Source organism: Cryptomeria japonica, chromosome 6 (assembly GCF_030272615.1).
Source record: "Cryptomeria japonica chromosome 6, Sugi_1.0, whole genome shotgun sequence".
In the NCBI taxonomy this organism is placed as follows: domain Eukaryota; kingdom Viridiplantae; phylum Streptophyta; class Pinopsida; order Cupressales; family Cupressaceae; genus Cryptomeria; species Cryptomeria japonica.
The window spans coordinates 358,281,515-358,425,693 of record NC_081410.1 but is presented as its reverse complement, the minus strand read 5'-3'; positions in this window follow the sequence as shown (position 1 = coordinate 358,425,693).

Genomic DNA, 144,179 nt, shown 5'->3' with positions numbered 1-144,179 from the left:
TCTGCCTCTTCATCATAATCAACAACTCAACATCTTGCTCATCCTAATTGTACATTGGTCATAAGCTTGTCGGTTGGAAACTACTCACTTGGTTGATTTATCTTTTCCATGTCAATACATCACTTACCAGTTGACATATTCTCCTTATCGGTGATAGACTGCATCGATAACCTGCCCATCTCTTCGACACAAGTTGAACACTGACTTGTATATCGGTGACTCCAAAGGTCATTCTATTGAATGACATTCTCTTCCTTACCTTACCGGTGCACTGCAACACAAGGAGATATCCATGATAGTGCAGCACATACATCTCTTATACCGGTAGCCCTTATATACCGGTTGACATCAATGTCAACTCAATGCCAACAATCTCCCCCTTTGGCATTGATGTCAACACATGTAGTATCTAACATACTACATAATCTCTCTCCTCCTTTGTGTGATCCAACTCTTCCCCTTTTTATAATCCATGAATTCTCAGACATGTAGTATGTGGTATACTACATAATATTTCTCCCCCTTTGACAATAATGGCAAAGGGCACTATTAGGATATCATTCCTCCTTGTATCTACCAGGCACTGACAAAAATATTTGTCCCCCTTTATCCTTATCAGATGTATCTACTCTTTTGATACCACTTGTTACATCTTCTCAAAGTACAACACTTGAGTTGGGGGGGCTTGACCATCAACTGACACCAATTGCTCAGCACCCAAGTGTATATGCAAACTAGAACCCTAATGCATATACAAGACTGAAACCAATTTAAGGCCCTTATGTCAGTGTGTACAACATACCTACCGGTCAGATTGCGTCATCACCCTTTTGATATGCAAAAGCCATTTGGACCCTAAAATGTTGATATCAAGTGTTGAGGCTAACACTGATACCAATTGTATCTTTTCTGATACTAAATGCATGTTCTCTTGTGTAGGTAACTCTCCCTCTTAGAAAGCAACACTCCCAATGATCCAGTTGTGATTTCAATTGAATAGGCATTGAAATATCTCACAATCCTGGATACCACCAAAGATGCCATCACACTGGTACAACCATAGATACTTGCACACCCTATGTGTCCAACAAATCTGATACAAGTTAGAAATCATGGCTATCAACTCCATTATATGCACCACAACCTATGACATGATATTGGATGTACACAATGCCATACAATATCACTATCAACCCATGAATCAAACCGGTTAGCCCAAAAATATGCATGCCTACATGATCAACAACTAGGCCAACATATGTCATTCAGGTCTTCATCAACACCACCTAAGACATAAACTCCTTGTTCCATGTTACCGGGGATAATGCAATGATCTTGAACCTTATTGTCTTACATAACCTACAAGTACCTATTAGCATCATACCGGTAACATCCTGCACATACCAGTTTCTTGTACCGGTCCATTATCACTACCAGAGCACCTCCCTACAGCTCTTGACATTATGTGTCACATTGCATTTGATTCCAATTGTTAATCTCCATCTGTAGACACATGTAGTAGTGATCTAACTCTGATCTATAGGTGTGTATCCAAGGAAACCTCTACACACACTTATCTTCCCATTTCCATCTTTCATACCGACAACATCTTGTTCTTTAGTCTATCCTCTTCCACTAAGCGGGTGAATGATAAGTTCAGTATACTACTCCTAAGGTCCTGTATCTCCTTTAAGCCTTAGGAGATACCACCTATGCATTTAATGCACAGTGTCAGTCCATGGTTGCATCCTCTTGCTTCTTCCTCCATACTTGCTTGGTCTCATTCTTCTTCCCATTTTTAGTTATGAGAGAAGGTCTTTCCTTCTTTTGCTAATGGGTCTTTTCCTTTCTGGACTCTACATCACAACTGGAAGTAGTGCTATAGTAGCACACAACATCCATCCTAACTTCATGATTGGGGAATCTCTTAACATACTAGTTTGACCATATTTTTCTAGTCATGTTGGTGAGACAAGCACCCAAAACCGGTGGACCTCTTGATCCTGCAGGGACATTTCGTCTTTGGTTCCATGCAGGTCTCTGACTTACATATTCTTTATATTCATTTCTATGTTGAGCAAAGTTTCTATACCAGCTTTCATGTGATTGCAGGTCCTTCTTTCTGCATTCATAACTTCTATGACCAAATCTATTGCTGTTATAACAAATATCATTTGCATAACTGGGAGAGGGGACATGCATGTATCTACTCCTTGATACATTTTTCTCATATGCATGATATCTATGCGATCCTAGATTGTTATTTCTAGATCTCTTTCTACATTATTCTTTCCTATGGCCATGACCATTGCATGCAAAGAAATAACTGGAGAAGGAAGGTTTATAACTTACAAACTTATTCTGCCATGCATGGGGAGATCTTACCAGCCTGTCATCTCCATTTCTCCTTCTTTGAGGATGGATCCTAGGTTGTTCATTCTTTGTATTTCTTCCATTTGATCTCTTCTTCTCCCACACTTTCTTTGTCATGTGGGAGGTAGCATTTCTTTTCCTTCTACCAGTAGGAGGTCCTCTTTGTTGTCTTCTCATGTTCTTGCTTCTAGTGAAGCTGCCTTCTCCCATATTCCCTTTTCCTTTGGGATCTGTATTGTTCCTCCTTGTAGCATCAGTCTTCATTCTTGTCTGCAATTCTTCACCGGTTGTGGTTAGATCAAACTTCTTACAGGGAGTATTTCGGACAGTGTAGGTCTATCCCTTGTTCTCTCCATTTGAGGAGACAAATAGAATGTCATTATACGGGACATTCTTGCTATTGGATTATTCACCGTCACCACAACCTAATCCTTTAGTGTCCTTGATATGCTTTTGCTTTTTCAACATTTTGTCCAAGGTATCACTACTTCTATCAAACTAGATTCTTACCTTGAGCTCATCCCGACACTTCTCAAGGTCATTTCAAGGAACCTCCATTTCTCCAAGTAGTTGTTGATATTCTTTATCTTTTACCTTGAGCTCAGATGCTATATCTTTACACCGACACTCCTTGGTGTCTTCTTCTTGAGTCTTCAACTCTGAGACACACTTCTCAAATTACTTAAGGCATATGATCAACCAGTTCTGCTCCACAATAGAAACATTCCTGAATATCTTGTATTCATTTCTTACTCTTCTGAGTTCTTCAAGTGCATTTACAAGCTCTCCTTCTAGATCAACTTTTTCTTCCTCTTCTTCTTCTTCACCATCACTATCACTTCCAAACACATCTTGCTGATAGGAGTGATCTGCATGATTATTCTCAAATGTGTGCCTCTCATCTTCTGATTCTTGAGTCATAAAGAGGTGGGTTCCTTCTTCATCAATGCCACGACTACTAGAAGATCTGCCTTCATCATCTGCAGATACATGAGATGCATTTCTCACCCTATCATCACAAGCCAGTTATGTAGTAGTTGGCTCATTTCCATGAGCTTCTTCAATCTCTCCCTTAAGCTTTTTGTTGATTTGCATCTATCTACCTATGAGGAGATATCACTGGATAACCCACTGAGTATAGCCTTCATTGTTGCTTCATTGCACTAGTTTCTTCTTTCTGCATCTGAATCGGTGGGAGGATAGATTTTACTAGGACAACCATTTATAACAGACATCTAGACATCATACCCTAGAGAGGATAAGTGAACTTGCATTATATAACTCCAAATGGAATAGTTACCCATTAAACACCAGAGCTGGGATTGACACTAAACAGACCATTGTGTCCTTAAGCCAGAATCTACCCAAGTTGGAGAAAGCTCATATGACTAGGAACCTAGGATTTGATACCAATTATTAGACATAATGTACCACTGAAAGGGGGGTGAATGAGTGGTTCTCAATATTTTCCCTTTAACTATCCTATGTATGTACACTAGCTATCAGATCTAACTCAATACAAACTTACCAGTTAGAGGGGAGACTAATCACAAATGCATTCACACATAAAGGGACATTACATAGCACTAGTATATATGAGGAAAACCCAAGATAGGAAAAACCTCGGTGAGAAATGTTGTTGGAGACTACTGCTCCAATCCAACCTCATAATGAATCTTTGATTACAATGTTTAGGGTACCAACCCAAGGAGCACCAACCCCTAATTTAGGGCACCAACCTAAGGAGCTACAACCCCTGATTTTAGGGCACCAACCCAAGGAGCTACAACCCCTGCACCGAGCTACAAATCAATGAATTCAAAACCTAATCATTTACAAATTAATAACCTTGTTACAAATGGATTGTGTAATACTTTTGCTAATCTCTTTGTTGGATCTCTTGTCTAGTTCACTGTCGGTTCTCTACCTTACCCTCTCACTACTGCAACCTTATCTCCTGCTACAACCTTATCGGTTCAACATCTTCTACTTCTCTACTAGTTCTCTCTGCTAGTTCTCTCTTCTCTCAAATACTCTTCTACCCTCCACTGGTACTATCTTTTTTTGGTTCTTTGCTTGACTGCTCTGCACTTTTATGTAAATCTTCACTACCGGTTTCATCACCATCGGTTACCTCACTGTTGTTGGTTGAAAACTTGAACCCTAGTCTCTCTCACACTTGATCTCTCTTCTGATACTCATTGAGTACTTGAATAGTTTCTTCTCACATACAACAACACTCTCTCATTCAGCAACACAAACAATATCTTTGGCTCACATGCTCATAGCCAAATTTTACCACCAAGATATGAGTTTGAACTTGGCGCCTTTAGGGTTTCTTCCACTAATAACGAGGCACATCAAATCTAATCAGATCTCATTCTAGAGATTGATCACCTACAACAAATAAATCAAGCTTCGCCAATCTTGTGGCTTCCAATACACGTTTTCTAAGTTCAACAAAAATGACCTTGTATGTTGACCTGCATCTGTCAAATACCATAAATATCTCAGTTGTTTCCTTTGACAAGCTAGCACAAAGATCGGATCGACCTTCCTTGATCAACTCACTAAACCACTCCTTCAATTTGCTTCGATCCGCAAGATCATTCCTTTCTGGATTTCTATTGTTTCCTTCATCTCAACCCGCAACCCTCTACTTTTCTTCCTTGATCCTTGCAATCAACATTTAATGTCGACCAACTACTAGCTACCTCCCTAACATGGCACTTTACCAACCTCTGTGAGCTTTCCACTTCAACTCCATGTGGCACCCTTGTCGGCATCCACCTTTGCTAAGTCTTCTATGTCGATCTAGATAAGATCACCGACTAACCACACAACTGGGTTCATCCACCAATTCATAGACCCTGCTGGTTATATCCTAACCAGTCTTCCTTCAACCTTGCACTCTACTTCTCTTCCAATGAAGCACCAAAACTGGTTAGCACATATGCCAACCTACCTCATGATCATTTTCATCAAATGGGATCCTTCTGCATATGCACTTTGTCAACATTATTGGTGGGAATACTTACCGATAAACACCTTGATGACACCATGTCATCAACCTTCAACTAAATCCATCTTCAATCTGACCATTGTCATCTATTTGGAGTTGTTCATCCTTGCCTTCTTCTTCATCAGCCCATACCATATCTCAACTAGTTTGTCAAAGTGACAAATCCATCACACTTCATGTGTTTTCATATATGGTAACACCTTTGTTCACCATTAAACCAATTATTCTATGAACATGTTTGTCAAAGTGACAAACATATCCTTCAATCTCTGTACTGGCAACTCATCATTCTTGACCTGGCTGATTTGGTGCATATCCCTGATCTCATGCACCTAGGGCATCCTTTTATTTCATGGGTAGATCTGGTGTGATCCTTCAATCACCTACCTTTGCCTCTTCTTCCTTATCTCATAGAACTATGATATACACTATACATAATAGGAGATAAGCACCAATTACCAGTGGCAGTGGATCCTTGTCACCTGCATCCTGGAATGCATTCATGTGGCTTCCCTATTTGTACAACATATCTTCAAACAAGCACATGTGATCCAGTTGGGGCACACTCACTGCCAGTCATCTCTTCATTTTATCACAAGGATTTAGCCCCCAATCGAGGAATAAATCCAAGGATAATGAACACAAAACACAAGGTAGTGTTGCTTTCATCGGGGTCAGTATGTTGTATGATAACTCTTGTATATCATGTATGCATGTGCATATAATAATTGTCATTCCCCAAAGAAGGACAATACCTTAGAAGAAATAGAAGAGATGATATCTTTTGAGTCAACATGAAAGAGACTAAGAAAAGATCTCAATTCTTTGCATCATCCCCAAGTAGACATTAAGGGAACAATAGAAGAATAGGGACACACATAGAAGAATGGTCAAAGAAAGAGAGAAGATCTACAGTGCTAATATTGCTAATCTAGCACTGTTAGGTCCCGGAGACAACTGAGAGGGGGGGGTGAATCAGTTGTCAAATAAATTTAAACCAAAAATAACCTAACCAATTTTAATGCTTAATACCGGTAAACCAAACTTTATGTTGGTAGATAGTTTATTAGTTAATTGCAGTACTGGTAAATATTAATGCATGAAATAGAAAGACAATAACATCCACAACACATAACACCAATATTTGTACGTGGAAACCCTGTAAGGGGAAAAACTGCGGTGAGAAACCTTACCCACAATCAGATGATACCACTACAAATAGTATGTGTATACAAATGGGTTCTGTACATGCAGAAAGGCCAAGCGCCTAGAGCTCACTACTCAAACACAAATAGGAGTCACACTGGCTATAATTGGATGGTTAAATCCAATAATGATGTACTTCTCAAAATAGCATCTTCATATGCTGGATTCAGTGCCGGTTCAGTTTTGATATGCCTTCACAAAAACCTTGCTTCACCTTCAAATGATGTCTGCATGTATAGTTCTGCTTATTCTCGCATATATCTTCTTACAATTCCTTTTCCCAATTGCATATTGATCTTACAAATAAGATCTTACATATATACCATAACCTAAGACCAATTCTAGTAGGCCGGCTCTAAAAGATATTACAATAAAAATAATTTACTGCTGATTCATGATTTTCTTTAGGATTACTCTAAAATCTTGAAACAATAAATACTACATTCATAATATCAGGTCTTGTTTGCGTCAAATACAGTAGGCCTCCTATCATAGATTTGTACCTAGTCGGATTAATAGGTGTAGATTCATGCCTTAGTGATAATTTGTCATTTGTAGTCATAGGTGTGCTTACCGGTTTACAGTTTTCCATCCCAAATTTCTATAGTAACTCCTTCAAGTACTTAGATTGACTTAAGAATATACCTTTATCAGTCCATGAAATCTGCAATCCTAAAAAGAATTTTATCTCTCCAATCATAGACATTTCAAATTCTTGTTGCATTTCAATAGAAAAGTTTTTACATAATCCATCTTCTCCTCCAAAGATTATATCATCAACAAAAACTTCTTTAACCAAGATGTCATCATTAGTCACTTTATAGAATAAGTTGTTGTCAGCATTACCTTTAGAAAAACCAATCTTCCAAATATATTTATCCAATCTAGCATACCAAGCTCTTGGAGCTTGCTCCAACCCATACAAAGCTTTCCTTAACCTGCAAACCATATCTTTGTTATCAGTCAAAGAAAATCCATCAGGTTGCTCAATGTAAACTTCTTCTTCAAGATCTCCATTCAAAAATGCACATTTAATATCCATTTGATATACTTTGTAGTTCTTGTGTGCTGTAAAAGCTAAGAATAATCTGACTACCTCAATTCTAACTACCTGTGCAAAGGTTTCATTGTAATCAATTCTTTCTTTCTGAGAATATCCCTTACACACTAGTCTTGATTTATTTCTGATTACCTTACCATCTTCATTAAGTTTGTTTCTGAATACCCATTTTGTTCCAATTACATTTTTGTCTTTAGGCTGAGGAACTAATGTCCACTTGTTATTCTTTTCAATTTGTTCTAATTCTTCTTCCATAGCTTTAATCCAATGTTTATCTTCACATGCCTCATTAATTGATGATGGTTCAATTTCAGAAATAAGACATACCTCTTCATTTGACAGTCTTCCTCTTGTCATAACTCCTTGATGCTTGTTCCCAATTATCAGATTTTCAGAGTGGTTCAATCTTACATACTAGGGTGTCTTCATTTGTTGTTGTTCTTCAATTATAGTGGAATTTTCAGATGATACTGGTGTAACTAGATTTTCATTCTGTACTGGTGGGTTCAATTTAGCTTCATTTGTCAGTATCTCTGTTATCGGTTCAGAGTCTATATACCTTGAAGTTCCTCTAAACTATTCATCAATTTTCACATTTGCACTCTCAACAATTTTCCGCAATCTCTTGTTAAAACATCTATATGCTTTGCTCTTAGATGAATAACCAAGAAATATTCCTTCATCACTTCTAGGATCAAATTTGCCAGTATACTCATCTCTCCTTATATAGCATTTACTTCCAAATATTCTGAAATATTTAAGAGTAGGAGTAATGCCAAACCATAGTTCATGAGGGGTCTTACCGGTTTCATCTTTGATGTGAACATTGTTGAATGTATAGACTGTTGTGCTTACTGCCTCTCTCCAATATACATGTGGTAGATTTTCTTCTGATAACATACTTCTAGCTACATCCAAGATAGTTCTATTTTTCCTTTCTACAACTCCATTCTGTTGTGGTGTCCGGGGTGTTGATAACTGCCTTCTGATTCCATTTACTTCACAGAATGTATTAAATTCTTTAGATGTAAATTCACCTCCTTGATCTAGTCTCAAACATTTGATTTTCTTGCCAGTTTCATTTTCTACCATCACCTTGAATAGTTTGAACTTCCCAAGTGCTTCTGATTTTTCTCTGAGAAAAGTGACCCAACACATTCTAGAATAGTCATCAATGATTAGCATGAAACATCTATCACCTTATAAGCTTTTAGTTCTAGCTGGACCACATAAATTAGTATATATTTAGTCAAGAGCATTATTGGATTTTTCTGGAATACTTTTAAAAGATGCTCTAACTTGTTTTCCAAATTGACATTCCTTGCATACCGGATTGTGAGGTTTAACAATCTTAGGTAAATCTCTAACTGTTTTAGTATTGCTGATTTTCACAATGCAATCAAAATTTACATGACAGAGTCTCTTATGCCATAGCCAACTTTCATCAATATGTGCAATCAAGCATGTCTTTTCATTCTTATTCAAATGAAAGATGTTACCTCTAGTTTGATTACTGGTTGCAATTTCCAAACCAGTTCTATTCATAATTTTGCCTTCTCCATTCTTGAATTGTAACTAAAATCCTTTTTCAACTAATTGACCAACACTCAAAAGATTATGCTTTAATCCTTCAACATAGTAAACATTTTCAATATTATGCTTACCATCAAGAGATATAGTACCTTTTCCTTTGATTAAACAAGCTTTATCATCTCCAAATCTTAATAGACCTCCATTATATTCTTGAAAGTTCAAGAATTTACTTTTGTCACCAGTCATATGATGTGAGCATCCTGAATCAATGATCCATTCATCCTTAACTTCAACTTTAGCTGTCAGGGCCTGCTCTACGAGTTGAACAGTAGGTGCCGGTTGATCTTCTATTATAGTAACAAAGACCCATCCATTGTCTGTCGGATCCTCATCAAAATCATCAGTGACTCCTTCATCAGCAAGATAACAAGACTTGTCTTTATTCTTCTTAAATCTATATCTCTGATATTCAGGGTTAGGCTTGTATGTTCTTCTAGCTTCTTCTCTTAATCTAGCATGTCTATCAGAGCATCTTGAAGCCATATGACCAATCTTATTACAGTTAAAATATTTAAAGGGTGCTTTACCTTCATACATACTTCCAACTGGACCTTTAGGCATTTTTCTTGCAAATAGTGCTTCAAGTTCTCTTGCATAAAAGGCTTTCCAATCAGATTTGTCAAATGATGGTGCAAATGATGTTGATGCCTTAAAATCTAAATTTGTCTTTATAGTAGCTGATCTGATAATGTGCTCAAAAGTTCTTCCCTTGCTTTGCAATCATTTTCCTCATCTTTTCCTAAGGTAGGTGGATTAGGTTGAATTTGAGTAGGAGCAGTATAGCCATTATTTGTGACATCCCAAATGTCCTTTCCAATACAATTTAGATGTGTCTCCATCCTAATCTTCCATATGCCATAGTTGGTTCCATCAAGTTTAGGACTATCCTTCCTAAAATAGTTAGTAGACATTGGATCTCCTCAAGCTGTTAAACTTCTGCAAAAAGAGGAGTAAGCTCTGATACCAATTGTTAGGTCTCGAAGACAACTGAGAGGGGGGGGGGGGGGGTTGAATTAGTTGTCAAATAAATTTAAACGAAAAAAAACTTAACCAATTTTAATGCTTAATACCGGTAAACCAAACTTTATGTTGATAGACAGTTTATCAATTAATTGCAGTACCGGTAAAGATTAATGCATGAAACAAAAAGACAATAACATCCACAACACATAACACCAATATTTGTACGTGGAAACCCTGTAAGGGGAAAAACCACGATGGGAAACCTTACCCATAATTAGATGATACTACTACAGATAGTATGTGTATACAAATGGGGTCTGCACATGTAGAAAGGCCAAGCGCCTAGAGCTCATTGCTCAAACACAAATAGGAGTCACACTGATTACAATTGGATGGCTAAATCCAATAATGATGTAATGCTCAAAATAGCATCTTCATATGCTGGATTCAGTACCGGTTCAGTTCTGATATGCCTTCACAAAAACCTTGCTTCACCTTCAAATGATGTCTGCATATATAGTTCTGCTTATTCTCGCATATACCTTCTTACAATTCCTTTTCCCAATTGCATATCGATCTTACAAATAAGATCTTACATATATACCATAACCTAAGACCAATTTTAGTAGGTCGGCTCTAAAAGATATTACAATAAAAATAATTTATAACTAAATCAATAACCGATGCAATATATGATTCAACATGTCGGCTTTATACATTTACAACATTGATAAATCATCTCCAAAGCATGTTGTGCTGATCTGGAATAGATAAGCCTGTCGGTGCTTATTTTGGACCTATTTGCGGGTAACAACAAATATGCAAACACAAATATACCAATGAACAAATCTCCAAGACAAAGTGTCCAAATGATGTCTTCGACATAACCAAGTGTCGGTGAACAATATATCATGTCGGTGTACTAGATACTGGTGACTATGCATAAAGTCACTTGCTTGCTGGTGAACATTGCCAATTATCCAAAATACCAACAATCTCCCCCTTTGGCATTGATGGCAACACAAGATGGAAAAACCATTAAAGTGCCAAAAAAGAAATGCCAAATACCAAAAACCAACAATCTCCCAAAAAGAGATCATAACCAAAAATCAAAATTCAAATACAGAGAGTAATCAATCTCTCCCAAAGTAACAATCACTCTCCCTAGGAGTAACATGTGTTTTCCTTGTGTTTTTCCATATCAATCTCTCCCCCTTTGACATCAAATGCCAAAGCTAATACAAAAACCAGATTCAAATACAAAATACCAACCAATTCAGTATACCAACTACTCCCCCTGAGAAGTATCTCACCTCATCAAAGCCGGAGTAAAAGATTTCTCTGTTAATTCTGTCGGTTGATGACAAACATCAATTGTCCAAGTCTCTACTGGTGGGGGTATGACCCCAAGATGATCTCTAAGATATTCAAAAGTCTCCTTAGGCAAAGGCTTAGTGAAAATATCTGCAATCTTCTCTTTAGCATGTTAGGGGTCCCACAGATACTGAGAGGGGGAGGTGAATCAGTATCTAACCAGTATTTAAAATTTATTAACTTAAAACATGCAGGACATAATATAACAATGTATAGGTATGCAAGAAATAATGCAATAAACAGAATCAAGAACATCCGCATGAAAAGTACACCATAACACAAGATGTTAATGAGGAAACCTGGTGTGGGAAAAACCTCAGTGGGATTTGTGACCCACAATATTCAATCACTGGCCAATAAGAGAATATTACTTACAATAGGGGCCTGCACATGCAGGAAGGCCAATTGCCTAGAGCTCACTGCTCAATGGGAAGTCTCATTGACTTACAATAAGGATTATACAAATCCAATATCTTGTACTACTTTACAATAGCATCTTCAATGCCTGATTCAGTACCGGTTCTTGCTCTATTCTTTACATATACCTCTTGACCTATATTTCGCTTATTAGGTCTACCTAATATTTTTCTTCATTCTTCTTCATTCCTTACTAAATGTCTACAATGATCTCTTTTATATATAAGAGTCATTTTACAATTTGCCAAGTTGGCTTACAATAATAAACAAAATATTATATAACAAAAATCTTGTCGGCCTCTCTGTCGGTATACTTCCTTTCTTCTGTGTCGGTTTCGGTGTCTTGAGTGCCGGTGTAGAGTGTGATCTATTGATGTCGGTATAATGCCTTTATCGGTGCCATAGGATTGCAAGGTTTCCATCAATAACAAAACCTTCAATCACATACAATGTCTCATTGGAGTGTGCATATGCCAACAATCTCCCCATTTGGCATTGATGGCAACACTCATGAGAAATTTCAAAAAGTATCCAAAAATGTGTGTGCTCCCCCTGAGCATATGATTCCTGTGATTTGAATTTTCTCATCCCACTACTCCCCCTTTGGCATCAATGACAAAGGTTGTCAAGATGTCAGTATTCACATAAACCAGTTTTACTTCTTTTGCTTCAACATTTTCTTTCAGAAAATTCAACTTGATAGAAACATGTTTAGTTTTAGAATGTAGTATCAGATTATTAGATATATCAATTTCTGCAATGTTATCACAATAGATAGTTATAGGTTCCTTGAATTTTGCCTTTATGTCCTTCAACATTTTCTTAAGCCATAATACCTGTGTACAGTTAGTTGCTACTGCACCATATTTTGATTCAGTTGTTGATAAAGATGTGCAACTTTGTTTCTTACTCAACCAAGAAATTAATCTACTTCCAAGAAAAAATGCTCTGCCGGTGGTGCTTTTTCTGTCATCCACATCTCTAAAAGATATTACAATAAAAACAATTTATAGTAAATCAATAACCAATGCAATGTCTGATTCAACATGTTGGCTTAATGCATTTACAACATTGATAAATCATCTCCAAAGTGTGTCATGCTGATCTGGAATAGATAAGCCTATCAGTGCTTATTCTGGACCTATTTGCCGGTAATAACAAATATGCAAACACGAATATACCAATGAACAAATCTCCAAGACAAAGTGTCCAAATGATGTCTTCGACATAACCAAGTGTTTTCCATGCCATTCCAAGTGCTGGTGAACAATATGTCTTGTCGGTGTACAAGACACTGGTGATTGTGCATAAAGTCACTTGCTTGCCAGTGAACATTGCCAATTCTCCAAAGTGCCAGAGTTGATAAGTGTTAATAGGTGTTGACATCAATGACAAAACCATATCAACATATCCAAAATACCCACAAGCACAACATCCACCTCCTGATCTTGTTGATCACTATTTTGGGAAGGCGAGCAAGACGCTAGATGAGCGACATCAAGCACAATAGATGGAGCTATCACAAGATCCAAATAAGGACTATGCTCATGTTGTAAGTCACTTTGTTCTATTCTAGGAGCTAGGATTAGGGTTTGTGAAAATTAAGTTGATAAATGCTTGTCCACAACAACATACTCATACTCACTATTAGAAGCATTAGGAGTTGTATTTCAGTTATGAATAACATTTTCACCCATTTCTTCATCAAAGTTTAGAGAAAGAGGAGCAAGAACATGAATAGGAGTAAAACCATCACATGTTTTGTGCAACTTATGATTTGGAGATGTTGGTTGAATATATTGCTTAGGAGAAAAGAGAATCATTTTAACTGTTGAAGTTTGAGGAGATTGAGTATTTTGAGGGATAGCTTCATGATCTTGAACACAACATCTCCATCAGTGTTCTCTCGCACAATGATTCCATTGAGTATTAGTGGAAGAATAAGAAGGAGGATTAACACTTGAAAAAGTAGGAATGTTTCTCTCCTTGATAGTTGAAGGTTTAGGTTGAGGTCTTTTAGGTTAAATAAGAGGAGAAGAAGGCCTCTTCTCTCGATAAGAGGAAGGAGGTGGAACTGTTCCATAGAAAGGAGGAATATTAGGTGTAGGAAGGAGACCAGGTTCATCATGAGGAGGAATATTATTGTTCTCCTTAAGAGAAGGTAAAGTGACATCCATAGGAATAGGTTGACGATCTTCCTTAGGAGGGAGTGTAGTTCTATCCATGAGGGGAAGAACCTCATCTTAAAGAATAAGAGGAATGTCAAGTGTTGGGGATCAAGGTTGACTTAAGGATAATATCGTATCATTATTCCATTTTTGATAAGATTGAAAAAGACCGTCGCTCCTTGATGGAAGAGATTGAAATTGTTTAGGCCAAAAGAGATCAATAGGAACACCAGGGCTTCTTTCAGATGGATTAAATAAGCTATGGTTCACGTTTATGATTTAGCTATTGTGAGGAAATTTCAAATACTTGTGGATTGGAGAATCAATAGCCTTCATGGAAGATAGCCAAGGATAGCCCAACTTCACACGGAATTGCTCAGAAGAAGGTATGATAACAAAGTCAACATCCATGGATTTAGTATGAGCCTCAATAGGAAGGGTGATAGAACCAATGGTAGGACAAGAGAAGCCATCAAATAAATTCACAACCACATTAGAAGCATCATATATTGGTTTATGCAATCATAAAGTGATAAGATACTCTTCAGTTATGATATTAATCATGCAAGAGGGATCAATAATGGTCTTGATAAGGTCAAATGTAATACAAAGATCCTTAGGCGTATCTTGTGTTTCTACCATATTAAGCAAGTTTGAAGCCATAGAGGTGAATTCTTTAGAAGAGAGAGAATGAGGCACAATCTCAATAACATTAGAGGTATTTGATGGTAAGGGATTAGTGAAAATCTTAAGATTTTGATTAGGAGGAGCTATTGATTTATTCCCTTTATCATTCACACCAGCCACAAATATAGTATTATTATCAATCAAGTCTTGAATCTTATTCTTAAATGCAAACATTTCTTAGTATCATGACCAGGTTGACAATGAAATTGACAAAAGGAATTGTTATCAAAATAAGGGGATGCAAGTTTAGATGGATCAATTTTTTTTATAGGAGGAATTTTGATAACATTTTTGTGCAACAACTGAGACATAATACTATGTAAAGATTCATTCAAAGGAGTAAATTGTCTTTCTCTTTGGAAAAATTTAGAAATAGAAGGCATACCTATGGTAGCATTCACATTGTTGTTGATTGGATCATTGAACTTGATGAAGTTTTTTGTTGGTTTGAACTTCACAAATAGTTGTTGAACACTCTCCCCCTTATCACTCGGAGCCATAGGAGTATATTGCTCCATTTGACTCACAACTAGTTGATAATTGTGGAGTGTTGCGCACAACTGCAGAAAGGAAATAAACTTAGACAAAAGAAGCTTTTCCCTGATATCTTTTTGTAAATTAGAAATAAAAATTATTTGAATATCATTATCAGGTAAATGAAAAGGAATTTGAGCACACAAATGCTTATATCTACCAATTAAATCAGTCACTTTTTCTTTAACACCTTGTTTACAATGCATTAAATCAGTTAAAGTGATTTTAAGACCAATGTTGTTTTGAAATTTTAGGGTGAAAGCATTTGCTAGTTGTTGGAAGGAAGTGATAGAATAAGAAGGAAAAGAGCAATACCATTGTAAAGCCTTATCTCTTAGTGTTCTTGTAAACAGTTTTGCAAGCAATCTTTGATCATAAGCAAAATTGGTACACAAGGTTTGAAATGTTTTGACATGCGTAAGAGGATCACCTTTTCCATTATAGAGTTCCAATTGATGGATCTCAAGATGTTTGGGTGGCACAACTTTAACAATATCAAGAAAGTGGGCTCGCAACATCAAAGGTGGGTACACTAAACTTGGATTGACTCATAGAAGTAATTTGTTGTTGTAAGGAAGGACACAGTTTGAGCAAGATTGTTAATTGTCGCTTCAGTAGAAGAATTTATGTTAGACATAGTTGATTGAGAAGGTGGTGTGATGTTATCAAAAGAAGGCATGGACTAAGAATAAGGTGGTGGGACATTATGATAAGTAGGAATAGGTGATGATTGGGTAGGAAAAGGGACACTTATAGGAGGAATAAAGTTGTGGAAGGAATTTCCCCCTTGTGTCACATTGATTGGTTGAGAAAAAATAGGAACACTCATGGAAGACATAGGTAAAGATGGAGGATTAAATGAAGAAGAGGGATTGCCCCCATGACCAATGGTTGTAGGAATGACATTTTAGGTTGAAGTAGCCATGATATTGGAGGTGAAATTAGGAATACTAGGCATAGGAGTAGTCAAAGGAATTGAAGGATTGACTTGTGTTGGAGGTTGTGAGTAACCTAGGGTTTCAACACAACTCTTGATAGGCATGACATTAGAATCAACAATATGTGCAATGCCATGCAATATATCAATTCTATTCTTATCACTTTGAATCATGCATTTAAGGCCTATAATTAATTGAATTGCTTCACTTTTAGGGTATTCTTGGGTCATCCATTGTTGAAAGTTATCAAATTGACTGTCCAATATGGAAAGTTGATCTAGAGAAACCCTAGTTAAAGCTTCTTCTTCATCATGGGATTCATTAATGGGGTGAATAGGTACATGATTAAGATGGGAAAAATTAGCATGATCCTCATTAAAGAACTCATCCAAATTAGGCTCCATCTGTTTGGTAATTAAACCTTGGAAAACATTAATTTTAATGCTTCATCTAATGGGGATAGGATAGGTAGGACTAATAGTGATAAAACTCATGCACTAGAGGAAAAATTTGAATTTTGAATTTTGAATTTCGAAACAAAGCTTACAAAATTGAGTAATGCAAAATTCAAGAAAATAATGATTACACAATTTAAATTTTGTTGGGGGAAGAGGATGACACAATTTCCAAAAATGAAAGGAAATTAAAATTTTAAAATTAGGGCCAAGGGAATACCACTTAATTTTAAAATTAGAATTTTAAAAATCAGGGCAAACTATAATTAACCTCTTAATTTTTTAAAATTTTCTTGAAATTTGAAAAGTTGAATTTGGGAGGTATTTATGATTCTAGAGGGATAAAAAATTGACAAAATCAGCTAATCTTTTGGATTTAGGCTATAAATGCAATCATAACAATCTTCCAAAATTTCAGGAAAAAAGATGAGGACTGTGGCGGGAACACACATGGTCCAACCAACTTTTGTCAAAATTTTCAGGGATGAATATTATGGTAGTTTCAAAGATAACCCCCAAAAATTGGCAAATTTTACGATATCTAGATGGGTGAAATGAAGGTGCAAATGTAAAGATACGACCCTATTAGGGTTTTGAAGAAAAAGAGGAATTGAATTGCCATTTTAAAAAAGGTCAAACCTAATGGATAGGGACACCTTGGAAAATGTTTAGAACTTTCAATTGAAATGATATTGATTTGAATTTAAACAAAATCCAATTAATTTTGAAAATTAGGGTTTTATGACCTAACCACTAAATTTTAAATTTTGAATTTTGCGAAAAAGGGGGAAATTGAAAATTTGAATTGTAGAAATGAAGACAAATCTGAGAACAATCATAAATCTCAAAATTAAACGGAAATCCAATTTTTGTGCAAGTTTAAGATGATTTTTGAAAATTAGGGTTTGAACAAGTAACCTCTTAATTTTGTAAATTTTAATTGTAAATTGAACAAGACAAGGAGGAAATTGAATTTGACAAACAAAGAAATTGGTTTTGAATAATTTAACCACTAAGTTTGTAGAAAGTTGAAACTTGTAAATGAAAAATAAGCAATTTTGTTCAAAGGAAAGCATGAAATATGTCGGGTTCACCAAAATGTAATGGTGGAAAAATGGTGAATGATATATCAAGAGGAAAACTACCCTTTCCCTCAAAGAGAGATGATAGTTTCACTATTGATTACCCTTCTAACACTTTTCACCAAGTTACATTTGGAAGAGGAGAGGAAAATTCACTAGATTCAACCTTCGAAGATGAAGATTGAATTTTGAATGAAAATGGGAATGATAAGTTGATCCCCTCTTCCTTATTTGAAATGGAAAGGAATTGATTGAATTATGTAGTACAAAAGTGACAAAGAATTGATCATAAATTGAGATCGGAATATGGGATGAAGTTGTGCACCTGGATCTGGTAGTAATATGTCGAGACAAAGTTGCCCTACGAATTTGAGTTAAAGTTATCCAGACTGTGGCAGGAATGTACATAGTCCTCCAAAAAATCTGTGAAATGAAAAGGGTTGTTTTGCCTTTGCAAATGAAGCCTGAATCCAAAAGTATAGTTGCGCACCTACAACCTACATACAAAAAGAGAGGAAAATGGGTTTGGATTGGGGGTTTGCCTTTAGGTCAAACCCTAGCTTTGGAATGAACCAAGTAATGAAAGAAAGTACTTGTAAGTAGATGTAAATGAAAGACTAAATTGTAAATCACCTCAAGGGAGGTTGTGGTAGCAATGTTGATAGAAATGCTTGTGTGGAATTGAATGTTGAAATCAATCTCCTCTTCAATGGTTGAATCCTTGACTTGAATGTAACACCTATCCTTGAAGGGAGACTTGAGAATGATCAATGCTGGAAAAGAATACTTGAATGCTTGATTGATTGTGTAACTTGAATTTGTCCAACTTTGACCTATCCAACTTATGCAAATGAGAGGATGAATTTCCCTTAAATACATGTTAGTGGATTTTATTTTTGTCACAAGTCGACATCAAGGGAGTTTCCCACCCAATGTACAACCAACAATGCAAACCTAGATTTGGGGGGAGGGACAGGGCATGGTGCCCCTATCCCAGGAGGACAAGGGTATCATGCCCCTATCCAAGGGGGGATAATGGTGCTACACCCCTTTCCTACCCCTTTCTCCAAGGCAAAGTGCAGACGGGGTGATGTAGAGGCCAAGAAAGAAGTTGTTTCTAAGGGCTAAGCAATCTCTGGTCTCCAATCAGGCTAGAGGATTCAAACTCACATGTGTGAGGACCCTAATGTAGTTGAAAATTGGTAGGGTTGCCATTTTATGACACTACAATTACATTAGTTGATAACCATCAAGTGGGCTCCTGAAGAAGCTATAACTAATTTCAACACCAGACTTCACAAGACCTGGCAAATGATTCCAACAATTTCTCATCCTCAAAATGATATGGCATTTTGCTTTTACTTAAAATCCTTTAACTCTAGTATATCTATCATGATTGAGTCTCTTGGCGGGAATACTCTGCCAGGTGCCTATAGTCTTGCAGTTTGAGCTGAAAATAATCTAATTGATTTCAAGAAGTTTTTTCCTAGACCACCTATGCCTATTTTCCTTGAATTATTAGCCCTAGTATAGGATCAAGCTTCCCCTAGTTTGTCTATGCCTCCTCCATATATGCATGTGTACACTAGTGCATAACCAAGTAACATAGCTACTTAAAATACTTTGGTAGTTGATGTAAGTGATATGAAAAACTTATTGTGGAACTTCTCCAATGAGATAATTAATATCAAAAGAAAACAAGAAACACCTATGAGACCCCCTTTCTAGAATTGTCAAGGCGGAAGGCCTCCCTATGAAAAGAATTAGTTTCAAGGCAGTGCAAAGACAAATCCAACACAACTAAGAAATTAGATCGTGTCGGTGCCAACTCCATTACAAACCATTTATTCAAATCAAAATAGGGAGTTGGTAGCATGACAAAATAACCTTGCTAATGATACAAATTCTTGGTGTTTCCCTTGTAATGAAGAACATATTCCCTAGAATTTCCCACAAGGCAACCTGCAACAAAATTTGACCAAACAATAGAGTCAAGGGATTATACCCAATGTTGGAGTACATGTCTGTTCCTCTCTAGGAATGGACAATGTCATGCTCACCATCCAAATGCAGGGTATGTATTTAGAGAAAGAAGTAGAAATTGCTCCTAATCACATGCTCTTTTCTTAGATGGAAGGAGAAGAGGCCATATTTTCTAATGATGCTTCAACCTCAACAGTTTCTCAAATGCAATCCAATTACAACACTCACTCAAAACATAGACTTACAGGGGAACCTGTAACCTAGTAGCTTAACGTTGGTCCAAATAAGGCTCAAAATCAATCCGTAATAGTACCACCTTTCCAAAATCCTAATGAATTAATGCCTTAAAAGCCTAAAGAATCAAAGTTTGTATCCCTCATGTGTCTCAATGTGGTAGGAAAACTTAGAAAAGGCACTACAAAGGTATCCTTGTGGGATATCCTTGCTATCCTTGAACAAAAGTCCCTATTATGAGAAGCTTTGGGAGAACCTGAGAAGTTGATGATGACTGGACCAACTATAAATTTTGGCTAAGAAAAAGATAAGGGACCCAAGGCTGATAATTAGTTGCATCAAGCCATAGTACTCACTAATGAAGGGGATGTTTCTACAAAAGAAAAGGTAGATAAATCGAAACCTACCCCTTTCTTTTTAACCTTGATTGTAGGGGATAAGTTACTTCATAATTCCATGATTGATTCTTGTGCTAGTACTATGGTCATTCTTAAACAAATAGCCAAAGATCTAAAACCTGAATATGAACCCTTACCTAGGGGGTTATTTAGCTAGATTGAAATAAAGTTGAAGTCGTAGGTGCGACAAAAAATCTTTTGCTAAGCCTATATGCTTGTTCTATTATTATCATGCCCTAGGAAGTGGTAGTAATTGATATTCCTCCTATCTTTGGCCTTTTCTTATCAAGATATTTTACTACAAAAATAGGCGGGTACCTTTCCCTAGATTGGTCACACCTCATTTTGAGGTCCAAACATGGGGCTAAGTTGAAGATATTGTTTAAACCCTTACATTCAGAAAACATAGCCAATGAAACCATGATGAATTTTGAAGCTTCCCACACCTCTATCACCAAAAATGAAATGTACTTTGTTGAATTATTAAAAGATGAAGAGGTAACTGGTGGCCAAACTCCTAAAGGAGAGGTTTTCCTCAATAAATTCATAGATATGAATCCATATGGGAATTATCATGCTACTGAAATTGGAACTTGTATGATTTATGATGAATATCAAGTGACCCCTAAACTTTCTAAGAGTTAGCAAGATTAGAAGGATGATGAAGAAGACCACATGTCAAAACTTTGGACTCTAGGATTTGATGGAGCAAGACATAAATTAGGATGTAGAGCAGGCATGTGTCTGACATCCCCATCCAGAGTACAAACTCTAAGGGCCTTTCATTTCCAATTTGCTTGTTCAAATAATGAGGCAGAGTAAGAAGGCTTGGTTTGAGGATTAAGCCTTGCAGAACATATGGGTATCAAACAATTAAAGGTTCTAGAAGATTCCAAACTATTAGTCAAACAATTTTGAGGTATGTCTATAGAAAAAAATGTTTGCATGTGCTCCTACAGACATAGAGTTTGGGACTTGATTGAAAGTTTTGAAGCTTTCAATATTTAAGGGATCCCCAAAAAACAAAATACAATGGAAGACCAATTGGCAACAAGAAGATCTTAGTTTGACCCTCTTTTTGAGTTACTAGAAAATAAACACTCTATCTAGGTGATGGTAAGACTAGCCATCCCTAATAATGATCAAAATTGTCAAGTTTTTGAAAGTGATGCTTAGACTGCGATGTTCATTCAACAATCATGTGATTTTGTCAAACAACTACAACCAAAAGTTGCAGAGGAATATGAAGACCAAGTCATCCAACTAAAAACTAGTAAGCTTCTAAAGGGTTTGATCATGCTAGAAAACCTATTTGACTATGATGATGCAAGGAATGATAAAAGGAAATTCACAGCGAACAAAGGAGACTATACTAATATTCATGTAGGGGATGGCAAGAAACTGAAAGTTGATAAGAATGTTCCCAAGCGTGATAAGGATAGGTTAATTTATTTTTGTAAAAAGTACAAAGGTGTCATTGCATGGTCTTATGATGATTTTAAGGGACATGACCCCACAATCATTCAACATACGATTGAGAGTTTAGAAGGAGAAAATCTTGTCCAACAGAAGAAGAGGCCAATCAACCCCAAAATTGAGTCTCTAATGGCTCAAGAGTTGAGATAGCTAGTTGAGTCACAAATAGTGTATCCAATTAAACACAGTTTCTAGGTCTCTAATTTGGTTCTAGTTCATAGGAAAAATGGAGATATCTACCTCTATGTGGATTTCAAATATTTTAATAGAGCTTCTCTGAAAGATCATTATCCACTACCTTCCATGGAGTAGATTTTGCAAACTGTAGTTGGATCAGAAATGTTTTCTATGTTAGATGTTTTTTTCTTATATAATCAAGTTTTTGTTAAAGATGAGGATTGACACAAAACAATTTTCATCACCAAGTGGGAAATATTTGCATATGCTAAGATGCATTTTAGCCTCTCTAATGTAGGAGCCACTTTCTAGTGAGCGATGGACATTGCTTTTAAGGAGCTGATCAGTAAAATTATATTCATCTACCTGGATGACCTCACCATGTTCTCCAAGTTGAAGGATGATCATTTTGACCTTCTAGAATTAGTGTTTTAGAAGTGTTTAGAGTTCATAGTATCTATGAATTTGAAGAAATGCATTTTTGGGGTACCACAAGGATAGTTGCTAGGTTACGTGGTGTCTAAAGATGGGGTCTCAATTGACCTTGACCAGGTGATAGCTATTAAAGAGTGACCTCTACTAGTAAACAAGACGGGAGTCCAATTATTTATGGGAAAAATTATTTTGTAAGAAAATTTATATCAAATTTTGCAAGTATGATTAGTCCAATCACACTCATGTTAAGAAAGGATCAACCTTTCAAGTGGACTAGTCAAGCAAGAGAAGCCTTCGAGAGAGTCAAAGAAGTTATTTCCTCTACCCCAGTTCTGGTTATTCTATATTTTTCAAAGGATTTTATCATGTACATCTTTAGGAGAGTAAAATATAGCTATGGTCCTAACCCAGAAGGATGATGAAGAGAAAGGTGAGAATCCTATGGCATTTCATTCTAGGACACTCAAGAATTTTGAGGTTAACTATAACTTTGATGAGAGGTGGGATTTTTCTATTGTTAAGGGACTCAATAAGTTCTAACATTTTCTTTCTTGCAATAAAATAGTGGTTTATGTAGCACATTCTAGTGTGTGGGAATATATCATGGAAGGAGTAATCACGAAAAAGTTGGCAAATTGGATCACAAAATTTTTGGAATATGATATTGAGGTTTGACCAACTAAAGTAGTCCATGGGAAAGGATTATGTGAATACCTAACACAAGAGCCTAAAAAAATAATTGATTAAGATTAGTTGGAACAAGTTCTAGTTAATCAACCAGAATGATGGATGGTAGACAAAATCAATTTCATGCAAATAGGTAAGTACCCGACGAACCTTTCATCTCATAGTAAAAGATTCTACAGATTGTAAAATGTTAGTTATGTGTTTATTGAGAGAGTTCTATTTAAGAAAAAATTTAATGGCATCTTCCTACGGTGTGTGGATAAGTAACAAGCAAAGAAGGTTCTAAAGGAATGTCATAATGATCATGTGGGTGGACATTTTTTGGCAAAGACCACTGCAATCAAAATTATGCACACAAGTTACTTCTGGCCTGATATGTTCAATGGCTCATACTCATTAGTTAAGTCTTGTAAAGAATGCCAATTATTTGTAGGGAAAAGGAAGAGTGTAGCTATGCCGTTGAGACCTATTGTGGTATGAGGGAAAGATTACGAGAATACTCTTGTAGGGTTAGGGTTAATTTTATCCAACTTTTTATGTTTCCCTAAAATTGGATGTAATAAGCGACTGGAATGTAAAAGGCATTGTAATGGTGTTAAATTGTTTTACTAGATAATAAGAAAAAATTGGACGACTATGTTTTGTGGATGTAGCCCATCTTGGGTGAACCACGTTAAATCTTTGTGTTATTTGTGTTGTGTATTTTTCTTCATCTTTGTTAATTTGTATCTGCATATGACTGTTAATTTGTGTTTGCTCCATATCTGCCTAAACCCTAACAATTGGTACTAGAGATGTGTATTTTTGTAAATTGTCAAGGACTTTTAGATTTGAGTGGGAGAAATGGAAGAAACCAAATTCAAGGTCAAGAAGTTTAACGACCAAAATTAGCAATTATGGAAAATGCAGATGGAGGATTACCTGTATCAAAAGGATTTGTGGCAACCATCGGAAGGAAAGACAAAGAAACCTTCCATGATGTTAGATGAAGACTGGGAGATTCTGGACAAAAAGGCACTAGGGACCATTTGGTTGTGCCTTACATCATCTGTAGCATTCGATATATAAATAAAAGCAATGACTGAAGCCCTGATGCAAGCACTGGCTAAATTGTATCAGAAACCCTAAGCTTTAAATAAGTCATTTCTTATGAATCATTTATTTAATATGAAAATGAATGGAGGATCTATAGTAGATCATTTAAATGAATTTAATTTAGTTACTAGCCAATTGAATTCTGTAAAAGTTAACTTTGATGAAGAGGTTAAGGCTCTCTTAATTTTATGTTCTTTGCTAGAAAGATGGAATACCTTGGTTATGGCTATAAGTAACTTTGTCTCTAGTACAAACACTTTAAAATTTGATGATGTTGTTGGTGTTATCCTAAGAAAGGAAATGTGATAGAAAACCATAGATGAGACTTTAACATCATTGGGTACTATTTTGAATGTAGCTCAAACAAGGGAAGATCAAAGGAAAGAGGAAAAATCCCTCGGTGTGAGAAGTCACAAGGGAAGTGAAATAAGTGATGCTCTCAATCTAGAGGAGGAAATTATTGCTGGTACTGTAGAAAGCTAGGACATTTAAAGAAATATTATTGGTCTCGAAAAAATAAACAAGGAGACAAAAATAAAGATGGCAGTAAGGAAGCTAATGTTGCAAGTAATAATTTACAAGATGCCTTGATTTTGTGTTTAGATAATGTTAATGATTCTTGCATAATATATTCAGGAGCTTCATTTCATGCCATACCCCATAGAAAATATTTTCCAGATTATGGTGAAGCTGATTTTGGACAGGTATATTTGGGTGATGATGAGCCCTATCAGATTGTTGGAAAAGGAAAGATAAAAATAAAGTTGTAGAATGGAAATAATTGGTTGTTGTAGGAGGTAAGGCATGTCCCTAATTCAAAAACAAATTTAACTTCTGAACAAAGCAGTGAAGGTTGCATAGTTACATTTATAGACAATATCTGGAAAGTCACTAAAGGTACATTAGTAGTAGCTAAAGGTGCATAGGTAGGCACATTGTATTTGTGTATGGGTAATACTTATTCTACCTTAGTTTCTACATAGAAAGTTGTTGCAGGGATAGATACAATAGATGATCCAAGGATAGATACAAAACCGTGGTACCATAGACTTGGACACATGAGTGAGAAAGGGATGAAAATCCTTCACTCTAAAAATTTGTTACCAAGACTAAAGTAGATTGATTTAGAGTTCTGTGAAAACTGTTTTTATGGTAAACAAAAAAGAGTTAGTTTTCTCAAGGTTGGGAAAGATAAGAAGAATGAGAAGTTAGAGATTGTGCATTTATATGTATGGGGACCGACTCAGGTATCATCTCTTGGTGTTTCTTGTTATTATGTTATTTTTATAGATGATGCAACCAGGAAAACATGGGTGGATCTGTTTAAATAGAAATAAGATGTGTTTTAAAATTTGAAGAAATGTAAAGCTTTGGTTGAGAATGAGATAGGAAAAAGGTTGAAGTGTCTTAGATCTGATAATGGAGGTGATTATTGTAGCAAATCATTTGAAGATTGCTATTATTTCAATAAAATCTAAAGGAATAAGATAGTTCCAAGAACCCCACAAGAAAATGGTTTTTTAAGATAATGAATAGGACCATCATGGAGCATGAGATTGCATTTTGGACATGTTAGACAATTGAAATAATCGAAAGACAACTAAGAGGGGGGTGGGGGGTGAATCAGTTGTCACAGATTACTAGAACCATTAGCAATTTAAACATTAATATCAAAACCCAAAACATTACTACCAGAATAGAAAATAAACCAATTAAGTATAAACAATTATCATATAATAAATACCATCCACATGACACCAAGATTTGTATGTGGAAAACATGGTAAAGGGAAAAACCACGGTGAGAAGCCTACCTATAGTTAGATAACACTTCTGTAGTAAGTATGCAAATTACAATTGAGGGTCCTGCACTTGCAGGAAGGCCAATAGCCTAGAGCGCAATGCTCATCACAAAAGGAGCCTCATTGACTACATAGAATTCCAGACTACAATCCGGAGAAGTTTTGAACTGCAAAAGATAGCATCTCCTATGCCTGAGTACAGTTCTAGTTAAGCTCAATACCGAAGGACTAAATCCTCTTACATTAACCCAATTCAATCTCCAATGATCAACCAAATCCTTTTCTTGAATGATATCAAATAATTTACACATTACATTCCTTGACCATGACCTTTAACAATAACCATGATGATCTATAATGAGATCTTACATCTATATATACAAACCCTCGACCATAAACAATTAGGTCGACCACCAGATAATAAACCAATTACATAATTACAAACCATGTTGGCCTTAGACCAAATAAATAATATCAACACATAAGACATCCCAAAAATACGTCTTATCCACATGCTACATTAAAGTCAGTCCATAACCTAGATCAACCGGGACCAAGTTGTAATGCTCCGCTAGGAAACCCTAAAGGGATAATGCTAAATCTCAAGAATAGAGTGCAATTTTTTTTTTTTTGAGTATTAAACACTACATGATGATACAATGAGTTATCATATAGTTAGATAACATAGTGGAAGACATAACTAACACCTAAAGGGTTTCCCAACATGATTACTTGATTCGTCACTTAACTCAACCCACACTAATTAACCCAATTAAGTTGATTTACTTAATTACCAATTATTACTTTAAACAAGGATATAATTTGTTTGGTTAATTAAAATTATAGATAACAGGACGAGTGCATCCATTATGGTTGAAAATATAGATAACATGATGATTTCATCCATTAAGTTTAAAATATAGATAACTTGATGAGTTCATCCATTAAGTTAAAATATAGATAACATAATGAAGTTCATCTATTCAAGTTAAAATATAGATAGCATAATGAAGTTAATCCATTAGAGTTAAAATTTAGATAACATGATGAGTTCATCCATTAAGGTTAGAAATATAGATAGCTTGATGAAGTACATCCATTAAAGTTAAAATATAGCTAACATGATGAAGTTCCTCCATTAAAGTTAAAATATAGTTAACATAATGAATTTTGTCCATTAGAGTTAAAATTTAGATAACATGATGAGTTCATCCATTAAGGTTAATGATATAGATACCATGGTGAGTTCTTCCATTACAATTTAACCATACATTTTGCCCAAACTTTTATTAAAACATAAGTCATGTATCTAATACATTACATACTTTAATTTTATAATAAACTAACGAATGCTTTCCAAGCATACTTTAATTGCATTATCAACAAATGAATACATTCCAATTATTCAAATTTACATTCTTCGTGATCCAAATTATCGCATTAATAAGATGACTACATACATGCATTTATGATTAACTTCATCTAATTCATATTACACAGTTTACCACAATGCCATCCATAAATGTTAAATTAGAGAAGAAATAAAATAACATAAACACCACATAACACCGAAATGATATCGGAGTTCACCCCTAGTGGGCTACATCTTCGGGTCTGCTCAACTGCAAGACCCCTTTGATAAAATAATAGGGTGAAGAATACATAAGGTTTGAATCATTTACATCCTGCCATCAAGACGTACTTAAACCAATAATACATATGACCACATCAGCCAATAAATACAAGAATGATTCCTGAATAGGAAAAGGATTCAACTAAACATAATAAGAAACAAATGCAAAAATCGACTGGTGGATCCGCGAAACTAAGTCTTCGCAATCCCATCATAAGAAACCCATGGTCTAACATAGATATCAGGTTCTCACAAGGGAAAAAACAACAGGACATGACCGGATACAACACAAACACATGAAAACAGTAAATACTCAAGATCAAGGGCATAAACAGGTACCCAAATCAACATGCGATAATATTCAACATTCACCATCAAGGACTCGCCATTCCTTAAGAAATTGCAAGTATATAAAATTAAACATGCATAGGCATAGATTGGAAAAGACATTCTTCTTTCCTATTGTTTACACATAACAATCGACCCAGTTTTCTAAAGGATCTAAGTTTGATTGCAGTTAGTCTACCTTATCTAGGTACAGTCATTCATGGTTTACTAACTCACTAAAGTTCAATTGCATCATACAATAATTTAAATACTTCATTATGAGTTTCCAAACCAAATTCCCAAGAATATAATTAAATAAACATTAATCAACTAAAAATACGATATGCATTTTCAAAATAAAACATCATTTCCATATTTCATCAAAAACAATAATATAATTCTTTTATCTTGTACAACACAGATATACACTTTCCAAAAATGGAAACATACATTTTAAGGGAAATCAAAATCGATGTTCATTTTCTAATTAAATTGATATTTCCTTGCATATAGAAAAATACAAATTAAATATTAATTAGTATATATATATTAATCTGCAATTAATAAAATATATACTAATTAATAATTAATAAAACATTACAAATTAACTATTAATTAATATATATATTAATACGAAATTAATAAAATATATACTAAATAATAATTAATAATTAAAAAAAAAACTATTTTAAAACTTTTAATAAAATATATTAAAAGCTTTTTATATAACCCACAATGTAAAAGGTGTTATTATATATCTTTTTGTTTTATATAAAAAAAATTAGGGCAATCCGCAGGGCCCACCTCCCTCCATTGGGGTGGAGGTTGTGCCCTAGCCGCGGAGGCTGCGAACACCAATGTGGACGCAGACCCGCAGCCTCCACACTGTGGATGCGGGACTCTGCAGCCACCATGGGGTCGTAGGTCTCTATGACCGCCATGTGGTCATAGGTCCCCGCGGCCACAGTGGGGTCACGGGCTTCTATGGCCACACTGTGGTTGCAGAGCTCTATGACCACCAGTCTGGTCGCAAACCTCACAGACTATGAACCTCCAGAGAGTAGGGGGGCACGGGTTAAGCCTCGACTCCTTGGCCCTCCAAACCCTAATTCTGCCATTAAAATTTCATTTTAAAATTTGTTTTATCCCCTTTTATATATATATATATATACAAACTTAAAATAAAAGGAAAAAACCCCAGTTTCCATTAAATTCACAGTCTCATACAGAGACTAAAATATTTTCCAGAATGACCATGGTTTTCTAAATATAAAAATTTGTTGATTAATCAGGTTACAATATGCAATTTTTTTTTTAATAACTTTCAAATAGGTAAATTTTCTCAACTAGAAAACCATATTTGGAAAACTAAGATGGATTTACACCCATTTATCTACTCCATTTAACCGATCTTGAACCAAAAACAACTGATATACCCAAAACTAAAACTTAAATTTAAGAACATTCATGGAGATTTTAAGCAAGATTTCATCATGAACAACCATTCCCCAATATTTGGTTTTAGAAAAACAAACTCAATACAATCAGAAATCAAAGAGATGTATCCGAATCCTACCTCACTTCACATTCCTGGCAAGATCTGATGAACAGCCCAACCTGCAGCTCAAGAAATCCTTCCTTCCCAAAATGCCCAAATCTCCTCCAAAAATCCTTCTCCAAAAATGTTTTCCAAAATCCTCTCCAAAAAATAATCCCCCAAAAATATTTTCAAACCTAGGTTAAAAATGGAAGAATATTTGACCTAATCTCTTATCTTTGAATTTAAAACACTTTCTTTTAAATAAAATGAAAAATCATTCTTTTCAAACTATACAAATATTCTAAACTTGCTTTTCTAATTAAAAATCAAAATGCTTCTCTCCCTCATTTAATTTTAATTTTCTCAATATTAACAAAGCTAACATTTATATTTCAAAATATTAATGAGGGTTAAATATTTTTAATTAAAATAAAATCCCAAAATCAATCTTTCAAACTATATAAAATATATATATTAAACTTGCTTTTCTAATTAAAATTGATTTTCTTAAATAATTGAAATTAACCTTTCTATTCCAAAATGCCAAAGAGATTAAATTATTTCTATTTCAAATAAATTAAAATCTTTCCTTTCAAAATGCATAAACTGAATAAATTCATTATTTAAAATTAACCATTAAATTGAACTTGCTACAAACATGAATAGAGTAATTTTTAATTAATGATTAATCACATAAAAGAAACCTATTTAATTTAGTTCCTTAATTACTAATGTGTAAAGGAACACATTAAATCAAATTAAATACTTAGGATTAAATAAGGGTTTTACGACCACCTATTCCAAACTCTAAGGACCAAAGAGGTACACTCAAACCTGTGAATCCAGGTGAAGATGAACCTCACACCTAGGTGGTACTGTACCTGCAATCTCTTACAACCATGAGTCACACAAGCATATATATGTATATATTTAATAAAAGTGTTAGCTCGAGATTAATAACATCAATCATGAGAACAAACAAACTTACATAAAATTCGATGCGAATGCACATTAACAGGTATGCACAATAATCATAATATCTTACTACAACATTACATAATGGTAAATCAACCATCTAGGAATGTCACATAAAAAAGTCAACCAAGGTCAAACCGGTTTTACAAAGTTGAATAGGGTAGGGGCACTATACAAGTATAGGTCCACATGCCACAACACCGATCTCCATCTACCAAATCTTGAACATGATAAGCAAGAAGGATATCAATAGATCTCCAGACCAAAGCCAACTAGCCAAATATGAGCATGAGTATCATGAACAAGTCAATTCCATCAGTAGACTATACCAGAGCCTACTAGATCATGCCAGATCCAAGTTAACCAGAAAACACTCAACCTACTAGGACCAAAAGGGTGTCGATAAAGCATCCAAACAGCTAGTGTTGGCATCAATGACAAAACATCAATGCAACACATAATCAATTCCACCAAATGGCCAACAATCTCTCCCTTTGGTATTGATGGAAACACTAGATGTAAAAAACATCTAAGTACCAAGAAATGTGAAACAAGTCTCCCCTAGTGGAAGACAACCAACAATCTCCCATAGATAGCTCTGAAAATCAATATCTCTCCCCCTTTATTTTTTTTCACTTTCTTTTTCTTTTTCACATCAATATCACTCCCCCTTTCACATCAATGCCAGAAATCTGACAGAAATATCAAAGCAAAAACATAAATCACTGAATCACAAAGCTGACTACTCCCCCTGAGCAGTAGCATCCCACATTAGTGCCAAAATTTATAGTATCTCTAATAATGCATGTCAGACTGATGCCAAACCGCATCAATCAAGCCTCTACCGGAGCAGCAAAAACCCCCAATCTGTCTCTCAGGTACTCAAATGATTCCTTTCACAAAGATTTAGTGAAAATATTTGCAATTTGCTCTTTAGTGTTCACATAAACAAGTCTAATTTCATTTGCTTCCACCTTCTCCTTCAAAAAGTTATACTTGATAGATATGTGCTTTGTTTTAGAATGAAATACTAGATTCTTTGATATATCAATAGAAGTAGAGTTATCATAGTGAATAACTACCGGTGCATCACAATCCACCTTTATATCCTTCAACATTTTATTCATCCATAAAACTTGTGTACAGTTAGTAGCAACAACAACATACTCAACTTTAGTAGTAGCTAAAGAAGTAAAAGACTATTTCTTTCTGATCCATGAAACCAACTTCTTTCCAAGAAAGAAAGCTCCACCGAAAGTATTTTTCCAGTCATCAACATCTGTATATGCACATAAACTAAAGTTATCATCCTTAGGGTACCACAAGCCATATTTTGATGTACCTTGTAAGTATCTAAAAATCCTTTTCACCGCCATCTCATGATTTTCTCTAGGATCACTCTAAAATCTTGAAACAATACAAACAACATTCATAATGTCAGGCCTAGTTTGAGTCAAATATAGTAGACCTCCAATCATAGATTTGTATCTCTTAGGATTTACTGGTGCAGAAACATCTTTTCTTGTTAATTTCTCACTTGTAACCATAAGAGTACTTACCGGTTTAGAATTTCCCATACCAAATTTCTTCAACAATTCCTTAGCATATTTAGTTTGACAGATGAAAATACCTTTGTCAGTTTGAGTAATCTGCAAACCTAAGAAAAATTTCATCTCACCAATCATAGACATCTTAAATTATTTCTCCATATTTTTAGAAAATTCAATGCATAACTTATCTTCACCTCCAAAAATAATGTCATCAACAAATACTTCAATATCAGTATATCATCATTAGTGATCTTATAATATAAATTACTATCAGCACAACCCTTAGTAGAACCAAGCTTTAAAAGATATTTATCCAACCTTGCATACCAAGCCCTAGGTGCTTGTTTCAATCCATATAAAGCTTTCATTAATGTGCAAACCATCAGGATGCTCAATATAAACTTCCTCATCAAGATCCCCATTCAAAAATACATATTTAACATCCATCTAATAAACCTTGTAGTTTTTGTAAGCAACATAGGAAATAAATAATCTTATAGCTTCAATCCTAGCTATAGGTGCAAAAGTCTCTCCATAATCAATTCCTTCCTTCTGAGAATATCCTTTACAAACTAATCTAGCCTTATTCCTTATAAGTTGACCATCCTCATTCAATTTATTCCTAAAAAACCATTTAGTTCCAATAACATTTTTATTTTTAGGCTGGGGAACCAAGGTCCATGTGTTATTTTTCTCAATCTGATCTAATTCTTCTTCCATAGCTTTCAACCAATATTCATCTTACATGCCTCAATTACTGATACCGGTCCAACTTGTGAAATTAAACATACCTTATTAGTTGCCAGTCTTCTTCTTGTCATCACTCCATTGCTCTTATCCCCAATGATTTGATCTTCTGAATGATTCAATCTCACATACCTAGGATTCTTCTAACTCTCTATTCCTCTTCCTTGTTCTTCGGTTACTATAGAATTCTCTGATGTTGCTGGAGTAACTGGTTTAACTCTCTATTCTGGTAAAGGTGCTATTGGTTCAATATAACCATTTCCACTATTGGTTCCTTCTCATAAACTTTGGTTTAACTTCTGTTTAGCTCATCTACTTTGACATTAGCACTCTTCACAATTATCTCCAATCTCTTGTTATAACATATATATGCTTTTCTTTCATTCGAATAACCAAGAAATATTCCTTCATCACATATAGGATCAAATTTCTTAGTAATATCATCTCTCCTAATATAAAATTTACTATAAAAAATTATGAAATACTTAACTGTAGGTTTATTGCCAAACTATAATTCATAAGGCGTCTTACTGGTTTCTCCTTTGATATGTACTCTATTGAATGCATAAACCGCTGTCATCACTACTTCTCTCTAGTAGATATGAGGTATACTAGCTTCCATCATCATTGTTCTAGCAACATCCAAGATAGTTATGTTCTTCCTTTCCACAACTCCATTCTGCTGAGGTGTCCGGGGAGCAGAAAATTATCTTCTTATACCATGCTTGTCACAAAAGTTATTAAACTCACCGGATGTGAATTCACCACCATGATCTGATCTCAAATTTTTAATCTTTAATCGTATCTCAGTTTCCACTTTAGCCTTAAATATTTTAAACTTTTCAAATGCTTGACATTTTTCTCTTAGAAAAGTAACCAACATCATTCTAGAATAATCATCAGTGATTAGCATGAAATATCTATCACCTTGAAAACTTTTAACTCTAGGAGGGCCACACAAATTAGTATGAATAAGATCTAGAACATCATTTGATTTATCTTGTATACTCCTAAAAGAGGTTTTGACCTATTTACCCATTTGACATTCTTTACATACCGGATTGTAGGGCTTCATAATCTTAGGTATATCCCTAACTGCCTTAGTTGAACTGATCTTCACAGTGCAATCAAAATTCACATGACACAACCTTTTATGCCATAGCCAACTCTCATCAATCTGTGTAATCAAACATGTCTTCTCACTGGAATTCAAATGAAATATATTACCTTTTGTCTGGGTACCGGTTGCAATATCCAAGCCAGATCTGTTAATGATTCTGCATTTCCCATCCTTGAACTATAATTGAAATCCCTTATCTACCAATTGTCCTAAACTCAAAATATCATGCCTCAAACCTTGAACATATTAAACATTGTCAGTATTGTTCTTACCATCTAGTGATATAGTTCCTCTTCCTTTGATCATACATGCCTTGTCATCTCAAAATCTAACTAGACCACCATCAAATTCTTGCAAAGATATAAATTTCCCTTTATCTCCAGTCATATGATGTGAACAACCGCTGTCAATTACCCATTCATCCTTGTCTTCAATTTTAGCATCAAGTGCCTTCTCTTCAGGTACATTCTCTTATAGTGCCAGATCATCTTCCTTGATAGCAAGGAACACCCATTCCTTCCCATTGCCAGATCCACTAGTAGAGTCTTGTGTCGGTTCATCATCAGAATTAGTAATGCCTTCTTCATCTGCTATGTAGCATGACTTGTCTCTATTTTTCTTGTATTTGTACTTATTCTAATATCCACGGTTAGGATTAAATGATCTTCAAACTCTTTCTTGAAATCTTGAATTCCTTTCAAGACATCTAGATACAAAATGACCAATCTTAATACATGAAAAACATTTAAAAGGTTCTTTTCCTTCATACTTACTTCCTACTGGTCCTTTAGGTACTCTTCTGGAAAATAGTGCTTCAAATTTCTCAAGCTCATCATCTTCTCTTCGTATCTTCCAATTCCTTTGCATACAAAGCTTTCTAGTCTTGCTTACTGATTGTAGATGTAGATGCATGAAAAGAAAGTTCAGACTTCACAGCTCCAGAAGGTCCAAATTCTTCAAGCTCAAAAGAAGATAGTTTCCCAACCAAAGTTTCGTTGTTGATAGATGTATTAGCCATTATTCTCAACTCATTAATAGTAGTATCCTTCATTTTGTAAGCCGGTGCTAGGGCTCTCAATAATTTAGAAACAATTTAATCTTCGCTCAGAGTTCCACCACAACATTGAATTCCCATAACAATCTCATTTACCCTTTCCATGAATGCAGTAATCCTTTCATCTTCTTCCATCTTCAAGTTTTCATATCTCACCTGGTAACCATCAAGTTTAGCAATTTTCACTGTAGGGTCACCTTCATTAAGAGTCTCCAACTTATCCTATATAGCCTTTTGAGATGATTTTTTGGTTAATCCCATTATTTGTTGATTAGAAAGTTCACACAAGAGAGGCTTCTCTTGCTCTACAATCATTCTCAAGATCCTTCTCCAGGTTTGCCGGTGGAGGATTGCCAGATCCTGGGTTATAGGGTGTGACACCATCCTGTGTGATCTCCCAAATCTCCTTGCCAAGACATCTTAGATTTGTCTCCATATGAATCTTCCATACTATGCAATTTGTTCCATCAAGCCTTAGAATATCCCTTCGAAAGATAGCTCCAGAAGAACTGGATGAACTTGAACTGTTAGTCACCATAGGATCTTCCTCAAGTGGTCAATCTTTCTACAGAGAGGACCAAAGCTCTTATACCAATTGTTAAATAGTTCAAATAATTGAAGACAACTAAGAGGGGGGGGGTGAATCAGTTGTCATTCATTACAATAACCATTAGCAATTTAAAATTTAATACCGGAACCCAAAACATTAATACCGGAATAGAAGATAAACCAATTAAGCATAAACAATAATTATAGAATAAATACCATCCACATGACATCAAGATTTGTATGTGGAAAACTTGATAAAGGGAAAAACCATGGTGGGAAGCCTACCCATATTCAAAGAATACTTCTACAGTAAGTATGTGAATTACAATTGAGGGGCCTGCACTTGCAAGAAGGCCAATAGCCTAGAGTGCACTGCTCATCACTAAAGGAGCCTCATTGACTACATAGAAATCCAGACTACAATCCAGAGAAGTGTTGAACTGCAAAAGATAACATCTCCTATGCCTGAGTACAATTCTGGTTAAGCTCAATACCGGAGGACTAAATCCTCTTACATAAACCCAATTCTATCTCCAATGATCAACCAACTCCTCTGCCTGAATGATATTACATTATTCACACATTACATTCCTTGACCATGACCTCTAACTGGTGCAGGAGCACCTATTCAATAAGAAAATCATGGCTCTGAGGATGAAGACTAGGATCATAGTGTTTGTCTTAGTGGCTTGTGTTTATGCAAGTTTCATGTATTCAATAAAGACCCCACCATGTAAACCCATGTCACTAATTAGGCAATTTGATAAGCCAATTGGGACAATGTGGTCAATAGGGGTAGTAGGATGTTTTTGTGTTTGATGAGTTTTTAGGATGTCTTAGTGCTGTTTGGTTGATCCAAGTATGTGGATCCCAAACTTAGAGAGTTTGACAACTTTTTATGCAAAAATGCAACTTTTGAAAGTGCAACTTTTGAGTGCAAAAGTGCAACTTTTTGAAATGCTGTTGATGTAAGCCTGTCAATGGCTCCAACCTCTTCCAAATTTAGTTGGAAACCATTGGAGAGGTCTATAATCCTTGTGGACATGATTCCCAAGGTGGATGATGTTGTGATTTGAAGTTGGAAGCAATAAGACACAAACAAGATTGAGTTTTCCCAAAAAAATTGAGTTTGTAGAAGTTGTACGATCTTGTACAGAGTGAATTGAGTCACACCATTCATGGAGTAAATGGATAAATGAACTAGCTTTGATTTGGTGATGGTCTAAGGCTTTGATTGTTTTTGTGTAGTGAGAACCCTCCATTTTTTGACTGTAACCCAGAAAGTAAGGGTTTGGCTAGGGTTTTAGCCAAAAAAGGCCACATCTTGCATTCTAGTCAACTATAAGTTTCTTCCTTTGGTGGAGTGTGGGATTGGCCTATGTATTTTAGGATTTTAATGGGGTTTTTCAAGGGATACTTGGTTGTGAGGAGAAAAAAAAAACTAGGTAGGCATCTATATGTGACTACCTTAAGCAAATTTAGGATAGTCATCATAAAATCTGATAGCGGTGGATTCCAGGCATACAACCCTGGAATTAAAGGTTATTAACCATTCCCCACATGCTCATAAAGTTGTTTTTGTAGTTGAGATACTGGTAATGGGGGTTTCTTTGTAAATGAGGCATAATCACCCTAATTAGGTCTCTAGGCTTCTAAGGGGTTCAAACCCTTAGGTTGCAGATCTTGCCAACCCATTTTGGGGATGAGTTTAACTCCAAAAAGGGTATATGGAATGGTGATTATTTTGTTAGAGTGTGTGGAATATTTTGGGGTTAAGGTCAATTCTCTCACTAAATAGGGCTACTAACCTAGGGGGTAGGTTTCCAAAGGAGGTATAAGGATTTGATGACAAAATCATAAACCAATTCTTGGAATAGTCCTTAGTAGTCATGAATGGACCAATTCCAAAGCCCCTAAGAGCAGGAGTCATCGGTAAGGCATGTTAAAGGATTTGAAGCCATTTACTCATCTTGAGTAGGTGTTAGGCTTGAGTAGTGGAGAGTAGTTCAAAACCTTAAGATGTGGAGTCCTTCCTTGTAGGGTTAGACTCTAACCTTTTGGACTCATCCTTAGGTGTAAGAAGGCCTCTGCATCACTAACAATAACCATGATGATCTATAATGAGATCTTACATCTATATATACAAACCCTCAACCATAAACAATCAGGTCCACCACTAGATAATAAACCAATTGCATAATTACAAACCATGTCGACCTTAGACCAAATAAATAATATCAACACATAAGACATCTTGAAAATAGGTCCTATCCACATGTTACATTAAAGTCAGTCCATAACCTAGATCAACCGGGACCAAGTATAGGTCCACACGCCACAACAATGATTTCCATCCGCCAAGTCTTGAACATGATCACCAACAAGATCTTGAAACTCCACCAAAAGCTGCACCAACACCACTTATGCAATTCATCAAAGATCTCCACCAAAAGCTCTGTCAGTGAAACCCTCATCAAAACCAGAAACCAATCTTCTAAGTAAGCAGGATATCAACCAGTCTCTAGACCAAAGCGAATTGGCCAAATATCAGCATGAGTATCATGAACAAGTAAATTCCATCACCAAACTATATCGAAGCCTACTGGATCATGTCAAATCCAATTTAACCAGAAAACACTCAACCTACTGGGACTAGAAGGGTGTCTATAAAGCATCCAAATAGCTAGTGTTGGCATCAATGACAAAACATCAATGCAACACATAATCAATTCCACTAAATGACCAATAGGACTTCCCGTATGTTTCTAGGCAGATGTTGTACATACTATTATTTATTTGATAAATAGAGGACCTTCAAATCCTTTAGATGGTAGCATTCCAAAGGAGGCATGGACTGGTAAAAAGGTAAATTATTATTTTTTTAAATCTTTGGTTGTGAAGCGTTTGTCCATGTTGATAAAGAAAATAGAACCAAGCTTGATGCTAAATTTAAAAAAATGTACCTTCATTGGGTATGGAATGGATGACTATGGTTATTGGTTATGGGAATTTGAAAATCAAAAAATAATTAGAAGAAGAGATGTTATATTCAATGAGAAGGTCATGTATAAAGAATAAATGCAAGAAATGAAGCATGAACAGGTCAAAAAGGAATATGTGGTGTTGAATGAGATTCCTAACAATAAAATGCCATTGGTACTTGATTATCAACAACAACAAAATATCCCACAAAATCCAACAAGCATTAGACATTCTACGAGGTTGAGTACACCTCCTGATAGATTTTTTTCATCTTTATATTCTATTTTATTAATTGATTCTAGTGAACCAGAAGGTTATGAAGAAGCAATGCAGGTGGATGCCAGACAATAGTTGGAGCTAGGAATGAAAGTAGAAATGGATTCCTTGATGAAGAATAAGACTTAGAACTTAGTCCTATTAATTGTAGCAAAAAGAGCCTTGCCAAATAAATGGGTTTATAGGTTGAAGGACGAGGATGGAGGACATAAAAGATATAAGGCTAGAATCGTGGTAAAAGGTTTTGCACAGAAAAAGGGTAAAGATTTTGATGAAATATTTTCTCCAGTTGTCAAAATGACTTCAATTAGAACTATTTTAAGTATTGTGCCTACATAAGACTTGCATATTGAAAAACTAGATGTTAAAACTACTTTTCTCCATGAGGATTTGGAGGAGGAAATCTACATGCAACAACCACAGGGATATGAGGTCAAAGGTAAGGAGGAGTTAGTGTGCATGTTGAAGAAGAGTTTGTATGGCCTAAAGCAAGCACCCAGACAATTGTATTTGAAATTTGATAGTTTCATGGTTGAACAAGGTTACCACATATGTCATTCTGATTACTGTGTTTATTTTAAGAGATTGGATAATGACAGTTATATTATCCTGTTACTTTATGTTGATGGCATGCTTGTTGCTGGATCTAATATGCAACATATAAATGAAATTAAATAAAAATTAGCAAAGTCATTTTCTATGAAGGATTTGAGTGCAGCTAAGTAAATCCTTCGTATGAGGATTTCATGGAACAATAAAATTGAAACATTAACTTTGTCCCAAAGTGAGTATATAAAGAAGGTTTTGAAAAGATTTAACATGCAAAATGCAAAAGAAGTTAGTACACCTATGGCTAGTCATTTTAAATTGACTAAGGAGGTGTGTCTAAAAACATAGGAAGAGGTATATAAAATATCTAACATTTCATATTCATCAGTTGTTGGTATTTTAATGTATGCGATGTTATGCACATGGCCAGATTTTGCACATCCAGTGGGAGTTGTGAGCAAGTATATGAGAAATCTAGGAATGGAACATTGGAATGATGTCAAATGGATTCTTAGGTATTTGAGAGGTACTAATACCAAGGCATTATGTTTCAAAGGATTAAACTCTACTTTATGAGTATATGTTGACTTTGATCTAGTAGGTGATATTGATACGAGGAGGAGTACTATAGGGTAAGTCTTAACTATAGGGGGCACTGCAATTAGTTGGATTTCCAGACTACAAAAGGTTGTTGCACTTTCAACCATTGAAGCTGAGTATGTGGTTGCTACTAAAGCTAGTAAGGAGATGATTTGGTTACAACATTTTCTAGAGGAATTGGGCAAGATATAGGAGGATAGCCCATTGTAAATTGATAGCCAGAGTGTCATTCATCTTGCAAAGAATTTTGCTCTTAATTTGAGGAAAAAACACATTTAGCTTAGGTGCCACTTCATACAGTCCATTTTGGAGGATGGCCAATTACAACTTGAAAATATTCACACAAGTGACAATCCTATAGATATGTTCACAAAGGCACTCACACGAGAGAAGTTGATTTCCTCATTAGTTTCTATTGGCCTTCTGTTCGAGCTCAAAACTGTAGTTTGCCAAACTATATGATCAAGTTAGGCAATCAACTTTGGGCAACTAATGGAATGAACCTTTGAGGTTACAATTCCCTTCTCTTTAGGTTCTGCTATACCTTGGTGGGTGTATCATTCATATAAGAAGATTATTGATTTTATTTTATCTCCTTTGTTCTATCCCTCACTAACATAAGGTGAGAGATATATAACTGAATTAAATCCTATCTTCTATACTAACTCCTACAACTTGGAACTGAAAAATGAAAGTAATTTGATCAGTATTGAAATGAGATTCGATTAGTGCCTTTCATCCATTGGGCAATAGAGTCAATCTCCAATTTCCTTTATTGGTTAGAAAATTTTTAAACAAGAACCTTATGCAAGTCTATCAGTTATTTTTTTCTTAACTTTCAATAATCTTTTCCATTTAAATGATCTAATGGATGTAACTTCCCTTGAAAGAATCACCACAAGAAACACACAAAAGAATTGTAATATTTTGACTAGTACATTTCACCCTTGATGAACAACTAATGTAAATAGCATCTGAGAAATAAAATAAGCTATTCAAATTAACCCTAGCTCCTTAAGCCAATATAACAGATGAAACCAAATTGGAGAACATTAAATTATACTCTTTGTGCAACATTTAAAATGTTTTTACATTTAAGCCACTTTTTTGAAAATAATTTATTACTATTTTTACCTCTTTATGGATAGTCTTTTTTTTTTATCTTATGTTATTCTATCTTCCTTGATTTTTTCACCACTTATATATGTGTTTTAATGGGAACCATACCCCTTTTGGGGTGAAAAGTCACCATTTGACATTAAAATTAACCAAAACCTTTGAAAAAAATAATAGACTAGTTTAGTCGATAACTCCATTTTAAGCTATCTTTCAGTCTTTTGCTTGGTCAATAGCCAAAAAAACCACCTTAGGATTTGAGATTTTGGATGGAAGTAGGAAAATTTATTTTTTGAAATGGGTCTTCATCAGGGTTGATATTTTCACTCATTTTCATACTCTGTTGACATCTTCTTTCTTGCAAGTCGAAATAATAGGTTTCAGCCTGCTTATGGTCTTCTCTATGGTCGATAGCCAAACACACCTCGTACATAACTAAGATTTTTACTAGAGCTTGGAAAATTAGTTTTATGAAATGGGTGTTTCTTATATTTTCATTTTTCACTCATTTTCATTCTTTCTTGACATTATCTTTTATGAAGTTCTAAAACACCAATCTGCAACAATCGACAAACAAAATCAGCAGGTCGAGAGTGCATATTAGCTAGTCGACAGGTTGGGATAGAATATTAGTAGGTCTACTATGTATTAGGTATATTTAGGAACATGTACGAATGACATATTAGGGTATGACTTGTTATAATTTGAGAAGGTAAGTTACTATGAGATGTTATCATCCTTATAAGAAATATGGCTCATGATAGCACTCTTTGGAATAAATATATATGACATGACTAGAGTTATAATGATAGGGTGATGAAGGATTATATGGACTTCTCAACTCATGTATGAAGTGGGATAGAGAGTTTAGTATGATTAGGATATTTAGACTCTTTATGACCTGAAGGGGATGGATGTATATGTGAAATACAAGGTAGCTTAACAACTTTTCATGGAGGTCCATTGGTATTGATTGTTCATATCCTTGTCTTATCCTCCTTTTCTCTAGGTACTCAAATGATTCATCATTTATCATGTGCTATTTCCATAAAGTGACCATCTATTTTAATATTAGGGTGCTTGAAATTATTTGGAAATTTCAAGCCCCAACACCTTCTTGACTGAAAATCATGGAATTAAGGAACAACCAGGTCTAGGTGTTTTAGCTAGTGGGAGCTACAAGTGCAACAGTGTCATCCAACATTAGTATCCAAGTGGGAGATTTTTTTGGTGTGGAGCTCGATCAATCTCCTAGTGGGATATTGTTGGTATGTGGTAATTGATCAGGCAAGTACTCTACACTCATTGGGTGGAGGGGTCGGCCTGAAGGGTTAGTGTAATGAGGAGACTAAAGGGCTCCCCACAAAATTTTCTCATACATGTATGAGAATATGAGAATACAAGTATGAGTAGGAGTACAATAATATGAGTACAAGGAAAAGATTATGAGAATATTATTTTATGGTTAGGGTTAATTTTAGTTCACTTTGTATGTTGCCCTCAAATTATATGTTATTAGCGGTTGGAATGTAAACGGCATTGTAATGGTGTTGTACTATTTTACTGGATAATAAGAAAAGACTAGATGACTGTGTTCTATAGATGTAGCCTATCTTGGGCAAACCACGTTAAATATCTATGTTATTTGTGTTGTGCTTTTTTCTTCATCTTTGTTAATTTGTATCTGCATATAACTGTTAATTTGTGTTTTCTCCTGATCTGCCTAAACCCTAACAAAGGGAAGCCTTCGGGAAGGTTAAAAAAGATATTTCTTTAGCCCTAGTTCTAGTTAACCCAGACCTTTCAAAGGACTTCATTGTGTATGTCTACAATAGAGAATATAGAATACCCATGGTCCTTACCTAGAAAGATGATGAAGAGAAAGGTGAACATCCTATGACATTTCATTCCAGAATGCTAAAGAACTATGAGGTTAAATATAATTTTGGTGAAAGACAAGCTTTGGCCATTATGAAGGGACTCAAGAAGTCTTAGAATTTGATCACCTATAATAAAACCATGGTTTATGTAGCACATTCTAGTGTGTGCCAATACATTATGGAAGGATAGATAACTGGAAAATGAGCTAACTAGATTACTAAGATCCTCGAGTATGATATTGAGGTTTGGCCAACCAAAGTAGTTTGTAGGAAAAGATTATGTGAATACCTAACACAAGGACCTAAGATAGTAGTAGATGAAAAGCAGTCTAAAATGGTCCTAATCAGCCAACCAGAGACTGAAGGATGTCAGATGACTAGGATTAACTTTATGGAAATAGGTAAGTATCCTACAAACCTTCCCCCTCATAAGAAGAGGTTTTACATACTGCAGAATGCTGGTTATATGCTCATGAGGGGGTGATTTTTAAGAGAAAATTTAATGGAGTCCTCCTACAGTGTGTGAACGAAGAGCAAGCAAAGATAATTCTTAGTGAATTCCATAATAGTCTCGTGGGCAAACATTTTTCAGCAAAGACCACCACAATCAAAATTATGCATGTGGGTTACTTTTGGCTGAACATGTTTGATGATTTTTATTCATTGGTGAGATCCTACAAGGAATGTCGGTTCTTTGTAGGAAAGAAAAAGAACACAACCATGACCCTAAAACTAATAGTGGTTGATGAGCCTTTGACACAATAGGGTCTAGATTTTATTTGTGTGATCAACCTAGCCTCAAGTGCTAGACACAAATGGATACTCACAATAATCCATTATTTTACGATATGGACAAAAGCAGTTCCCCTTAAGAATTTGGCTCGCCAAAGACCATTATCTCTAATAATGCTAGATCCTTTCTAGGCTCTAAAATGTGCTAGCTTGCATTAGATAATGGAAAAATTCTCAAAACTTCCTCAAACTATTATCTGCAAGAGAATGGTCTTGCAGAGTCAACAAAAAAGAACTTGATCAGGTTGATCAAGAGGATAGGATTAGGACACAAAAGAGAATGGCATAAACATTTGAAAACAACACTTCAAGCTGATAGAGTTACCTCAAAGAAAGTACTAAAGACTTCACCATACAAATTGGTTTATGGTAAAGAAGTCCTGCTACCCATCTCCATTGAGATTCTCACAATACAATTACTAAATTCTCTTAAGGTTGAGGAGAATGGAGCTATGGAGGTTAGATTAGAAAAATTGCTTAAGTGTAAGAATAAAGGGAGAAAGCATATAGTACAATGAGTAACCACCAACAAATTGTTAAAAAATGGTTTGATAAGAAATTTTTTTACCTTGGTTTCAAGCAAGGAGATTCGATGTTGAAATATAATGAGTGCACTGCTAAGCTCGGGCAACATGATAAATTTGATTCTTTGTGTGAAGATCCATTCCATATAATAAATTAAAAACAACATAATTCTTTTGAATTAGAAAACTTAGAGGATGAAGTAGTAGGGATTCCCATTAATAGAATCTATCTTAAGCATTTTAATTAGCATGTTTTTATCTTCATAGTTGTAAAAATTGTAAATTTGTGAATTTTGTAATATAATATGAAATTTTGAAAAGTTTGAGTTAGTAGAGTGCAAAGAAAAAAGGAAAATAACATAGTACAACACACAATTTCTAATAGGAAAGCCAAAAAGATTGTATATTCATTATAGCGTATAATATTTATAATATAGCGATCAAAATGGCTCTTTGGCCTATATATATGCACTTATAAAAAATAGCTGAAAGGGAGTTCAATCTTCATCGGCTTCTTCTTCTACTTCATATGAGGACACCATAGTGAGTAGGAGACGGAGGAGCTAGAAGTGTAACAAAAGTAGGAGTAGGTGGAACCACAAGGTCACAAAAGCTAGTGTACCATTCAACATTGTAAATTGGTACAACATTCATGTTCCTCATCATGAAATGGCTAGTGCAAAAATGCTAAGAAAGGGAAGCCATGCCACCTCGCCATGGTCATTATAGCATCACAAGTCTAAAGAAGTAGGTATGCCCAAGCTTATGACCATTGTGTGCACTATCTCTTAAAGTCCACCCAAATACTCTTTTGGGAACAATTCTCTAGTAAGTTGTATAATGTGAGATTTATGCTCATCAAAATCTAACAGAAAACCCATGAAATGAGAAATAATCTCAATGTTCAGTTTATATCTATCAACCCTAGTGACAAAATACTCACCTAAGACCCATTTTCTAGCTACAATCGCCAAAGTATGTTTCATTTTAGTCATCCTCAAAAGGTGATTATCAGAGATTTCTCCTAAGAAAGCAAATTGAGGCTTTGAACTCACTAGCCTAATGGGAGTATCCATGATCATTATCTCCTAAGAAGAAAATAACTGTGAATGAATTAAAAAATTGCAACCGATAGCCAATTTATTGACTCAGCCAAAAAATATAGGTGGCGTTATTACAAGATGTTAGAATGAAAAATTGAGAATATGACTCAAATCAAGTGCCCAGTGTGTAAAATGAATTGGCAAAGGTGAGTGGGCTAGTGGCGGTGGCCTTGTGAAATGAAAATTATTTGGTCAAGTACCAAGTATTATACCATATGGTTTATTGAATGCATCAAATCCAATAAAATTAGGAAATAAAGCCTCATCCAAGCCACTCTAGAGCCTGCTTTTAATGCAAAGCATACAAAAAGCCCACACTTACCACTTGTAGGCCCAGTTATGCAAAAGATGGCTTTCCGAAGTGGAATGATCATTCACTATAGTGAGGTGTCATTTTCTCATCAACTACAAATTAATTTGACATGAAAATCTTAATTATCAACATGCCTAGGGTAAAACGCTTAAACCATATGGTTAACCTAAAAGCGGGTAAAGTTAAAAGAAGCATTTTTTAAAAAATGGGTTGAACACTAGGTTTTCAAAGCAACATAGTGAGGTTATAGAAAACATCAAGGAAATAACTAAGCACAACAGATCATAGTTGATAGAGAAAAATAAGTATGGCTGCAAAGGAAGCTTCAACTAGTGGGGAAATGGTAGGGTCATTTGCCCCCATGACTATGGTTGATATTTTTGGAAACACATCATATGCTTATGCTAAAATGTAGAATAAACCAGCATATCTGAACTCAAAGGTTTCTTCAAAGGTAATGAACATAAACCCAATCTTTGTGAGTGATGAGACTAATAACGTTCACGACCCCAATTTATGCTCAAACCCAAAGACTCTTCGAGAGGGTGCTTGTGCACAAATGCAAGAAAAATTGAAAAAGAAAGGAATTGAGTCTTTGGGGTATATGATTTGGCATTGTGGTCTTCCACAATACATGGTTCCACTAGTTGAAATATTCACTAGGAAGAGGATGGAGACACATTGAGCTACCTAGACTGACTGCCTCAGTTTCTACAATGATGGGTTGAAAAGAGATAAAACTAAAAACCGGCTACCTAAGTTTCCCATAGTCCTAAACAATTGAAATTAGGATTTGCAAGATATATTCTCCATGTTGGAATTACTTTTGGTTTTGATAATGATAGAAGTGTGCATAAGTTTTAGACAGGTTTCACATTCAATCCCAGAAAACAAAAGGGTACTTTCTGGTATGACTTTGTAGACATAATTTAGAAGGGGATAATCAGAGAGTTGAATAACTTTGATAAAGAATTCAAATTTAGGTACCTTTCTTTTATATAGATAATATGTTCTTACATCAGAATCCAAACCTTTTTAGTTGATATATGCAATTGTCAATAGTCGATGAGCACAAACGTAACAAGCCTATGTTAGTTTGGGCTTGTGTCCTCTCTGCCACCTATGATTATTATACCTTTTTTGATTAATTCTTAAACCCTATCCTAGAAGATTCGAGTAGAGAAAATTATCACACCAAAATCTCTCAAAAATAGGTCAAATGGATGCTCAATAGAAAACCCCCATGTGACTATTTTTTAGGGGTATACTTCACAGTCATCTAAATACATGGTTTCTTTGAGGAGCCTTTCCAACTCCCAACCTACCAAATGAATAGGGTTCTCACAATAGAAATTTTTACGTAACTTTTAATTGTAGACAAGTTGCATGTAGTCAGAAGGCATAAAACTAGTATCTATGAGTATCCATTGGCTTGAGTGTCAATTATCCTGGATAAGAGAGGAGATGAGAGTTTACTAGTAGGTAAACTATCTCATCTAGGCTTAGTGTATATTGGTGACAAACAAAATTATGATCTGAATGGCTACCTACCAAACTTAAAATTCAAAATGTCTCATATTGTTGGTATTATGGATGTGTTGCATTGGTTTTGTCATTTATGTCAACACTTGTCAACACTTGTCAACACTTATCAACACTGAAGATCTTTGGTTATGTTCACCGACATGTTCACTGACTTATGCACAGTCACCGGTATCTGGTTCATCGGCAGGTTATATTGTTCACCGACACTGAGGATGATCTATTATCATTTGTAGATTACTTGGTTATGTCAAAAACATTGTTTGGACACTTGGTTTTGGTGATTTGGTTATTGGTCTAATCGAGTTTGCATATTTTTTGTTACCAACAAATAGGTCTAGGTTATGGACCAACAAGCGTTATCTATTCCAGATTAGAACGACACGTTATGGAGATGTTTTATTGATTGGTTATTATTGTAAAAGCATTAAGCCGACATGATGCATCACATATTGATTCATTTGTAATTGATTTAATTGTAATATTCTTAGTGAGCCGACCTACACATTTGGTCCTAGGTTTTGGTATATATGTAAGATCTCATTTGTGAGATTATGAAGGTGTGGTAGAGGATTCTAATAAGGTGTATGCAAATATAAGCAGAGCTATACATGCAAACATCATTTGAAGATTCAAGGAAGGTATGAAGAAGACAATCAGAGCTTAACTGGTACTGAATCCAGCATATGAAGATGCTATTTTGAGCAGTACATTATCATTAGATTTAACCATCCAATTGTAGTCAGTGTGACTCCCATTTTGTGATTGAGCAGTGAGCTCTAGGCAGTTGGCCTTTCTGCATGTGCAAACTCCATTTGTACACACATACTATCTACAGTAGTATCATCTAATTATGGGTAAGGTTTCCCACCATGGTTTTCCCCTTATAGGGTTTCCACGTACAAATATATGTGTTATGTGTTGTGGATGTTATTTGTCTTTCTGTTTCATGCATTAAACTTTACCGGTATTGTTATTAACTATTAAACTGTCTACCAGCATTAAGTTTGGTTAAGATATATTTGGGTTAAAAATAATAGACAACTAATTCCCCCCCCCCCCTCTCAGTTGCCTTCAGGTCCTAACAATTGGTATCAGAGCTAAGTCCTCTTTTTGCAGAAGTTTAATAGCTTGAGAAGATTATATGGCAACTAATTATTTCAGGAAAGACATTCTGAAACTTGATGGAACTAACTATGGTATATGGAAGATCAGAATGGAGACACATCTGAATTGCATTGGAAAAGACATATGGGATGTTACAAAGAATGGGTATGTTGGTCCTACAAAGAGTCAACCTAATCCACCAACCTTGGCTAAAGATCAGGAGAATGATTGCAAAGCAAGAGAAGCACTTTTGAGTGCATTGTCAGATCAGCAAATCATGGGATTATCATATCGATCTACTACTAAATCTATTTGGGATAAATTGGAGACATTGAATGAAGGTGATACCACTGTAAAAATTGCAAAACTGGAATTCTTCCGGGTCAGGTATGAAAATCTGAAAATGGAAGAAGATGGAAGGATTTCTGCTTTTATCGAAAGAGTTAATGAAATTATTTTGGGTATACAATGTTGTGGAGGATCCTTAAGTGAAGATGAAATTGTTTCTAAAGTTTTAAGAGCATTACCACCGACATACAAAATGAAAGTAACTGCTATTAATGAATTGAGAACAATGCCTAATACATCAGTATCTAGAGATACTTTGGTTGGAAAAATTTCAACTTTTGAACTTGAGGAATTTGGTCCTATTGCTACAATTAAGATAGATTTGGCTTTCAAAGCTTCATCATCTGCAACATCATCATCGTCATTTGAAAAATATGATTGGAAAGCACTCTATGCTAGAGAACTTGAAGAAATCAGAAGAGAGAATGAAGAACTTGAAGAGCTTGAAGCACTATTTGCAAGGAAAATGCCTAAAGGTCCAGTTGGTAGTAAGTATGAAGGTAAGGCACCATTTAAATGTTTTAATTGCAATAAAATTGGTCATATGGCATCTAGGTGTCCTGATAGACATGCAAGATTGAAAGAAGAAGCTAAAAGAACATATAAGCCTAACCCTGAATATCAGAGATACAGATTTAAGAAGAATAGAGACAAATCATGTTACTATGCTGATGAAGGAGTTACTGATGATTCTAATGAGGAACCGACAGACAATGGATGGGCTTTTTTTACATTAACAAAAGATAAATCGACACCTACTGTTCAACTGGTAGAGCAAGCCCTGACAGCTAAAATTGAAGAAAAGGATGAATGGATCATTTTTTCCGGGTGTTCACATCATATGACTTGTGATAAAAGTAAATTCTTAACCTTTCAGGAATACAATGGAGGTCTAGTTAGATTTGGGGATGATAAATCTTGTTTGATCAGAGGAAAAGGCACTATATCTTTTGATGGTAAGAACAATACTGACAATGTTTATTATGTTGAAGGTTTGAAGCATAATCTTTTGAGTGTTTGTCAATTAGCTGGAAAGCGATTTCAGTTACAATTCAAGAATGGTAAAAGCAAAATCATGAATAGAATTGGTTTGGAAATTGCAACCAATAATCAAACTAGAAGTAATATCTTTCATTTGAATAACACTGAGAAAGCATGTTTGATTGCACATACTGATGAAACTTGGTTATGGCATAAGAGACTTTGTCATGTAAATTTTGATTGCATTGTGAAAATCAGTACAACTAAGGCAGTAAGGGATTTACCTAAGATTGTTAAACCTCACAATCCGGTATGTAAGGAATGTCAATTTGGAAAACATGTTAGAGAAACTTTTAAGAGTATTCTAGAAAAATCCAATAATGTTCTTGACTTAATTCATACTGATTTATGTGGTCCAACAAGAAGTAGAAGTTTACAAGGAGATAGATATTTTATGCTAATCATTGATGATTATTCTAGAATGTGTTGGGTTACTTTTCTCAGGGAGAAATTAGAAGCTTTTGGGAAATTCAAACTATTCAAGGTAATGGTAGAGTATGAAACTGGTAAGAAAATCAAATGTTTGAGATTAGATCAAGGAGGTGAATTCACATCCAAGGAATTTAATACATTTCGTGAAGTGAATGGAATCATAAGACAATTAACAGTACCTCGGACACCCCAACAAAATGGAGTTGTGGAAAGGAAGAACAAAACTATTTTGGATGCAGTTAGAAGAATGATATCAAAAGAAAACCTACATCATGTGTATTGGAGAGAAGCAGTGAATACAGTTGTTTACACATTCAATAGAGTTCACATTAAAGGTGAAACCGGTAAGACCCCTCATGAACTATAGTTTGGTAATACTCATACTCTTAAATATTTCAGAATATTTGGAAGCAAATGTTATATTAGGAGAGATGATTATATTGGAAAATTTGATCCTAGAAGTGATGAAGGAATATTTCTTGGTTATTCATCTAAGAGAAAGGCATATAGATGTTTTAACAAAAGATTGCAGAAAATCATTGAGAGTGCAAATGTGAAGATTGATGATCAGTTTAGAGGTAATTCAAGGTCTATGGACTCTGAACCGATAGTTGAGATAATCACAAATGAACCTAAAATGAGTACACCGGTATAAAATGTTGATCCAGTCACACCGACATCATCTGAGAATTCCATAGTGACTAAAGAACAAGAGCAAGTTAATACACCCAGGTATGTAAGATTGAATCACTCTTAAAGTTAGATAATTGGGAATAAGTATCAAGGTGTTATGACTAGAGGAAGACTAGAAAATGAAGAGGTATGTCTAATTTCTCAAATTGAACCAGCAACTATTAATGAGGCATGTGAAGATAAACATTGGATTAAAGCTATGGAAGATGAATAAGAACAAATTGAAAAAAATAACACATGGACATTGGTTCCCCGACCTAAAAGCAAAAATGTAATTGGAACTAAATGGGTATTCAGAAATAAACTTAATGAAGATGGTAAGGTAATCAGAAACAAAGCAAGATTAGTGTGTAAGGGATATTCATAGAAAGAAGGAATTTATTACAATGAAACCTTTCCACCGGTAGCTAGAATTGAGGCAATCGGATTATTCTTAGCTTTTGCAGCACACAAGAACTATAAAGTATATCAAATGGATGTTAAATGTGCATTTCTGAATGGTGATCTTGAAGAGGAAGTTTACATTGAACAACTTGATGGATTTTCTTTGACAGATGACAAAGATATGGTTTGCAGGTTAAGGAAAGCTTTATATGGATTAAAGTAAGCTCCTAGAGCTTGGTATGCTAGATTCGAAAAATATCTTTTGAAGCTTGGTTACACTAAAGGTAATGCTGACAACAACTTATATTACAAAGTGACTAATGATGACATCTTGGTTATTGAAGTTTTTGTTGATGATATAATTTTTGGAGGAGAAGAAGGATTGTGTAAAGACTTTTCTAATAAGATGCAAGAAGAATTTGAAATGTCTATGATTGGGGAGATAAAATTCTTTTTAGGATTATAGATTTCATAGACTGATAAAGGTATATTCATAAATCAATCAAAGTACTTGAAAGACCTGCTAAAGAAATTTGGTATGGAAAACTCTAAACCGGTAAGTACTCCTATGACTACAATTGATAAACTATCATTGAAAGATGAATCGGCACCTGTTAATCCGAAAAGATATAAATCTATGATTGGAGGTTTACTGTATTTGACACAAACAAGACCCGATATTATGAATGCAATATGTATTGTTTCAAGATTTCAGAGTAATCCTAAGGAAAATCATGAATCAGTAGTAAAAAGGATTTTCCGGTACCTACAAGGCACAACAAATCTTGGTTTATGGTATCCTAAAGATGAAAATTTTGATTTATGTGCATACACAGATGCAAATTGAGCAGGAAATGTAGATGATAGAAAGAGCACCATCGGTGGAGCATTCTTTCTTGGTAGCAGATTAATTTCATGGCTGAGTAAAAAATAGAGTTGTACATCACTATCAACAGAAGAATCAAAATATGTTGCTACAACAACGAATTGTATGGTGTTGCACCCTTTAAGACTGCATTTGAAGGTTTAAATGAGAAATTGAGAGCAGCCATGGGAGGAGGTTCACACATTCTAGGGCTTCACAACAGGATTCCAAGGAATGGAAGATGGCGGCAAGATGCTAGTGCAGGATGGCAGAGCATAGCAAGGCTTCAAAGAAGGGCTGTAGGAAATGGTAGATGGTGGCAAGGTTTTAATGTCCCTCATCAGGCTTGCCAATGACAGACAAAGGATGCCCCTCATTTCGGCCAATACCCAATCTTTGACATCAATCCCTTCGCCAAAATCTTCAGGGACAAAACCTTTATCAAACTGGTTTAAGACTTACCTTCAAGGAACCGATGGTTGAATCATTTCACATGTCTACAAGACCAGTCAGATAGCTCCGACACTTTTTTCAATCGTCCTCTTTCTCAATTGGCCTGCTCATTTCATTTTCATCCCCACAAAGTAAAAGGAAATCTGCAAAATCATTTGAACTCCAACACCTATGCCCAGGGAGTTTCTCACAACCAAGGGGCACGTAAGGACTCCAAAGGACACCCAGGCCACTGCGTACCTTTTTAAAAATCATTCGGGTGGGAAAAAAAATTCAAAATTAATTTGGGTAGGAAATTTTTTTTCAAAACACTGTCGAAAAGCTTCCACTTCCAAATGTGTTTCGATCAAAACACCAAAAGAAACAACCAATTTTTGACATTTGCAAAGCATCTCCATCTGCATCTTAACAGTTCAAGGATTGTCTCATTGAAGGGGAAAGTGGAGCAGATCAACAAGGTGATCATGGAGACCCCCTCAAGTCGAAACCAGTGCACTTTTTATGCAAAAGAAAACAGGTAAATTTTAAAGAGGTGGACTCCTCTTTTCCCATCCCGACTCGGGCTCTGATTGAGAATGCTTCTGCTATCAAGATAACCTTTCCTGACCATGTTCTCTCCTAGTTAGTCTCCTTTCTTTGAAAATCAGCTCTCATCGGTAAGTTTAGTTCTTCAAACCCTCTTCAAACTCTGCTTTCATGGGGAAATAGTCACTAGTTGGGTCTTCGTGACATTTTCTTCATTGACAACCATTCGAGTTTTTTTATAGCTTTGTTTGCTTCATCTAAAGATAGAGATGTAGCTCATAAAAACAAAGGTTGGTTTTGTCAAGGGGCTGGTCTTTTTACCTTATCTTGGATTCCAAATTTTAAATCGGATGCTAATCGTTGTAGATTTTACCCCCACTAGATCTCTTTTCCATGTTTGCCTTTGGAATACAGAGACTCGGATATTGTGGAGACCATGGCCAATTAACTAGGCATCTTTGTTTCTCATGATCTTACACCCTTTGAAACAATCCAAAGAGATGTTAGAGTTTGCCTTCTCCTTGCCTCAGATAAAACCTTGCCAAGGCAATTAACCATCACATCAAAATGGGATTTGTGGCATCAAGACATTGTTTTGGATAATGCAGAGGTCATCTACAAATATCAGCACCAACTAAGCCATTTCACTCATTCCTGTAGTGGTCATGAGTGCTCAAAGCTTTTAGTCTGTAAAAATCACTGCTCAAACCATCTTCTGTGCACTGCCCACCAACGCAAGGTAGTCTTGTCTTCTGATCCTATACAATCATGTAATGTTCCCTCTGAACCTCAGGATACCTTAAATTTTGAGCCATCCTACATTCAGTGGATTAATCAATTGACACAATTTTTTATCATGTATAGCTAGATTCTTTATATCTATAAATCTGCCTCCACGCCCACACCGGTTCTCCAATTATATGACAAAACATCTGATGACAAAGAAGCTATAGTTCAGGACCTAATGTTCAATGAATCCTCGATTGATATTTAGAGTTTAATGCAAAATTTATTAGTTTCGGGGATAACTGTCTCAAATAAGGAGGGTCATATCTAGGAGGTAGCAGATGATATCCTATCCACTTTAGCTAACACTATGATTGAGGAAATTGCAGAGGAGGAAGGTGTTAGTATGACAAATGTAATATTTCCCTTACAAAAAATAAGGTGTTGTTGTTCAACTATTGACCTCTTAGATAAAGGGGAACTCCCCTTGGAAATTAGGTAGGAAAAAATGGAAACCCCTTCACAAGATGGTGAGACAAAAAAAAAAAAAATTGACTATGCACAATCCTTATCGGTTGAGAAGAGCCCCAACTTGAAATCAAAAGTGTATACAACCCCAAAAAATCAAGGTCAGAAACCAAACTCTATGAAGATTCAAGAAGAAATAGAGGTAAGTGTGTAGAGTACTCTAGATGGAAAATTCAAGGTATGAAAAAGAATTACAAGGAGTGCAAAAGGCACTCCCATTTCATAATGAAAATGATTTCTTGGAACGTCAGGGGCATTAATGATCCTGACAAAAGATGGAGAATCAAATCTCACCTTGATTCTTCAAAGGCTGACATCTTTATACTCCAAGAAATGAAGTTATCATAGGAAATGTATCACAAAATAGTGGCTAAATGGAGACAATTTGGATCTGCCCACATGCAAGGTGTTGGGGCCTTAGGAGGATTACTTACATTATGGAATCCTAAAAAAGTTCAAGTTTAATTATTAGATCAAGATCATAATTGGAAAATGTTGAAAGCAGTATGCTATGACATGACCTTTATGGTATTTAATGTTTATGGCCCCATCCCCACTCAGGAAAAGAAAGACCTATGGGACAAACTGACTCTTTTACTCCAACAACAAGAAGCACATAATTTTATCATTGGAGGAGACTTTAATGCAATCTTGTCTCATAAGGAGAAACAATGAGGAATCTGCCCACCCCCACGATCTATGCAGGATTTTCTAAGTTTCACCATAGAAAACAACTTATTGGATGTGATCCCCAACAATGGTCTCTTCACTTGGACTAACTGGAGATCAGGCTTCTTTCAGATTGTAGAGAGACTCGATAGGTTTTTCATTCCCTTGGAATGGCACCTTAATTAGGTCAGTTATTATTCAAACATTCTTCCTATTTCTGAATCAGACCACTTCCTAGTCCAAATTGTCCTTGAATGGCAAAAATAGAACCCTATGCCGTGTTTTGGTTCCTCCTTCAAGTTTGAGTGCATGTGGTTTAGACATCCACATTTTCAGGCTTTATTAAGACAATGGTGGGTATCTGTCCTTGCATGTAGTGGAACAAAGATGTTCCAATTTTTTAAGAAGCTTCATCTTATTAAGGTACAGGCTAAGGAATGGAATAGAAAGATCTTTAAGAATTTTTTTGCTCAAAAAAAAATCATTGCTCAACAACTAGAAGAAGTTAACCAAAACATAATTTCCAAGGGATTGGATTAGCTCCTGCATTCTACACAGAAGGGTCTTCAAAGTGAGTGGGAAGAAGCCTATAAGAGAGAAGAAGAATACTGGAGACAGAAATCAAGAGAGCTCTAGCTGAAGTAGGGAGATAAGAACACAAAATTCTTTCATGCTTCCACAATACAAAGAAAAGCATCTAATGTTATATTCTCAATCAAGCAAGCGAACACAGAGATATTGATTAAAAATTTAGTAGACATTCAAGATGAAGGAGTAAAGTTTTTCAAGAATCTATTATCTCCCTTACCTTCTAATTTAGATCCTTTTTGGAAGGATAATGTTGAGCTTCTACTACAATCTATCCCACCTCTGATCTCTGACCAAGATAACAGAGTCCTACTGGCCCCCTTCACTCTGGACAAAGTCCACAAAGTGGTATTCTCCCTTTCCATAGATAAAGTTCTAGGTCCGAATGGGTTCACCACCCTCTTTTTTCAAAAGTGTTGGGATGTGATTGGTTTTGACCTCTTAGTGGTAATGGAAGAATCCAGGAAAAGGGGAGTAATGCTAAAAAGTTTTAATGCAACAAATATTGTTCTCATCCCAAAAATCCGCCATCAACATTCACTGAGTTCAGACCTATTTCTCTTTGTAACATAATCTATAAGATTGTAAATAAGGCCATTCCTGAGAATGCATTACCTTATTCCTAAGATCATCTCGCAAGAACAAGGGGGTTTTGTCGCAGGCAGTGAAACTATGGAAGGAGCCCTAGTAGCACATGAGGTTTTACACTCTATCCATGATAACCAACAAGCAAATTTTGTTGTCAAACTTGATATGATGAAAGCATACGACCGGGTTAAGTGGGATTTTCTTTTTAAAGTATTATTAAAATTTGTCTTCTCAGACAAATGGTGCAAATGGATCAAAACTTGTGTCTCAAGTGTGCATTTTTCTATTCTAATAAATGGACATCCCTCAGGGTTTTTTTAGGGTACACAGGGAATAAGACAAGGAGACCCTTTATCACCTTTTCTCTTCATTCTCATGGTAGATGCCTTGAGTAGATACATCAATTTTCAATCTTCAAAAGGGCTTTGGCTTGGTGTCAATCTTTCGGGTACTTTAATAACAGTAACTCACTCTCTTTTTGCTAATGATACATTGTTATTTGGTAAGTCTTCTTTAAAAGAAGCCAGGCTCATCAAGCAAACACTAGATATCTATTCCTCTGCTTTGGGTCAGAAAATTCATGCTGCCAAGTCTAAGATTTTCATTTTCAACACACCTTCAATCTTGTCACTAAGAATATGCAAGACTTTGGGCTTTTTAATAGACCAATTGCCATCTTCCTACCTTGGCATCCCCTTTTTTATGGGAACAAACAAACCTTCTTATTGGTCTACTGTCATTGGTAGAATCAAGGCACAAATTTCAGCTTTGAAAGTAAGGTGGCTTTCACTATCAAGTAGAATCCTTCTTATCAAGTCAGTGTTAACAAAAATACCAAACTATTACATGTCTGTTCTCAAAGCTCCCTCATCCATCATTCAATAATTACAGAAACTCGTTAGAGATTTTCTATGGATTAGTAATATGACAAATGAAAGGAAAATCCCCTTAGCCTCTCTGGAAAATATGTCATGCCAAAAATCCCAAGGGGGAGTGGGACTTCACAATCTGAAGCATTGCAACAAGGCTTTTGGAGGGAAACTGATTTGGAAAATGCACACTAATCCTGTTTCCAAATGGTGCCAGATTATGCAAGCTAAATATTTGGACAACACTCAATCATCATGAGTATTGACAATTTTAGACCCTCTAAAGGGGTCTGCTATTTGGAATTTAATCATGGATTCAAGAAATCTAATATCTAAGTATGTTTCATGGGAAATCAATAATGGTCTCAGTGCCAACTTTTGGACAGACTCATGGTGTGGGCATCCTCCTATTGCTCAATTGGATAACATGGAAGACATTATGAATATAGTTATAGCTCATTGGGGTACAAAATTGAGTGACTATGTGTCTGTTGTAGAAATATTTTCAAGGAAAATAATCTAGAAAGATCCCAATCTTCTCCCAATATCCATCCAGCAATCTTCCTCATTGGCAAATTTTTTATTGAATAGGACAACTCTCATGTCTAACATAGATGATGTGTTATTTTGGGCAGCTTCAAAATCAGGGCAATATTCAATTAAAAAAGGTTGCAATGCCTTACAGTAGGGTTGCAGCAGTAAGGTAAGTAGTCGAGCATACTCTTTCTATTGGAATGACATTGTTCTACCAAAAGCAAGTTGTTTTGCATGGTTAACATTGAACAAAAGAATCCTAACAGCAGATAGACTAGTAAAACTAGGCATTACACAAGCTTTTAATTGTGTATTTTGTGACTTAGAGGAGGAATTAGTTGATCATTTTTTTTTTTCACTGCACCTTTGCCTCCCAATGTTGGTTCTTCATCATGAATAAACTCCAAGTTATGTTGCCCTTTCCGAAATCACTGTGGGATATGTTTAACTCTTGGCCTCTTTTTTTTTTTACATCAACCCTCTTAGGCATTTGGAAATGTGCTCCTGCTCACATTATTTGGGCCATTTGGTGGGAGAGGAACAAAAGAATTTTCAAAAAAAAAACATCCTCTTCTCTGGATCAAGTTTTGATCAAATTGGAAAATTCGACTGCAGAAATCATAAATTCTTCTCTCACTAATTCCAAGGACATCCAGTCATTTACCTAGTGGGATAAGGTAAATGCAAAATCATGGAACAGTATTATTTTGCCAATAGGGACTCCCCCGAACTGGTCCTCAGCTCATGTGAGAGATAGGTCGTCCATAAAATGGGTACCCCCAACACCTAATTTCTTTAAGATCAACTTCGACGACTCTTCCCATGGAAACCCAGGGAAGTCAAGAATTGGAGTTTGCATTCGAGATCAATTTGGCAAAATGTGTGCTTTCCAAGATTCACCCATCCCTCTGGGTACAAATAACTTGGCGGAGGCAAATGCCTTACTAGCTAGTCTAGTGTTAGCAAGGAAGTGTGGCTTCTCCAATATACACATAGAAGGGGATTCATTAGTTATTATCAATTCAATTACCTCGAAAAGATCTAAGACCTGGCATCTTTCATATTTTTTGAAGCACACCTTGGATCTTCTCGACACTTTTTTGGACTACATTGTCAACCACACATTAAGAGAGGGCAACTCCATTGCTAACATGTTAGCAAATATGGGCTGCAATGGCATTTTAGTTGAGTCAGTTGCAATTCCCACTAAACTGTCTTCTTTTTTCAAATTGCTTGAATTGGTACAAAAGGAAAGTACAACACTCTAATCACAAATTACTTCCTAATAAATACTTTCATGTAAGCATTTAACTGCTGCCTGTGTACAAGAAGGTTGATAGGACACTAGCATTTATGCTTTTAAATGCACTTTATAGATGGTATGAATGAAATTTTAGTGTGAAATACTTTGGAATTTTCACGTCACTTCACACAGGCAAAAATAGACTCAGGCCTCTCACACATCCTCTCGACTGCATTACGGTCACAAATTAAGGCAAGAATCACAAACATGATCCTAAAAATTCAATCATTTATTGTACTTTGAGATGGTAATTTTTGTTTATAAATGGAACCAGCCTATTTTTATATACATAGTTCTCAATGGAAATTTTTGAAATCTTTTAAATTTTTGAAGTATCTCAGTGTTGTGCAATATGGAGAATGACTCTTGTGTAGGGTGCAGGCAAATGCATTGGGAATATATGCCATGAAACGACCGAGTTTCAGTGCAAATTTTAGAACCCTCAGTGGCTTTTCATGGACACATCAATGACAAGGACCTTGACCAACTTTTTCTTCTACACAATCCACAATTGAGAAGAGTTGTCAAAGACTTCATCGGTGAGGAGATCTTATCCCCTCGAGCCAAAAGGATTCTTTATCTCTATCAACTTCTCATTTCTTTTCTGTCAAATTCTCTGGATCTCTTGCAATCTATTCCTCTGCTTGAACTAGTGTTCTTTAAGTTGGTAAGACAAGATGTGCTTGCACAGGCCTCATTCCATGAAGCCCTGGTAAAATATAATCTATGCTATGGGTTGGCTCTCCTTGGGGTCCTCTTTCCTCATCACTTTATTCAATCTAGCCATGCTTACATGGTACTTTATGACCGAATAAAACATTCCCTTGAATGACAAAAAATCTACAATGTGAAGAACGACTTGCATCAATTTGGCAGAAAATTGGACGACCACATTGTGTACAGAGTGAAAATTAAAGTTGGGGTTCTCATGGTGATCCTGGAAATAGAAAATGTTGATCCTTGTTTGCCAAGTTTGCAACCCGTGGAAAGGGGACGGGCTACAAATAGCCCGTGCCAGACCTCAACGCACCGGTGCAGGATGAAGCCATGGGATGGCCCACTTTTGATGCCCCTATAATTCAGTCCCTGGAGGACACCGCCATGGATGAGTAAAGTTATTCTTGCTTTGTTTTTTGCTACTTACAATATGCTCTTTTTTGACGGCTGGAAAATCTGACGGCAACCGGTATGACCTAAAAACATTTGTCTACCCCTTGCTTACTGGTGCTGGTTTAGGCATTTATTTTCACTGGTATATCAGAACTGGTTGCAGAGCCATCTTCTTAGCATGTCGGCTAGCATCAGTAATGGAGGCTTTTCTTCTATGAACTGGTCATGAGGACAACATATCGGTATCATAGTTTCGATACAACACAATCGAAAACCGATCGTGGCAGCTTTTTAGTGTTTCGACAAACAGATTTATGCTTCTCAGTCTTCATGATAATCGATTGTGGGGGTCGGTTTTTTAAGGTTTCATCCAATCCTGTTCAGACCTGCTACTCTAAATTTGGCCTCCAAGAGGCTCATTGTATGGGCGGGTCCTATCTATCTCTCCAGATCTTCGGGGGGCTTCTCCTCATAGCCTCCTTTCCTCTTTTTCATTGTATCTGAGCAAGGATATAGGGTTTTCTTCCTGATTCTTTCCCTATTGAGCTCTTACATCAGCTTTCTTATTAATATATGTAGACACCTAAAAATGTCTCATTGATCATGTACTAATTATTCCTCTAGTTGATTAAATAATCTTTATTATTTAATTAATTTAATTAATCTATTTCTTCTAATTTCATATTTCCTCATCATCTTATTAATTATTCTATTCTATCATCATTTAATCATTTTAATCATTTTCTAAATATTAATTAAATATTTATTATTTAATTAATTATGATTGATTCCCAAATTTAAATAATCTTTATTATTTAAATAAACTAATTATTCTATTTCTTATTCTTTCATCATTTAATCATTTTAATCATTTTCTAAATATTAATTAAATATTTATTATTTAATTAATTATGGTTAATTCCCTAATTTAAATAATCTTTATTATTTAAATAAGTTACTAATTATTCAGTTTCTATCTCTAATTATCTAATCATTCAATCCTCTTCTAAATATTAATTAAATATTTGTTATTTAATTAATTATGATTTAATCCTTTAAATTAAATAATCTTTATTATTTAATTAAATTCCATTTCTAAATAATTAAATAGTTTCTTTAAATTATTTAATTAACTAATTAATTCTTTTAATTCTTCCATTTCCAAATCCCCAAATTCTAATTTCATTTAATTTCATATTCTTCTAATTTCTTTCAAATTCAAATACATGTGCATGATTTCAAAAACCAAATTGAAAATCAAAGTCAAGTTCTAAATATATTCAAATGGTAAATTGAATTAATAAATTCAATTATTTGAATAATATCTCATGCAAAGATTAAATTAATAATCTAAATCTAAATGCAATCATATGCTAAATTAATTAATTCAATCAATCAATTAATTAAATCATTTATCTCTTCAACTTCTATTTCCATCTTTCAGTTAGCTTTTTCTAAATTAAGCTCTCTGTGTCATCTTCTTTATTTTCACCAATCATTCTTTTTCTTCCTTCAATCATCTTTTTCTCAATCAGTTGACTCAATTAATCTATTCAATCTATTGAGTTTCACTCCTACAATCAACAGTTCAACTATCAACTTGCATTTGAGCTCACCTGAGTTCCACCTCTTGATCATTATGTTCCACCTTTCAATCAATCTTCTCCAATTTTCTATAAATTGAGTATCCAATCTTCATTTTCAACAATCACGAACTTTGAATCTTTGTGTCACTTGCAGGTTACCAACGCAATATCTGAGAGCCATCATACCATGAAGAGGAGAAGAGCAATGGAAGCGATATGTAAATCTTGGAATAGGGAGTTTTATTTGATCTTGCATCATTTCATTGTTAGTTTGTTAAATTCTTTGATTAGAAGGGATTCATGATTTCCCTGGTTTCTAATTGATTTGCTTTGTTAATAGAAGAATGAATTTTGCAATCCCACATTTTGGTGAACTTGATGTGAATCTAACAACAATTTAACCTTTTTTGTGTTCTGTGTGATTTTTGCAAATTGTACGGATTATTCATTTTTTTGCAAGTTGCACGAATTTCAAGAAAATATTTTCCATCACACAATCGAGCTTACATTGTCACGCAATTGCATAGATAGAATTATGCATTCAACCCTTCGGGGTCACGCATTTGCTCTGACAGGGTCACACAATCACCCTGTCCAGATCATGCAATCGCACTTTCTGGGTCACTCATCTGTAGGGTTAATTGTTGTTTTATTTTTCTTCTGTTTGTTATTGCTTCTATATAATTCTGTCTTAAATTTGGTTAATCTAGGATCAAAATTACTTCTTTACTTCAGGATTTGATTAACACAGTTTATGGCAAGAAAGGTTCAGTTCAAGATTTCAAGTGCAAGAAGGATGAAACAACAAAGGAGAGAAGCCAAATAATATCAAAAAGTTCTCCAGGCAAAAAAATTGATACAGGATTCGGAAGAACAACTGGCCTTAGATAGATATAATAGCCTAGTTCTTTCTTATACAATTAAATATGATCTAATCAATATTGAATGGATGATGAGGGATTTGGCTAGGGCTTCACAATTGGTTTCGCGGGTACCTGATCGGGTTTAGTTTTCTTATATTTTTCTATTTTTTTTGTTGTCTGCATTCTATCATGCAATCGAGCAGATAATGTCACGCATTCGCTCTTTCAGATTTATGCATTCACTCAGTAAGCATCATGCAATCGTGTAGATAGTATTACACAATCGCCTCTGTCAAGTTTTGAATTTCTATTTTCTGTTGGTTTATTTTTCTACTAATCTTCTGTTTACAGCCTGTGGCGGATTCACAGAGAGGATTAGATTAGTAATTTTACATGCACATCTCACACTTCAATTTTTAGTGCTTAAAATCAACAATAGTTAAAATTGACATGCATGGATAATCTCACACTTCAATTTTTAGTGCTTAAAATCAACACCAGTTAAAATTGACATGCATGGATAATCTCACACTTCGTTGTTGGTGCTTAAAATGAACATGGGCTAAAATTGACATGCATGCATCTTACACTTGGTTTTTGGTGCTTAAAAATCAAACAAATGGTTAAAATTGACATGTATGCCTTCATTCTTGGATTCGGTGTTTAAAATTGACATGCACATGCAGATCTAACACCTAAATTTGGGCTATAAAATGAACGTGAATCAGGCTGCATTAGATTAAATCATTTTTTTATTTTTCTTAAGGGAAAAGAACTTTTCATTGTGTCTGGGGTGGACCTACTGTTGCACTAACTGACTTTCTACCCGCCATCGGGCCCATGGGAGAAAGAAGGAAGGTGACAAGGACATCCAAATTTTCTTTTTGTTCTACGTAGTGAGGGGTATCTTTGACTAGGGATTTCATCACCCCACAGAGGTACTTCAAATTGGGATGCATTGGGGATATCATCTCTCCTAGCATACTCTCGGACGGGTTTTTCGAGCCGCTATATAAATATACTGGTCAGGCGGCTAGAGTGTTGAGTGAATTTGATGTATATGGGGGCCTTCCCTGCACCAATAAGCTCAATTAAAGTCTTAAGTGGCTTCCTCTGAGAATCCATCATTGGATCGAGATCCCTCGAAACCTAATACTAAGAACCAATTTAGTTGTCAAAACTCCTACATTCAGTGGTTCCGGGAGTGTAGATCATACTCCATAGATACCCTTCATGTACCTTACACTATAATACAGGAATACCTCAGCTAAAAGATCCTCAGATCTTCGAGGTAAGAGAGACTGGCATGCCCAAGAAGTGTGTGCCGTGGAGTGGACCCAGTGCTGCCAGACTTTCTATCTGTTCATTTTGTCTCGGTATTTTGTAAGGGCCTCACTGAATGGTGTCCACTATCCAGCCTAAGATTGTATTTCATGTTTTTTTATGTATCATTGTGATAGACTAGTATTGAGTCAGTCTCTTGGGCTATTTCAAGCCCTATCCCACGCATCTCTGAATTTTTTGAGATTGTATGAAAATTGAGTCAGTCAGCTATACATACCTACCAGCAATTGTTCTCAGATTTAGAAAACTACAAAACATTTTCCTACACATGAAGTTACAGAAAACAAAGTCCATTTTGAAACCGATTCTCAAAAGTCCTTACATACTTGTGACCCTATGCAATCTTTTACACAGTCTTTTACATAGTCTTTTGCATAGTCCCAATCACGTCCTCATTATCATCCTACATCTTTTGCATAGTCCCACTTACGTCCTCATTATTGTCCTATGTCTTTTGCATAGTCCCAATCATGTCCTCATTATCGTCCTACGTCTTTTGCATAGTCCCACTTACGTCCTCATTATCATCTTACATCTTTTGCATAGTCCCACTTACGTCCACATTATCATCCTACATCTTTTGCATGGTCCCACTTACATCCTCATTATCATCCTAAGTCTTTTTGCATTATCATCCATAGTCGTTGCATAGTCCTAAGTTTGAGTCTGCATTATCATCCTCATATACATCTTCATCTAGACCTCATATACGTCTATCTTAGTTCATCATCATTTGCATTATCATCCTAGAAAGTCATACTCCAAACGTCCAAAACACAATCAGAGGATCAATCAAACTCAACCTCAACTCAAACAAGTTGGTCAAGTTCAATCAAACATTGTCACATTCAGAGAAATGGGGAAAATATCTTACATGTTGTGATCTTAGGTCCAAACCAAACAAGTAAACATCATGGATTAGAATTATAAATTTCTTAGGGAAGGTGGAGGATTCATCCCTTCCATTCCTATTCCATCACCATCCATAGAAATATTAGCTCAACAAATCAAAACTTTGCAACAACAAGTGACAGACATGGCTAGTCCTAACAACCATAGGGGCTGGTTAGAAAACATGATGAGAGAAGTGATGACCATGAGGGGATTAGTATCAGACCAACCTTCTTCTTCTTGTGAGACCATTCAAACATGTCAACCTTCATTCTTCAACAAAATCATTCAAACCTCGTTCAACCAAAATCAAACATGTCAACCTTCATTCTTCAACAAAATCGTTCAAACCTCGTTCAACCAAAATCAAACCATATTCAACCAAATTCCAAATCAAAATTCATACCAACCCAACATTCAAACCTCATTCAACTAAAATCAAACCACATTCAACCAAATTCCAAATCAAAATTCATACCAACCCAACATTCAAACCCCTTTCAACCAAAACCAAACCCCGTTCAACCAAAGTCCAAATCACAATTCATACCAACCTAACATTCAAACCCCTTTCAACCATAATCAAACCCTATTCAACAAAATTACAAATCAAAATTCACACCAACCCAACATTCAAACATCTTTCAACCAAAATCAAACCCCATTCAACCAGATTCCAAATCACAATTCATTCAACCAGAGTCCAAATCAAAATTCATTCAACCAAAATCAAACATCTTTCACCCAAAATCATACTTCTTTCAACCAAATCCCAAATCAACCATATCTATCCACCATTTCATCATCCCCTAAATTTATGCAAGACTAATCCATGCCATCTCTATCTAATAACACAACCTCCCAAGGGGTATCCATAGCACAAAACGAATCCAATCCAAGTCATGATTTAGAGAGTCTCATTCAAAATCCTTTCTCATCAAATCAAAAGGTTGAAATATTCCAAGAATCTCCCATGAATATCCAAACTCCTTCCCCATGTCAAGATGATGATCCAAAATTAGAAGAAATGAGTCCTGAAACAAATAAAGATCAAGAACAACCACTTCCATCCTACCCAATTTTTTATCAAGATCCCACCGACCAAGAATCTTATGTTGATCCCCTCACTCTTTCCTATTCCATTCATAATCAAACCCTTTCATCTCAAGAACAAAGTGTCCTTTCAAGTCCCATCCAACATCCACCTCCTAAGTAAGATCAAGACATCCCTTCCATCCTTCCTGATAATCCCTTTCCAAGATGAGATCAAAGCATACCTTTACCTTCATTTCCTACACAAGATCCCATTATTTCTCCAAATCTTGATCAAGGTCTCTCCATCCCTTCATCTCCATGTCATTTTCCTCCATGTTCCTCACAATATTCCCTCTCAAACAAACTTGTCATTTCTCATAGTCTCTCTCATTATTCCTCTACACTAGTTGTTCATGAACCCCTTATCAATGAAATCATGAATCCAGATCATACTACATAGAAAAACTTGTCAATAATTGTTTTATCATCTTGTTCAAGCACAATCATAACACCAGTTAATGAGATCAACACCCGATTGACTTCATCATCCTCTTCAAGTGCATCAATAAAAACAGACATAACACCCACTCATGTCATAACTTTGAAACCAATTTGTCTCATACACCTGCACTTGAAAGACTAGGGGCAAGAGAACCTACCACAATTGGATTTCTTTGAAAATGATAACGCTATAGCTGAATTCATGGGTTCCAGAGATGGATTTCCCTCCGATGATCCACAAAATCCAAAAACTAAAGAAATCAACATTGGAGATGTTGAATGTGTACACTTAGCTGAGTCCTTATATCCTATTGGAAAAGACATCTTTATCTGACTTTTCAAACAAAGGCCAATGAACTACCTACACAAATATTATACCTAAGGGTTGGGTTGGTTTAGGTTTTACTTTTCGCATTGCATATCATTTTATTCAAAGCACTGCACTGCATATAAGCACCATCATATTTAGAAGTCACATTTACAAAAGTTTCTGCATTTTCATATAGCAACATGAATAAAATAAGACAACTATTCAAGTTTATCATTTGTTTGCATTCAAGAGAAGCAAGGGTCATCTCCTTTCTTAGATTTTTGGACATGAAGTCTTTGATATCCTAAGGTTATTCATTTTCAACATTACCCTGTGACGACGCTTTACTTATGCTTGGGTAGTGATTTCACTATTTGAGACTTGTTAACCCAAAATCTATCAATTTCTATATCTCAAACATATTAACAAAATCTTTAATTCACTTGAGACACCTAGTTGATCATATGACTAGTGAAAAATCTAAAATTCTACTTCAGCGCCGCTGTAATTGTCACACCCAAGTAGGTTTCATTACTTACAAGTCAAGGCAAGAAAATAAAAAGAAAAAGAGCTATGCCAAATATCCATCTCAAGGCAAAAGAGCAATGATATATAACTGAAATATCATGCATACAAATGCGATAAAAAGCTTGACTATGGGAACATGTGAGTAACTCCATCAGGGCTATGAACGCCTACTGGCAATGGAGCAATATTTGAGAAATTACAATCTATAACCTCATCAGAGCTCTCAAGGCTTGCTAGCAGTGAGGCTTTATTCGTGATGCTTTTGAAGTTAGAATAATCCATGTAGCTAGTCGTATAGGATGCTAAGGATCTTTAGTGAACACAAGAGTGGGAATTAACTCATCTACACACACATGGGCAAAAGAAGATCAAAGTTTCAAGAACCAATGGGGAAGTTTTCCGCATCTCCATTTGTAAAACCAAGTCACTAAGTGTGTTGAGATGAATGTTCTGAAGGACCTTAGAGATCGATTGACCACTTATCTACAAAATGTTTTGCACCTTCATTTTCAAATCGGTGTATTACAAATGCTAAATACAAAGACAGTCAACCTTGTTCGAATAGGAAGTGCATCTTCATCCTGCATATTGCATTCACATAGGTCATGTTGAAAATTCATTTGTCTCCACATACGCTCTGCAGATCATCATCTCATATAGGTCTGCACACTGGGGGCATAACTGAAAAAATCCAAAAAATTAGATAAAGTCCTTAAAAAATCCAAAAAATCAGATAAAGTCCTGAAAAAAATCCAAAAAATCAGATAAAGTCCTGAAAAAAATCCAAACAATCAGATAAAGTCTTGAAAAATCCAAAAAATCAAATAAAGTCCTGAAAAAATCCAAAAAATCAGATAAAGTCCTGAAAAAATCCAAAAAAAATCAGGTAAATGATCCTAAAAACATATCAAAAACATTCAAAAACAATCTTGAGAAGATCAACCAAAAACATCCATATACGATCCTGAAAAAACTTAAAATCCAAAAACATCCATATAATGTGCTGAAAAAAATATACCAAAAACAGTGGAATACAATCCTGAGAAAATCAAACAAAAACATTCAAAAATCTACCTACATAATCCAAAAATATCGAAAAAGCTCTTAGAAAAGAACTAAAAATCGAAAATCAATCAATCAGAAAAACTTGCAATAAAATGTCTTGTGAGAAACAAATAGCCTAGCAGATATCCAACAAACACTTCGCATGAATTTAACAAAGGATACGACTATCCAGTCACACATCTACAATCAATTGATCAAACTGTCTTATCAATCGTATCATATCCATATCAATGTGATCATTATCTTGTCTTAAACAGAAGAGGATACACTCGAAATCAGATAGGTCAGTCTTAAACGGGGTCCGCAAATTTCTAAGATCAGACATTATCAACCATCACATCAAACAACTGAGAACAAAGGCACAAGGTCAGTATAGCTGCTGAATTTTGTCCGGATCAGTCTTTATCTTTTTATCATTTGGCGATAGATATTGTTTCTATGCTACTCAAGGATGTCCACAAGTGACTAGAGGAGCTATGTTGAGAATTATCTTTTTCTTTGTTTGTTGTTTGTGGTGTGAACCGATGAAATTCTAGGGAAATTGCTCTAGTGGGTGTTTGTGATAAGAGCCTTCACATCAAGGTGAAATTGCTACACATACCTCGACCCCTAACGCAATTCCCAAAATGGAGGGCTCACTCCTTGTCTGCTATGTGTTTGTTTCTACAATGAGATATCTTTGCATCTTAGTTCCTTATACCCTGATGTGCTAAAGTTTTATTGCTCATTAATAAGGCTCAGTGATGAATATATATTGCGCAATAAATAATGACACAGGTTCGTGAATCAATCATTCTCATTTCATCTCATTTTCTTATTGCTAGTTTGTTGATTCTTTTCTCATCATCTCTTTCTAAATCATATTCTATCATCTAACATCAATCTATTTCATTCTAAGGTTCATTCTCTTGTATTCTATCTTAATATTATCTTCACATTACCTATCTCTATCTCTAATCAACTAGCCATTATTCTATCCTTTCATCTCACTTTCTTCTTTTTTTCGAGAGATCATTCATGTCTTTAATGCACAAACAATCTCTCGAGGGGGCATTACACCCTAAGTATCACTGGGGCATACTGGGGCATTTTTTTTTAATTTTCTTTGAAACAACATCATGCTGACATTGTCTCAAAGAGGGGCAAATGTAGACACCTAAAAATGTCTCATTGATCATGTACTAATTATTCCTCTAGTTGATTAAATAATCTTTATTATTTAATTAATTTAATTAATCTATTTCTTCTAATTTCATATTTCCTCATCATCTTATTAATTATTCTATTCTATCATCAGTTAATCATTTTAATCATTTTCTAAATATTAATTAAATATTTATTATTTAATTAATTATGATTGATTCCCAAATTTAAATAATCTTTATTATTTAAATAAACTAATTATTCTATTTCTTATTCTTTCATCATTTAATCATTTTAATCATTTTCTAAATATTAATTAAATATTTATTATTTAATTAATTATGGTTAATTCCCTAATTTAAATAATCTTTATTATTTAAATAAGTTACTAATTATTCAGTTTCTATCTCTAATTATCTAATCATTCAACCCTCTTCTAAATATTAATTAAATATTTGTTATTTAATTAATTATGATTTAATCCTTTAAATTAAATAATCTTTATTATTTAATTAAATTCCATTTCTAAATAATTAAATAGTTTCTTTAAATTATTTAATTAACTAATTAATTCTTTTAATTCTTCCATTTCCAAATCCCCAAATTTTAATTTAATTTAATTTCATAATCTTCTAATTTCTTCCAAATTCAAATACATGTGCATGATTTCAAAAACCAAATTGAAAATCAAAGTCAAGTTCTAAATATATTCAAATGCTAAATTGAATTAATAAATTCAATTATTTCAATAATATCTCATGCAAAGATTAAATTAATAATCTAAATCTAAATGCAAGCACATGCTAAATTAATTAATTCAATCAATCAATTAATTAAATCATTTATCTCTTCAACTTTTATTTCCATCTTTCAGTTAGCTTTTTCTAAATTAAGCTCTTTGTGTCATCTTCTTTATTTCCACCAATCATTCTTTTTCTTCCTTTAGTCATCTTTTTCTCAATTAGTTGATTCAATTAATCTATTCAATCTATTGAGTTTCACTCCTACAATCAGCAGTTCAACTATCAACTTGCATTTGAGCTCACCTGAGTTCCACCTCTTGATCATTATGTTCCACCTTTCAATCAATCATCTCCAATTTTCTATAAATTGAGTATCCAATCTCCATTTTCAACAATCACGAACTTTGAATCTTTGTGTCACTTGCAGGTTACCAACGCAATATCTGAGAGCCATCATACCATGAAGAGGAGAAGAGAAATGAAAGCGATATGCAGATCTTGGAATAGGGATTTTTATTTGAATTGATTTATAATTCCTATTTTATTTGATCTTGCATCATTTCATTGTTAGTTTGTTAAATTCTTTGATTAGAAGGGATTTGTGATTTCCTTGGTTTCTAATTGATTTGTTTTGTTAATGGAAGAATGAATTTTGCAATCCCACAATATATATCAGTGGCTTGCCACTTTTGCTTTAAAAAAAATAAAAAAGTAATTGTACACAGGTATTATGGATTAAGCAAATGTTGAAGGACATAAAGGTAAAATGCAAAGAACCTATAATACTTTATTGTGATAATATGGCAGCAAATGATATATCAAAGAATCCGGTATTTCACTCTAAAACTAAACATGTTTCTTTCAAATTCAATTTTCTGAAAGAGAATGTTGAAGCAAAAGAAGTGAAACTGGTTTATGTGAATACTAAAGAACAGATTGCAGATATCTTTACTAAGCCTTTGCCTAAGGAAACTTTTGAATATCTAAGAGAGTAGCTTGGAGTTATACCCTCACCGATAGAAACTTAGACAGTTTGAACATGGCATCAGACCGACTGAATTATTAGAGAAATATTTTTCTGGCTTTGATGAGGAGAGCTACTTCTTAGGGGGAGTAGTTGGATAAATTGGATAAGTTGGTATTTTGTAATAAGTTCTATGAACTGTTTCTATTTGGTTTTGTATTGCTTTGGCATTTGATGTCAAAGGGGGAGAGATATCTATGGAAAAACACATTATCTTTTGGGAAGATATTATTCATTGGGGGAGAGATTGTTACTCTGTGTATCTGTATTTTATTTTTTGGTTAATGATCTCTTTGGGAGATTGTTGGTTTTTGGTTTTTAGCATTTCTGCATTGGCACTTAGATGGTTTTTCCATCTTGTGTTGCCATCAATGCCAAAGGGGGAGATTGTTGGTATTATGGATGTGTTTCATTGGTTTTGTCATTGATGTCAACACTTGTCAACACTTGTCAACACTTATTAGCACTGAAGATCTTTGGTTATGTTCACTGGCATGTTCAGTGACTTATGCACAGTCACCGGTATCTGGTTCATTGACAGGTTATATTGTTCATAGACACTGAGGATGATCTGTTATCATCTGGAGATTACTTGGTTATGTCGAAAACATTGTTTGGACACTTGGTTTTGGTAATTTGGTTATTGGTCTAATTGAGTTTGCATATTTGTTGTTACCGACAAATAGGTCTAGGTTATGGACCAGCAAGCATTATCTATTCCAGATCAGCGTGACACGTTATGGAGATGTTTTATTGATTGGTTATTATTGTAAAATCATTAAGCCGACATGATGCATCACATATTGATTCATTTGTAATTGATTTAATTGTAATATTCTTAGTGAGCCGACCTACACATTTGGTCCTAGGTTTTTGTATATATGTAAGATCTCATTTGTGAGATTATGAAGAAGGTGTGGTAGAGGATTCTAATAAGGTATATGCGAATATAAGTAGAGCTATACATGTAGACATCATTTGAAGATTCAAGGAAGGTATGAAGAAGACAATCAGATCTTAACCGGTACTGAATCTAGCATATGAAGATGCTATTTTGAGCAGTACATTATCATTGGATTTAACCATCCAATTCTAGTTAGTGTGACTCCCATTTTGTGATTGAGCAGTGAGCTCTAGGCAGTTGGCCTTTCTGCATGTGCAGACCCCATTTGTACACACATACTATCTGCAATAGTATCATCTAATTGTGGGTAAGGTTTCCCACCATGGTTTTCCCCTTACAGGGTTTCCACGTACAAATATCTGTGTTATGTGTTGTGGATGTTATTTGTCTTTTTGTTTCATGCATTAAACTTTGCCAGTACTGTTATTCAGTGTTAAACTGTCTATCGCCATTAAGTTTAGGTTACTGGTATTATCCATTAAGTTTGGTTAAGATATATTTGGGTTGAAATTAATAGACAACTGATTCACCCCCCCTCTCAGTTGCCTCTGGGTCCTAACACATATTTCTCAACTTTATTGAGAACTACGATGAAATCCAATGGTAGACGATCCTGGCATACATGTGGACCTTGACCTCATTACAAGATCTCTAATAGAGAGACCATCTTGGCTATCCTTTTATAGGATCTCAACATGAATGGACCTAGCCAAGAAGATTGGTAGAGAATTTATAAAAAAAACTCATAGGAAGAGGCTGGGTAGAGGAGAAAGTCTTTATTTTTGTTAGGAAATAATGCTTTAAACTACATTCTAATAATCCATTTCCTACATAACCCATGAGAGAAAAGAAAGAATATAATCTTACAGAATCATTGCAATGCAAAGATCAAATAGACAAGCTACAAGATATATCCTGGGAAAACCCTCATGGGGGAAAAACCTAGCCTTGAAAAGCATCCATACTCTATCATATTATTGAACCATAAAGCAATAAGAGTTACAATGAATACTTTGAACCATCAATCCCTCCAATGCATTCCCATGTGTCCAAGCATAAATCCACACATCCCATTGCATTCTTCACAAATGCAATCCTCCAAAGGACTCAATATAATGATAATTCAAAACGACTAGCCAACCTTAACTACTAAATATGTGCTTGCTTATATAGACAAAATCTCACACAAAACTAGTGGTAAAGTAAAACTATATGCCACAAAATCATGTGCTTAGCACTAGCCCTAACCCCACATTTAATATTGGGTACTAAGTTTTCTTATTTCAAATATCTTTCCCCAATATTAAATAATTATAATATAATAATCCCAATGTTACAATAGAACTCATCAAGTGGCTCCAAGAATATTCCAAAGGCATCTCAACATGTTACACATCAATGTGCAACATTGAGTGAAAAAATATTGCATTACATGTCCATGGGAACTCACATTAAATTTAAATATTAAAATTATAAACATTATTATGCAAGGTGTACAACACCTTATTTTTCCAACAATTTCTAGACTTTCCTAGAGGAGGTTCAAGACCTAAATTCTGATTTCCAACGTTAACATTTGGATGATAAATTTGATAATATATGGAATAAAGAACATGATGACATTAACAAAGATGGTGATGAGGTAGAGGTATATGAGATACAACAAATAAATGGGAAGAAACTTGAGATGATGTTTGTCACAATGCCTTTGACGGGTGACAAATATCCAACAATCCGACAACCACACACTCAAAATTTTTAAAAAGAGGTCTCAAACCATGCATTAGACTCCAAAGAAGGCTTAAATTAGAAATCTGCCACCTAAAAAGAAACAGAAGATGAGTGGCACCGAAGAGAAATCTTTAGAACAAGCAGTCATTTCAGCTCTGACTTTAATTACCCCCATAGTTTAGGTATGCTTTTCTCCCCCTCTTCTTGCTTCTTAGTCTTTGGTTAGTCCATCAGTTCCATTGCCTCTTATCTTTGCAGTTGATGTTAGCACCCTGGTCCCAATTTTTATTTGTATTGATAGTTCTACTCAAATTTTTGCACCCACCCTTGCATCTAGCCTAATTTTTACACCTCCATGGTCGGTTCCGTCATTTGTCTCTTCGTCTTGCATGCCACCAATCACAATAACTAGTCTTCCTATAGTGACCTATTTTGCATCACAAACTATTCAATTTCCCCTTAATCTAAATTAAATTTTGCACCTCCTTCCATATCTGCGGGATAGCTGTAAAGTATTCCCCCATTTTCCCCTTCGGTGCTAAATTTTCCAAAACAATTTCAGTTTGAATCTTCTATAGGAAAACCCAATTCATTTTTCCCTTCCTGTCGCATATCCTATCACCGGCCAATATATCCAGTCCCTTTGTGAATTTAAGGATCAAGCTAATGCAACAAGGATGGCATGAGCCAAACATACACAAAACAAAAGGGAGAAAGATGTACCCAAATGTACTATACCACGCATAGAAAAGATCTTTAATGAAGTACATCAATTGGAAAGATGGTAGACCTATTGATGAGAAGAAAGAGACTCTTGATCCTTTAAAGAGAAATAAATTATTTTGTTGAAGGTGCTCCTTGGTGTGTGGCTTGCAATCTATCACACTCCCCATTATATTGTATCATGGAAAAAAAGTTGCAGGATGATGAAATAGGATATGGCAAGCAAGAAGAATATGATAATATCTAAACCATCAATATGTTGTTTGTTGTGGGAAAATATGAATCTTCCAATGATTGTGGATATGAATACAATGTTTCTTACCAAAAACAAAATAAACAAGTTCACCAACAAGAAGTATTTTTAGACTATTAGGACAATGTTGACATGAGAACTTGGAGGAGGAATGATGTGTTTAATCATTAAGAAGACCCTCTGAAGAATAAATCAAGGCTATCACTATTGTTGATGTGGAGTAGGCCAAAAGCAATTATAATCTAAGAAATAGAATAGTCAATAAAGACCAAGGTAAACCGGCTAGACTTTTTATAAAAGAGAGTGGTCCAAAAAATCTTGATAGGAACTAGAAAATAAAAGGCCACAAAAGGTAGAAATTGTCAAGGAAAATCATAACACACTCAAGAACCAAGAGCCTCAAGAGAAATACACTTCACAAATGGAGGTTTCCAAATAATCAACTTCACTTACAACCTCATTTGATATTACTAATGCTTTGTCCCAAATGAAGGTATCGATGCCCTTGCATGAAATGATGAGGTTCTTAGAATATAAAAAAACCACATTGTCTTTAATTTGAGAAGTTCCCTGCAATTTGAGCGAAACTAACCAAGCCAAAGTGAACAAGATGATAGATACCAAAAAAAGGGGAAGCAGGATCCTAAAATATATCTAGGGGTTTCCATACTTGGTGATCTATCTCAAATTGATCCATTCTAATTGACACTGCAGATAAACAATAAATTGATGAGAAACTTCATGATTGATTTTGGGGCAGCCAATAATATGGTGCCTTTAGGAGTTATGAAGGAGCTTGGGCTAGAGGTTGATGATCACTTTGGCAGATGTTATGCTATGGATAATAGGTCCATCCCTATTGTAGGGGCTATGAAAGATGTGGAAATAAAAATAGCATCATGTCCAAAAGGTACTTCTAAAATAGATATCACTGTCATAGATGTGCCCCCAAATTATGGAATGCTTCTCTCAAGGCAATGGACATGACTGGTAGGAGGGAATATCTAGTTAGACTTATTATATGCTATAGTAATGGTTAATGGGAAGAAAGTAACAATTGAAAGGGAACATAGACATCCTCACATTATTGAGCTTGTCAATGTGGAACCGATGGTGAATTGTTTTGACACAAAACTTAGAAATTTTACTATGCAAATTTCACAGCTAGAATTTAAAAATAGTAATCCAGTTGCACCTCATGCCTAGAAATACCTTGATGATGTTTGGAAATTTTTTTTTGATGGAGCATGTATTAAAGAAGGAAATGGGGCAGGGGTGTTATTTATTTCTTCTGAAGGTAAAAACTTTAGGTACTCCTTTTTATTGTCCTTTGAGTGCATTGATAATGTTGTGAAATATGAAGCCCTCCTGATTGTCTTAAATTTAACCATCAAGAATGGATAAAGATCCTCGGTGTATTTAGAGATTCAGAACTGGTTATCTCACAAATAAGATCAAATAACCTATCAAAAAATAAGAGACTTAAGCAATATAAGAACGCAGTCTAGGACTATATTGAAATGTTTGATTCCTTTTCTATCAGTTGGATAGACATGTCCAAAAATGATAATGAATTTTCTTGGCAACATAGCATTAAGACAAGATGATGTCATTATGGGTAACATCTCAGAAATTGAAATCAAAGCTATGCCATCCATTTTGGATAATATCTATAGCTGGCAGGTGTTTGAGGATGATGATGATTTGGTGAAATTTTTGTAATGCATCAACAAATATGAAGCTCAGGAAATCAAATTTAATGCTTTTGTTGAAAATATTGATGGAAAGGATATGGTATTTGGGAAGGAAGTGGTACAATTAAAACAAATAAAATCCCAAAAGGATTAATAGCTTCGGAGAGGGGTTTTGATGGAAATGATGCACTAGTGAAATCCACAACTGTAGAAAATGAAAACTTGGAAGAGATATATCTGAGAATTAAACATTCTCCAAAGAAGGTATACATTGGAAAGAAGATAACTCCTAAAGTTATGGAGATGTTGATAACATTATTAAGACAATATAGACATGTTCACATGGTCTTATGAATATATGAAGGCTTATAGGGAGGATCTCTTCCAACATGAAATTCCATTAAAGCCTGGTGCTACACCTTTTAGATAGAAGAAAAAGCCAATAAATCCTACCTAGGCACCTAAAATTCAAGAAGAACTTATGAAGTTGAGAGATGGGGGAATAATAAGACCTATCAGAAATTTTACATGGATTTCAAACTTGTTATCAGTAAGAAAGAAGAATGGAGACATAAGACTTTGTGTGGATTTTAGAAATCTAAACATTACATTGCTTAGGGACAATTACCCATTACTGAATATGGATGCATTGTTACAAATGGTGACAGGATTATAATTATTATCTATGATGGATGGTTTTTTACATTACAATAAGGTCAAGGTCAAGGAATTAGAATAGTATAAGACTACCTTCAAAATTCCTTGGGGAACATATGCCTATGTTAGGATGCCATTTGGGTTGACAAATGTAGGATCAACATTTCAATGAGCCATGGATGTAGCATTTGCACATTTAATCAATGCTATAATTGTGTATTATGAAGATGATCTCACTGGTTACTCAAAGAAATAATAAGAGAATTATTTACATTTGGAGAAGATATTTATGCAACCACTGCAATATGGAATATGTCTTAATCCCAATAAATTCTAATACATAGTCATAGAAGGAAAACTTTTGGGACACATAGTATCCAAAGAAGGAGTGATCATAGACCCAAATAGACTGGCACCTATTGACATTATTCCTATCCCCAAGATAGTAAAATCCATTCAATCATTTTTTGGGCAAATTATTTTTTTAGGAGATTAATTTCAAATTTTGTAGAGATATTTAATCTTATTTCAAAGATATTAAAGAAAGGGGCACTCTTGGACTAGTCGGTAGAAGCCTTGGATGCATTTGTAGCCATTAAAAGAGCTATTAAAGAAGCTCTTGTTTTGAAATAACCAGATTTTGGTAAGTCATTTAAAATTTTCTCTTTTGCTTCCTTCCACACTATTGTTGTTGTCATGTTGCAAAATAATGATGAAGGACATGAATAACCAATAGCCTTCTTCCGTAAATCCGTCCAGGCTATCGAGTTGAAGTATGACATAAATGAGAAATAGGCATATGCTTTGCTCAAAGATGTTAAATTATTTAGGCCTTATCTAGTTGGTGCATAGGTAGTGGCCTATGTTCCTAATGCAACAGTGAAGGATATTTTCAGGCAAACGAAAGTAACAAGGATAAGGCACAAAGGAATTATCAGATCTAGGAGTTTAATATAGACATTCAAAACACTAAGTTGGTTAGAGGGCAAGGATTGGCCAAATTAATGGTAGAAGAAAACTTAGAAGCATTTCAAGTGAACAATGTAGAATTGGATAATGTTGTTTTTAGTATTGAGAAAAATTCTTGGTATACCAATATTATGTATTACTTAAAGTACATGAAATGTCCAGAGGGGATGAATGAAAATCAAAAGAGAACTTTAAAGTTACAAGAATCCAAATATGTAATACTTAAAGGAGATTTATAATAGAAAATAGAGATGGGATATTGTTACTCTATCTAGATGAGCAGCAATCCAAGAATGTATTGGAAGTAATGCATTAAAGTGTTTGTGGTGGACATTTTTCAGCTAAGACTACTACTCATAAGATTCTTAGATCCAGATATTATTGGCCTTGTGCTTTCAATGATGCTCACAACTATGTTAGGACCTATTAATCTTTTCAAAAAAATTCAAGAAAGCTTAAGTACCAAGGAGCATTACCTTTAAAGCCAATGCACATAGAGGCAGCATTCAGTCAGTGGGCTATAAAATTCATAGGAAAAAATTTCAGAGAAGTCAAGTGGAGGACATATATGGATCCTTGTTGCCATAGATTATTTCACTAAATGGGTTGAAGAAATCCCTACCAAGCAAGCCACCAACAAAGTAGGGATAAAATTCATTGAGTATTCCATCATAACAAGGTTTGGAGTACCTACTATAATTATCATTGATAATGGGATGTGCTTTCTCTCTAATGAGTTAAATCATTTTGTAATGATTATGGTATAAGAATTTCATATGCATCACCTTATCACCCTCAGGCAAATGGGTAGGTAGAATTAAGTATCAAAACTATTTTGAAGATAATGAAGAAAATGCTAGGACAAAATTAAAAATCTTGGGATTCAAAATTAAAACTCACACTTTGGGTGGACAAAATTACAATTAAGAAAGCAACTGGCAAGTCCCATTTTGAATTAGTGTATGGTACCCAGGATAAGATTCCCATCAACAAACATTTGCCCATACACAAATTCATAGTTGAAGAAGGTTTGGATGTCCCTGAACCAATGGAGGAAAGGTTAGAGAAACTTGCAAAGCTAGATGAGATTAGAAATGAAGCACCAAAGTAGAATATTAAGGAACAACAGAAGGTGAATATCTATATGACAAGAGAGTAAAGGATAGGAAGTTCCAAGAAGGCGAGTTAGTTCTTATATGGAATGCTAGAGCTCAAGACAAAGGAAATAATGAAAAGTTTGAGTCTCTATGGGTTGGTCCTTTTGTTATCACTGGAAAGAATAGATCAGATTCATATTTTTGCAAAATATGGATGGAGAAAACATGGAATTGCCAACACATGGACAATTCCTAAAGAGATTCTTCTCATGATTATTATCCATGTGCAATATTCTAGGTTGCACTCTTGTGTACTGTACCATCCCCATTCTACAAAAAGCTTTAGGTCTGCATCCCAAAGAAAATTGTCACTGTTAGAACCTCACAAAATGAGATATTATTTCTCCACATTGTCTCCCAAATCTTAAAAAATTTCCCACTACTATCCATACAAAATGATTAATCATAGTCTGACCATTAATCCTTTTGGTAGTCTCTGCCTTGTGAGAAATAATATAATTCAATGTGTCTTATAGCCTAAGACAATATGGACTGGATGAATAAAAACCATGAAAAATCTTTTGAATTTCTAACCGAACCATATTTGAATTATTTGAAAACAAAATTAAGTCTTTTTATTACCCTAGCAGGATTTCACCAAGACTTTGCGTGGTTACACCGAAAACGGACTACCTATGTGTTTTAAAAAAAGGAAACATCATTTTGACATAACAATAAATGCCGACAATATGAGAATTGTGTCTTGCTGAAAGGAAATGTTATATCAAAAATCAATGTATCGGAAGGACATGCTTCATATCTCATCGAAATATAGGTATTAGAGCAATAGAAGATCCTGCTGAAAAGAAAAGTCTTGCCAAAAATGGACTTGTCAAAGAGACATGACTTGCCTCTCACCAAAATATAGACATACGCATGACATTTATGATCTATTAAGTCCGAAAGGGTTCTTAGCGAAAAAGGATGTTACATCGAAAAGAATGAGTCATCAAAATGTAGTGGGTCCCGTAGTAAACATACTCAAAATTGTTTTCAAGGAGGGATGTATTACATCTTACCAAAATAAAAATATCATCATGACAATAAAGGGTTTCCAAAGCCAAAAGAGATCTTTCCAACAAGGAAAGTCTTAATGAAAATGATTTATCAAGGAGACATGTTTAATGTCTCATCGAAATGTTAATTTTGGTATAACAATGAAGGTCTAACAAAAACAAACGAAGTCTTACCAAAGGATGGTCTCACACCGAAAGTAGTGGTATCGTAGAGCTATTTCAAGGTCACATAGAAATGCTGGAGTTTGATATAACTATGAATTTTGAACAAAGGAGAAAGGGTGTCTCACAAAGGGTTAAGTCACTCCAAAATGGAAAATCAGTAAGACTCAACTTATCTTTGAAACACTTAAAATGTCTTTTAGGAGTGTATTCTCTCATCGATAGGCATAGGTGCCCTATTTCATCTATGTATGGAATAAAATAATAGATTTGTGAAGGGATTAAATTTCTAGGTGTGGTATAGATAAAATGGATTTTGTAAACTGATATAATTGAGAACCATTGAATTTCACTCAGAAGGGAATTGTGGTAGATATTGTAGTCTCAAGAAAGACAATGACTACAGAATGCAGAAAACTACAAACTAGAGAGTACGATGAGGAACGTATCTAGGTGGGGATAAATATTGCTTTGTAAATCAAGATCGACTATGCATATTATCTAATTTGTAAACACAATGTAATGTAATCAATGCAGTCTTTAGTTTCAGGATTTTTGATTAGTTTAGGGGATAGCTATCAATTTTCCATTTGGTTATGAAAGGTTGTAACCATTCTGAGGGGATTCCTTGTGTCTATAAAAGGGAAACCATAGTTTGGATATAGGGAGAACATTAAGAAGAATAGGAAAAAACTTCAAAAATGTTGTAAAATTATAAAATATGTTCTCTTCATAAACATGCAGAAAATATTGTTAAGTTCTTGCAACATTCAATTTGGCTCATTGTTTTGATTACAATAATCAAAAGTTGTTCAAGATTTCTATACATAGTGGTCATCTTGTTATTTTAGTCTACTATATTAATGATATTGGGAATTGATTTGTTGGCAATTGACACTCAATTGGTTGGTTTCACTATGTTTCCATTGATGGCAACATGGTATCTTGTTTTGGTTTCATTTTCTGGTTCAGTTGTGTACCGACATGCACTTCACCGACAGACACTTCACTGACATAGGCACCGATAGGATGGAAGGATTTCTTTGGTTACCAGCAATGTAGGCTGACAAGGTTTAGAATAAGGTTATCGGTATTGGAGGCCGACATCATTTGGATCCGACATCGACAATTGTTTTTATGCATTTATGTTATCTAGCCAACATGTAATTTGATATTGTAAATATCTTTGTAAGCTGACATAAGGCATGATAAATTGTATAGGGTATATAGGCCAGTTGGATTAGATCAGTTTGTGATATGTGAGACTATAAAATATGTGGATGTGATATAATGTGAAATATGTATGTAAGGATATTTATGTAAGGGATATTCCAGTAAAGGGTTTAGGGTTTCAAACTAGAATAGACAAAGCTTAACCGGAATTGTATTCAGACATAGGATATTTTATCTTTTGCAGTTCAACACTTCTCCGAATTGTAGTCTAGATTTATATGTAGTCAATGAGGCTCCTTTTGTGATTGAGCAGTGTTCTCTAGGCTGTAAGCCTTCCTAAAAGTGCAGGTCCCTTATAGTTTGTAATATCTCTTCATATGGCCAGTGAATTGATATTGTGGGTCACAAATCCCATCGTGGTTTTTCCTCTTTGAGGTTTTCCATTCATAATTTTGTGTGTTATGGTGTTCATTTATGTGATTGGCTTATTGGTTTCTTTACTTCTTTCAATTAATTATGTACCGATATACTAGTTGGTGTATGCATGTTTTAATAAGGCTAAAATTGATCACACCAGAAGAGAATTGATTCACCCCCCCTCTTAGTGTTCTTGGATTCCAACAATTGGTATTAGAGCCTTGTGCATCAGAGGAAGTTTAATAGCTTGAGGGAGATCCTAAATCTAGAATCCATGGATATGGACTTAGAGAAGCAATTTGAGATGGAACTTGAAGATTATGATGTTGAAAGGATGAAGAACTTAAAGCTATAATATGAATTGAATTCTGCTAAGGAATTCATTCTTGTCCTACAGGAGAGGCTATCATCTGTTCAGGCTAGAAGGAAGGAAATTTTGCAAAATTAGGATGATGAAGAGAAAGGTGCACTTAAGGAATAGTGTCAGAAGTTGAGTCAGGAGAACATGGTCATGAGAAATGAAATGAAAGCTATAACCATGAGGATGTATAAGGAGATTGAGGACCGAAAGAAAAAGGAAGAAAATATTGTTGTATCTCTAAAGAATAAATTTGAAGAATGTGGTAGGTTGGTTAATGAGAATGATATGTTGAGAATTGATTTACTACAATCCTAGAGTAATGAATAATACATTGAGAGACAAATGATAATTCTAAGAGATGATCTGACTATTGCTAGTGAGTATAAAGAAAAATTTAAGATTAGTTCAGCACAACTAGATGAGTTATTGAAAAGACAAAGGCAGATTGGAGATTCCGGTGGACTTGAATTTGACCAAGGACAGAGTTTTGGTACTGCTAATGAAGATCAAAACCATAAGGCATCAGTAAGGTAGTTTAATGCTTATAAATTTAATGGTAGATGTTTTGTTTGCAATAAATTTGGTCACATGGCTAGGCAATGTAGAAACAGAGCAAATCAGAACCCTGATTGTGCTCCCGGTCAATGTTTTAAGTGTAATAAGTATGGTCATAAGATAGAAGATTGCAAAATGAATGTTAAATTCTATGCATGTGGAAAATTTGGACATATGGCTACAATGCAGGTCAAGCAATTTTACCATTTTTAGCAAAGCAACTCAAAGGAACAATGTTACATGTTATGCATGTAATGAGGTTCAATATATTGCTAAATTCTGTAGAAGCAGAAATCCACTGTTTGGTAATGGAGGATAAAATGAGAAAGGGAAAGAGAAGGTTAATAAAATCTAGCAAGATGGGTTTGGAAGACTGAAGATCAATCTACAGATGGGAATGCACTAGTTACTTATCCAGCAGAGGAGGTTGCTCTTGCATCAATAGGAAGCTCAACCAGTAATTGAGGTAGATGCCTTAGGGGTAGGAAAAATTCATGAAGATGTTGTATATGCCTCAGGAAGAGGCTCTAGAACATGTTCCAGACATTGGAGATGCTTATCCAGCATGGAGATGTTTTTTCGAGATCCGGTATCTTTCATCGGATATCATTGATGTCAATGAAAGATTAGGGTTTTTCTTTTTCTTGGAAGTTAAAAGGTCGAATTCACTTCATGTTGATCACCTTGCATTCAAAGCGATTAAGACAAATTAAGAGCGATCAAAGGTGACTCAGTGCAATTAGATACCTTCTTGAGTGATTTCATCGACGATTGAAAGAGTTTGTTAGGGTTTTCACCAACATCAATTATCAAGTAATCTTTAATCATAGAAGCAGGATCATCATTTGTTCCTATCTTTGTTGCAAATTCGTCTATTATAGAGGTCAAGGACCATCCCAGACCATGTTTCAAGTGATATCCGCATGTGGCTACCCTGGATGACTCGGTTGGAGCATTTTCCCATGTTTCGAAAGGTGTTATTTATGTCGAAGATGTTAGGGCATACATACACTGTCACATTGAGGATTTGGGGACATTTGATATAAAGGGCATGTACATGAGTGAGCTTATAGGAAATTATGGAAAGGTTAAACCTGAATACAAACACATTGAAGACTTAGGGTCTACTGGCATTCTGTACATTCTGGAATTCAAAGATGAAATCATTAGGTATGTTTTAAGAAGAGTACATGGGGAGTTTATTTGGTTGGATAGACCACACAAGATCACCAAGGAAGCCATCAGGGTACTCACCAATTTACCATGGGTTGGGCAATGTCTAGATAAGAAGGTTTCTATGAGAATTTGCCAAGATCTAGAGGCAATGGAAAGCACAAATAAGAGATAACAAAATAGATGATAGGAATAAACTCTATTCTATCAAGAAAAATATTGATCAACTAGATCATCAATCATTGTTACATACAATGAATATGAGTCTGCTTATATAGGCAAGGCTATATGGATATGTGAGCACACAAACATGACATGTGGATCAATAAGAAACAAGGGTAGGCAGGAAATAGGTGTGATAGGTAGGAGAAACAATATAATATTCCACATGAGCTAGATCACCCACCAAATGTGGAATATAACAACAAGATAAGACCACAAAAGGTGGAAATTCTCCTACACGCAATATCCCAATGTGGCACAAACACCCAAGTGTCTCATACCCAAACTACTATGAAAAGAGAGATAAAATCTATAAAAGAGAACTCTCATAGAAGTATGTGAGGAACAAAACTCCATGTGAGTAAAAAGTCCCACCCATATGAGAGAAGAAGAGAAGCTAGGAAGCCCCCCCTCAATGTCGAATCTCTTGCAAGGATGGTCCAAGTTGTTGATTAAAATACCTCCCCATAATGAAGAAATAGAGCCAATGCTACACCAATAATGTCAAAGTGTGACAAAACCAGTTACCAATGTCGATGATGATGAATCACTCACTGCAACAAAATGAAGATCAAGCATGGAGACAACCTACTTTGAGCATCATCTGGATACTTGCAAATAGCATAAATACCAGTACAATCAAAGTCGCACAGGAGCCATGCACAAATGTGTACAATCATCATATGAGAAATCATCATCATCAATAAAATTTGAAAAGGAGTATAACCAAGATGCATGATCAACCACCCCAGTCACAATGATAGCTCTAGTCTCCAAGTCTAATGAAAACAGACTCAGGTGTAAGCTCCAAAATTCTATTAGTTGTGCCATGTGTGATTTGATAGATGGAAAGGAGATTGTTTGTCAAATGGGGTACACACAACACATCATTGAAGGAGTTATCCCCAATGGCAATAGATCCTTTCCCAATCACATCTATGTATGTATGATTGCCCATCAAAATCTGTGGCATGGTGCAAGGCTCAAATGTAGAGAAAATAGACTATGAAGATGCCATATGATGAGAAGCCCTTCAATCTAGAAGCCATCTCCCTTAATCATGACTTGTAGTAGCACAAAGAGATTTTCCTCTTCTTGTCCCAAAAGAGTGAGTCTTCCCTCTTGTAGAAACCATTAATGCTTTCCCTTTTCCTTTTAAATGTGAGGAAGTGGAAGTTGATGAATCCTCCTTCTTGTATGTATTAGGCAAATCAGTGTTGTGATTTTTGAAGATATGTGTGAGCTCATCAATCTTCTTAGAATGGCAACGATACTCCTCATGACCAACCTTTCTATAGTAGGCACAAGTAGGTCTCTCCCTCTTTGGTGAATTATCTTTCTTGGAAAAGGTTGGATCTCCTTGTTGTGAGGAAGGTGGTGCTTTGTCCTTAGGCTTTGATTGCCATTTCTTCTTGTTTGAGTTGTCCTTTCCTTGATTTCCTTGATTTATTCTTGTTTGACTTGTGGAGAAGGTGGTGCTATGTCCTTAGGCGCTGATACCATGTGAGAATTTTCCAAGATATAGAGGCAATAGAAAGCATAAATAAGAGAGAACAAAATAGATGATAGGAATAAACTATATTCTATCAAGAAAAATACCAATCAATTGGGTCATCAAGCATGTTACATACAATGAATATCAGCCTGCTTATATAGGCAAGGCTATATGGATATGTGAGCACACAAACATGACATGTGGCTCAATAAGAAACAAGGGTAGGTAGGAAATAGGTGTGGTAGGTAGGAGAAACAATATTGTTAGGACCCGAGAGGCAACTAAGAGGGGGGGGGAATCAGTTGTCTATTAATTTCAACCCAAATATAACTTAATCAAACTTGATGCATAATACTGGTAAACCAAACTTAATGCTGGTTGATACATTAGCAGTTAGTATTAATACCGGTGAAGCTTAATGCATAAAACAGAAAGAGAAATAACATCCAAAACACATAACACTGAGATTTGTACGTAGAAACCCTGTAAGGGGAAAAACCATGGTGGGAAACCTTACCCACAATTAGATGATACTACTACAGATAGTATGTGTATACAAATGGGGTTTGCACATGCAGAAAGGCCAACCACCTAGAGCTCACTGCTCAATCACAAAATAGGAGTCACACTGACTACAATTGGATGGTTAAATCCAATGATAATGTACTACTCAAAGTAGCATCTTCAATGCTGGATTCAATACCGGTTAAGCTGTGATAATCATCTTCAAACCTTCCTTGAACCTTCTCTATGGTCTTCTCATTTGATCTTCAATATTCACACATACCATGTTATAATACCATAACCGTTCCTTCTCTATTTTTTTATTCTTCTTCTATCTCACAAATGAGGTCTTACATGAATACAAAAACCTAGGACCATATGTGTAGGTCAAATTACAAAGAATATTTACAATAAAATCAATTACAAATTCGATGCATCATGTCGGCTCAATACATTTAAAACAATATCCAATTAATAAATCATCTTCATAATGTGTCGTGCTGATCTAGTATCGATAATGCATGTCGATCCATAACCTAGACCAATTTGCCAGTAACAGCAAATATGTCAACCTGATTAAACCATTTACCAAAATACCAAAACCAAGTATCCAAAACATGTCTTCAACATAACCAAGTGATCTCCAAATGATAAGAAGTCATCCTTAGTGTCGGTAAACAATATAACCTGTCGGTGAACAGTATACTGGTGACTGTGCATAAGTCACTGAACATGCCGATGAACATAATGTGTCGGTTCATTATAACCAAAGATCTCTAGAAAGATAAGTGTTGACATCAATAACAAAACTAATGCAACACATCCATAATACCAGCAATCTCCCCCTTTGGCATTGATGGCAACACAAGATGGAAAAACATCTAAGTGCCAAAAATAGAATACCAAAAACCAAAAACCTACAATCTCCAGAATAGATTAATACAAAGAGTATATATGATGCAGAGGAAGGGTGTGATAAATGAACCTTTAATATTTATAAGGGAAATACAAGGTTCAAACCCTTAGGCCTACTAGCACCCAAATGGCTCAAATAGGTCAAATGCAAACCAACACTTCTCCAAATGATTCCAAAGGTATGGAATGTTTTTACTACCTCCAAATAAGGTGTTTCAACTAGTTTTGTGGACCTAAGAACTTTTTTAAGTGCAAAGCCCTCTTTTTAGCCTTCTAGGCCTATTTGCCCAATTAGCCCTCCAATGAGGAAAATGAATTGTTTTCACTCAAAATTTCCAAAAAAATAAACAAAAAAATCACATATTATGACACCCATTTGGCTGCCCTTTAATGTATCCAAATATTGCATATTATTGTTTTGGAAAGTATATGCTATCCTGCAACTATGCACTATTTTGAGACTCCAAAAATGGTCAATTTACAAAGGAAGTATATAATTTTTTAACTCCTTGACTCCAAAACTCTCAATAGTCAGCCAATATGGTTCAAAACCAAGGAAAATGCAATTATACTCAAGGTTTAACCTTCCTAAGTGCAAGATCCCAACTTTAGCCTTCCACAAACCCTTAAAAGTAGGGTTTCTCACATACCCCTCTTCCAAACACTATACCACCCAACTGATGATGGATTCACCTTCCATAGGAAATTTATTGACACTATCAATCTTAAAATTTACCCCTCCTTAAGGTGGATTTTCTACTGCTGCTCCTTAGCAAGCAATTTCAATACATTTTACTCATTGTTTTATGGTGATCACCCTTCTCTCAACCTTATCTACACATACCCTATTAGATTTCTATAATACATGTTAGAAAAATGTCATCCCATGAATTTCAAGCCTGGAGAATTTATGGAATGACTTCATTCATTGAAAACTACCAATTGTTATGAAAATGCAAGCAAAACTGTGAAAATAATCAGCCCAAACGTGAAAAACTAAAACCAAAAATGAATTCTTAGTGCATCCAAACTATAAATGGTAGGTTAAAAAAATTCTCAGATCATTAGAAAACAATAAACTATCAATATGCTATGATGATGATGCAAAAATAACCATAAAATGGAAGAATTTTCTCTTTATTGTAAAGTTCGTTGTCTCAGTCCCTACACTAGCATTCTCTCTATCATACAAACCATTACATGATCCTTTTAGAACTTCTCCCTATCTATATCAGCCACCTTTTATTGGTTACATCTCTTGATTAAAGCATTTAACTCCTAAAAACTAATTTCCCCCCAAAACTACCTAGTCGTTGCCTTTCAAATATTCAAATTTGTCAAGTATGCAAAATGACATAATTTGATCAAAAATTCCTAGCTATTGACACTCAAGGTCATGAAATGTGTTATTAAACTAGTCTAAACCTTCTAGACTCTCTAATCCATAAATTACTATTACATCTTTTTGTTGGTCCTAAGGTCCTTACCAGGCCCTTTAGGACAAATTACAAACTTATTACATTTTTCATCATTAAAGGTCATAATGGTCCTCAAAACATCATAATTGATTGTTTCTTCACTCCTAAGACCTTCAAAAGTCTTTAATGGCTTCATTGAGTTCTTTGATCTTCTAAGTGCACCTGCACCATGCTCCCCAAAAAAGAAAAAACTCTTGTCCCAAGAGTTTGGCTTGAGTTTGGCTCCATCAACTGGCCAATGCCTCCTCACTAGTGGGTCTCTCAATGCTATCTTTTTCTTGCCATAACCTTCACTCACTTTACCAAAAATATTACAATGAAAACAAAATTTGTGAGGCCCCGTTTTAGGATCAGACTACTGCCTTGCTGCCCCATCTGATTTTGTTGCTTCATAGTGGTTTGTTGTTTTCTGCACCACTTGAACCTGTTCTCCCTTCATCTAACCTTCTAATGGACATTTAATAGTGCCTATTTGAACATATTTCAAGTCCCAATCGGTTGCTCTTTGAGGACTGATCTGCTGCTCTGTCATAATAAAATTGTTGTTGCCTTGGGTTTGCTGCCCCCAACTAGTGTCATACTCATCTCTACCCTGCTCATTCAATGGAATGTTGCTTCCAAAACACATCACCATCTTGTCATTACTCCTATAATCCAGAGGTTGTAACTTATATCTTTGTCCACCCTTATGCACAATGTAGGCATTTGAGTAACCATCATGAAGAGTTCTTCTTGCCCATTGCCATGGTCTACCCAAAATGATATGTCCGCAACTCATAGGTATGATATCACACATTACCTGATCATGATAGGGACCAATTGAAAAATTAACAAGAGCTCTCTATCTAACCTCCACATTCAACACTTGATCAACCCAAGTGGCCTTATAATGGTTAGGATGATCTACTATTTTCAATCCTAGCTTAGTCACCATATCAAATGAAACCAAATTGTTATATGAACCAGAATCTATAATCAATTGACATAATTTTCCCTTGCTCAAACAATATGTTCTGAAAATGTTCACCTTTGGTTCTTGTATTTTCTCACCTTGTCTCACCATAAGGAATTCTCTCTCTGTCTCTGAATATGCTAACACTGGTCCACTGTCTTCCTTCTTCTCTTCTTCTTGTGTTAAACCCAATCTTCTCTCTTTTCCTTTATTTGATTCAATCCACTTAGGACACCTAAAGGATTGATGACCTACCTCATTAAAATTGAAACACTTGCCTTGAAAGGTTCCACTTCCTCTTCCTACTCCAAATTTTCCACCTCTATGGTTGTATCCTCCTCTTGGTTATGAAATAGTCCCCTTGTTTTTATCTTTTTCTTCCCAAGTCTGATTTGTTCTTCCTCCTCTTCCTCTCATGAATCCACCTCCTCTATTGTTTCCTTGTCTTTCATTCTTCCTCTTCAACTTCTCTTCTACTCTCACTGCTAACTAAAAGCACTCTCCAAGGGTTCTTGGCATATTCAACCCTATCTCATCATGAATATTGTACTTGAGGCCATTGATGTATCTAGCCACCTTCTCCTCTTCATCTTCTACTCCTCCCCTAATTCTTAGGGTGTGAAATTTTTTAGTATAGGACATTACATCGAAGTCCTTTGTTTCAAGTTGTTCCTCCTCATCTTTATCTAGATTGCCAAGTCTGATGGCAAAAATTGACTCCTCACCATAGTCTTCATCCTCTCCCAATCTGATATTTTATTCAATCCCCTGTCTTCTCTCTCATTTTGAATACTTGTCCACCATGTAAGGGATGTTCCCCTTAGGCTTGCTTTTGTTATTTTCACCTTCTTGTCTCCATCTATATCCTCTAGATTAAAATAGTTCTCAAGTGCCTCTATCCAACCAAGTACTTCTTCACTCTCCATTTTGCCTTGGTAGATTGGAAAATCAACTTGTGTCTTGATACCAATACCTTGTACTTCCTTAATCAATTGTATGAATCTTCTCTCCTCAGGGTCTTATTCATCCCTATGTCTCTCATGTGCTTGCTCTTCTCCTTCATTGTTTTCTTCATGATTCTCTTCTCTTCCAAGGTCTCTTATTTCTTTCTCTAAGGATTCTATCATTCCTAACAATTGAAGTCTCTCCCTTCTCATTTGTCTCTCTTCCCTTTCTTTGGTTGCCTCTAATTCTCTATTCTCTCTTTCCTTCTGTTCTAGGGCTGCTTTCAACTCTTCAATCTCTCTTGCCATTTGGTTTTTAGGTGCCATTTTCTAGTTTTTTGGTTTTCCTCCTTAAAGATATACTAACTGAAGCTTTGATACCACCTGATGTAGAGGAAGGGTGTGATAAATGAACCTTTAATATTTATAAGGGAAATACAAGGTTCAAACCCCTAGGCCTACTAGCACCCAAATGGCTCAAATAGGTCAAATGCAAACCAACACTTCTCCAAATGATTCCAAAGGCATGGAATGTTTTTAATACCTCCAAATAAGGCATTTCAACTAGTTTTGTGGTTCTAAGAACTTTTTAAAGTGCAAATCCCTCTTTTTAGCCTTCTAGGCCTATTTGCCCAATTAGCCCTCCAGTGAGGAAAATGAATTATTTTCACTCAACTTTTAAAAAAAACTAAACAAAAAAATCATATATTCTGACACCCATTTTTCTACCCTTTAACATATCCAAATCTTGCATATGGTTGTTTTGGAAATTATATGTTGTCCTGCAACTATGCACTGTTTTGAGACTCCAAAAATGGTCAATTTACAAAGGAAGTATATAATGTTTTAACTCCCTGACTCCCAAACTCTCAACAGTTAGCCAATATGGTTCAAAACCAAGGAAAATGCAATTATACTCAAGGTTTAATCTTCCTAAGTGCAAGATCCCAACTTTAGCCTTCCATAAACCCTTAAAAGTAGGGTTTCTCACATACCCATCTTCCAAACACTATACCACCCTACTGATGATGGATTCACCTTCCATATGAAATTTATTGACACTATAAATCATAAAATGTACCCCTCCTTAAGGCGGATTTGCTACTGCTACTCCTTAGCAAGCAATTTCAATGCATTTTACTCATTGTTTTATGGTGATCGCCCTTCTATCGACCTTATCTGCACATACCCTATTAGATTGCTATAATAAATGTTAGAAAAATGTCATCCCATGAATGTTAGTCCTGGAGAATTCATAGAATGACTTCATTCATTGAAAACTACCAACTGTTATGAAAATGCAAGCAAAACTATGAAAACAGTCAGCCCAAACGTGCAAAATTGAAACCAAAAATAAATTCTTAGTGCGTCCAAATGATAAATGGTAGGTTAAAAACACTCTCAGATCATTAGAAAACAATAACCTATCAATATGCTATGATGATCATGCCAAAATAACCATAAAATGGAAGAATTTGGTCTTTATTGTAAAGTTTGTTGTCTCAGTCCGTACACCAGCATTCTCTCTATCGTACAAAGCATTACATGATCCTTTTATAACTTATCCCTAACTATATCAACCACCTTTGATTGGTTACATCTCTTGATTAAAGCATTTAACTCCTAAAAACTAATTCCCCCCCAAAACTACCTAGTCGTTGCCTTTCAAATATTCAAATTTGTCGAGTATGCAAAATGACATAATTTGGTCAAAAACTCCTAGCTATTGACACTCAAGGTCATGAAATGTGTTATTAAACTTGTCTAAACCATCTAGACTCTCTAATCCATAAATTCCTATTACATCTTTTTGTTGGTCCTAAGGTCCTTACAAGGCCCTTTAGGACATATTACAAACTTATTACATTTTTCATCATTAAAGGCCATAATGGTCCTCAAAACATCATAATTGATTGTTCCTTCACTCGTAGGACCTTCAAAAGTCTTTAATGGCTTCATTGAGTTCTTTTATCTTCTAAGTGTACCTGCACCAATATATCTTTCCCCTAATGAATAATCTCTCCCCAAAGGATAATTTTTTTCCTAAATACAAAGTTTTTTCATAGATATCACTCCCCCTTTGACATCAAATGCCAAAGAAATAAAAATACCAAAACATACAACCAAATTAGAAAACCAATTAAAATAACCAATTGTTTTAACCAACTACCCTCCCTGAGAAGTAGCTCTCCTCCATCAAAGCCGGAAAAAGGTTTCTCTATTAATTTCTGTCAGTTTGATGTCAATCATCAACTGTCTAAGTCTCTACTGGTGAGGATATTACCCCAAGATTCTCTCTGAGATATCCAAAAGTTTCCTTAGGCAAAGGTTTAGTAAAGATATCTACAATCTTCTCTTTAGTATTCACAAAAACCAATCTCACTTCTTTTGCTTCAACATTCTCTTTCATAAAATTATATTTGATAGAAACATGTTTAGTCTTAGAGTGAAATAACGGATTCTTTGATATATCAATTGTTGTTGAATTATCACAATAAATGATTATATGTTCTTTTCATTTTACCTTGATGTCCTTGAACATTTTCTTAATCCATAATACTTGAGTACAATCAGTTGTTGCTGCAACATATTTTGATTCTGCTGTTGATAGTGATGTAAAACTCTGTTTCTTGCTCAACCATGAAATCAATCTACTACCAAGAAAGAATGCTCCACCAGCGGTTCTCTTTCTATCATCTACATCTCCTACCCAATTTGCATCAGTGTATGCACATAATTCAAAATTTTCATCTTTAGGATACCATAAACCAAGATTTGTTGTGCCTTGTAGATACCGGAAAATCCTTTTTACTACTGATTCATGATTTTCTTTAGGATTACTTTAAAATCTTGAAACAATACATACTACATTCATTATATCAGGTCTTATTTGTGTCAAATATAGTAAACCTCCAATCATAGATTTATATCTTATCAGATTAACAGGAGCTGAATCATCCTTCAATGTCAATTTATCAGTTGTAGTCATAGGAGTACTTACCGGTTTGAAATTTTCCATACCAATTTTATTCAATAGTTCCTTCAAGTATTTTGTTTGACATATGAATATACCTTTATTAGTCTATGAAATCTGTAATCCTAAAAAGAATTTTATCTCCCCAATCATAGACATTTCAAATTCTTCCTGCATCTTATTAGCAAAGTCTTTACATAGTCCAACTTCTCCTCCAAAAATGATATCATCAACAAAAACTTCAAAAACCATGATGTCATCATTAGTCAGCATTACCTTTAGTGTAACCAAGCTTCAAGAGATATTTGTCTAATCTAGAATACCAAGCTCTAGGAGCTTGCTTCAATCCATACAAAGATTTCCTTAATCTGCAAACCATATCTTTATTATTTGTCAATGAAAATCCATCAGGTTGTTCAATGTAAACTTCCTCTTCAAGATCACCATTCAATAATGCACAAAAACTTCAATAACCAAGTTGTTGTCAGCACTACCTTTAGTGTAATCAAGCTTCAAGAGATATTTGTCTAATCTAGCATACCAAGCTCTAGGAGCTTGCTTCAATCCATACAAAGCTTTCCTTAATCTGCAAACCATATCTTTATTATTTGTCAATGAAAATCCATCATGTTGTTCAATGTAAACTTCCTCTTCAAGATCACCATTTAGAAATGCACATTTTACATCCATCTAAAATACTTTATAGTTCTTGTGATCTGCAAATGCAAGAAATAATCTGACTGCCTCAATTCTAGCTACCGGTGCAAAGGTTTCATTATAATCAATTCCCTCTTTCTATGAATATCCTTTTACACACTAATCTTTCTTTTTTATGCTTACCTTACCATCTTCATTAAGTTTATTTATGAATACCCATTTAGTTCCAATTACATTTTTGTCTTTAGGTCGGGGAACTAATGTCCATGTATTATTCTTTTCAATTTGTTCTAATTCATCTTCCATATGTTTAATCCAATGTTTATCTTCACATGCCTCAATAATAGATGCCGGTTCAATTTGAGAAATTAAACATACCTCTTCATTTGCTAGTCTTCCTCTTGTCATAACACCTTGATACTTATTCCCAATTATCTGAGAATCTATAGACCTTGAATTTCCTCTAAAGTGTTCATCTATCTTCATATTAGAACTCTCAATTATTTTCTACAATCTTTTATTAAAACATCTATGTGCCTTGCTCTTAGATGAATAACCAAGAAATATTCCTTCATCACTTCTAGGATCAAATTTACAAACATACTGATCTCTCCTAATATAACTTTTTCTTCCAAATATTTTGAAGTATTTAAGAGTAGGAGTATTACCAAACCATAGTTCATAAGGGGTCTTACCGGTTTCACCTTTGATGTGAACTCTGTTAAAAGTGTAAACCGTTGTATTTACTGCTTCTCTCCAATACACATGAGGTAGATTTTCTCTAATATCATGCTTCTATCTGCATCCATAATAGTTCTATTCTTCCTTTCTACAATTCCATTCTACTAAGGTGTCAGAGGTGCTGATAGTTGTCTTTTGATTCCATTCACTTCACATAATGTATTAAACTCCTTAGATGTAAATTCTCCTCCTTGATCTTATCTTAAACATTTGATTTTCTTACCATTTCATTCTCTACCATTGCCTTGAATAGTTTGAATTTTCCAAAAGCTTTTGATTTCTCCCTGAGAAAAGTAACCCAACACATTCTAGAATAATCATCAATAATTAGCATAAAGTATCTATCTCCCTATAGACTTCTTGTTCTTGTCGGACCACACAAGTCAGTATGAATTCAATCAAGAACATTGTTGGATTTCTCAGAAATAATTTTAGAAGTTGTTCTAACTTGCTTTCCCATTTGACATTCATTACATATCAGGTTATGAGGTTTCACAATCTTAGGTAAATCCCTTACTGCCTTAGTTGAACTAATCTTTACAATGCAATCAAAATTCACATGACAAAGTCTCTTATGCCATAACCAACTTTCATCAATATGTGCAATCAAGCATGTCTTTTCACTGTTATTCAAATGAAATATATTACCTTTAGTCTGATTACCGGTTGCAATCTCCAATCCAATTCTATTCATGATTTTGCATTTACCATTCTTGAACTATAACTGAAATCCCTTTTCAACTCATTGACCAACACTCAAAATATTATGCTTCAAACCTTCAACATAATAAATATTGTCAGTATTGTGCTTACCATCAAAAAATATAGTGCCCTTTCCTATGATCAAACAAGCTTTATCATCCCCAAATCTTACTAGACCTCCACTATATTCTTGAAAAGATAAGAATTTACTATTATCACCTATCATATGATGTGAACATCTGGAATCTATAATCCATTCATCTTTTTCTTCAATTTTAGCTACCAGGGCCTGCTCTACTGGTTGAATAGTAGGTACTAATTGATCTTCTTTTATTGCAACAAAATCACATCCATTGTCTGTCAGTTCTTCATCAGAATCATCAGTAACTCCTTCATCAACATAGTAACATGATTTGTCTCTCTTCTTCTTAAATCTGTATCTCTGATATTCAGGGTTAGGCTTATATGTCCTTTTAGCTTCTTCTCTCAATCTTGCATGTCTATCAGAACATCTAGATTCCATATGACTGACTTTATTGCAGTTAAAACATTTAAATGGTGCTTTACCTTCATACTTATTTCCAATAGGACCTTTAGGCATTTTCCTTGCAAAAAGTGCTTCAAGTTCTTCCAATTCTTCATTTTCCTTTTTGATATCTTCAAGTTCTTTTGCATAAATTTCTTTCCAATCAGACTTCGATGATGATGATGATGATGCTTTGAAGGTCAAATCAGTTTGAATTGTAGCAACAAGACCAAATTCCTCAAGCTCAAATGCTGAAAGTTTTCCAACCAAGGTATGTCTAGATACTGATGTATTAGACATTGTTCTCAACTCACTAATAGCAGTTACTTTCATTTTGCATGCCAGTGGCAAAGCTCTTAAAACTTTAGAAACAATTTCATCTTCACTTAAGGATCCTCCATAATATTATATTCCCAAAACAATTTCATTTACTCTTTCCATAAAAGCAAAAATTCTTTCATCTTCTTCCATTTTCAGATTTTCATACCTGACCCGGAAGCATTCCAATTTTGCAATTTTGACAGTGGTATCACCTTCACTCGGTGTCTCCAAATTATCCTAAATATCTTTAGCAGTAGATTGGTCTAATAATCCCATGATTTTTTGATCTGATAATGCGCTTAAAAGTGCTTCTCTTGCTTTGCAATCATTTTCTTGATCCTTACCTAATGTTGGTGGATTAGGTTGATTCGGTGTAGGACCAACATAGCCATTCTTTGTAATACCTCATATGTCTCTTCCAATGCAATTCAGATGAGTCTCCATTCTGACCTTCCATATACCATAGTTAGTTCCATCAAGTTTCGGATTGTCCTTCCTAAAAATGTTTGTTGTCATAGGATCTCCTCAAGCTGTTAAACTTCTGCAAAAAAGAGGACTTGGCTCTGATACCAATTGTTAGGACCCAAGAGGCAACTAAGAGGGGGGGGTGAATTAGTTGTCTATTAATTTCAACCCAAATATAACTTAATCAAACTTGATGCATAATACTGGTAAACCAAACTTAATGTCGGTTGACAGATTAGCAGTTAGAATTAATACTGGTGAAGCTTAATGCATAAAACAAAAAGAGAAACAACATCCACAACACATAACACTGAGATTTGTACGTGGAAACCCTATAGGGGGAAAAACCATGGTGGGAAACCTTACCCACAATTAGATGATACTACTATAGATAGTATGTGTATACAAATGGGGTTTGCACATGCAGAAAGGTCAACTGCCTAGAGCTCATTGCTCAATCACAAAAAAGGAGTCACACTGACTACAATTGGATGGTTAAATCCAATGATAATGTACTTCTCAAAGTAGCATCTTCAATGTTGGATTCAGTACTGGTTAAACTCTGATAATCACCTTCAAACCTTCCTTGAAACTTCTCTATGGTATGCTCATATGATCTTCAATATTCACACATACCATGTTATAATGCCATAACCATTCCTTCTCTATTTTTTTCTTCTTCTGCTATCTCACAAATGAGATCTTACATAAATACAAAAACTTAGGACCAAATGTGTAGGTTGGCTTACTAAGAATATTTACAATAAAATCAATTACAAATTCGATGCATCATGTCGGCTCAATACATTTACAACAATATCCAATTAATAAATCATCTTCATAATGTGTCATGCTGAAATAGATAATGCACGTCGTTCCATAACCTAGACCAATTTGCCGGTAACAACAAATATGTCAACTCGATTACACCATTTACCAAATTACCAAAACCAAGTATCCAAACCATGTCTTCGACATAACCAAGTGATCTCCATATGATAACAAGTCATCCTTTGTGCCGGTGAACAATATAACCTGTCGGTGAACAGTATACCGGTGACTGTGCATAAGTCACTGAAGATGCTAGTGAACATAATGTGCTGGTTCATCATAACCAAAGATCTCAAGAAGGATAAGTGTTGACATAAATGACAAAACTAATGCAACACATCTATAATACCAACAAATATAATATTCCACATGAGGTGGATCACCCACTGAATGTGGAATGTAACAACAAGATAAGACCACAAAAGGTGGAAATTCTCCTACACACACTATCCCAATGTGGCACAAACACCCAAGTGTCTCATACCCAAACAACTATGAAATGCATTATCCTAAGTAAACTTAAGTAAGGTGTAATAATATCCATGATGAATAATTATTTACACTAACAGTTTCTAATGATTATGTAAATAAAATCATTGGCACACCATCAGACAAGCAATCCATGAGAATCAACACTATTATCGACATAGACATCAGGTTTGGTAGCACGGTCATCGGTTATAAGGTAACTCAGTCAAACCGACTGAATTTTGTTTATAACTCCTGCATTTTTTCGTCTACAAGATGATGAGAGAAAATGAGAAATTGGATCTATGTGGTTGGATGTTAGATGAATTATTGATAAACCTAGGGAAGATTAAAGGACAAAAGAAAAGAACTTTCTGGTGTGGAAACTTAATTGTCTGTTTAATGCTATTTTTCATGAATGAGACTCTCGATTTTGGGAAAAGGCAATGGGCATTTGATATTCTGGTAGGGAGACAACTGAAATAGTCAATTGCTACATTGGATAGTCAAAGGGATGACAAGGTATGGGGATATTTTAAATAATTCCAAAAGGCTATGAAATCTAGAGAAAGGGTTCCTAAGCATATTTTTAGAAAAAATACTCAACTGACATATGCTTTATGGTGAAGAAGGATGAAACACTCATGGAAGCGGTTAAGCCCTGGAAGATCTAGATTGAAGAAATGGGCTATGAAGTTGATGGACAGATTTCAGATGCTTATGCAAACATGTTGATTGATCCACCCATTGACGAAGATGAGAAACCCTGTGGTACTACAAAGAAAAGGTCATAAGAGGTTGAAACAAAGTTCAGCCGGAAGAAGAGAGAGAAGCAAGAAGGAAAGGCAAGTAAGTTTGTGGAGAAGGTCTCACAAGACATTAAAGCATTGATTGATGTTGTCCCGGAGAAAGGTAGGAAGAGGAAAGAACTAGAAGTGTTCATTGAGCCTATTGTAGCAGAGCCTGAATCTGAGGATGATACACCCTTGGCTTTTGAAAGGGTTATAAGGAAGAAAACAATGGTAACCAAGGTAGAGGCTAAAAAGAAACCAGTTAGGAAAGTCACATTCAAGTTACCGGCACAGAAACAGGCACCAAAAGTAACACCTTTAGCTCCATCCGGTACTGCAAGAAGGAAGAAGAAGGTTGACATTGATCAAGAAATTCAATCTGGTAATGTAACTATCATTCCACCAAAAACTTGTGTAGAATTAGTTGATGAAATAACTAAGGATGGCATGTTAAATAATGTACATGTTTATAATGATTGTTTAGATAATGTTGAACAAAGAGAGGTAGAGGAAACAATTTTGTTATATTTGGATATTTATAAGAAAGCCTTGATAGAAATTGAAACTAAATATCGGCAAAACTGTATGATATGTTAGATGCTAGGAGGCTATCAGCAATACAATAAGACAAGAATATAAAAATTCAAGAGTTGTTATATGTCTGTGTTTCTATTACTCCAGAGGAAATGGATAAGACACTTGAGGTTGCAGATAGAAAAATCTTTAACAACAAACATAGAATAACCAGTCTTATGCTAGGAAGGGTAAATGAGATAATCAAAGTAACCCAAAAGGCATGGGTTAAGTTCTTTGAAGAGAACCGAGGTTTCTTTACTTCACCAAAATCAAAGACAGACACTACAGACATCCCGGTTGAAGGGAAAGGAAAGGGTATTATGGGTACTTCACCCTCAATTTTGAAAAACATTAAGATAGTAGAAATCAATCCCCTGGTAGATATAAATGTACAGACAAATATTGAGATACCAACAAATATAGAGAGTGAAAAGATTGATAATGTACAGGACACTAGTCCTCTAGATATAGATGTACAAGTTGAGGTTATAGCTCCTAGGGAGGAACTGACAGTTACTGAGACTGCACCAAGTGGTGAAGCCACCGATGCAAGTGAGGAAGCTATAAGGATAAAACATCAGAGGAGAGGAAAGGGGAATCTGGTAGGGAACTAGTAGTGAGTCCATCATTTTTATCAATTGACACCTCACAGGTTGTAAAGAAAAACATAACCGAGATGAGTTCAACTGAACTCATGATGATGGTTGCACAAAAATTAATGAAGGAGGGTTCTATGGATAAAGGGATTATTGATCAGTCTATCACTATTTTGCACAGACTAGTCCCAGATTGCAAGTTTGATAGAGAAGCGAGCCCATCCGACAAGCTTAAGACAATTACAGAGTACATTTCAAAGGATTTTCAATCCTTGCAGCAAATTTCAAACCAGCAAGCACTGGAGAGGTTTACATAGGCTAAAAGAGTTGCATTTGATCAAATGATTGAGTTTGAGAGAAAGAAAATTGATGAGAAATTGAAATTGATAGATAATTCTTTGAAGAAGTGTATAAATATATACAGAGTATGTTGTAACATAGATGCTCTTACATTTAATTTGGATAAGAAGATTAAGGAATTCCAAGAGAAAATTGCAAGTATAGCTAATTCTTTTGATGAATTGAATTCATTGACTACATCCATCGATGGCCAAATTTTTGTTTTGGAAGCCCAAATTTCTATTCTTGAGAAAGAAAAAGACAAAATCATAAGAAGACCCAGAAGTCTTACAGTTTTGGTGAGTCCCCGGTTGGATTCACTCAGTGTACATAAGAAGGAGTGTATGGATATGGTTGGTAAGCCCACATCAGTAGAGATAAGTGAGAAAGAGTCCTTTGCCCATATGCTAAATGGATTTGCATCTATTTCAGGCACTTTCAAATCTAGTTGGGATACTTATCTTGAGCTTTTGGAGAAGGCATACCCAGATATTTTCAAATATATTAAGCTCCAGTAAGATATTTTTGGGATATTCATTGTACAGTATCTTTCATTCCTTGTCCTGGTTTTGGATCTTTGGCATTCTTTTTGGAAATTTTGATGGCATTGATGTCAAAGGGGGAGTGATATAGATGTGAAAAATAATAGAGGGATTTGAATACATTAGGGGGAGTATGGAGTATTTTGTATTGATGAATATTTAGCTCAGGGGGAGCAGGCAGGATGAAACCGGCAGATGAAACCATGATCATTTTTCACATGAGTGTTTCCATCAATGCCAAAGGGGGAGATTGTTGGAAATTGAAACTCAATTGGTTGGTTTCACTATGTTGTCATTCATTGCAACATGGTATCTTGTTCTAGCTTCATATTTTGGTTCAGTTGTGTACCGACAGGCACTTCATCGACAAACACTTCACTGACACCGGTGCCGACAGGATGGAAGGATTTCTTTGGTTACCGAAAATGCAGGACAACATGGTTTAGAATAAGGCTATTGGTATTGGAGGCCGACATCTTTTGGATCCGATATTGAAAATTGTTTTTATGTATTTATGTTATCTAGCCGACATTTAATTTGATATTGTAAATATCTTAGTAAGCTGACATAAGGCATGATAAATTGTATAGGGTATATAGGTCAGTTGGATTAGATCGGTTTGTGATATGTGAGACTATGGAATATGTGGATGTAATATAATGCAAAATATATCAGAGAGATCATGTATGTGAGGATATTTATGTAGGGATATTCCAGTAAAGGGTTTAGGGTTTTAAACCATAACAAAAAGAGCTTAACTAGAACTATATTCAGGCATAGGAGATGCTATCTTTTTGCAGTTCAACATTTCTCTAGATTGTAGTCTAGATTTATATGTAGACAGTGAGACTCCTTTTGTGATTGAGCAGTGTGAACTAGGCTGTAAGTCTTCCTGCAAGTGTAGGACCCTTATATTTGTAATATCTCTTCATAGCGCTAGTGAATTGATATAGTGGGTCACAAATCCCACCGTGTTTTTTCCTCTTTGATGTTTTCCATGCATAATTATGTGTGTTATGGTGTTCATTTATGTGATTGGCTTATTGGTTGCTTTACTTCTTTCAATTCTTTATGTACTGGTATATTGTTGACATTTTGATGATTATGTTGTGATTGTCATTGATGGACACACACTTGCTATGAGATCACCTTGAGAATGTATGAATTATGCTCAACTGGTAATTGTTCCAAACTGGTATCATGTTGTAGTCTTTAGACTACTGTTGTTATGCAGAAAGTGTTTACCGATCTCAAGTGGTATAAAAATCCAAGCAGCATAGAGAGATCAAGCGGTTTAAGGATCTCAAGTGGAGCGGAGCAAAGGAGCCAAAAGTGATAGTTATCTTTTTCCTAGTCTTCAATTTTTGTAAACCGGTAATCTGTTTGATCCGGTATTACTCTAAGTCACCAATCGGTAACCCGAAAGTTGGACAAACTGGTAATACTCTGTGATGAGTTACCAACCGGTATATTTTTGTGATGCGTTACCATCCACTAGCACTTTGATGGTGTGTTTGTGTCGTGTTATCAAATGTGTCTAGATACAATGAACCTACGAACTTGTAATGAAATCCTATTGGACCGACATGAAATCAAATTCATTTTAAGGACATCATGTCTAGGGTTTTGAGAGAGAGAAAGTATGCGAGTATAGCTGTTAGGTTTTGTAGTTGTTGAAAGAAAACCTCTTGAATGTGCGATCTTAACTGAGAAGATCAAGTTACTGAAGACTGAAGTAATGCTGAAATGCATTAGCTATGAGCTACAATGGATCTAATCAAGCATAATGTGCCATTTTGCTAGATCATTCACTTGTTGATTACTCACATCTTTGACAAGTTAGAAACCCTTAACCGGGTAGGCCCAGAAAAGCCTTTGTAAATCCTCTAACAAGGTGGTTCACATCTGTGAATCTAAAATCCTCGCACAAGGTAGTCTTTAATTGGACTTATCTCCTAACAGATATTGAGATTCCTAATAGGATATGTTCTGGTAAAGAACATTGTATGACCTTAACCAATCTGTAATGCCCCTACCCTAGTTGGACTTGTAAAACCCATTTGACCTTGGTTGACTTCCTATGTGGCATTCTTGAATGGTAGGTTAACCGTGGTGCTATGTGTAGTTTAGATAATATAAATAATCGTGCATACCTATTATTGTGCTTTTGCATCGATTCTTGTGTATATGTAATTGTTTCCTAACTCTTGTGATAAATCTCGAGCTAACGCCTTCATTGAATATGTATATGTATATGTATGCTTGCATGATTCATGAGTGCAAGAGATTGCAGGTACGACACCGCCTAAGGCGAGGTTCATCTCCTTCGAGGTTCGCAGGTTTGAGTAAACCTCCTCCATCCTTAGAATTCGGATTTGGGGGTCATTAAACTCTTGTCTTGCCTTAGCCATGGTCAGGTGAGCATCGTGTGTGGATTCGTGGGGCTTTCCTTGCATTGGGTTGCGTGTCATGTGATTTGGTGGACTTCCTCGATTTGCGTGCCTTGCGCGAGGTAAGTGAAGTTTGTTATCCTAAGTATTTAGTTCAATTTAATGTGTGGATGTACGCATTTGTAAATTAGAAATTTAAAATAGGTGGTTTTCTTTTATACGATTAATCGTTAATTTAAAGAGATTGCTTTAATTATTATTGTAGCAAGCTTAAGGTATTTAACTTGGATTAATGTGCTCATTTACGCATATGTAGTTGAGAAATTAGAATAAATAAGACCCTTGCATTAGATTAGTCATTTATTTAAAAAGGTCGCTTTGTTATGTTATAGCGAGTCAATTTAATAGTTAATTTTAATAGTAACGAATTTAATGAGATATGCGTTTTAAAAAGGAAAGATTTAAGTCATTTGGGAAAATAGAAATAAATTAATCATTTTCGTATTTTGGAAGAGAAAGGGAGAAATTTATTATTTAAAGGAAATTATTCTTTTTTTTTTTAAAGTTGAAAAAGTATAAAGGATTGATTTTTGAAATTTAAATTAATTTAAATATCCTAACCCTTGTTAGTAATTCAAAATATAAAGTGTTGACTAAAGTAATATGAAGAAATTTAAAATTAGAGTTAAATAAGAAATGGAAGCTTTTTAATTGAAAAAGAAAAAACGAATAAGAAGTATTGAATAATGGAAAGGAATGATTTCCATTTTTTCATTCTCTTTTATTTTAAAAAAAAATAAAAATGCCTAAATTCGAAATTTAGAATTAGGGCAAAAATAGGGTTTCTCATTTCTTAACCTAGCTTGGAAATGTTTTTGGGGGTTCTTTTTTTTTGGTCATCTTTTTGGAAAAAAAATGGTTTTTGGAGGAGAGATTGGGGATCTTGGAAAAAGATGGAGTTTTAGAGCAGCAGATTTGGGGGCTCATCATCAAAATCTTTCCAGGAAAGCTTGTTGAGGTAGGAATCTCTTTTATCAATTTGTTCAAGTTGTTTTTTTAAAAAAAAAAAAGAAAGAAAGAAAAGAGGCTTGTATGTTGTTCTTGAAATTTTGGTTTTCAGAATTTCCATTGTTTGCCCATGAGTAAGTTTCTTTGTAGAAAAAAATGGTTAAAGATTAGTTTTGTTGGATCTTTGTGTGGGAAGAGAGCTTCCTTGTGCCAAAAATTTGTTTAATGGAAGGGTTATTCAACAATTTTTTTCTATTATTTTGAAACCCTTGTCAATCAAAAAAAAGAAGAGGAATGGCTATGAATGTGATTGTTTTTCAAAAAAATGGGGTTTGCTGGAAAATGTTATAAGATTGTGTTTTCAGACTGTGTGTTTTGGTGAGTTATTCATCCCTTTTGTTATACTTACATATACTATTTCTTTTAAGAAGAAAAAAAAATAAAAAATATATATATATATATATATATATATATATATATATATATATATTCAATAAATTAAATTCTGACTACACATTTTGGGCAGTTTTGTCTGGGCCTGTTTTGTTATTTTATCAGAAAATTAAAAAAAAAAAAAATAGGAAAAATAAAATAAAATAAAATTTATTGTCACAACCCCCCCCCCCCCCCCCCCCAATGCTGCTAGAAGGAACAGGCTACCCATGGCAGCTCTGCTACCAGAGGTAGCGAACTGCTACCAAATGGTAGCAGCGCTACCAAAGGTAGCAGCACTACCAATGGTAGCTTGGGCTGCCAAGGGGGAGGGCCCACGTGGGTACCTTCCCTCCTTTTTTAAAAAAATTAGAAAGATTTTTTTTTAATATATTTATTTATTTTTATTATTTATATAAATTGTTTAAAGAAAAAAAAAAGGGGGAATATATGTATATAACATATAAAAAATAAATAAATACAAAGAAAAATCAAATCAATAAGTGAATTTAAATTTAGTTTAAGAGATTTAAATTCAGATTCTTTTATATTATTTAATTTTAAATTCAGTTTCTTTTATATTATTTAATCCCAGATTATTAAATGATATTTGGATTTAGATAACCAACGCTTAGTAAATTCATCCTTTAATACAAGTTATTAATTTCATATTGACTACGTTATGCTTGAGTTCATACATATTATTAACATGGACTAAGTATTAATGGTGGATTAATGTGAATTTTTTTTTAATAAAAGTTAATTTAGCAAACCCATAAACTTGATCGACATTAATGGTTAAAACGATATGGTAAACAAGTACCTCTACCAGATAATGCCTATGTAGGTTTAAATTTCTATAATAGAATTTGGTTATGCAATGGTAAGACTTGATATGCTAGTGTTTGGTCATAAGTCGGTCAAGCCCCTAGTTAGGGTACCGTCAAACAAGAGGATCTAGGTTTGTTTGTTTTTTTTTTCTATGATTCAATTTGACCCGCTTCTAAAAGGGATCACTATGTAATAATCAATCGAGGTAGATGAGGAATAGTGGATGTGTTCGCCTAAGTGGCAAAGATGTAAAAGACTTATAAATTATGTATTCCTAACGATATAATACCAAAGGGGTCTTGCAGTTGAGCAGACCCGGAGATGTAGCCCTTTAGGGGTGAACTCCGAGATCATATCTGTGTTATGCGATGTTTTAGCTTCCTTTGTTTCATGCTTTAAGTTATCATGTATGGTTGTTATCTTGTATAAGTGTATGATGGAAAATTAATGAATTTAAATCAAGGAGCATAAAATTATTCATCTTGACAAATGTAGTAATCAGGTTCATGAAAGATTGTAAATGAGATTATGGAAAAGTATTTTGAAAATGTGATTTAAAAGTAGTTTTAGTGAAAGAAACCTTGCTAGGTTACATTATTGGATTAACTTGTTATTAAGCATATAAATGGAACGAATGTGAAATGGGAAACAAAGTTTGAATTAATGTTATAAATTCTAAGTGAAATTTAAAGGATGAACCTCATATAGATATTTACCTTTTTACCTTAGTAAATGAGTAACACCATGTTAGTTATGTTTCACTATATTGGATAAAGATGTTTAGTTATTTATGTTTTAATCTTAACAAATAAACCTTACCAAATTAACTTGATAATTGGGTGAACTCAACTATTTATCCATCATTATAACCCTAATAAAAGAATCTCTTTGTGATTGCTAAAATTGAACAAAAAGGAAGGATCCAATCAGTTGTTTATATCTTAATCTTAGTAAATGTATCTCTTCATATTAACTCCATTTAACTAAAAGGAGTGATACGCAACAAAATAGTTATATTCTAATCCTAATGGAAGAACGTCACTATGAACTCGTATTTTAATCCTATAATGTTGAATATCATCTTGCTAACTATATTTTAATTTAAAGGAATAACTCATGTGTTCCTAATACATTTCCACCTTAATGAAATTAGTCCATTTATTAGCATTATTACAACTTCAATGAATGAATTCTATGGCTACTCACATTTTATTCTTCATAAAAGAACTACAACTCATTAGTTGGCTATGCATGAAATCAAATGAAGGGACCACACTCTATTAATTGTAGTTTAATCCTTAATGAATGTATCTCATCTTATTAACCAAACTTTTAGTAATTAAGAAAGCTTTCAAATGTGGGTGGTTATCTTAAAATCAAATGAATGAACTCCGTTTATTTAAAATGTTTTGAACCTTTTTGGGAGGCCTCATAATGTAATTATGAATTAAAGTGCAATGAATAAATAACCTCTCGATGGCCTCCTAACCACCCAAAGTAAATGAACGCTTCCTAAAATTCTAAAATGTCATATCATTGAACATATATACAATCATGTCTTATGCATTATCCCACAATTAAGATATCCAAATTTAATGGATCAATTGACGCAAGCTGAGCTAGGTGTAAGGTTATGTAATCGCGTTGGGAAACTCCTTAGGTTCATTTAGCCTTTCGCTGTGTTATCTAAGTTTTAGATAACTCCAAAATATCTTAATGTTGTAACTTATCAGTAATACTCTTGACTATTATAAAAAATATATATATTTACACTCTATTCGAGTGATTTTAACTTAAACCCTTTAGGGGTTTCCTGGCGGGGCATTACACAGTCTGGTTACTAATTTGCAGATAGTTACTTGTGAGTTTCATCTCACTGTGGTTTTTCCCATTTGGGTTTCCACGTCAAAATCTCTTGTGTTATGGTGATTGTGCTTCTGTGGGTGAATGCATTATTTTCTATTTGGTTTGCATGTGTGTTAACCGGTTTGTTTGCTAAACTATTTTACCGGTTTACTGCTAGACTATTAAAGTGTTTAAGTACAGTATTTTTGGGTATACTAATTCACCCCCCCTCTTAGTATTCATCAATTGGTATTAGATCCAACCTTTCTATATGTCTAACCACTTGGAAATAGATATGGAGGAATACACTGTGAGGGAACTTACTCATTGGCTCACTCAGTCTGAGCAAGCCCATGATGAACTTATGGTCAAATATAAGGCCTCTCAGGCAAAAAGAAGAGAGCATGTTGAAAAATAGATGGAGCTAACTGAAAATAGTTCTTCTGATGAAGCGGACATGGAAGCCCTAATTCAAGAAGTTGGAAAATTGAATGAGTCCAATACCAATCTAAGAAGGGAACTTGAAGGCCTAACTATCAAAATGTGTCAAGAGCTTGAGAACCGGAGGAAAGCTGAAGACCTGGTAAAAGACAAAGATCATGAGATCTCCAAGCTACAGCAAGAGATCAGTGCACTTACCGCTCATCTTCATGGAAGCAAAATGGAAAAAGAAGAAGTGCAAGGTGAACTAAACATGGCTATCTCTAAGAATGCAACCTTGAAGGAATCCAATGCTGCCATTTCCAAAGAACTCATTGAGTCAAAGGAAATACTTGCCAAATTCAATAAGAGCTTTGTCAAGCTAGATCAGAAGCTTGAATCAGCTAAACCAGTAAAGAATACCAATGGACTTGGTTTCTCTGAATATGAGGAAGGTGAGACCTCTGGAACAAAAAGTGGAGCATCAAAGAAACAATCGACATCAAAGGATAAAGGTAAGGAAAAGTTCAAACCTGTTTTCTTTAACTGTCTCAAGGAAGGACACACTACTAATGTATGTAGAAGTAAGGCATACCATAATTTTCCTTATTTTCTAAACGATAAGCCTAGATCCAATAAATTCACTGGTAATTGTTATGCATGCAACAAGTTTGGGCATAGAGCATTTGAATGTAGGTCTGTCATGCACAATACCAGAAGGTATCCTCAAAGGAATCAAGGAGGTTTTCCAGAACCCTCTAGGAACCGGAACCCAAACTGGTTTAATACCTATAGTCATCAGTCAGGTAGCGGTGGCTATCAAGCAGGATCTGGATGGAGAGCAATCTATGTGATTTGTCATGGTCATGTTTGTTAGGTCCCAGAGACAACTAAGAGGGGGGGTGAATCAGCTGTCTAATAAATTCAAACCAAAAACCAATTAACCAACTTAATTCTTAATACCGGTAAACCAGTTAAGTATGTCGGTAGACAGTGTTAATAGTAAATTGCTATACCGGTAACTGTGCAATAGTTACATGCTTGTCGGTGAATGTTGTTGGATCTCCAAAGTGCTAGTGTTTCAGTAGGTGTTGACATCAATGACAAAACCATACCAAAATACCAATAATGGTCACACTGCTGAAACATGCAGAATGAAGAATGGAAACATGAATAATGGACCTTGGAGAGCACCTGGAATGGTTTGCTATCACTGCAACAAACCGGGTCATACAACAAGATTCTGCAGAGCAAGAAAGAGTATATTGGATGATATACCAGTCACTCCAGAAGGAAAAATTGATGTTGAAATTGTTCAAGCAGATATGAAGGAAACTTGGAAGAAGAAGCCAGAAGAACTAATTCAAGGAGAACCAGTTTCTGCACCCAGTGTGGAAGTCACTGAACCGACAAACTAAGCATCAGAGAAGCTTAGGGGGAGCAAACGGTGAAATATCTCGAACCCCCGGTTGACACCGGTGAAAGACCTTAACCGGTATGAGATGCCTGTCAGATTGGCAGAAGACTGAAAATGGTATAAGGAAAAATTAGGGTTTATGCCCTAATAGTGGAGCATTTATTATGGTAGGTGGAGAATCTGTTTAAAAGGAATTTTCAAATCATTTCTCACTATCATTTTTTTTAGCAAAGAAGTTTTCAAGTGCAGAGCAAAGAAAAGCGATTTACATTGCGATTCAAGGAATTTATCAAAATCCTGAAGAAGAATCTAAAGCAAACATCTATTGGAGAAGTGTAGAATGCAAAGCGATATTTCAACAACCGAAGGAGTGTGTAGTGAAGTTCAAATTGTGAAGCCCTAAATTTTGATCTACAAAGGTATTCTTCAAAATTCTCTATTTATCATGGCTTCAGCATCACATGCTAGCTCTAGTGCACCCGTTGATTTTGTAGACTTCATTCAACGGAAGGCAAAATACAATGCCCTATCTCAAATACCCGCTGGTGTCATAGTGGAAGAAGGCATTTCAGATTTCATTGACTGCAAGATTGAGGACCTAGGATCTTTGATGATCCATTCCCAATTGAGTCTATTCTATGGAAAGGATAAGAAGATTAAACCAGAATTCAGCATTCTGGAAAAGAAGAAACTTCACAATGCAGCCTATTTTCTTGAAGAATTTTTGGATGATCACATTCAAATTATTCTAAGCAGAGTACATGGTGATAAGATGTACTTAGAGTGGATGCATGCTATCACACCAAAAGTGATTCATGCCATCACTGGTTTCTGCAATATCGGTGAAGTGCCAACCCTAAGAAAGATTAGCAAGACAAAAATGACTAAGCTCACTAGTTCTACGAGCAATTCATGGGGAATGATTGTCAATTCCATCAAGGATGATCTGGTCAAATATGCATGTATGGTGATAGGATACCAGACGTTCCATGCCAGCAGAATCAACTTTGTCTCTGTTGTAGCGGTAAATGCCACCTATAGGACGATCAAGGAAGATGCATCATTTGATCTATGCACTGGTATGCAAAGACAACTTCTGTTGAACCTCAAGTCGATCAAACAGGACAATGCCCTAAAATTTAAGTTTGGACAACTATTGGTTGGGTTGTTCTTCTACTTCCAAGGCTATTTTCCAAGAGTAGGTGATATTCAGTGGTCTGCTGACCAACCGGTGACAAAGAAAATCAAGGAAAGACTACAAACGGTAGGAACCGGTTATCCGAAAGTGCTAAACAAATATTTTGATGAGTTCAGATGCAAAATGAATGAAAGAGTAAGAATATCTGGCGATATTGTCAAAAAGTATGAGGAGGACATCTGCTTCACCATCAAAGTTGATGAGTGCATAATGGAGGTGGTTGAGTCTAGAAAGGAAGAAGTGGAACCAGTGGGATATGAGGTAATGAATGACATGTTAGATGGGTATGCCTCTACCCTAATCACCTCGCCCCTTGATCTAAAGGAAAAGAGAACCGGCACCTATTTGGAAAGGGTTACTCCGGTTCAGGAACCCTCAATAAAGAAGGGAAAGGCAGTGCCTTCAGCATCGGCACCAGTTACCACAACAAGTCCCAAAGTGACCAAGTGGTCACCAGCAAAGAAGAAACCAGAAGCGGCACCCACCAAAGTCTTTGAGAGGAAGCAGAAGACAAAAAGAAATACACTAGACTCAGAGGACACTATCTCTGAAGAACAACCTAAGAAGACTAGGCAAACGAGGAAAAAGACAAAGAGTGAACTGGCAACATCTGCACCGGTAAATATTGATATTCCCTCTTACAAACCTTTGACACATTGTCAAAGAACAATTAAGAATATTAGAAGAAAAGTACTTGGTGATTTGAAAGAGTTCTTTGATGATTTTAATGATGATGAAAAGAAAGAAGTTGAACAGGAAGTTATCAATTATTTATGTATTAATGACCGGTGGCCATCATAAATTAAATCTGAGACGCCTAATTCTTTGTATAATTCTTTAGACAACAAGTGGCACATTGCCATAGAAAAGGAACAAGAAATAAGAGAGGAAGTATTTGCACAATGCTTTCTTGATGTGCCTAAAATAGAACTGTATGAAGTGGTTGAGAAATATAAGGGCCTCTTCTTTATGAGAAGAAGAAGACTCATGTTATTGGAAGGAAAAGTTCTAGAAGTGGTCAAAGATACCCACTCCCTTGCTCAATCAGCTTTAAGACTACATGAAGTGGCTAAAGCCAATAGGAAAGTAGAGCAAGAAATAGAAATCACTCAACCAGATGAAGTATACAACAGTGAAGGAGAACCGGTCACCACTCAATTGGAACCGATTGATGTTGATGCCTTAAATGGTGACAATGTTACTCTGGATGCACTAGTAGAAATAGAAGGTCGGGAGAAACAAGAAGAAGATAAGAGAAAATAGGCAGAGGAAGAAAAGAAGAAACGGGAGGAAGACAAGAGAAAATAGGCAAAGGAAGAGAAGAAGAAATAGGAAAAAGAAAAGACAAAACAAGCAGAACAGGAAAAGAAGAAAGAGGACGAGAAGAAAAAGAAAGAGGAAGAAAAGAGAAAGGGAGAGGAGAAGAAAAAGGAAGAGGAGAAGAGAAAGGAAGAGGAGAAGAAAAAGGAAGAGGAGAAGAAAAAGGAAGAGGAGAAGAGAAAGGAAGAGGAGAAGAAAAAGGAAGAGGAGAAGAGAAAGGAAGAGGAGAAGAAAAAGGATGAAGATGAAGAGAAGCAGAAAGAAGAGGAGAAAAAGAAGGCAGAAGAAGACAAGAAGAAAGACAAAGAGAAAGAAGAAGCGGCACAAAGCACTTAGATGGAGACTCCAAAGGCAACCAATAGTCAAGCCAAATCGGTTGACATTACTAGTCCTATTGACCTCCAGTCTACAAATGAATCAGAGCTACTGTAGAGCATTAAGCTTGCTCAAGAGCAATTGGATGCCCTAAGGAGGAAAAAGGAGGAAGATGTTATCCAAAATGCAGTGGAAACACTCACCAATTTGATACCTGATACCAACCTCCCTAGTACCGATTCCTCACTTACCCAATTAAAGCATCTATGTACAGTTGTGGAAGACCAAGTCCAAAGCCTGGAAGAAGTTGTAGAAATAAATGCCAAAAAGGAGCATGAAAAGGCTCTGAACATTGCCTTGGTGAAGAAGTTGAATGAGCTTTAGTTAGAACTTTAGAGGGAACAAAAGGACATCAAAGATATGATATGCAGTCATTTATTAGCACCTTCAAGATACCATATGATTCCTTCTCCACATATGGACAAACTGCTCACTAGTTTCAACTTCAGTCTGCAAGAATAGAGGTAGAGATAAGCAACCAGACACATAATTTGCAAGAACTTCAACTGGTCCTACTGCCAAGACTACAAATTCTCCAGAAATGCTACCTCAATATAAATGCCCTAACGGTTACTCAAGAGATGAGTACCATGGATGCCATGGAGGAGCAGGTTTATCAGATGCAAACAGAGAATGAGGTTGCTAGCTCATTTCTTGAATCATGGTCTTTATCCAAGAAGACATTTATGCAAGATTTTAAATCAGTTTTTGACAAGTTTCACTCTTTATTGTCATAAACTTTTTAAATCAGTTTTTAATGCTAATGGAACAGGGGTTTTTCAACTGTACTTTGTCATTGTTGGCTAAAGGGGGAGTAGTATTTTGCATTTAAAATTTTGATGCATGTTTTGCATACTTTCATGTTTATCTCAGTAAGGAAGTAGTATAAATTGTATTTTCTACAAAAGGGATAGTGTACATGCTTAGGAGGAGTAATTTTTCTTATGGCATAATTTTGTTGTAAAACACTTAGATGTCAATATTTTTCCTAAGTGTTTCCATCAATGCCAAAGGGGGAGATTGTTGGCATTTTGATGATTATGTTGTGATTGTCATTGATGGATACACACTTGCTATGAGATCACTTTGAGAATGTATGAATTATGCTCAACCGGTAACTGTTCCAAACCGGTATCATGTTGTAGTCTTTAGACTACTATTGTTATGCAGAAAGCGTTTACCAATCTCAAGCGGTATAAAGACCCAAGTGGCATAGAGAGACCAAGCAGTTTAAGGATCTCAAGCGGAGCCAGAAGTGGCAGTTATCTTTTTCCCACTCTTCAATTTTTGTAAACCGGTAATCTATTTGAACTGGTATTACTCTGAGTCACCAACTGGTAATACTCTGTGATGAGTTACCAACTGGTATATTTTTGTGATGAGTTACCATCCACCGACACTTTGATGGTGTTTTTGTGTCATGTTATCAAATGCGTCTAGATACAATGAACCTAGGAACTTGTAATGAAATCCTATTGGACTGACATGAAATCAGATTCCTTTTAAGGACATCATGTCTAGGGTTTTGAGAGAGAGAAAGTATGCAAGTATAGCTGTTAGGTTTTGTAGTGGTTGAAAGAAAACCTCTTGAATGTGCGATCTTAACTGAGAAGATCAATTTTGTGAGTTGTAACAGAATAAGGAGTTACTGAAGATTGAAGTAATGCTGAAATGCATTAGCTATGAGCTATAATGGATCTAATCAAGCAGACTGTGCCATTTTGCTAGATCATTCACTTGTTGATTACTCACATCTTTGACAAGTTAGAAACCCTTAACTGGGTAGGCCCAGAAAAGCCTTTGTAAATCCTCTAACAAGGTGGTTCACATCTGTGAATCTGAAATCCTCTCACAGGGTAGTCTTTAATTGGACTTATCTCCTAACAGAGATTAAGATTCCTAACAGGATCTATTCTGGTAAAGAACATTGTATGACCTTAATCGGTCTGGTTACTATTCTGTAGATAGTTACTTGTGAGTTTCATCTCATCGTGGTTTTTCCCATTTGGGTTTCCACGTCAAAATCTCTTGTGTTATGGTGATTGTGCTTCTATGGGTGAATGCATTATTTTCTATTTGGTTTGCATGTGTGTTAACCGGTTTGTTTGCTAAACTATTTTACCGGTTTACTGCTAGACTATTAAAGTGTTTAAGTACAATATTTTTTGGTATACTAATTCAACCCCCGCTCTTAGTATTCATCATATATGATTTGGTGTATGCATGTTTTAAGAAGGCTAAAATTGATCAGACCGGAAGAACATTGATTCACCCCCCCTTTCAGTGTTCTTGGATTCCAACATGATCGAGTAGATTTTTATCTTTGTATGTTTGTTGTGTTTGGCTCTTTCAAGGAAAGATTAAATACATGCAGAATAGTCATTGTGACAAAGGTGGATCATCAAGTATACGAAACTAAACAATTGACACACTTACATTATGTGTGAGATTAAAAATTGCCCAATAAGGAAAACACAGAGGATAATGTTGGGATCTTACATTAACTATATTGCCTAGTGGATAGAAGGAATTGATCATTTAAAACATCATATTCATCCAAAGCTTCAATTTCAATTTTTTGCAAGTAGGAAATAGAAGTAGGATTAGAAGTTAGATTGCTTTATTTCAGACACTCATGCCATTCTAAAATAAAGGAAGTAGAGATTGAAGATAATCTAATAGGAGATCAAATCTACTTAATCAGTATATAGGTGTACCTGCCTTGGCCTGGCAGAGCCAAAAGTGTAGGGAATAATAAACATATTAGTTCATATTGTTGAACCTAAGCATAAGGCTTGGCAAACTTTTAGGGTTTGGCAACCTACAATTTTGAGCTCCAACAAATTGGTGACTTTGTTGGGGAGAAACACAAAAGATTTCATTTGGGAAAAGAGTCAAAATAGTAAAGTTTATGTCTGAGAATTATCAAGTGGCTCTACTATAGGAAAGGACTCAAGAAAAAGAACTAATTCCCTAAAAAGGGTGGCAACTCTAATCTCATTTACTACAAATCTCATACATATATAGCTTTGACTGTTTGGAAGGAGATCATTAAAGAAAGGGAATCCTATATATCATCTGAGTGTCAAACAAAAGGCTAGGAATATAAATAAGAACCAAAGTAATAAGGGTTCAAATAACGCCCTATCAAACCCTAGATCCACTACCACTCCACCCATGGATCCATACAAAATTCTAACTGAAAGAGTAAACCAGTATTACAATAGCAATAAATAATAGCACAAAAATTAAATACGGAGGCCTCACAACAACAAAGAAATAACTACAAAGAAAATTTGAAGAAGTATCGCTTGCTAGGGCAACGACATCGTATAACAAATTTCAGGCTGGGACATCAAGACAACCTTCAAGTCCAGGAAGTGGACATCAAGCACCTAATACCCCTCCTAGGTTTTTTTCTTCACCAAATGTTTAGAGGATGCAGTTTACCCAAGTAGATAATGTCACTTCACCGAGAGCACTGGGTGAGTCAAATACACAAGGCTTGCAGAATAAAGTAAATGAAATGAGGGATAAGGTCGAACATCTAAAACTAACACTGGAAAGAGACCTCCTTGCTCAAGAAATTTTGAGCCTAACAACTAATTCTTATAGAGCCCAAAACAATTCTCCACAAGTATCACAACAGGCAACTAATACCCATATTTCTACCTAGGTACAACAAAGCATGCCCATGACAAGAGCTATACCTAGTTTACAGACTGCCATGACTATCCATCCTTCATCCCAAACAAATACATCCACTCCTTACCCACCTATTTGTAGTGCTCATAAAACTACTATCTCAGGAACTACGCAAATAAATGTTCCACAAACATCCACTAGTACTTCCATTCCCCCTAGAATTAATATGGCCCAGGGAGGATGGGGTCACTTCAACTATGGTTATAATCCATATGGATATCAAGTGCCTCAATATAACTACACTGGTCTGAATTAGAATCTACAAAAATTTTAATAGTACTAATAGGGTGTACCAATTTTGCAAGTCAACATCAGCAATACCAATAGGGCATACAAATGCAAAATTTTTAGGCACAATCTCAAGCAAACCAAAGGGAAAATCTATTTGCAAGAAGACCTATGAATATAACTAGGTATAGACAATTAGATTTTTTTGGGATTCTAGGATACCCAAACCCAATTGATAATGAAGTAAGAAATGCAGTATCTAAGTTATCAAGAAACCATGCCATTTCACTAGAGGATCACATTAGAGATTTTGAAACAACCATGGACAATTTTGATGTGCAATATGAAGTTGTTCATGCAGTCATTGATTGAGGATGCAAGAGATTAGTTCAATAATCTCCTTGATACAACAATTAGTTAATTGAATCAATTCAGGAGAATTTTAAAGGAACAATTTGGTGGTCACTCTGACCCAAAATTTGCCTTCAATGAAATCACTAATATTCAAAAAAATTTCAATGAATCAGTCTCAAAATTTAACTTGAGGTTTATGAAAACACTGAACAAAGTCCCGCCACTTAAAGCCTATTGATCCCATGAGTATAGAAATTTATATGAATACATTTGACCCTAAGACAAGGTATGAATTGAGAATGAAAAACACAAATTACCTGAATGAAGCATACAGATGGGCCGAAAAAATAGAAAATGTCAAGAAAGCTTAGGAAAAATGGGAAAAAGAGAAGGGGTCAAAATATTGTAAAATCCAAAGCATAATTAGAACAAGAAAACAAAATAAGAAGACAAGATGTATTAAGTCATAAATGCTTTGAAAGACCTTACACATAAAGTCACAAAGAATGACAGACCATAATTTCAAAGAAATGATAGATCAAACTTGCATGACATGCCATATAGAACCAATTGGAGAGATGGTAGACTTATTGATGAGAAGAAAGAGACTCCCGATTATTTGAAGAGACAAAGCAATCATTTGGTCAAAGGTGCTCCTTGGTGTGTGGCTTGAAATCTTCCACACTCCCCATTACAATGTATCATGGCACAAAAATTGTAGGATGATGAAATAGGATATGGTGAGAAAGAAGAATATGATGATAGACAAACCATAAATATGTTATCCATTATGGGAGAATATGAATCTTCAGATGATGGTGAATATGAATATGATGTTTATTACCAAAAATAAAATAAACAAGTTCAGTAGAAAGAAGTATTTTAAGACTATGAGGACAATGTTAAGAAAATAATTTGGAGGAGGAATGATGTATCATTAAGAAGACCCTTTGAAGAAGAAATCAAGGATCTCACTGTTGTTGTTGTGGAGCAGGCCAAAAGCAATTATAATCTAAGAAACAGAGTAGTTAATCAAGACCAAGGTAAATTGGTTGGACTTATTTATAAAAGAGAGTGGTCCAAAAAATACTGATAGGAAGGAACAAAAATATAAAGGGCCACAAAGGTAGCAATTGTCAAGCCAAATCATAACACACTTAAGAACCAAGAGCCTCAAAAGAAAGACACTTCACAAATGGAGGTTTCCAAATCATCAAATTCACTTACAACCTTATTCGATATTACAAATGCATTGTCTCAAATGAAGGTATCGATACCCCTAGTTGAAATGATGAGGATCCCAAAATATAAAAACAACACACTGTCATTAATCACATAAGTTCCCTACAATTTGAGTGGAACTAAGAAAGCCAAAGGGAACATGATGAGAGATACCAAAGAAAAGGGGAAGCAAAATCCTAAAATATATCTAGGGATTGACATACCTAATAATCCATCTCAAGTTGATCCATTGTACTTGACATTGTTGATAAACAATAAATTGATGAGAAACTTCATGATTGATTATGGGGTAGCCATTAATGTGATGTTTTTAGGAGTTATGAAGGAGCTTGGGCTAGAGGTTGATGATCACTTTGGCAGATGCTATGCTATGGACAAGAGGTCCATCCCTATTGTAGGGGTTATAAAAGATGTGAAATTAAAAATAGCATCATGTCTAGAAGCTACTTATAAAATAGATATCACTGTCATAGATGTGCCCTCAAATTATGGAATGCTGCTCTAAAGACAATGGATAGGATGGTAGGATGGAGTATCCAGTTAGACTTATCATATGCTACACTACCGGTGAATGGGAAGAAAGTAAGAATTGAAAGTGAGCCTAGATATCCTCACATTATTGAACATGTGAATGTGGAACCGATTGTGAATTTTTTTGATAGAGAACTTAGAAATTTTACTGTGCAAATTACACAACTAGAATTAAAAAATAGTGATCTAGTTGCAGCTTATGCCCCAAAATACCTTGATGATGTTCGGTGAATATTTTTTGATGAGCATGCAGTAAAGAAGGAAACAAAGAAGGGGTAATATTTATTTCTCCTAAAGATAAAACCTTTAGGTATTCTTTTTTATTATCCTTTGAGTGCATTAATAATGTTGCAGAATATGAAGCCCTCTTGATTGGCTTAAATTTGACCATCAAGCATGGAATAAAGCTTCTTAGCATCTTTGGAGATTCAGAATTGGTTATCTCACAAATAAGATCTGAATACCTATCAAAAAATAAGAGACTTAAGAAATATACGAATGTATTATGGGATTATATTGAAATGTTTCATGCCTTTTCAATCAATTGGATAGACAGATCCAAAAACATGACAATAGATTTTCTTACCAACGTAGCATTAAGACAAGATGATCTCACCATGGCTAATATCTCATAAATTAAAATCAAAGGTAGGCAATCCATTTTAGATAATATCTATAGTTGGTAGTGTAGACACCTAAAAAATGTCTCATTAATTCTACACTAATTATTCATCTATTTAATTAAGTAATTCTTTAATTATTTGATTAAACTAACTATTCCTTCTAATCATTTCCCTTCAACACTTCTAATTATTCTATTTATATTCTCAAATCATTTTAATCAATTAACCATATCTCAATTAATAATTAAATATCAATTATTTAATTAATACAACCCTTTCCTTAGTTAAATAATCTTTATTATTTAATTAATTCTATTTCCTAAGATTAAATAATTTCATTTGAATTATTTTAATTAATTAATTAAATTCCTCCAATTTCCCAAATTATAATTCCAATTAATTTCATCCAATTTCATCTCATTTCTCCCAAATTTGAATTTCATATCATTTCAATTAATTTCGTCTAATTCCAAATCACCAAATTCACATTTTCCCCAAATATGAATTTCAATTAATTTCATGTGCATTTCAGCATTTGAATGACCAAATTCAAATCTAAATTGAAAATGATAATCAAATTCAATTTCAAATTCCTACAACACATGCTAAAATCAGAACTAATTGATCAAATCAGTTAACTCAGTTAACTCATCAATCATCCTTTTTAATTCAAAATCAATTGAGTCTTCTAATCAATCAATTCAGTCATCTCCTCAATCTATTCAGTTCACTAATCAATCAAATGAGTTGACTAATCCATCTATTCAGTTCACTCTTCAATCTATTCAGTTCACTAATCAATCAAATGAGTTTGACTAATCCATCTATTCAGTTCACTAATCAATCAATTGACTTCACTGGTCAATCTAAATCAGTTATTTACCAATCAACACTAGAGTTCTATTTCTCACCCCCTTTGTGTTGAAAATCTATAAATTCAACCTCATTTTCTCATTTCAATCTAGCTTTTTTAGAATCATAGAATCACAATCTTCAAAACATTTGTATGCAGGAAATTGGTGCAATACCTGAGAGCCACCAACCACTCAAATTGGAGAAGAACAATGGAAGCAAAGATGCATAATGAGGGAGTCTTTTATTTGAATTCATTCCTTATTTTGTATTGATTTTAATTGATTATGTTTGATGTTTGTCAATTAGTTAGGAATTGGTGATTCATTCTTATTTTCTAATTAGCTTAATACAATTATGACATTCGGGCATAGAAACAATGGTGAACCCGACGTGAATCAAAAATGCAACCTTCTGATTTTGTTTTGATATGTTTTGTAGATCCGTACGGACATGAACGTCGCAATTGCATACATAGAAATTTGCAATTACTCATATCATATCGCAATCGCCCTGACAACATGTCGCAATTGCCTAAATAGATTGCAATTTCCCTAAAAGATTAATAATTAAAAAATTCTTGTGTCATTTTTGCATGATTTTGTATTGCGCATCTAACCCTGAATTTTTATTGAATTCTGGAAAATTTCATTTCTGCATATAAAATGTTTCTAATTCAATGGCAGGAAAGGTGACATTCTAAATTTCAGGTGCAAGGAAGGAAAAGTGAAATAGGAGACAACAAAAAACTTATCAGAAACTTCTAAAGGCTAAAAAGGAGCTCCATGAAATTGAAGAAAGAGAGGAGATCGCTTAGTATCACAGAACCATCCATCGCTTTCTAACCAATTATAAGTTCTTTGACAAAATCAATGCGTTGTCTTGCGTATTGTGGAACAAGATCATTATAGAATAACTCTTCTATCTTCTGTCTTTTCCTTCTCTTTTTCTGTTAAAAGTCCAAAAAAAAAAAATTAAAATCATTTTTTTTTTCTAGAAGTCGCAATTGCTATTGATGGTTCATCATGTTGTAATTTCTTACTCAGTAATTCACAATTGATGGTTCATCACATCGCAGTTGATATGATATCAATTCGCATTTGATAAATTTATTTTTCTATTTTTTGTTTTATTACAGTTCTGGTTTTTACCAGAATAGCTCTCTGTCCGTGAAAAGACGGAACTCTGTAACCTGCAAATTAGGCTGGATAGCCCACTGTGTGCTATCTAACATTATTATTTTTCTGTAGTGGTATCTTAGTAACACTTCTTTTTCGTAAGTTAGTCGTATTTGATAAATTTAGTTTTCTATTTTCTATTTTATTACAGTTCTGGTTTTTACCAGAATAGCTCTCTGTCTATGAAAAGAAAGAACTTTGTAACCTACAAATTAGGCTAGATAGCCCACCGTGTGATGTCTAACATTATTATTTTTCTGTAGGGGTAGCTTAGTAACACTTCTTTTTGGTTCTTTAATAAAGAACAAAACAACTTTCATCATTGTTATGCTGGTTAAAATGAACACCATGTCTGTGTAGAGGAGCATCTCCACTTAGAATAGAAAATCATTCCAATGAAGGGGCAAAAAAGAACTTTGTTTTTTGTGTCTTTGAAGGGATAGGTATTATGCTCTCCCCTTCAATGGGTGATCAGAAAACTAGACTCTCTTCTTTCATGTTTTCCTTTATTTTTTGCAATTAAATCCTTTAAGAGGCTTGCCCTCCCAAGTTCCCCTTAGGGTGCCATTAAGGCTGGTGAGAGGGGAATGACCTAAGTGGCCAACGGCTAAAGACAAGTAATCCAAGCCAATATAATCAAATGCGTATGTGATGAAAATCATGTGCAATGAGTGTTAGATACTGTCACAACGACATTATGCCTCCCTCAGTGCCTATACGGTGCGTTAAAATCTGTAGAGCATAACCTCTACAGACTGGGAGACCTCCCTCAATGGAGTATAATATGTTGTTGATTGTGACCACTCGAATGAAACCATATCTAAACACCATAGAAATTAGAAGCCAAGCTAAGTCAGTAATCAGGCACATGTTTTATCACAGTGCAAGGGCGGGGAAGAATCTGCCCCCAAGACACTCACCATATATCTCCCAGGATAACTAGCCAATTGAGGAGCAATCTTCTTTGGTCTAATTTCCAGAAAAAGGAAAAAAAATGGGTGCACCCTAGGGTGTGACACAACTGTTTGAGCTAACGGAGTATCAAGATGTGGGCTATGATAATACTTGTGACCTTTGACCTTAGGAGAGTCTGCTTGATGTGATATTGAATTTCCCAGATAGAACAAAAACAAAATGGGGTCTTGAAAAAGACTCCAACATTCATGGGAATTTTAAAAAAGTTCCTTAAACAAGTATTCTTTTTATGGTTTTATTCTTTTTGATGTGTCTATTATGTCCTTTACTACATTTTGCCAAGTTCAAACATTTTAGAAAATACCAGAAAACAAAGTGGAATCTCAACCACATTTTTGTCAAAAACATCAACAAGATCAAATCCCTTAACAAAGTCAATTTTCAATATCAACAAGATCAAAACCCTACAACAAACAAGCTTGTGAACATCAACATCAAATAAAACTTTTTCAACATTCAATAAATGAAGACAATATATTACATGTTGTGATCTTAGGTACAAACCAATCAAGCAAATATCATGGATTGGTGTTATGCATTTCGTAGGGAAGGTGAAGAATTCATCTCTTCCATTCCTATTCCATCACCATCCATAGAAACATTATCTCAACAAATCAATACTTTGCAACAACAACTGAGAGACATGACTAGTCCTAGCAACCATAGGGGTTGGTTAGAAAATATGATGAGAGAAGTGATAACCACAAGGGAATCATTATCAGGCCAACCTTCTTCTTCTTGTGAGACCATTCAAACATGCCAATCTTAATTCTTCAACAAAATCATTCCTACCTTAGTTCAACCAACATTAGAGTCATGTCAACCTTCTTTCAACCCAACATATCTATCATACCAATCATATCAACACAACATTCAAACTCCTTTCAACCAAAATCAAATCCCTTTCAATCAAAGTCCAAATCAAAATTCACACAAACCCAACACTCAAATTACTTATTTCAACCAAAATCAAACCCCATTCAATCAAAGTCCAAATCAAAATTCACACCAACCCAACATTCAAACCTCTTTCAACCAAAATCAAACCCCTTTCAACCAAAGTACAAGTCAAAACTCATTCAACCAAAATCAAACCTCTTTCAACCAAAATCATACTCCTTTCAACCAAAATCAAATCTCTTTCAACCAAAGTCCAAATCAACCATATATATCCACCATTTCATCATCCCCTGAAGTCACACAAGACCAATCCACACCTTCTCTACCCAATAACACAATCTCCCAAGGGGTATCCATAGCACAAATCCAATCTAATTCAAGTCATGATTCAAAGGATCTCATTCAAAATCCTTCCTCATCAAGTCAAAAGGTTGAAACCTTCCAAAAATATCCCATGCAAACTTCCCCATGTCAGGAGGACAATCCAAAATCAGAAGAAATCAGTCATGTAATAAATCAAGATAAAGAACAAACCTTTTCATCATACCCAATTTTTGATCAAGATTTTGTCGACCAAGAGTCTTATGATGATCCCCTCATTATTTTCTATTCCACTCATAATAACACCCTTTTTGCAAGAGAAAGATGTTCTTTCAAGTACCATCCAACATCCACCTCCTAAACAAGATCCCATTATCATTTCTCCTAGTCTCTCTCATGATTCCAATACACAAGTTGTTCATGAACCCCTTATCAATAAAATCAACAATCCAGATCATACTACATAGGACAACTTGTCAACAATTATATGTGCACCATCATCAAATGCCAATGTGGTGACACAAACAAGCATAACACTAGCTAATGAACTCAACCCCCAAATTTTTACACCATCTTCTTCAAGCACAAGCATAACACCAGCTAATGTGATCAACACCTGGTTGGCTTTATCATCCTCTTCAAGTGCATTAATAAAAATAGGCATAGCACCCACTCATGTCACAAATTTGAAACCAAAATCTATTTTCCTCATACACCCACACTTGAAAGACTAGGGGCAAGAAGATTTACCACAACTTAATTGGTTTGAAAATAAGGAGGCTATAGCAGAAATTGTACATGAAAGACTCCTAGCCACAATTCCTATTGAAAAAGATAGGCTCATCCAACTCTTCAAACAAAGACCAATGAATTATCTACACAAAGTTGATAACAACTCAATAACAACATGCACCTAAAAAGATATTACATCTAAGGGTGGGTTCATTTCAATTTTCAGTACTACATTTGCATATTTCTTTACTACATTGCATATCTGCATTTTATAGTGCATTATAGTTGCTTGCATATCACCATTGCACAACATATAGTTGCATATCATTATTGCTTTCTCATATAGTTGCATCAATAAAACATGATGATTGTCTGAGTTATTCACTTGTCTGCACTGAAAGGAATGAAGGTTGTCTCATTTCCTAGACACTTGTTAATGAAGTCTTTAGGAGGTCTTTAGTCATTCATCTTCAACATCACCTTGTGATTAAGCTTTACCCTTGGTCATAGTTTCACTGTCAAGTCTTGTTACCTAAAATCTATCAATTTCTATATCTCACACATTAATCAAAGGGTCTAAGTCATTACAGATACCTAGTTGGTCATGTGCCTAGTGAAAAATCCAATATTTTGCTTTAGTGCCACTGTAATTGTCATACTCGAGTAGGTTTCATTACTTACAATTCAAGGCAAGAAAATAAAATGAAAAAGTGTAATGACAATATCCATCTCAGAGCAAAAAGAGCAGAAAGATATAGCTGAAATATCATGCATACAAGTGCAACAAAAATCTTGACTATAGGAACATTCAAGTAACTCCATCAGGGCTATGGACACCTACTGGAAATGGAACAATATTTGAGAGATTATAGTGCATAACCTTGTCGGAGCCCTAAAAGGTGGTGCCAATGAGGCTCTATCTAGGTTTCTTTTGAAGTTAGAATAACTCATGTAGCTAGCCACATAGGATTCCAAGGGTCTTTGATGTTTATAAGGGTCAGAATAAACTCAAATGCACACACATGGGCAAAAGAAAATCAAAATTTCAAGAATTGATGGAGAAGTTTTCCGTACCTCCACTCATAAATCTTGGTTACATAGTGTGTTAGACATTTCAAAATGAAAGACACACACACTCATCCTTGTTCGAATAGGAACTACATTTTTGTCATGCATCCTGCATTAGTATAACTCATATGAAAAATTCATTCTCTCTACGACATTATGAATCATCATGTTATCATCATAGATCTGCATACTTGGGGCCATAACTGAAAAAATTCTAAAAATCATAAAAAATTCTTTAAAAAATCAATAAAAATAAAATAAAATCAGATAAAGTCATGAAAAAATCAATCAAAAACATTCACAAAACGTCCTGAAAAAATCCTAAAAATCACAAAATGTCATGAAAAAATCAAAAAAATCAAAGCAAGAAAGCATGGGCCATCCATCAAATTAAATCAACAATAGATAAACTCTCAAAGTCTACAATCAAATTGATCACATGTCTTGTTAATCAATCTATCGATCAAACTTTATCAAACATCATCATGTCTTATACAAGGAAGAGTACATTCAAAACTAGACAAATCGGTCTTATACGAGGTACTCACTCTTTGAAACTAGACATTCCTATTAATGATCACACAAATCAAAAGAATGACATAGATTAGTATGACTACTGTATTTTGTCCAAGTTAGTCTTATCTTTTTCAATTAATTGTAGGTCATGCTTCATCAATACCAAAAACATCAAAAAATTCAAAATCAACCAAAAACATTTGAAAACCATGAAAATACCAAAACATTCAAAAAAGTCATGAAAAAATTAAAAATCAGAAAACATCAAAATCACAAAAAAAACATTGAGAAAATGCCAAAAAACCCTAAATATCAAAAAGCTCTTCAAAAACAAACTAAAAAATCAAAAAACATCAAAATATTGCAATAACATGTCTCGTAAGAATCAAACACCCCAACAACTATCCAGCAAACACTTCGCACAAAGTTAAACAAAGGATACAACTATCTTGTCAAAACAACTATAATCAATCTGATCCACTGTCTAATCTATCAAATTATCAAACTATCAATGCAATCAACATCTTGTCTTAAATAGAATCGGTATACTCGAAACTGGACAGGTGGGTCTTATATGGGGTCCAAAACTTCTGAAACTAGACATTATCAAAATCACATCAAGCGATCACACGAAGACACAAATCAGTATGGTTGCTGCATTTTGTTCTAGTTGGTTTTATCTCTTATCAATTGGCGAAGATCATTGCTTTTAGCTACTCAAGGATGTCCAAAAAGTGACTAGAGGAGTCGTGATGGGCATGATCCTTTTCTTTGTTTATTGTTTGTGGTTTGAACCAATGAAGTTCTAGGGCAGTTTCTCTAGTGGGTGTCTGTGATAGGAGCATTCAGCCTATGAATGCCACACATACCTCGACCCCTGGCACTATTCATAGAATGGAGGGTTCATTCCTTGTCTATTACGTGTTTGTTTCTTTGCAATGATATATATTTACATCTTGGTTCCTCATACCCTTGTGTACAAAGCTTCATTATTACATAATAAGGCTCAATGATGAAAATATATTGCACTATGAATAAAGACAAGAAGACTATTCATAATCAATCATATCATTTCATTTTTCTAATATCATCATGCTGATTGTCTCTTCATATCATTCTCTCGTCAAGCATTTTTCTACTTGATCATTCTTTCCAATCATTCTTTCATCAACATGATCTCTCTCATCACTTAATTTCAATCTATTCATCTATAATTCTATCATTTTCTCATTTCAACTATCCTATTTATCAATCAATTATTCTGCACTTTCATCATATTTTGATCTATGATTTGTCTTATACAAGATGTATCCTTCCTGAAACTAGACATGATCATCTATCTTTGTCTTATACAGGATGTATCGTTCCTGAAACCGGATAGATCAGTCTTATAAAGGATGTATCCTTTCTGAAACCAGACTTTATCTTTATCAGATCAATCCTATCAATCTTATCTAAAAATCATTCTAACCATTTCTTTTCTATAATCAAAATCATTCTTGTCATCAAGTTAATCATTATTCATCGTTCATCTAACATTCTTCTTCTTTCGAGAGATCATTCATGTCTTCAATGCACAAACAATCTCTCGAGGGGGCATTGTACCCTAGTGTCACTAGGGCATACTGGGGTAGTTTTTCTTTTCATTTTCTTTGAAACAACGTCATTTTGACATTGTCTCATAGATGGGCAAATGTAGACACCTAAAAATGTCTCATTAATTCTACACTAATTATTCATCTATTTAATTAAGCAATTCTTCAATTATTTGATTAAACTAACTATTCCTTCTAATCATCGCCCTTCAACACTTCTAATTATTCCATTTCTATTCTCAAATCATTTTAATCAATTAACCATATCTCAATTATTAATTAAATATCAATTATTTAATTAATTACAACCTTTTCCTTAGTTAAATAATCTTTATTATTTAATTAATTCTATTTCCTAAGATTAAATAATTTCATTTAAATTATTTAAATTAATTAATTAAATTCCTCCAATTCCCCAAATTATAATTCAAATTAATTTCATCTCATTTATCCCAAATTTGAATTTCATATCATTTCAATTAATTTCATCTAATTCCAAATCACCAAATTCACATTTTCCCCAAATCTGAATTTGAATTAATTTCATGTGCATTTTAGCATTCGAATGACCAAATTCAAATCCAAATTGAAAATGAAAATCAAATTCAATTTCAAATTCCTACAACACATGCTAAAATCAGAACTGATTGATCAAATCAGTTAACTCATTTAACTCATTAATCATCCTTTTAAACTCAAAATCAATTCAGTCTTCTAATCAATCAATTCAGTCATCTCCTCAATCTACTCAATTCACTAATAAATCAAGTGAGTTGACTAATCCATCTATTCAGTTCACTCCTCAATCTATTCAATTCACTAATCAATCTATTCAATTCACTAATCAATCTATTCAATTCACTAATCAATCAATTTAGTTCACTGATCAATCTAAATCAGTTATCTATCAATCAATACTTGAGTTCTATTTCTCACCCCCTTTGTTTTGAAAATCTATAAATTCAACCTCATTTTTTTTAATTTTTTCATGACATTTTGTGATTTTTAGGATTTTTTCAAGACTTTTTGTGAATGTTTTTGATTGATTTTTTCATGACTTGATCTGATTTTTTTTTTTTTGATTGATTTTTTAAGACTTTATCTGAATGTTTTTTATTTATTTTTTCAAGACTTTTTATGATTTTTAGAATTTTTTAAGTTATTCCCCCAAGTATGCAGGCCTATGATGATAACATGATGATTCACAATCCAAATTCAAATCCAAATTGAAAATGAAAATGAAATTCAATTTTAAATTCCTACAACACATGCTAAAATCAGAACTGATTGATCAAATCAGTTAACTGAGTTAACTCATCAATCATCCTTTTTAACTCAAAATCAATTCAGTCTTCTAATCAATCAATTTAGTCATCTCCTCAATCTATTTAGTTCACTAATCAATCAAGTGAGTTGACTAATCTATAAATTCAACCTCATTTTCTCATTTCAATCTAGCTTTTTTAGAATCACAGAATCATAGTTTTCAAAATATTTGTATGCAGAAAATTGGTTCAATACCAGAGAGCCACCAAGCACTCAAGTTGGAAAAGAACAATCGAAGCAAAGATGCAGAATGAGGGAGTCTTTTATTTGAATTCATTCCTTATTTCGTATTGATTTTTATTGATTATGTTTGATGTTTGCCAATTAGTTAGGAATTGGTGATTCATTCTTATTTGCTAATTAGCTTAATACATTCATGACATTCAAGCATAGAAATAGGTAGGTGTTTGAGGATGATGATGACTTGGTAAAATTTTTACAATGCATCGACAAATATGAAGCATAAGAAATTGAATTTAATGCTTATATTGAAAATATTGATGGAAAGAATATTGGTCTTTGGGAAGGAAGTGGTACAATTAAAAATAAATAGAATCAAAAAAGGATTAGTATCTTTGGAGAGGGTTTTTGATGGAAGTGATGCACTAGTGAAATCCAAAACTATAGTGCCATGCTCTATGAAGTGTACCTATACCTGCAACCACAATGCACTCAATAAATCATTACAAGCATGGTTAGCAAATTGAAACAATGAAAGACAAAACCATAGCTAATCGACTTATTACCTCCTAGTAAATGTGAGTATGAAAAATGCTCTTAGATCTGATTATGCATATTCCAGTGACTTGACTACACTTACATGGAGGATTTGAATGATGCAAATGCATGATCTAGCAAGAATATCATGATTAAGCTATATGAATGATTGATCTAGCATGATTAAGCTAAGATTTAAGCTAAAATTGAGCATGATAACATTGCTAAAATTGATAAACTATAAGCTAGATGCCTATAATAACAATGCATAAGATGAGAATGAGATGGGATCAAAATGATATGCAAAAATCATATGAAATTGGGACCCTTTGTGCTCCAAAATGAGGTCTATTCTTAGGATTTTCCAAGGCTAAGGGTGATGTGGCAAGAATCAATGGTCAAGATTGATCTGAAGATATCAATGGTTAAATTGGAGGAGGATGGCAAAGGGAGTTGGATTAAAGGGAACATTTGTCATCTCTATGGTGACAAGTGTCAAGAGGCTTCTAGAAGAGGTTAGATGAAAGGGAACACTTAGTGACAAGTGTCATAAAGGTTCTAGAAGATTTTGGATGAAAGGGGACATGGTGGTAGGTAGAATGGGTTAGGTTTAGGAATGGTTAGGTTTAGGAGTGGTAGAAGTTAGGAGATTTTGAATTTAAAAATTCAAATAATATGAAAAAGATAATTAATCTCAACAACTCATAATTGATTTGTTTTAATTAATTATGGATTTAGAAGAAATGATTTTGGATGGAGGGAATTAATTAATTTAATTAATTAATTAAAGGGGTGAAATGAACCTATTTAATAAATCCTTAGATTTATTAATAAGTAGATGAAAGGGAAATTTAATCAAATTGCTTAGTGAATTCAATTAAATTGGGGTGGAGGATTAATTAAATAATTGATTATTTAATTAATTATCTTTAGACCATTTTTAGGTGTATATATTTTGCCCCTCTTTGAAGCGAGGTGTGATGACGCATTGATTCAAAAAATAATCTCATTTTGATGCTAATATTGATTTGATAGGATGTCCCAGCTCTTGATTGCTAAATTTTGGTATGATGATGCCCCCTCGGGAGATCAATTGAGATAATTGATCTTTGGAGTTTTGCGAGATTGATATCCCGATAGATTTGTTTCGATTTCTACAACTGTGTTTTGATGAAAGTGCGAGTTCTTTGATTAGCTTGATTGCTTAGATTGAAAAAATCTTGATTGATTAGATTCAGTCTGGTTTCAGGAAGGATTCATCCTGTATAAGACAATGATGATCAAAGCATCTAGTTTCAAGAAGGATTCATCCTGTATAAGACATGATTAGAACGTCTGGTTTCGGGAAGGATACATCTTGTATAAGACATGAATCAGAATCACCGTCTGGTTTTGGGAAGGATTCATCTTGTATAAGATGTAATAGAACTGATTAGGTTTGATTGATTGATTTTATTTGATAAGGTTGATTAGATAAAGAACTGAAAATTTGTTGATATCAAGTTGCAAAAATATTTGGATATGCTGATTTTTGATTCTGTTGAGAGAGATAACATAAGATTTGAGCTAGGTCGATAATATCATGAGAGAGATGAGTCATCATTCTGATTGTGTATACACTTGTGATGATGCTTTGATGATTCCTGCGATAGATTTAACCTTGGATAAAAGGAGATTTGTTGGATCCCATGCAAGAATGAAATGCAAAGGAATGCAAACTATGACCAGACCAGTCATTGGATTATTTTGCGTTTTTGTCATCATTGAGCTTTTGAAATGTGGGAAGTGAGTGCAAACATCGATGGTATAATTAAACCATGATGACCTAAGCACTTATTTCCTGGATTTTGATGTAGCAAGTTAACACAAGCATTGAGGTATAATTGAACCAAGATGGCCTGAGTGTTGTTTGTGTAAAACAGGTAGTATTAATCATTTCAATACGCAAATCGGAAATGTCTTCAATGATACTCTGATAATCATGTCTCGAGACAAATTTGTACATATTAATGATTAATTTTCAGATAGCAGACAAGAAAAATATCATGTTTCTTCCTTATTCCTCTGGTCAATGACATCCTGGAGTCACTCAGAAATCATGATAGTGAAAAGCAATATAGAAAATTTGAACAATCATGTTACAATCATTATTCAAAAAGATATTATCCACTGAAAAGTGTGTGATGTGCTTAGATTGACTTCATGATAGCTTGATAGTTGATAGTTTGATCTCATGTTCAGTATTGGATGTGTCTCAGTTTTCGCCTGATAAGAGTTGTCTAACTGTTTGTTCTACTTGTTTGATTAAGCTCAAAATGATCCAAAGTTTTTGCCCCCAGCTAAGTACAGGATTTTGCCCCAAGCCTAGAAACAAAGTCATTATGATATATCCAATGATCCAAACCATGGAAAGATGTCACATGGGATGTCTACGTATGTACAAATGCTTATGATGGTCAGCGCTGATGGAAAATGAATGCAAGCGGAAAGATACATGAACTAATAGATGGAAGAGCTAGCTGATAGAAGGCACCTGTTTGCCAGGTTTTCACCATCTGTTTTTATTGCACTTTTTCTGATATTTGATTTTTTTTCTTTCTTTTTTTGAGGTTAGATGAAAGGGAACACTTAGTGACAAGTGTCACAAAGTTTCTAGAATATGTTGGATGAAAGGGGACATGGTGGTAGGTAGAATGGGTTAGGTTTAGGAGTGGTAGAAGTTAGGAGAATTGGAATTTAAAAATTCAAATAATATGAAAAAGATAATTAATCTCAACAACTCATAATTGATTTGTTTTAATTAATTATGGATTTAGAAGAAATGATTTTGGATGGAGGGAATTAATTAATTAAAGGGGTGAAATGAACCTATTTAATAAATCCTTAGATTTATTAATAAGTAGATGAAAGGGGAAATTTAGTCAAATTGCTTAGTGAATTCAATTAAATTGAGGAGGATTAATTAAATAATTGATTATTTAATTAATTATCTTCAAACCATTTTTAGGTGTATACATATAGAAAATGAAAACTTGGAAGAGATAAATCCGGGAACTAAACATTCTTCAAAGAAGGTATACACTGGAAAGAAGATAAAACCTAAAGTTAGGTTGATATTGATAAAATTATTAAGAAAATATGGAAATGTGTTCATATGGTCTTATGAATATTTGAAGGCTTACAAGGAGGACATTTTCCAACATGAAATTCCATTAAAACCTGGTGCTCAACCTTTTAGATAGAAGCAAAGGCCCATAAATTCTACCTTGTCACCTAAAATGCAAGAACTTATGAAGCTCAGAGATGGGGGAATAATAACACCTATCAAACATTGTACATGGGTTTCAAAATGGGTACCAACAAGAAAGAAGAATGGAGAAATAATACTTTTTTTGGATTTTAAAAATTTGAACATTTCATCACTCAAGGACAATTACCCATTGCCAAATATGGATGCATTGTTACAATAGGTCATAGGATGTGAATTATTATCTATGATAGATGGTTTTTTAGGTAGTAATCAGGTCAAGGTCAAGGAATCAAAATAGTACAAGACTACCTTCACGACTTCTTGGGGCACATATGTCTATGTTAGGATGCCTTTTGGGTTAACAAATGCAGGAGCAACATTTGAGAAAGCCATGGATGTGGCATTTCCAGATTTAATTAATGCTATAATGGTGGTATATTAATATGATCTCACTACTTACTCAAAGAAAGAAGAAGAGCATTGTTTACATTTGGAGAAGATATTTCTATGAGCACTGGAATATGGAATATCACTTAATCCCAAGAAATGCCAATTCATAGTCACCAAAGGAAAACTTTTGGGACACATAGTATCCAAAGTAGGAGTGAGGATAGACCCTAATAGAGTGGAAAATATTGACATGATTCCTATCTCAAAGACAATAAAATAGATTCAATTATTTTTTGGACAAATTAATTTTGTCAAGAGATTCATTTTAATTTTTGCTAAGATAGTTAAGCCTATTTAAAATATGTTGAAGAAAGGATTACTCTTGGACTGGTTAGCAGAGGCCTTGGATGCATTTGTATCCATCAAAAGAGCTATTCAGGAAGCTCTTGTTTTGAAATCACTAGATTTTGGTAAGCCATTTTAAATTTTCTCTTTTTCTTCCTTCCACACTATTGTTGTTGTCATGTTGCAAAATAATTATGAAGGACATGAACAAACAATAGCCTTCTTCAGTAAATCCATTCACGCCGTCGAGTTGAAGTATGACATCAATGAGAAAAGGGCATGTGCTTTGGTCAATGCTGTTAAATTTTTTAGGCCTTATCTAGTTGGTGTAGAGGTAGTGGCCTATGTTCCTAATGCAACAATGAAGGGTATTTTTCTAGAAAAACAAAAGTAACAGGGAGAAGGTGTAGATGGATTAATCAAATCTAGGAATTTAATATAGACATTCAAATCACTAATTTGGTCAAAGGGAAAGGATTGGCCAAATTAATGGCATAATCAAACTTAGAAGCAACATAGGTGAACAATGTAGAATGGGATAATGTTGTTTTTCAGTATTGAGCAAACTTATTGGTATACCAATATTATGTATTGCTTGAAGCACATGAAATGTGGTGCAAGAACCCCTGACATGAAGACAAATTGGAGGACACAATGGAAGCATGAAAAGGAGGTGTATGGGTCTAATAGACTCAATTTTGATATTTTAAAGACAATTATGGCAATTCATTGTAATGATCCTACTGTAATGGTTAGTTGTTCTGATGGGCCTAATAGGACCATAGCACCAAAAATGGGATTTTAGGGTTATAAGATTGGGAATGGTCTTAAGAGTGTTTAGAACTCTTTAATAAATAATTTTGATCCCTTAAGAGTCATTAACTTTGGGGAGATAATCGCCCAAAACAATGTTTGCAGGGCTAGCAGGAGCCTAGGTCTAGTTTCAGGCTAATACTTGAGTTGTCCTAACAAATGGACTCTTGATATCTTATGAACCTTAGACACATGTTGTTTGGGAGTTTTTAATTGGTGTAGAGGCAGAGGATCCACTTGGATTAGTGGAGGACAGGTTTTGAGCATCTTAGAGGCATTAGATGCACTTGAAACACCTTAAGAGTGTGGGGTTTGGGTCCTAACCATATATTTATCTACAAGTTTTGCAATTACTCCTCTTGCCTCTGCATCAAATTGGTATCAAAGAAGTGAGTAGATCTTTGAGTAAGGTTTTGATAAGATGGCACCTAAAAATCAAATGGCTAGGGAGATAGAAGAGTTGAGAAAAGCCCTTGAAAGAGAGAAGAGGAAAAAGAGGGAGTTGGAAGCAGCAAAGGATAGGGAGGATAGACAACAAAGGAGAGAGATTTTACAACTTCTAGCAAGGATTGAAGCCTTAGAGAAAGAAAGGGGAGAACCTAGAAGAGAGGAGATGAGTGAAGAAGTGAGAGCACACGATGAAGGGGAAAGGCATGAAGAGCCTAGAAGGGGAGAAGAAGACCCCAAAGAGAAGAGATTGGTAAGATTACTAAAGGCAGTTCAAGGTGGAGGTAAGAATAAAATTGACCTACCTATTTACCAAGGGAGGATGGATAGTTAAGAAATCTTAGGTTGGTTAGATTCCTTAGACAACTACTTTAAATTTGAGGAAATGGATGAAGAAAAGAAAGTGAAGATTGCCAAAACTAAGTTGAGAGGTACAACTTGTTGGCATTATGGATGAATTGATTATGTGTTGCATTGATGTTTTTTCATTTATGTCAACTCTAGCTGATATGGATGGTTACCGATAGAAGATCTAGTGCTACTGGTAGAAGAGATTAGTTGTTGGACACTTCCGACATGTTTGGATTAGTGAAGTAGATTAGATTTCATGAGTTATATGCTCCATGATCATGTTTTGGTTAGTTGGTATTGGTTTCATAATTGGATGTTATTATACACTCTGGGAAACCCTTACCGGCACTAGTTTAAGGCTTTACCGATAGAGCTTTCAATAAGGAATCATGTCTGGATGCATAATTGGTGTTGGTGCAGCTTCTTTGAGGATTTTAGGATGCTAAAGATGTTCATTGATCATGCTTCAAATGATTGAAGACATTGCTTTGGCGTGATGGACCCAGGATAGGTCCGATACCTATCTAGGTTATGGACCAGTATCATGCTAGTGTGTACTCTACATGTTACCTAGATGATTCAAGATGATTTATGGATTTTTTATTATTATTTTGGTCTTAAGCTGACATAGCATATCATTGTAAATGCAATTATGTAATGATATTATTGTAATATCTTTAGGTGGCCGACCTAATTGGTTTAGGCCTTAGGGTTTGTATAAATAAGAGATAGAAACTCTTTGTAAAGTATCATGGTTATTTAAAAGGTCATGGTCAAGGAATGTAATGTGTGAATATTGTAATATCATTCAAGCAAAGGAGTTGATCGATCATTGGTCATCGAATTGGATTCAGAAGAGGATTTAGTCCTCCAACATTGAGCTTAACCGGGACTGTAATCAAGCATGGTAGATGCTATTTCCAACAATTCACTCTATTGGATTGTTGTCCATTTATCTTGAGAAGGTTTTAGCCTCTTTGTAGTCAATGAGACTCTTTTGTAATGAGCAGTACACTCTAGGCATTGTGCCTTCCTGCAAGTGCAGGCCCCTCATTGTAACACATACTTTTTGCAAAAGTGTCATCTAACTATGGGTAGGCTTCCCACCGTGGTTTTTCCCTTTTCGAGTTTTACATGTACAAATCATGGTGTTATGTGGTATGTTTGCTTTTCATTGATTATCTAGTTAATTGTTAAGTTGTATTGTTTACTGGCATCTATTTCTACCAGCATCTATTTGTGGTTTACCGGTACTTGATTTGTTTGAGGTTATATTGTGGATTAAAAGTTATAATTTGTTAACAACAGATTCACCCCCCCCCCTCTCAATTGTCCACCAATTATCCTAACAATTGGTATCAGAGCTTTTGTCCTCTTTTGCAAAAGCTTAACTGCTTGAGGTAGATCCTTTGGCAGCTAACACTTCTAATCCATCGACAACTATCTTCAGAAGAGAAATCCCTAATCTTTATGGAAAAAATTATGGGATATGGAAAATTTGAATAGAGACACATCTTAGATGTCTTGGCAAGGATATTTAGGAGATCACTGAGAAAGGATACACACCTTATGATCTGGCATCTGGCAATCCTACTCTCACAGACTTGGATAAGAATATTGAAAATAATTACAGAGCTAGAGAAGCCCTCTTGTGTGCACTTACTAATCAACAAATTATGGGATTGATTGACAAATTATCCGCTAAGGTTATATGGGACAAATTGAAAACTTTGAATGAAGGTGACCCTACTATCAAAATTCCTAAACTTGATGGTCACCGGGTAAGATATGAAAACTTGAAAATGGAAGAAAATGAAAGAATTGTTGTGTTTATGGAAAGAGTAAATGAGATTTTTATGGGAATTCAATGTTGTGGAGGATTTCTAAGTGAAGATGAAATAGTTTCCAAATTCTTGAGAGTCCTTCCACCAGCTTACAAGATAAAGGCAACTACAATTAATGAGTTAAGAACAATTGAAAACACTTTAGTCAACATAGACATTCTGATTGGGAAATTATCTACTTTTGAGCTTGAAGAATTTGGATCTTCTGGAGTTGTAAAGTCTGAACCTGCTTTTCATGCATCATCATCAACATCTATCAGCAAAAGTGATTGGAGAGCCCTATATGCAAAAGAATTGGAAGACGTGAGGAAAGAAGATGAAGAGCTTGAGAAACTTGAAGCCTTATTTGCTAGAAGAATACCTAAAGGTCCAATTGGAAGTAAGTATGAAGGAAAAGCACCTTTTAAATGTTTTGCATGTAATAAGATTGGTCATTTTGCATCTAGATGTCCTAAAAGGAATGGAAGGTTTGAGGAAAGAGTTAAGAAAACTTTTAAGCCTAGCCCGAACAGATATAGATTCAAGAAAAGAAAACAATTCTACATAGCAGATGAGGTAGGAGTAACTGATGACTCTGGAGATGAACAGTCAAAAGACTCTTCTAGTGGATATGGAAATGGAAAATAATGGGTGTTCTATTCTTTGAAGGAAGATGAACCGGAATTGGCTATCAAAAATGAAGAGAAGGCCCTGGCAGAAAAAATTGAAGATAAGGATGAATGGGTAATTGATAGTGGATGCTCACATCATATGACTGGAGATAAAATATTTTTTTTGTCCCTACAAGAATACAATGGTGGTAAAGCTAGATTTGGAGATGACAAGGTTGTTGGTGTTTTGGTATGGTTTTGTGATTGATGCCAACACCTACTAAACCTTATCAACTCTAGCACTTTGGAGAATCAGCAACATTCACCAACAAGCAAATGACTTACACACAGTCACCAGTATCTGGTACACTGACAAGATATAATGATCACCGACACTTGAAATGGCATGGAAAACACTTGGTTATGTTGAAGACATCGTTTGGACACTTTGTCTTGGAAAATCATTTATTAGCATATTCGTATTTGCATATTTGTTGTTACTGACAAATAGGTCTAGGTTATACACCGACAAGTTTATCTTTTCTAGATCAGCATGGCACGCTATGGAGATGACTTATTATTGTTGTAAATGCATTAAGCCGACATGTTGAATCGGTCACTGCATCGGGCATTATTTTATTTGTAAATTGATTTTATTGTAATATCTCTTAGAGTCGACCTACTAAAATTGGTCCTAGGTTATGATATAAATGTAAGATCTTATTTGTAAGATCGAACGTGGAATGCAAAGAAGAATTGTGTGAAGGTATATGCGAGATTAAGTAGAGCTATACACACAGACATCATTTGAAGGTGAAGCAAGGTTTTTGTGAAAGCATATCAGAACTACACCGGTACTGAATCCAACATATGAAGATGTTATTTTGAGTAGTAGATCCTTATTGGATTTAACCATCCAATTGTAGTCAGTGTGACTCCTATTTTGTGTTTGAGCAGTGAGCTCTAGGTGCTTGGCCTTTCTGCATGTGCAGACCCCATTTGTATACACTTACTATCTGCAGTAGTATCATCTGATTGTGGGTAAGGTTTCCTACCATGGGTTTTCCCCTTACAGGGTTTCCACGTACAAATATTGGTGTTAAGTGTTGTGGATGACTTTGTATTTTTGTTTCATGCATTAATCTTTACCGGTATTGCAATTATCTGATAAAACTGTCCACCGGTATAAAAGACTGGCTCACCGGTATTAAGTAGTAAGTTGGTTAAGTTGCTTTTGTTTTGAATTTATTTGACAACTGATTCACCCCCCCTCTTAGTTGTCTCTGGGACCTAACAAAGGCATGTATGATCAAAGGTAGAGGTATTATTTCTTTGGATGGAAAGTATAACACTGATAATGTCTATTATGTAGAAGGTTTAAGGCATAATCTTTTCAGTGTTGGTCAATTAGTTGATAAGGGTTTTCAACTTCAGGTTAAAGATAGAAAATTCAAAATCATTAACAAGACTGGTTTGGAAATTGCAATTGGTATTTAGACAGGAAGTAGTATCTTTCACTTGAAAACTGCTAATAAGACATGTTCGATTGCTCATATTGATGAGAGTTGGCTATGGCATAAGAGGTTGTGTCATTTTAATTTTGATTGAATTGTTAAGATCAATTCAACTAAGATAGTTAGAGATATACCTAAGATTATGAAGCCTCATAATCCAGTATGTAAGGAATGTCAACTAGGTAAGCAAGTCAGAAGTTCTTTTAAGAGAATACATGATAAATCTAATGATGTACTTGATTTTATTCACACTGACTTATGTAGTCCTGCAAGGACTAGAAGCTTTCAAGGTGATAGGCATTTCATGTTGATTATTGATGACTATTCTAGAATGATGTGGGTGACTTTTCTAAGGGAGAAGTCTAAAGCTTTTGAGAAATTCAAGATGTTTAAAGTGAAGGTTGAAACATAAACCAGATTGAAAATCAAATGTCTAAGACCAGATCATGGCGGTGAGTTCACTTCTCATGAATTTAATAGTTATTGTTAGACAAATGAAATCAGGAGACAACTATCTGCACCTAGGAATCCTCAACAAAATGGAGTAGTTGAAAGAACGAACAAAACCATTTTGGATGCAGCTAGATCTATGATGATGGAAGCCAAATTGCCTCATATCTACTAGAGAGAAGTAGTGAGTACGTAAGTCTACACATTCAATAGAGTTCACATCAAAGGTGAAACCGGTAAGACCCCTTATGAACTATGGTTTGGACATACACCTACTGTTAAGTATTTCATAATTTTTGGAAGTAAATTCTATATCAAAAGAGATGATTCAATTTGAAAGTTTGATCCTAGATGTGATGAAGGGATATTTCTTGGTTATTCTATTTAGAGAAAACCATATAGATGTTATAACAAAAGATTGCAGAAAATTGTTGAGAGTGATAATGTGAAAGTGGATGAACAATACATAAATCATTCTATATCATATGACAGGGAACTGACAGTGGAAATGATCATAACTGAACCGGCAATGCCTCAACCAGTACAGGAAGCTGAGACAATTACACCAACACAATCAGAACATTCAACTGTGGCTGATGATCATAGTGGTGAACCTGAAGTTCAAAAGACACCAAGGTATGTAAGATTAAATCATTCGGAAGATCAAATTATTGGAGATAGAAATAAGGGAGTTATGACAAGAAGAAAAATGGCAAATGAAGAGGTATGTCTTATTTATCAAGTTGAACCAGAAACTCTTATTGAGGCTTGTAAGGATAAACATTGGTTAAAGGCTATGTAAGGTGAATTAGATCAAATAGAGAAGAATGAAACGTGGTCTTTAGTTTCTCGGCCTAAAAGTAAGAATGTTATTGGAACTAAATGGGTTTTTAGAAATAAACTGAATGAGGATGGTCAAGTTATAAGAAACAAAGATAGATTGGTTTGTAAAGGATATTCTCAAATGGAAGGAATTGATTATGGTGAGACATTTGCACCTGTAGCTATAATTGAAGCTGTTAGACTATTTCTTGCCTATGCATCTTATAAGAACTACAAGGTTTATCAAATGGATGTCAAATGTGCATTTTTGAATGGTGAGCTTGAGGAAGAAGTTTACATTGAACAACCTGATGGATTTTCACTGACAGATGACAAAGACATAGTTTGCAGATTGAAGAAATCTTTATATGGTTTGAAACAGGCTCCTAGAGCTTGGTATGCAAGGTTGGATAAATATCTTTTGAAGCTTGGTTTTACTAAAGGTAGTGCTGATATTAATCTATATTATAAGATCATTGATAATGATATTCTGATTATTGAAGTTTTTGTTGATGATATCATTTTTGGAGGAGAAGATAAACTGTGCATGGAATTTTCTAACAAAATGAAAAATTAATTTGAAATGTCCATGATTGGTGAGATGAAATTTTTCTTAGGTTTGCAAATTACTCAAACTGACAAAGGTATTTTTATTTGTCAAACTAAGTATCTAAGGGAATTGTTGAAAAAGTTTGGTATGGAGAATTCTAAACTAGTAAGTACTCCTATGGCTACAAGTGAGAAATTATCTATCAAGGATACTTCTACACCGGTAAATCCGACAAGGTATAAATCTATGATTGGTGGTCTGTTATATCTAACTCAGACTAGACCTAATATTATGAATGTAGTAAGTATTGTTTCATGATATCAAAGTAATCCTAAATAAAATCATGAATGTGCAGTAAAGAGGATATTCTGGTATTTGTAAGGAACAATAGAATATGGTTTATTGTATTCCAGAAATGATGATTTTAGTTTATGTGCATATACTGACTTAGATTGGGTAGGTGATACTGATGACAGGAAGAGCACTTCTGGTGGAGCTTTCTTTCTTGGAAATAAATTGGTTTCATGGATAAGCAAAAAATAATCATGCATTTCTTTATCTACTGCAGAAGTTGAGTATGTTGCAGCGTCAACTAATTCCACTCAAGTTTTGTGGATGAAGCAAATGTGGAAGGATATCAGAGTAAATTGTAGTGAACCAGTAGTTATCTACTGTGATAACTCTCCAGCTATTTACATGTCTAAGAATCTGATACTTCACTCTAAGACTAAGCATATTTCAATAAAGTATAACTTTCTAAAGGACAAGGTAGAAGCAAAGGAAGTCAAATTGGTTTATGTAAACACAAAAGAACATATTGCAAACATATCACTAAACCGCTGTCTAAGAAATCATTTGAATATTTAAGAGATAGGTTAGGGGTTTCTGCCCCTCTGACAAAGACTTGATTGATGAAGTTTGTCATCAATCTGACATGTATTATCAGAAACATTATTCATTTCGGCACTGATGAGTGGTGCTACTACTCAGGGGGAGTAGTCAGCTTTGAGATTCAAAGGTTTATATCATTGCTTTGATATTTTTGTCAGGTTTTTGGCATTGATGTCAAAGGGGGTTGGATAGTAATGTTAAAAATCATTTTGAGCCTTTCAGAGATATCATTCACAGGGGGAGTGCTATTGATTATTGGTTTATCTTCCACAGGGGGAGACTTATTTGGCATCTCTTGGTACTTAGATGTTTTTCACATATAGTGTTTCCATCAATACCAAATGGGGAGATTGTTGGCATTATAGATGAATTGATTATGTTTTGCATTGATGTTTTGTCATTGATGTCAACACTAGCTCATATGGATGTTTACCGACAGACAATTTTTGGTTACCGGTAGAAAACCTAGTGTTACCAACATAAGAGATTATCTATTGGACACTTTCAACATGTTTGGATCAATGAAGTATATTGGATTTCATGAGTTATATGCTCCATGAGAATGTTTTGGTCTGTTGGTATTGGCTTGGTAATTGGATGTTATCATACACTCTGGTAAACCCTTACCGACACGGGTTTAAGGCTTTACCGGTAGAGATTTCATTAAGGAATCATGATAGGATGCACAATTGGTGTTGGTGCATCTTCTTCAAAGATTTTAGGATGTTGAAGATGTTTGTTTATTGTGCTTCAAATGCTTGAAGACATTGGTTTGGTGTGGTGGACCCAAAATAGGTCTGATACCTATCTAGGTTATGGATTGATATCATGCTAGCGTGTACTCTACACGTTACTTGGATGATTCGAGATGATTTATTGATTTTTTATTATTGTTTTGGTCTTTAGCCAACATGACATATCATTGTAAATGGAATTATGTAATGATATTATTTTAATATCTTTAGGTGGCCGACCTAATTGGTTGATCGATCATTGGTGATCGAATTGGATTCAGAAGTGGATTTAGTCCTCCAGGATTGAGCTTAACCGGGACTGTAATCAGGCATGGTAAATGGTATTTCTAGAAGTTCACTCTATTAGATTGTTGTCAGGCATGGTAGATGCTATTTATCTTAAGAAGGTTGTAGCCTCTATATAGTCAATGAGACTCTTTTGTAATGAGCAGTACGCTCTAGGCAGTGTGCCTTCCTACAAGTGTAGGCCCCTCATTGTAACACATACTTTCTATAAAATTATTATCTCGTTTTGGGTAGGCTTCCCACTATGGTTTTTCCATTTTAGGATATTCCACATACAAATAACGGTGTTATGTGGTATGGTTTCTTTGTATTGATTATCTAGTTAATTGTTAAGTTTTATTGTTTATCTGTGCTTTATCGGTACTTGATTTGTTTAAGGTTGTATTGTGGATTAAAAGTTATAATATGTTAACAAATGATTCACCCTCCCCCTCTCAGTTGTTCACCAGTTATCCTAACATAGCTTTGACATGGTGGTCTGATATATAGAATGACAGGATGGCTAGAGGATTGGAAAAGATCACAACATGGGCTAGAATGAAGGGTTTGATTAAGGATCAATTTTTACCATCTGATTATATAATTCATGTGAAGAAGATGAGGCAGAATTTGAGGCAAAAGGACATGGATGTGATGTCCTATACTAAACAATTTCATAGGCTTAGTATCAAAGGGGGTCTAGAGGATGAAGAAGAGAATATAGCAAGGTACTTGAATGGGTTAAGATTCAACCTTCAGGATGAAATAGGTTTGTAGATGCCTAGGACATTGGGAGAATTTTTTCATTTGGCCATGAGAGCAGAAGAGAAATTGAAGAGGAAATAGGAAAGACAAGAGACTAGTGGAAGAGGAGGAAGAGGAAGAGGTGGTAGAATAAATTGGGAACAAGGACAAAGCAATGAGAAAGGAAAAGAGACATTTTCTGATTCAAGAGGAGGATACAGCAGAGGTAGAATATTTGGGGTAGGTAGAGGCACTTTCACAGGAAGATGCTTCAATTGTAATGAAGTGGGGCATCCTTCTTGTAAATTTCCTAAGTAGGAACAATCAGATAGAGGCAGGGATAGGAGAGTCAACCTGACACAAGAAGAAGAAAAAAAATAAGAAAATGAACCATTGAAAGCAAATCGAGTGCTGGAAGGAGAATTCCCCATGCTTAACAAAGGCAAGTTGCAGTAGTAAGAAGAGAATAAGGTATACATTTTCAAAACTCAATGTTTGTGTCAAGGTAAAATTTGCAAATTGATTGTAGATTCAGGTTCACATAATAACTTGGTTTCCTATGAGATGGTCAATAAACTTCATTTACAAAGATTTCCTCATAGAAGTCCTTATTATGCTACTTGGGCCAGCAAAGAACAAAATATCATCATTAGGGTACAAGCATATGTCAAATTTTTCAATTGGGGAATATCATGATAGGGTTTTGTGTGATGTGGTACCTATGACTTGTGCACACTTAATCCTAGGAAGACCTTGGCAGTATGGGAGAAAGACAATGCATGATGGATACACTAATAGATACCTTGTGCATAAAGATGGACAAACATTTTTGATGAATCCTTTGAATGTTTTTGACTCAAATGACAAAAGTGTCATATGTTTTGGAGATCCAATGCATGTGAATTTCCAGGTTAGAGATAAGCCTCATGTGAAGCAAAAGATGGTGGTTG